Source organism: Pleurodeles waltl, chromosome 8 (genome assembly GCF_031143425.1).
Source record: "Pleurodeles waltl isolate 20211129_DDA chromosome 8, aPleWal1.hap1.20221129, whole genome shotgun sequence".
In the NCBI taxonomy this organism is placed as follows: Eukaryota; Metazoa; Chordata; class Amphibia; order Caudata; family Salamandridae; genus Pleurodeles; species Pleurodeles waltl.
The window spans coordinates 1,276,122,160-1,276,266,338 of NC_090447.1; the positions used below are offsets into that span (position 1 = coordinate 1,276,122,160).

General features: G+C 44.4%; 2 protein-coding genes and 2 non-coding genes across 5 annotated transcripts; 1 reads left to right on the forward strand and 3 right to left on the reverse strand.

Annotated features, from left to right (window-relative positions):
* Positions 1–7,122: 7,122 nt before the first annotated feature.
* Positions 7,123–25,984, reverse strand: RPL21 (ribosomal protein L21). Its single transcript, XM_069202217.1, has 6 exons — positions 25,898–25,984; positions 22,211–22,289; positions 21,348–21,409; positions 15,101–15,213; positions 7,534–7,684; positions 7,123–7,249 (listed from the first exon to the last, which is right to left on the reverse strand). The coding sequence occupies exons 2-6, from the start codon at positions 22,275–22,277 to the stop codon at positions 7,160–7,162; spliced, it is 483 nt and encodes a 160-aa protein (XP_069058318.1). The 5' UTR covers positions 22,278–22,289; positions 25,898–25,984; the 3' UTR covers positions 7,123–7,159.
* LOC138252470 (small nucleolar RNA SNORD102) lies at positions 7,329–7,405 on the reverse strand. The gene has a single exon (XR_011195215.1). It is a non-coding gene; the product is annotated as a small nucleolar RNA SNORD102 (small nucleolar RNA).
* On the reverse strand, positions 14,935–15,061 carry LOC138252475 (small nucleolar RNA SNORA27). Its single transcript, XR_011195219.1, has one exon. It is a non-coding gene; the product is annotated as a small nucleolar RNA SNORA27 (small nucleolar RNA).
* Positions 25,985–26,864: 880 nt separating the features above from the next.
* Positions 26,865–83,430, forward strand: MTIF3 (mitochondrial translational initiation factor 3). 2 transcript variants are annotated; one of them, XM_069202219.1, is made up of 4 exons: positions 26,865–27,000; positions 37,476–37,969; positions 68,530–68,684; positions 78,777–83,430. In XM_069202219.1, exons 2-4 carry the CDS (start codon positions 37,477–37,479, stop codon positions 79,002–79,004), a joined length of 876 nt encoding a protein of 291 aa, XP_069058320.1. In that variant the 5' UTR covers positions 26,865–27,000; position 37,476; the 3' UTR covers positions 79,005–83,430. The 2 variants fall into 2 exon arrangements, with proteins under 2 accessions (XP_069058320.1, XP_069058319.1); XM_069202218.1 differs by lacking the exon at positions 26,865–27,000 and adding an exon at positions 34,870–34,964.
* Positions 83,431–144,179: the final 60,749 nt, after the last annotated feature.

Genomic DNA, 144,179 nt, shown 5'->3' on the forward strand with positions numbered 1-144,179 from the left:
ATGCTGATCTGTATATGGATACTTATGACATTTTGGGCAGAAGCGGAATTGGGTCCGGTTCCATCAGCCTTGAAGAGAGACGTGGCCGGGCCGACCAGGCCCCGACGGGGGGATCGAAAAAACCCCGAAGGGCCACCGGAGCTCTTCAAAAGTCGGCGATCTGTTGTAACTAACCCGATACCGAACGCAAACAATACTGACGATTTTTCTGAGATTCTAACTAACTTTCCGACCCGAAACACGGCGCGAAAAGGAACACGTCCGAACCCGATGGCGGAAAAAAACAATCTAACATGGAGTCGACGCCCATGCGCAATGGAGCCAAAATGGGAGGAGTCCCTTGATCTCGTGACTCGAAAAGACTTCTTTGAAGAAAAACAACTTGTAACACTCCGAGCCCAACACCAGATGGCAGGATGTGCACAGCATGTGTATCTGCAGCTACACATGCCATAGAACATATATATATGCACTGCTATGCACATCCTTGAATATTTGACTACCAATTTTTTTAAACTGCTTCCAAGTAAAAAAAAAAAAAGTGCATGCATGTGATAAAGAAAACAATACACTAAATAGGTTTTCGCAACAGATTAGTGGTATCAAGGTGATCCTGAAAATAATACTTCGGGAACTACCAGCTCAACACCATTTTCCCCTTTCGAACAAAACATTTTCTCTTTCCAGTCAACACCAACAACAGACTTCCAATTGTACACCCTACATCATGTGGCATGCTATCCATGTAGGCAAGCGCTTGAGCTCCCCACATAAACAATAAACCCTAGAACATTTTTGCAATATACCACCATGTATAGAGCGCATGGCAATGCAGAGGGACAGTGAAACAGAAAAAATGCTGAATGGTTGCAGAGGTTATACAAATTGTGGATGGTCAAACTGGGGGAGTGCTGGCAAGGACAAAGTTGCTTTAGAGTGCACAGGGCTACAAGGTGTATGGTGTGCTCATCAGCAGCACATTTGGAGTACAAGAAATAGCTCCAACACTCTTTCATATCAACTTCCTGTGAAATCTTTCCCAGCCACAGCTGTCTTTTAGAGACCCAGCCCTCTTTTCCAGATCTATCAGACCAACAAACTACTGAAAAACACTTTTTTTTTCTCTGCGCTCAAGCCCCATGCCACATTTTACAGAGGACTCTTCAAACTGTGGGTCTAGCAGTACTGCTTCGCTACCCCTCTCTCTCCCCACCCCCCCCCCCCCCAAAAAAAACACACCCCGGTTTGGAATGGAGTCACCTGATGAGGCAGAGGGGTGCAAGTCAATGCCCCTCCACAAGGACACAAGTCCCGCAATATTGAAATTTACTTTGGGGTTTCGTAGCTATACATTTTATCCTACTAGTCACGTTGAGTAGATTTGGGTTAGGTTTCAAAGGAAGTTGGGCTTGTACTGCATATGGCTCTCTCTTCAATGCTTTTTGCAGAGTTGACAGACACTAAAGCTTTATGCTCTAAAAGGACTTTCATTTTTTTTTTTTTTTTAGCTGCCTAAAGACCGTTTAGTCCTATTTGCAGAGATCACACAAACTGGGATTAATGAGATTATACCATTGCAGTCTATATGGATTGAAAAGAGAGCAGGACGACGCTCTGGATGGGGCTTGAAAGGAACTAGGTCTGATGTGAGGTGTAGGTGGCTTTTAACCAGGTGGACTGGATGGCTTGCAACCTTCTTAAGTTTGGCAACTCCATGTTCCGAAGTTTTTTCAATGTATTCTGTGACTTGTAGTTTTGTTTTGTTCACTATAAAACAAGGATTGTCTGACAATACAGATGAAAGACCTGAAATGGGGCCAGCTGGTTGTGCATTGACCTGGAAAACGTATCAACTATAGTTTTGAGAAGGGGACACTGGCTAAGAGGGTACTGTATAATACTTTAACAAGGACAAGGTAGAAATTTCAAAATGGCAGAGAATGGAGCTTTCAGAATTGGATGGATGTTTAAAGGGGTATTTGCCTGTAAAAAAAAAATAAAAAAAAAAAAAAAAAAAAAAAAAGTGTACTGGACTTGTCTTTCAGCAATCAGGCGAACTATTTTTTTTCTAAAAAAGGGCAAGGTCGAGTTTCCCCGACAGGAGAGGGGATGGTGTTTTCAGTTAGTGGGACAAGATGGGAGCTTTTAGAGAACTGTGACTAGCAGGGCTGCTCTTTGGCGTGGCTAAGCTGGCCAAGGCCCAGGGCACCAAGGAACTGTGGTAAGATCCTGCAAAAAAGAAGCACTCCTCACTTCACTCTAGCTTAAACTGCTTTTAATTATTTGTTACGTTCTGGATGCCCTGTTTTAACCCCCTGAAGACCAATTGATTATCCTCCTTCTCCTCAAACCCCTCCAAACCCCACCCGCCACCCTTCAGTCTCACAGATCAGGGATATGGACTGGGGCAGAGCAGAAATATTTGTTCAGAGGTCACTCACTGCTGTGATGTAATCAGCTAGGGACTTCCATTTGATCTCAAAAGAGACAAAACGCTGTTGTGTTTTACTCATCAAGATGAGCTTTTAGATGGGGCAGGTTAACAAATCTGGATGAGGTATTAAAGAATTGGGCTAAATTGCAGTTTGCAGAGGTGCTTGAATCGAGTTTTGAAAGTAGACTGCAGAAGATCTGCACAGGGCTTTATAGAGGTTTCTGGGTAAGAGCTTTTGTTTGAATTTGAGTGGTAACGTACACTCATCAGTACACAACTCTGCACATAAGTGTCAGGATAGCACTTTGCAGAGAAATTCTGGATGTTTATTGATGAAGGGACCTGAATGGGCATCCCACACCCCCACCCAAAAAAAACGTGCATCTCCCCAATATGCAGATTTAGTAAGCGTCCTAAACATCGGATAGATCCATCTCTTTAAAAAAAAGTATGGTGTGGAGAGGGGGTTGCGCCTACTAAATATTTGAGGGAGCTCGACGAAGTCTGAAGACCATGGTTTTATAAGCATCAGCCTTTCATGTGGCTACCTATCCATTTGTCTCTCAGGCCTCAATCTTAAACAAATCGTGTCACAGCTATACAAGTCTTTTGAAGGCACAAATCTGCAGCGTGGCTCTTCCCCATACCTACCAACCTGCAATTCGATGACCAGATGCATAACTGACTGCCACCAGGGTGAAAAAATCATTTGAAACCCAGACTCACTGCCGCAGCCATACTGGCTTGGTTTAAAAAATGTGCACAGACTATCTTAGCCGTACTAGCATTCAAAGTAACTTAAGTATATGGTAATATCCCAGTGTAAGGCAATTAAGACATACATAACTGTACCTACCCTTGCTAGGTGGATTTCTGTAACTATATTAATAAATCGACACTTATCCTGCAGATCAGGCATAAATTATTTAACTGGCATTAATAGCCCCACCTCCGGAAGACATTCCAGACAGCATTTCTAAGTTGCTGCTTTGTCTTGTACAGATGGATATGATCACCCACCAAGTTAATGAAGCGCCCAAAGAATACTACACAATGACTACACATGCAACAATAAAACAGTTCAAAATATCACACCATGCTCTTGCACAAATAAGTGATGCAGAACCAGTTTGCCATCAATGAACCAAAAGCACGTGTTGGCACAGATTGGTGGTGATACGCGCAGCCTTGCAGGACGAGAGCTTAAATGTGAACTACCAGCTCTGTCAAGATGGCAAACGTGGAAGTACAAGCACCAAGGAACGGGTTTTAAATCCAATTCAAATACTGCTTTAGAGGATTGCACACCTATCAGTAGCCGACTCGTTTGAATGGGATTTCTCGAACTAGAACAAATCCCATTGTACATGTGGGCAGGCAACTTGCAAAACAAAGCAGCTAGCGAAATAGGTGTAAGAGGTCCTAGGGGGTATGAGGTTGGGCAGGGGACAAGCAAGAGCACACTGGGATGGGAGTGTTAGGACTTTTCATCCTTGGCGTGGTCTCCCTAACGTTTTGCCTCTGTTCCCTAGGTTGTTGATATGTGCTGGACTCTGATTTTACTGTTTGTTACTCTGGGCACTTTACCACTGCTAAAGTGCAAGAGCTCCTTTACAAAATGTGTATGTAATTGGCTTATCCATGATTGGCATATTTGGTTTACTAGTTAGTCCCTAGTAAAGTGCACTAGAGGTGCCAGGGCCTGTAAATAAAATGCTACTAGTGGGCCTGCAGCACTGATTGCGCCACCCACATATGTAGCTCTGTGATCATGTCTCAGACCTGCCATTGCAGTGTCTGTGTGTGCAGTTTTAACTGAAAATTCAACTTGGCAAGTGTACCCACTTGCCAGGCCTAAACCTTCCCTTTACTTACATGTCAGACACCCCCAAGGTAGGCCCTAGGTAGCCCCAAGGGCAGGGTGCAGTGTATGGTTAAGGTAGGACATATAGTAATGTGTTTTATATGTCCTGACATTGAAATATTGCTAAAATCGTTTTTCACTGTTGCAAGGTCTATCCCTCTCATAGGTTAACATGGGGCTACCTTTAAATCTGATTAAAGTGTAGATTCCCTTTGGGAGTGGATGGACATTTGGAGTTTGGAGTCTCTGAGCTCACAATTTAAAAAAAACATCTTTTAGTGAAGTTGATTTTAAGATTGTGTGTTTGAAAACTCCACTTTTAGAAAGTGGGCTTTTTCTTGCTTATACCATTTCTGGGACTCTGCCTGTTTGTGGATTCCCTGTCTGGGTCAGTTTGACAGTTGGGCTGGTTGCACCTCACACTAGAAAGTGACACAACGGGATCTGGGATGTAGCCTGCATATCCTGATGAGCCATCTGTGCTAGGTGGGAGGGGAGGAGTGGTCACTCACACCTGAAAGGGCTGTGCCTACCCTCACACAATGCAGTCTCCAACCCCCTGGTGAGTGTCTGGGGCCTGGCCTGGCCAAGGCAGGATTTCACATTCAAATGAGACTTTACTTTAAAGTAGGCCTACTTCAAGGGAGAAATTGGGTATAAGGGCACCCAAAACCACAGACTTTAGAAACCCTTCTGGAAACAAGAAGAACCTCTGCCTGGAGAAGAGCTGAGGAAGAAGCCCTGGCTGTGACTGTGCTTTATGGAGCTATCCTGCAGTTGCTGCTTCTGCCAGAGTAAGAGGGCAAAGACTGGACTGTGTGCCTTCCATCTTGAGAAGAAATCTCGAAGGGCTTGATTTAGAGCTTGCCTCCTGTTGTTTGAAGTCTCAGGGACAGCAAAGAATTCTCTCTGCCAGCACCTGGAGTCTCTGGAGAGACTCCTACTCTGCCCTGTGGTGCCCATCCAGTTCCTGGGACCCTGAAAGGAGAAGCTGGCAGCCTAAGAGGAAGAAATCCATGCACCTTGCCGTGTGGGGAAAAGATGGACAAGACTCCGATCTGCGGCTGAACAAAACGAGGCGCCGCCGGCTCCATGGCTGAGAATCGACGCTCGCCGGAAACACAACCGAAGGAGCGACACACGGAGCAGGAGAAACGACGCGCAGCATCACTGACAGAGGCTGGGAGATTGCCTCCTGCGCTGTGGTGTTTTGGGATCATGTGGCTGGATTTCTGACGCGAAGCATCATGTGCAAAACGCAAGGCCTACCTGGACCCAAGCACAGATCGAATCGACGCATCGCTCTCCTGTAGAGAACAGACGCACGCCAACTTGACAGAAGGGGGAGAAACGACACAAGGTCTCGCTCGTGATAGACGCACAACAAGCCCTTTTTGACACACCCACCCGCGTGAGGTTATTTGATACACACCAGATATATTTTCACACTAGCAGCGCTAGTGTGTTTAGAAATACTTAGACTTTTTGCATTTTTATTGATAACTTGACTTGTGGCTTTGTCATTTTGGTCTTGTTTAGATAAAAATTTCCTATTTTTCTAAACTGCTGTTGTGTCATTTTGTAGTGTTTTCATTAAGATACTGTGTGCTGGTACAAATACTTTAGACCTAGCACTCTGAAGTTAAGCCTTCTGCTCTGCCAAGCTACCAAGGGGGTAAGCAGGGGTTAGCTGAGGGTGATTCTCTTTTACTCTGACTTGAGTGAGGGTCCTTGCTTGAACAGGGGGTAACCTGTCAACCAAAGACCCCATTTCTAACAGGGAGCTAACAGAAATTGAGAAAATAGTCCCTCGCGCAATGCAAGGTTTGGTGTTAGCAGAAGGTTAAGTCACCCAATCTAAAAAAATAAACCTGAAATGTTACACGGCCGGAATAATAGGCAGGAAAAGCCACTGAATCAGGCAGGACCAGGGATTTGTGATAACCAGAGCACAGAAGGGATGCAAGTAGAATTTTGTTGCTTCAAATACACTAACAATTTTTAAAAAAGTCTGTAGATGAGACCTAAAAATAGCAGGTATACATAGTTGAATCCAACAATACGCTATAATTCATGTTCATGTGCTGTGATGTTTTGTCACCTTCATTGTGAAAGCAAGTCTTTGAAACTCACCAATAACAGCCCTGCCCAACTCCCACCCAATATAAAGAGAAAACTATAACCAACCACTTTTTACATGCAGTCAGGGACTCAAGAATATGATGTAAACTTTAATTATGGACATTTAAAATGATACAGTACAAGATTTACTGATTCAACTAAGCCACGCACGATTCACATCCTTCAACCAATTAGTCTTGGCGATTTTCAGTTGCTTCTTAATACTAACAGCCACACAGCAGTGGACTAACAGAACTGTTTTTATTCGTTGTTGTAACATTTGTAGAAGTCTTAGTTTTGACTTTCCTAAACTTTTGCTTATCTGTGCTGCATTTACAGCAAACGCTGGGTATTGTCCATATATACTTATTATCAGGCCAGAGCCGTAATTGCAGCACGTCAGACTAAGGAACAGAATTGTAATTGCCCTAGTTCCACGGGTACCTTTTACTATTGTATACTGCATGCTCTCAGTTCGCCGGTGAAATGGCAATTGGTCATCTTGCTCTAAGAAGCAATCAAAGGAGGACGATCATCACTGAGCAGCCGGCACACAACTGCTGCCATCCAAGGTCTGCATTTGTGCATTTAAAACGGCTTTTTACACGGCAACAGCTTAACTTCCCATCAACCACAAATAAATGATGAAGTAAACCCCTTCTTTACCACGCTGAACCTCACAAAATAAAAGGAACAAACACCGTTTTGCAAAATATTTGCCTTTATTCGCAAATAAAAGTTTACGCCATGAACTCGTAGGGAATTGGCTCCAACAGTTCGGGTTCTTTGCCCAGTGTACTAACGAAGTGCGCTGCGCTCGGTGCTTTGGGCTACATTAAAACAAAAAAAATTGAAAAATGAGTTAGCCCTCAGTTTGCAATGAACAAATTAAGAGGTATACATTTAATATGCTCTCAGTACCGGTGAAATAATTTACTCATTTGTACTTTTTTAAAGTAATCATAGGAGAAAATCATCATTGAGCATTTTTTAAACAAATATTAAGGACACTTACTACTGAAAGCCAAGTTTCATAACATTGTTAAAATATTCTTTCATGCGTGAGCTTCGAGGCACAAAACGGACACGAATTTATAGAAGCACGCTATTTTACCTGGCGTTTCAATTCAACCCACAATCCTTTCTCCTTGGCCTCTGTTTTCTTTCTTTCATTCTCCTTGACCCGCTTCAGGAAGCTGTCTCTGCTTTTTGAATGTTTAATATGCTCAATACGCACGTTAATTCTCTTGGCAAGAATTTTGCCTCTGTGAAAGGAACAATGCAGATTTGTTTTGTTTTTTTTATTTTTCTTAACAAAAAATCCAAATAATAGATTTTGTATTATAATGAAAATGTCACTTACCCAGTGTACATCTGTTCGTGGCATCAGTCGCAGTAGATTCGCATGTTCTGCAATAGCTCGCCATCTGGTGTTGGGCCGGAGTGTTACAAGTTGTTTTTCTTCGAAGAAGTCTTTCGAGTCACGGGACCGAGTGACTCCTCCTTTTGTCTCCATTGCGCATGGGCGTCGACTCCATCTTCGATTGTTTTTCCCCGCAGAGGGAGAGGTAGGAGTTGAATTGTAGTAATAGTGCCCATGCAATGGAGTGACTAAGTATGCACCTATTTAAGGTTGAGATGATACATATATAAATAATTGAAGGTAACTTCCAAACTGCTACAGGCTCCCGGGGAGGCGGGTGGGCACATGCGAATCTACTGCGACTGATGCCACGAACAGATGTACACTGGGTAAGTGACATTTTCAGTTCGATGGCATCTGTCGCTGTAGATACGCATGTTCTGCATAGACTAGTAAGCAGTTATTTCCCCAAAAGCGGTGGATCAGCCTGTAGGAGTGGAAGTAGTGTGAAATAATGTTCTTAATACGGCTTGACCTACTGTGGCTTGTTGTGCGGATAACACGTCTACACAGTAGTGCTTGGTGAATGTGTGAGGCGTAGACCATGTGGCTGCCTTACATATTTCTTGCATTGGGATGTTTCCTAGAAAGGCCATGGTAGCACCTTTCTTTCTGGTTGAGTGTGCCCTTGGTGTAATGGGCAGCTGTCGTTTAGCTTTAAGGTAGCAGATTTGGATGCATTTAACTATCCATCTGGCTATACCTTGTTTTGATATTAGGTTTCCTGCATGAGGTTTTTGAAATGCAATAAATAGTTGTTTAGTCTTTCTGATGTTTTTTGTTCTGTCAATGTAATACATCAATGCTCTTTTGACATCTAATGTATGTAGTGCCCTTTCAGCTACGGTATCTGGCTGTGGAAAAAACACTGGAAGTTCCACTGTTTGATTTAGATGCAACGGTGAAATAACCTTTGGCAAAAATTTAGGATTGGTCCTTAGGACGACTTTATTTTTGTGTAGTTGTATAAAAGGTTCCTGTATTGTAAACGCCTGAATCTCGCTTACTCTTCTTAGGGAAGTAATGGCGATGAGAAATGCCACCTTCCAGGTTAGGAACTGTATGTCGCAGGAATGCATGGGTTCAAAAGGTGGACCCATAAGTCTAGTTAGGACAACATTTAGGTTCCATGAAGGAACAGGTGGTGTTCTTGGTGGTATAATTCTCCTAAGGCCCTCCATGAATGCTTTAATGACTGGTATCTTATATAGGGAAGTTGAATAGGTAGTCTGCAGGTATGCAGATATTGCTGCAAGGTGTATTTTAATGGAAGAGAAAGCCAGGTTAGATTTTTGTAAGTGAAGCAAGTAACCCACTACATGTTCTGGAGTTATGTGTAATGGTTGTATTTGATTAATATGGCAGTAGCAAACAAACCTCTTCCATTTACTCGCATAGCAGTGCCTGGTGGATGGCCTTCTAGCTTGTTTTATGACTTCCATACATTCTTGGGTAAGTTGTAAGTGCCCGAATTCTAGGATTTCAGGAGCCAGATTGCTAGATTCAGCGATGCTGGATCTGGGTGTCTGATCTTTTGGTTGTGCTGTGTCAATAGATCTGGCCTGTTGGGCAATTTGATGCAGGGTACCACTGATAGGTCTAGCAGCGTTGTGTACCAGGGTTGCCTTGCCCAAGTTGGTGCTATCAATATGAGTTTGAGTTTGCTTTGACTGAGTTTGTTTACCAGGTAAGGAAGGAGAGGGAGAGGAGGAAAAGCGTAAGCAAATATCCCTGACCAGTTCATCCATAGGGCATTGCCTTGGGATTGTTCGTGTGGGTATCTGGATGCGAAGTTTTGGCATTTTGCGTTCTCCCTTGTCGCAAACAAGTCTATCTGAGGTGTTCCCCAGAGTTTGAAATAAGTGTTTAGAATTTGGGGGTGAATCTCCCATTCGTCGACCTGTTGGTGATCGAGAGAGATTGTCTGCGAGTTGATTTTGGATCCCTGGTATAAATTGTGCTATTAGGCGAATTTGGTTGTGAATTGCCCAACGCCAAATCTTTTGTGCTAGCAGGCTTAACTGCGTGGAGTGCGTCCCCCCCCCTGCTTGTTTAGATAATACATTGTTGTCATGTTGTCTGTTTTGACGAGAATGTATTTGTGAACTATTATTGGTTGGAAAGCTTTTAGTGCTTGAAAAACTGCTAGAAGTTCTAGGTGATTGATATGCAGTTTTGATTGATGTACGTTCCATTGTCCTTGTATGCTGTGTTGATCGAGGTGTGCTCCCCACCCTGTCATGGAAGCATCTGTTGTTAATACGTATTGTGGCACTGGGTCTTGGAAAGGCCGCCCTTTGTTTAAATTTATGTTGTTCCACCACAGAAGCGAGAGGTAAGTTTGGCGGTCTATTAACACCAGATCTAGAAGGTGACCCTGTGCTTGAGACCACTGTGATGCTAGGCATTGTTGTAAGGGCCTCATGTGCAGTCTTGCGTTTGGGACAATGGCTATGCATGAAGACATCATGCCTAGGAGTTGTAATACCATCTTTGCTTGTATCTTTTGTGTTGGATACATGCGTTGTATGATGGTGTTGAAATTTCGAATTCTTTGTGGACTTGGAGTGGCTACTCCCTTTGATGTGTCTATTATGGCTCCTAGGTATTGTTGTACCTTGCGCGGCAGAATGTTGGATTTTGTAAAGTTGACGGTGAACCCGAGTTTGAAGAGGGTTTGTATGATCTGATTTGTGTGATTTGAGCACTCTATGAACGAATGGGCCTTGATTAGCCAGTCGTCCAAATATGGGAACACATGTATTTGCTGCCTTCTTATGTGTGCAGCGACTACCGCTAGGCATTTGGTAAAGACTCTTGGTGCGGTTGTTAATCCGAAAGGCAGTACCTTGAATTGGTAATGTATTCCTTTGAATACAAACCTTAGGTATTTCCTGTGCGATGGGTGTATTGGTATATGGAAATAAGCGTCCTTGAGGTCTAAAGTTGCCATGTAGTCGTGTAGTTTTAGCAATGGCAATACTTCTTGTAGTGTGACCATGTGGAAGTGGTCCGATTTGATGAAAGTGTTCACTACTCTGAGGTCTAGGATTGGTCTCAGCGTTTTGTCCTTCTTTGGTATCAGAAAGTACAGTGAGTAAACTCCTGTGTTTATTTGTGTGTTTGGCACTAATTCGATTGCATTCTTTTGCAATAGTGCCTGCACTTCTATCTCCAGGAGATTGGAATGGTGTGTTGTTAAATTTTGTGCTTTTGGTGGTATGTTTGGAGGGAATTGTAGAAATTCTATGCAATAACCATGCTGGATAATTGCTAGAACCCAAGTGTCTGTAGTGATTTCCTCCCATGCTTTGTAATAATGACCTATTCTTCCCCCCACTGGTGTTGTGTGGAGGGGGTGAGTGACATGTGAGTCACTGTTTAGTAGTAGGGGTTTTGGGGCTTTGAAATCTTCCTCTATTTCTAGGGAATTGCCCTCCTCTATATTGTCCCCGAAAACCTCCTCTATACTGTCCCTGGTAACTGGACGGTGTTGCTTGTGAGGTGCTGGCTTGTGTGCTCTGACCCCGAAACCCCCCTCGAAAGGGCGTTTTACGGAATGTGCTGTAATTCCCTCTGCTCTGCGGGGAGTAGAGTGCGCCCATGGCTTTGGCAGTGTCCGTATCTTTTTTGAGTTTCTCAATCGCTGTGTCCACTTCTGGACCGAACAGTTCTTTTTCATTAAAAGGCATATTGAGAACTGCTTGTTGAATCTCTGGTTTAAATCCAGACGTTCGGAGCCATGCATGCCTTCTGATAGTTACAGATGTATTAATTGTCCGTGCAGCTGTATCTGCAGCGTCCATGGAGGAGCGGATCTGGTTGTTGGAAATGGCCTGTCCCTCCTCAACCACTTGTTTTGCCCTATTTTGTAATTCCTTGGGCAGATGTTCAATGAGATGTTGCATCTCGTCCCAGTGGGCTCTGTCATAGCGCGCAAGTAGTGCCTGGGAGTTCGCGATGCGCCACTGGTTTGCAGCTTGTGCTGCGACTCTTACCAGCTGCATCGAACTTGCGGCTTTCTTTATCTGGGGGTGGTGCATCTCCAGATGTGTGAGAGTTGGCCCTCTTTCTAGCTGCTCCTACAACGACAGTCTGGTGGCAGCTGTGTAGTGATGAAAACCGGGTCTGTAGGAGGCGCCTTATACTTTTTTTCCACCCTTGGTGTGATTGCCCTACTTTTGACCGGCTCCTTAAAGATGTCTTTTGCGTGCCGGAGCATACCAGGGAGCATAGGCAGGCTTTGGTACGAGCTGTGGGTGGAGGAGAGTGTGTTGAATAAAAAATCATCCTCGACCTGTTCTGAGTGGAGGCTTACGTTGTGAAATTGTGCTGCTCTAGCCACCACTTGAGAATACGCGGTGCTGTCCTCTGGTGGAGATGGCTTCGTAGGGTATGCCTCTGGACTATTATCTGACACTGGGGCGTCGTATAGGTCCCATGCGTCCTGATCTTGGTCACCCTGGCTCATGGTGGTGTGAGCTGGGGAGAGTGATGGAGTTTGTGCTGGTGAGACATTAATCACGGGCTGAGGAGAGGGTGGTGGGGTAACTCTTTTCACCACTTTTGGTTGTGGTGTCTGTTCAGTCTGGAACTCCAACTTTCTCTTTCTCCTAATAGGGGGAAGGGTGCTTATTTTTCCTGTCCCCTGCTGTATGAAGATACGCTTTTGCGTATGGTCCACATCAGTTGCTTGTAGCTCTTCCTCAAACCTATGCTTTTGCATTTGGGAGGTTAGCGAGTGCTCTTCTGTATAAGAGCCTGGAGCTGGGTCGCTTGCAGTCTGTTTCGGCATCGAAACCCTGTCTGCGTGTTTTTTCGGCTCCGAGGTGACTTTTCTTTTTCGGGGCCGAAACCTCTCGGCGTCTATCAGCTTCGGTGCCGCTGTCTCGGCATCGAGCCGTGTCCACACCGGCATCTCGGTGTCGAGGCTTGTCTCCAGCACTTTCTCGGTCCCGAGAAGGCTGCGTGCCGGTGTCTCGACCGGAGTCAGACGACCTCGGCACTGTTTGGGCCTTTTTCGGTGCCGACGGTCGGTCACCGAATTTATGGGTGGAGCCATGGCCGGATGGCAGTGGCGTCCCCTGGGCCTTGTAAATGTGTGTGTGGTTTTCGACGTCTTACTCACGGTTTGTGTATCGTCGAATCCTTCGGAGTCTGAGTCTTGTATCGAGAAGGTACCTTCCTCTTCCTGTTCCTCGAACTCCTGTTGGGCTGTCGGTGCGGACGCCATCTGAAGTCTTCTGGCTCGACGGTCTCGGAGTGTTTTTCGGGACCGGAACGCACGACAGGCCTCGCAGGTGTCTTCGCTGTGCTCAGGTGACAGGCACAGGTTGCAGACCAAGTGTTGGTCTGTGTAGGGGTATTTATTGTGGCATTTGGGGCAGAAACGGAACGGGGGCCGTTCCATCGGCGTTCTTCAGCACGCGGTCGGGCCGACCAGGCCCCGACGGGGGATCGAAAAACTACCCTGACGGGCACCGGAGCTCTTCGATCTTCGATGCGGTGTGGAATCTAAGTACGCCGATCCCGAACGCAACAATACCGACGAAAATCTTCCGAAATTAGCTAATTTTCCGTTCCGAAACTCGGAGCGACAGGAACACGTCCGAACCCGATGGCGGAAAAAAAACAATCGAAGATGGAGTCGACGCCCATGCGCAATGGAGACAAAAGGAGGAGTCACTCGGTCCCGTGACTCGAAAGACTTCTTCGAAGAAAAACAACTTGTAACACTCCGGCCCAACACCAGATGGCGAGCTATTGCAGAACATGCGTATCTACAGCGACAGATGCCATCGAACATACTAATTACTTGTGGTGACATGACTCTAGCTAAAACTACTTGTACATTAACTGAAGTGCACTCATGAAAGAGCCACAGTACTGAAGACTGCTTTATAAAAAGGTAAACATGTACACACTATCAATTTGTGAAAAAGTTACATTATCACCATAGGCCAGGTCAACATACCATAGAGCAATCCTCGCAGTATAGGATAAACCACCCCAACATGTTGCTTAATCCACCGCCCTATCTTCTCCCCAGTGCACATCTGTTCCATTACATAACTATTAGTACATGGAAAATTCACTGACCAATGCTATTTTGTACCCATCAGAGCCCTCCTTGTGACCAGTACATACCAGATCACCTCCGTTCAACAGATTACTATAACCCCCATTGGTGCACAAAGTACCATATCATTGCACAAAGTATATCATTCCACAAAAAAGTATCCAAACTAAAATGAGCTGAACGAAATATCACACCCATACTGCCCACACACTCGCTGATCTACTCACCGCTAAGACGTTAGTAAGTGATAACTAGGCTACCCTTAAACAAGTCAGTTTTTTGTTGAAGCAGATCAATGGTGTCGAAATTCATTGATGAGAAAGATTAAATAATAAGTGAAATGACTAACAACTGCAACAGACCTCAACCTCCTTTCAGAGCAGAGATGGTGTCAGGCAGTTCAACAATTACACACTGAACGGATTGGATAATACGTTAACATAACTGCGTCAATGGATACAAACAAGCAGATGAACGGGCACCAGAAGGCCGTCAGTAACATGACAACCAAGGAGCTCCAACCGCAAGTAACATGCCTGCTACATTCAAGTGCTCTGAAATCTAGATTAGAGATAAAACATACTGCAAAATGACTTTAGTGTGCCAATGTATGACTTGATTAGAGAAGTTCCCCTCAAAGAGGGCAATGGCTTGCCTAAAACCTTGGATAACTATAAATGGAGGAGGAAGTTTGCACCGTTAAGACTCCAGTGAGGAAGGAACAAATAACGTTGACCATACATTACCGGACTAAAGTAGCAAACTATCAAAGTGAAAAAGCAGGAGAGCTAAAAGACTGCCACGTTCATAATCTTAGATTTTTGAATAGGAGTTATCAAATTTAAAAAGTCAAAAACACAACTCAACAACAATTTACAGCTTAACCGTGTTGAAGCAGAATGTGGAGGTAATTCAATTATTTGATGAACTAGAATGAAAATTGTAGAGGCTTGCTTAAAAAGTTGGTGACATAACAAATGAGTTATATAGACTACCAAGTTTTAATAGCACAAATCTGTTTCCTCAGACAGGATACAAGTCAAATAAGTATTTGCTTGTGTTTTAGAAGGATAATTGCTCTGTCCCACTTGAATGACCAGTACAGACACCAGGTCTGCCTAGTAAAGTGAAAATGGGACTGTCAAGCGAAATGGACAAGCCCACAGTGAAAATACTTACTTGACTTGCTTGTTTACAATAATGCCCACTGCATGTTGGGTGACGTTGAATATCCTTCCAGTCTTGCCGTGGTAACACTTGTGCGGCATACCCTTTTGAATTGTTCCCATGCCCTGTGAATGGAAAAAAGGGGATAAAACACTTATAAAAGCAAAATTGCACATCTAGGCTAAAATATTTACTCCAGAAAATACAACCTACGCTTAGGAGGCAAAACACTACAGTGCCTCAAACGTGTCTAACATAGTTAAAGCTGAGCAATTCTCTGTTAAAAGGATTCAGAAAAGAAAGCCGATACAGCAAAGTGAAAGCAAATACACTGATGTGCAGAAACTGCTAATGTCTTGTGTGGAAGAGAATAATAGGGTACTAATAAAATGTATTTGGCCAGACATACTCAATAATTTAGGGATGAGTGTGTGCGTGTGTGTGTGAGAGAATATGAAGAGTGGGAGGCTCAGGCTAGTTTAGGTATAAGAATCCATAAGTTTAACTCCATCTGCCCGAGTTTAGGACAGTGGAAAAGTGGGGTGGTGAAGTGAGCTGAAATTGAGATTGTAGCGTTACATAGGTAGGGGACGAGAAAAAAAAAAGGCAAAAATCCACCAACAGCTAATGGGATGAAATCCTACTTTCCTGTAGCACAGTTTCAGATTCAACAGAGGGCTTAACAAGTGCTGTAGATTAGCTAGAACAGAGAAAATGAAACTCACCTGATCTAACCCTCTACGGACGTACATAAAATGCACCACATAAAATCAAGGTGCTCATACAAACTCAAATAAAATATAGCTTTGTACAGTTTGGTAAACCTCCAGCCACAGGAATTATTTGGTAGAGAATACATTTGTGTTGCAAGGAAAGGCAAGTTATGCCACACATTTTGTGGCATAAACTAGTTTTAATACATGGGGTTCTGCAATCATTATCAAAAACCCAGTCTCACTTGTTTCTCCTTTATTGACAACTTGTGAAGCACGACGTCCCCAATTATAAAGAAATCACCTCTGAACTCATGTAGATTTTTACATCACAATTGCTGCTGCCAGAGCCAGCAGTAAAGGGGAAAGGCAGGTAAGGTCACACGGGCCATAAAACGAAACGAGGGCTCCTTTTCAGTTTTTGTAGATGTACCACGACAATCAGAAAGGAAAAATGTATGGCCACATTCATATTTTTTTTTTTTTTTTGAGTCCCACAGTAGTTAGCAAAACGAAAAAAAAAGTTAGAATTTTTTTGCATGTTTCTACACATTCCACATACACGCTCGCTATTTTGAAGAAAAAAAAAAATGGACTTGTATTAAGCCAATTCCAATATATTTCTGACCATTATCTAAGGGCCTGATTACAACCCTGGCGGTCCGATCTTTGGACAACAAATACAAGTCTGGAGGATGCCGCCAAGCCAGCGGCTTCCAGACGGCATAATTATGACATGCCCATGGGGCTGGCAGCCAGTCCGTGCAGCAGCACTGGCTTCGGCTCTAAAAGAGCAAATGCCAATGCCAGCTGCACTGACTGCTGCCAGCATAATTGGAATGTGCACTGTCTGCCATGGATGACAGTGCGCATTTAGACTGTGCTGACGGGGGCCACTGCACTGCCCACAATATGGGCAGTGCAGAGGCCCCCCCCTCTGCCTCTCCACTGCCCTTTTCATGCTGGGGTCCCCGCCATGAGAAGGATGGCAGAAACCCAAGTCCATGCTTGACCACGGCTTTCACCACCATCGACGCACAGGGACCCACAACTCTGGCAGTCTGACTGACAACATCCTAATCTAGTGGTCAGATCACCACCGGGGGTTGCATTCAACAAAAAAAAAAATATATATATATATATATATATATATATATATATATATATATATATACACACACATACACACATGGTCACGATTTCTGTGTAGTAAAAAGTATGCCTCTTGATCTGGGCATCCTAAATATTTTAAAACTGGTCTTCAGTTTCCGGTTTGTATTATAAGGTTATATACTCGCCTATATACTCGTTATGGACCCACACTAATACTAAAACCATATTATGTTGTGGTCAGCAATAAACATACTTCTTAAATTCAGATAAGACATCAGCTATGAGGGTTATCCAACATTGTACAGTCAAAAAAAACAAGCATCACCAAATAAGCAAGCATAACACAGTAATACGTAAAAACACTACAAACTGACACCACACCAGTTTTAGAAAAATAGCCAATATTTATCTATATAAAACAAGACAAAATACGATAAAAATTCAACATATAGTAATAAAAAAATTAATTCTGCAAGTTACTCAAAAATGCAGTTCCTTGAAGTCGATAGCTCCACCTGGGGCTATCATGGGATCGTGATCAGCAAAACAGTTCAGGCCGGCCCCGGCTTTGCAGGCCAGCTACAGTGTCTGGAAGACCTACAAACAGTACCTTGGATTTGCAGGGCGGTGTGATCCTCGCGGTGAGCTCCGGAGAGCAGCGTCGCTGGCGTCACTGTGTTGGTTCCGGAGTCGTCAGGCCTTTGAGGTCACACGAGTTGCAGATCAAACTCCAGGCTGATGAGGTCAGGTGCGCTAGCATGGATGACGTTGGGGCTGCGGTGCGAAGCGGGATGATGAGACCTGCGGTTCCCACAGGCTACCGGTGCAGGCAGCAGCTTGGTGAGACCAGGGCTGCAGTGAAGTTCTGCGACGTCCACAGGTCACGGTGCAGGCAGCGTTGTCGTCGCTGCTGAAGCGATGTCGTCGGTAGGCCCGAGCCTGTGGTGCTTCGTGACCCTCACAAGCGGTGTCCACAGGCCACAGTGCAGGCAGGATGCCTGATGACCACACAGGAGTCGATGGTGCTGGCGTCGGTGGCAGCAGGAGCAGCGTCGTCAGGGATGCCCAGGCTGCGGTGCGAGCAGGCAATGTCTGAGTGCAGGGCCCACAGGTCGCGGTGCGAGCAGTGGCTCAGTGAAGTCATCCGATAACAGCATCGGGGAGACCAGGGTCGCGGTGCGAATCAGGGCAATGTGCCTGTGTGGCATCTGCAGGTCACGGTGCAGGCCAGCAGTGTCATTGCAGTGGTTTCTACTCTTGAACAGCACAAAAAACACAGTTCCCAGTGCAGCAGGTCAAGGAAACTGAAGTCTTTGGTGTCCCCGAGACTTCCGTCATGAAGCAAGCTCTACTCCAAGCCCTTGGAGAATTTTCTCAAGCAAAGACACACAGCAAAGTTCAACCTCTACACTTTTCAGGAAAAAGCAGCAACTGCAGGCCAGTCCAGCAAAGCAACACAGCAAAGGCACAGTATTCCTCCTTCAGTTCTTTAGCTTTTCTCCTGGGCAGAGGTTCCTCTTGGTTCCAGAAAGATTCTAAAAGTCTGGGGTTCTGGGTCCTCTTATACCCAGTTCTGCCTTTGAAGTTGGCAAACTTCAAAGCAAAGTCTCAAGTGTTTGCAAGATCCTTCCTTGTCCAGGCAAGGCCCCAGACGCAAACAAGGGGGTCGGAGACTGCAGTGTGAGGGCAGGCAGTCCTTTCTGGTGTGAACGACCACTCCTCCCTCCTCTCTAGCTAAGATGCCTCATCAGGATATGCATGCTACCCGCCCCCCCTTTTGCGTCACTGTCTAGAGAGGTGCAAAACAGCCATTCTGTCAAACTGACCCACAGACAATCCACAAACAGGCAGAGTCATAGAATGGTATAAGCAAGAAAATGCCTACTTTCTAAAATTGGCATTTTCAAACAGACAATTTAAAAACAGACCACTAAAAAATGTATTTTTAAATTGTGAGTTCAGAGACCCTAAACTCCATATTTTTATCTGCTCTCAAAGGGAATCTGCGCTTTAAGGATATTTAAAGGCAGCCCCCATATTAACCTATGACAGAGAAGGCCTTGCATAGTGAAAAACGAATTTGGCAGCATTTCACTGTTAGGACATATTAAAAAAACTAGTATATGTCCTACCTTAAACATACACTGCACCCTGACCCTGGGGCTACCTAGGGCCTACCTTAGGGGTGCCTGACATGTAGTAGAAGTTAAGGTTTAGGTCTGGCAAGTGGGTGCACTTGCCAAGTCGAATTGGCAGTTTAAAACTGCCCACACAGACACTATAGTGGCAGGTCTGAGCCACGTTTACAGGGCTACTAATGTGGGTGGCACAAGCAGTGCTGCAGGCCCACTAGTAGCATTTGATTTACAGGCACCTCTAGTGCACTTTACTAGGGACTTGCCAGTAAATCAGATATGCCAATCATGGATAAACCAATCAACAGTACACTTTACACAGAGAGCATATGCACTTTAGCACTAGTTTGCAGTGGTAAAGTGACCAGAGTCCTAAAGCCAACAAGAACAGGAGGAAGGAGACAAAAAGACTGGGGATGACCCTGCAAAAAGGGCCATTTCCAACACAGACCCCCCACCAGCCTAAAGCCAGGGGAGAACAATACCTTGATGTACTTCCATGATTGGGGCGACATAACAGGTACCCAGACCCCCAACAGCAGGGGCATGTTCCAGTTCTACGCCTTCCTGACTCCAGTTAGATACCTCTGTCCATACTCTCAGGGCCCACTAAGCTAACCCATGGGGAACCTCTCCTCACCTGCAGATACCATCTGTGCAGCACCTAACCTTACTTTGCTCACCGATGTATCCCAGGGGCCAGATAGTACTACCAGGGCCAACACAGTGGTGTTGCCTACTCCACCGCCGGGGTGCGACTCTTGTTCCCACCCCACCAGGGCAACAAGCCACATCGGTCACTGACCACTGTCAGGGATGAGAGCCAGGCCCCAGGCCTCTCCAACCACTGTGACTGGAGTGTGTGGGTGGGAGGAGGAGTAGCCCCAGGTGCCTGGCACCCTGTGACTACTCTGTTCCACCAGGTCAGGGATGACAGCCTGGCCCTGGACATCCCCTCAAGGGCTCTGTACCCTCCCCTTAGGAGCAGCACCCCCAGAGTCCAGAATTGTCAGGGTGTTTGTAGAAGCAGTCCTGCACAATTCTCCCACCAGTGCAGGGATGTTAACCTGCAACTGGTCTTCCAACCTGGGGTCTGTACCTTCAGGTTTGGCCAGGGGTGAGGCTTCCCTCCCTCCCTCTACCTCTCCTTCTGGGGTCCTGCACCCCCTATATGATGATCTAATAATGAAGTGTGTGCTTCCTAAGTGCTGGAGGAAGGTGTGCAACAAGATAGTGTGAGATGTGGGTGGGAATTAGACTTTACATTTTAGAATCATGTAAGTGGGGCTGAAAACTGTAAAAGATTAACTCAGCTTGCATTATACAAGGCAGTGCGATTTCCTTTTTTTAAGCCATGCTGTATCAATATAGTTCAACCTTCATCGCCAGCAGTCAAAGCTGAAAGTCTCAATGCTGCAGGAAGTATTGCAGTCACACAAACAGTCAAGCTTGTCTCAAAACAGAATGGTACACTGTATGTGGAAAATGGCTTTGTTGAGCACCAAGCAAGTATAATACTGCTTTGGCTTCCTTGCCTTTTTTCTGGAACACTATATTCATTGGTAATGTGAGCCAATTATTGCAAATATTTCACAAGGTTGGCATTATCATAGTTTAATAAATTTCGACACTAAGAAAGGCAAATCTAATATATAAAATCACCCCCATCTGCAGTGTATACTGACAGTTGTATTTTTGCCTCCGAGAACTCAATTTACGACATAACATGCCATAGTGAGAAACCAAAGGTCTGTGATTTTACAAACACCTTTAAAAAGAGAAAGAAACTATTAAAAAAGGAAGCCAGGCATCAGCTTCAAAGATTGGAACTTGAAACTAAGGGGCTGATCCCCAAAGCCATGAAAGTCAAGTGTAAATTTAAGACAAATCCTGTTGTATTTTTAAGGAATCTTCCATGCCTTTTTAAATTGGCCATAAAATATCAAAAATGGAATACAATATTCGAGGAATATTCACAGTAAGTGCCCTCTTTGCATTAATAGATTTGGATGTTTTGAGCAGATTCTTAAAAAGCATTTGAGTACAATGGCTTTGTCAATCAGTTCATGATTAAAGTACGCAACATCTCTGGTAAACCCATAATGCCATATACTGCTCCGGGTTTCAGCACATTGTTTTCAGGTACCTAGGAAAAAATCCAAAACCCTGCGGCTGCCCCTCCACCAATGCCTTAAGACTTACTCAAAACTGGCGTCTTAAATGAAAAAGAATGATATTGTATCAAGAGCTTGCAGATTAGGGCTCTTCTTGCCAGAAAAAATCGTTCTGAAGAAATACCTTTATATCCACAATGTCCCCCTTCTTGTAGATGCGCATGTAGGTTGCCAGAGGTACAACTCCTGTAACACAAATTATTAAATTAGATAGTACAAAAAAGCACAACAAATCACTGACAAAAACCAAACAATCTGTCATTGGTGGTGTGAAATTAAATAGTGCTTCAGGTGTAATCCAATAAACTTAATATTTAAATATATTTTAACTGGAGTCACCTTTTATTAATCCCCTCTTTGTGCATACTTTAGGTATATCTATCAGAGCACACACATACTAAGTACTGGCTCACCCCGCACAATCACAGAACATGTTCTGCCAACTATGTAAAAAAGGCAAAAAACAAAAAGGTAATATCTGAAAGTTGCAGATACACTGGCAAGTGGCAGAATTTATGCACTGTATAATAAACTGCCAATAGAGTTTAGGGAGCTTAACCATTACTAAAATAATTTAAAAACAAATGTTGTTTATATATAAAACTGCATTAACGTGATTTGTAATTTTAAATCAATAGTCAGTCTGTCCATCTAATCTTTATGTGCAGTCACCAAATGAACTCAGTACGCTAGAAGCAAGGCTACACCAACAGACATTAAAACAAGATCTAGTAACTGAAATAATTCAAAATAAACTCAAAGTAATTTAACAATATACAGAGCGGCCATATAATTCCCCTAAAGCCTGAACATCTATTATAAACCTTGTACAGATCTTGAATGACAGCTTATGTACACATGACAGCGAAAGAAATAGAGTTAATGCACTTGAGGCCATATGTACGAGCACTTTTTGCCATAGACACAGAATGGGTAAAAACCCTTGATACATCTGGCCCCTGGTAACAAATGACAAAGGGGACTCACCATGTTTACGAAATGGTCTAGAGAACATGTAACGTGTTCCTCGCCTTTTTCCTCTGGTGTTCGTCATTTTGGCGATTTACTGAAGACAAGGGGTACAAGAACACACAAAATCAGTCATAAGCAGAAGACAAAAACCCCCACAAAATAATCTGCCATTTAAAATAAGCTATAAAGTTAAACGTGGGGTATGTTATTTATTTACGGTTGTGTCTATTCTAAAACAGCCTTTAGCACTTGGCGAGGTGGCAGCTACTTTATGATAAAACGTTAATAGTGTAGGAGGGAGCTGCAGCTCACCACCACATAAATGTACCGTAGAAAATAAATGACATGCTACACCAAAATAATTGCTTAAAATAACAATTTAAGGCTCCAATATATTTTGCACCCCGTGACCACCCTGCACCTTATTTAGCAACAGTAACATCATAAATGTTTTATATTGCAATCGTATCATACAGTATGTAGAACACAGAGGTATGCGTGGTTACAATGCACAGCAATAACAGCTGAGGAGTAAATTAGTTGCACCAGCTCTATAGCTATAACTGGCACGGAGCAACATCTAAAGCAACAGTTTCTCTCCAAGGGAACAGACTTCATTATAATAATAATATAAATAAATGGGAGTTTTCATCTTACATGTTGCAATACGTGACCTGTCAATGCTATTTTAGAAGGCTGCACTAACATATGGTGGTAGTGTGCTCTAGTGGAAGGACTGAACTTAAAACGGCCACCTGCGTAGCTTGGTTAAGACTGGGAGATTTAGTTTGAATGACTCGCTTCCTCAGGGCAGGTCGTTAAATGCAATTAGGGTCACATTCCTCACTGTTTCAATAAACGTGCCTAGACACTAAGATTATTCTTGTTAAGAGAGCCAGATTGCTGGGTGGTGTGCCAAAGAGGGTGGATGTTAGAACAAACTATACAGCGTTCAGGTAGCAAAGTTTAGAACCCTGTCTCGAGACGTAAAGTAGTAAGGGAAGGGGCAACTAGAAGATTACAGTAGTGCAGTCTACTAACACTAAAGAGCTGATGATTGCGTTAGGTGTCTTGCATGGATATGAGCGCATGATACCTTTATCCAGTAACCGAAATACGTGTTGTACAGTTAGTTATGGAGAATTCCATTTTTATTAAAGGGCTAAGGAGAACTTCAAGAATTCAGGCTGTAGGTGTAAATTTAACAACGGGGGAGAGGGGGATTTAGAACAGCATCAGGAAGATGCAGGTACTTTCCTCGTCACCCGTGTAAGACCTCAGTCATCACTATAACTGTCAACAGAGCCATTAAATGATGGATAGCAGTGCGAGGCAATTCCAGACGTGTGAATACAAGCGAGGGGCAAGAGTGGAAATGTAGGTTTGGCTGTCTAAATAGGTGAGGCAAGAATCAAAATGAGCGGAAGCTATCAGAGCCATACAGTGGGTCTAGAAAATTTGAGAGTTAAGGACAGAGTTCGGGAGGCCCACTGAAAACAGGGACAGTATTGATACAATAGTTAAACAACTGGACAAAAAAAAGCAGCCAGATATTTTAAGTGAGATTTTTGCGTTCCAGACCTAGGATGCCTACCTAGTGAGTCTCTAGAGGGTAATCATCAATGTTGAAGGTTGCAGGGTAATCCCAAACTATGCACAATGAAGTCAGCCTTAGAATGGGAAGGAATAAAAGTTGGACAATGTCAATTGTTGAGTCTGCGCAGGGCACAAAAACCTACTTGGATGGACATATGCTGGGTGTTTATCAATAATAACGTGTGTGGGAGCTGAATATCAACCATTCAAGTACAATGAAGTAAAGAGTTTTACGATGCTGTGCGCTATTTATAGGAAATCGGGGGTCATACACAGAATCAACTTGCAGCTTGATTACTGGGACTGGATTGACAATTGGGTGTTCAGCAGTCGTTAACTGATCAGAATGGGTCATGGTTAAGCGAATATGGAGAGAGAGAGGTGTGTTTGTTAGGGTGGACAAGCCGTTGAGAGCAAGGCTAAAGTGAAGTGACATGGACGTTACTTGGTGTCCTCAAGGCATGTCCGTATTCCCCAAGGTTAGAGATGCGCCTGTTCCCATTGCATAGGGAATTTCATTTTAAAGATGCGGAATGCCGAAAGATATTACGAACAATGGGGTGAGCGGCTGCTGGATAAAATTACTTAATCAAATTATTGGTTGTGCTTAAGTATAGTGAATTCATAGTGTATCGGGAATAGAATTCAGAAAGTGCGCGTTTCCTCTTCGAAATCAAGATGCTAGTTTGGTATAACTGCTAGAAGAATGTTTACATGGATGAAAGACAAGGTAGATTTCGAGCAGTGCTTTAAATGGGCCGGTACTGAGTACCGGCACTTTTTTATTTTGAGAGGGAGAGTACCGGCTTATCTCAAGAAAAATGTAATACTTTTAATTGGAGAGTACCGGCACTTCTGAGAAACAAGCAGGTACTCTATTACAGAGTACCTGCACTTCTATTTTTCCATTTAAAGCACTGATTTCGAGCCTACTTATTCCTAGACACAACAACCAACGCTGGAATTTTCAAGACATACCAACACACATTTCTCCAGGGTGCCATCACGGAAATCAAGTCCTACAACTGTGAAGAAAGTAAAGTGATTTTCACAGGAAAGGGGAAAAACTGATTAAAGACATACTTGTTAAATGATGATGGAATTGGCCGATGGTGAGCTTGGAAAGTTATAAACAAGTACGCGATCAAGGGGTTATCCTTGACAATATGCTGGTGAGCTGCGAATTCTTTAGTAAAGTGATGACAAAAAATTGAGAATAGAATGTGCGAGAATCGTACCGGGGTTGGCGAGTCGTCGTGCATGTTTTAAAACAAACGACAACTGGTGTGTGGTGGTATTCAAAAGATAAAATGCTGTTAGGAGGGAAGTAAAATTCAAACAAACCATTACAACAAACATGGGGGTGCGCATGAAAAAAGCGATACGGCCAACGTGGCAGGCTGTGGAAGTACGCGAGTCCATAGAATCAACCAATTTCTCTCCGACGATTGTGAGGGACTGGAAGATGTAATTACGAAATGATTGGGGGGGGGGGGGGTGATTGTTAGGTTGGTGCTGGGAAAATGTAGATATAAAAATGGTCCACGCCTTCAATGGAATGAAACTGCATGATCGGTTTATAGCCTCTAGTCCAGGAATTGGGATCTACTCTGACTAGCAATACCATTATATTATAGGCTACGTTTTCACAACACGTGTAGCAGTATTAAGAGCGCGGTTGCACAAATGACAGCACGTGAAGACCATAAACGGGTCTTTGCTGAGACATATTGCAAGCTCGTCTGATGGCCTCGCTAAGCGTGGATAGATTCACAAGTCAGAACCGTAAGTCCAGCGAAGCACACATCTGATTGCAGAAACAGAGCAAGTAACATCTCCAGAAAATACTTTATTGCCCGCCCTAACCGCAACACATTTAAAAATAGACGATGAATCCTAATAAGCAGCAGGAAACGCATTCTAAACTCAGGGAATCCCCTGTTCTCTGCCTCCATATGCGCCAGACGATGAAATACTACCACCATCATAATATACGCGAACTCTGATAAACACCCCCTCAATTTTTATAAGCAGACTCAGTTTCGAAAGGTACCAATTTCGGGTATATTCTTAAAATCAGCGGAGCACCCACTCGCACCGCGTTACCTGGAAGATGGCGAGTCCGGCGGAAAGAGAGAGCGTGAGGTCCCCACGGGTCTTACAGGGAGAGTTCCGGGGCTGCCCAGCAGTGTGCCTGATTATATCCGGAAAGAAAAATCAGATCTTGCATCTATATTACAGCCTCTCTGGTACCTGAGCTTTGATCGTCTTCAGTGAAAGAGTCCTCATTTCCCGAGTCGCAAAACTTTAAAGAAAGTGAACACTGTTTCAAAAGTTCGACACCGTACGTGTCAGAAATAGGTCATGGCTTGGACAACCTTAGACGACGCAAGCCAAGCGGCCATCTTAGAAAGATTATTAATGCAGTCATTTGTAACAATAGGCCTGGTACATTACTACATAATTGCGAAATGCGTGCAAATATTGAAGAAAGGTTTAGCACATTCTAATAAGAATTGAGTGCAAAGAATGTTTCGTAAAATTATGTATATTTTATTAGTCATCGTGCAGCACCCTTCGATACAATAAAAACATAAATTACGGGAATTCGCTGTTTTTAATCTAGATGTCACATTATTGCGAGCCTTCTGACTGTGTAGACTAGTTTGTTAGCGCTCAAAGTTGTTTCTTTGCGCATGGGGTTTTCCGGAGACCTCATATTATTTCTCGCGTTTCTCTGTCAGTCGAAGGATGTCCGCAAAACAGTAGTAAATGTGCGAGCCATGTTTGAAATGTATGCTTGAAGGAACAGGTTAAGCGCAGGGCGATATACTGATTTATTAAAGCTTGCACAGGTTCCAATTTATAATAGCCTATGCTGTAATGATTTACATTGATGCATGGAGATTTGTTATCTTTGTCGAACTATAGCTAATGCTTTCTGTCCTTTTTTATTTAGAATACATGTATGCCAATATAGTCTTCCAGATTTAACTACCAAGCCTATGTTTCGCTCAGGAGTTCAAAAAAGCAGTCTTTTCTACAATGAACGCGGCCTTCTTGGGGGATTGGGCAGTTCCGCGCCTGCCCTCTTTTATTTAAACGGGCACCACACAAGGAAAGGAAAACAACAAAAGCCTGAGGGAGGGTTTGACATGTGAAGAAGACTTGTCAGCACCGCGAGCGGGCTGCTGTCTATACAGTTTCAGGTATTAGGGCTGTCACAATTTTTTGAAATATCTTGTAAACATTTGCATTATTGGTATCGATTTGTCAGCCTCTTATCTAACACTACAGCCGTTAGTTAGCCCGTGCCACAATGATGACTGTCAGTCAGGTCTCTCATGGCATCACGACATTCATATTTTATATCTGTATTAGATTTTTAAATTAATCTTCACTAAGCATGCTTGGACTTGTAGTATAAGTTTTTCATAACAGTCTGGACTGACTGCGGTTGTCTTACATTGATGGCACTAGGCTGCAAGTGCCATCCTGGTGAATTTCAATTTAAGGTGAGGCCAGATGTTTAAAGGGGAATCACAATTAAGTTAATGAAGAAAAACATTTTTGGATGGCGGTGTAGTTTTGCAAAAAGTGTGACCTTATGGAAGTCTGGAGGCTTGTTGCTCTTTAGGAAGGTGAATACCTCTAAAAGAGGGTGACACCTGCCAAATGAAGGTGTTGTGTTGTATTGGATTGCCGCATTTACATACTGTTCCAATGTGAGGCGCTGATTAACTTGCCTACGTGAGTAGCTTTCTATACCAGGACCATCTAGGGTGTGTGGTTAGGAGGATGTTGTCTTTGTTTTCACCCTGTGTGGGAAGTGTTTCCATGTTGTGCGTGATGACCACTGAGGTGCGGTTATGTGTTGTGTTAGATGAAGAAGTGTGAGAGACTGTCGCACGGTTTTATGGTTTTTAGTATGATGGTAACTTTGAACAGCTCTCTGCAGGTCCCTTTAGGGTATTTCAGATAATATGGTCTGTTTAGTTGGATACTTCACTAGGTCGTCTAGTCTGTGAGTTTGTGTATAATTGTGAGCATGAACTGTCATGGTAAGAGGGAGTGAGAAATGGAGAGATCCATTGAGAAGGGCATTTTTATTATCCCATATCTGAGTCCTTTTGTGAGATCTAAAGAGGTGGTCAAATTGTATAAATATTTGGGACCCGCAGTGGAGGACTACATTAAAGTCCTTCAAAATGTGTGAAAGATTTCTTCAGTTATTCTATTCCTATTCATTTGGTGATTGCTCTCTTTTTATTTTTTGGCTGTACAGTGCTGGTGATAGACAACCGTCACAGCAGATGTCTTATGGTAATTTAAAAGGTATAAGTTACAATTTGCTATTGAAGGCTGTGCATTATGGTGTTAGAACTATTGTGGGAAATAACTGTTATACCTGGAAGTACATAACTATATATTGCTACAGCGATCCATAACACAGCCTTTATTAGCTTACCTGCATATCAAAAGCAGTATGCTAGTGAGTTGTTTGCAAATCAGGGGTTGTATGCAGAGGATTGCACTTGCTGGTGCAAATGTTTTCTGTGCTCTGTTGCCAGGATGTGGGGGCAGTTATCTAGGAAATAGCTATGTTTTCAACTGTCTTTTTTAGTGTATATGCTTCTGGGTTTTTGAATGCTAGCTAGTGGTGAGTTCTGGAGCATGACAGTTTGTACTGAAAAGCAGGACCTCTTACTGATTTCTTATGGCAAGGTGGTTTGATGAGAAGAGGTGTAAGCCTGGACTGTAGTGTTCTGGTTGGTTTGTATTGTCTGAATTTAACCTGTAGGTAAAGGGGTCTTTTTCCTTGGGAGGCTTTGTGGACAATGCAGAGTGCCGTGAACATTACCCTTCTAGCTATAGGTAGCTAGTGGAGTGACTGCAGGATTGTAGTTAAGCATTCTTTTGAGTGAAGGCAGAGAAGCCTTGTAGCAGCATTTCGGATGGGTGCTAGTTTGTGTGTAATGAATGCGAGTGCATCAAGTCATAGGCTGTTGACATAGTCAAGCTTGGATATTATGAGTGTGAGGATGGTTTGCAGTTTATGTTGTTGAATAAGGTAAAGGAATGTGAGACATAGGGGGTCATTCCGACCCTGGCGGTCAAAGACCGCCAGGGCCACGAATGACGGAAGCACCGCCAACAGGCTGGCGGTGCTTCCTTGCCCATTCTGACCGCGGCGGTAAAGCCGCGGTCAGAAAACCGGGGCCGGCGGTTTCCCGCCGGTTTACCCCCGGCTGGGCGAATCCGCCATGGCGGCGCTGCAAGCAGCGCCGCCATGGGGATTCTGACCCCCTTACCGCCAGCCTGTTTCTGGCGGTTGTCACCGCCAGGAAGAGGCTGGCGGTAACGGGTGTCTGGGGGCCCCTGCACTGCCCATGCCACTGGCATGGGCAGTGCAGGGGCCCCCTAACAGGGCCCCATTAAGCTTTTCACTGTCTGCTTAGCAGACAGTGAAAAGTGCAACGGGTGCAACTGCACCCGTCGCACCCCCGCAACACCGCCGGCTCCATTCGGAGCCGGCTTCTGTGTTGCAGGGCTCCTTCCCGCTGGGCCGGCGGGCGCTACCTTGGGTAGCGCCCGCCGGCCCAGCGGGAAGGTCAGAAGGGCACCAGCGGTCTTTTGACCGTGGTGCGGCCAAATGGCGGTTCCCGCCAGGCGGGCGGCAGTTGCCGCCCGCCGGGGTCAGAATGACCTCCATAGTGTTTTCATTGTGTACAAGGCACTCTTTGTGACATTATTAGCATTCAATATCAAACGTAGGTCTGCATACATGCTTACTCCTAGGTTTCTAACTTCTTTTGATGTGGTAGAAGTGGCTTCATGTTTGGGCCATATGGCGGTAAGCTAGTAGTTTTGCCTTTGTCAGCAGGTCATAATCTTTGTCGTTGCTGTATTGAGCTTTAGATGTTTATTCTTCATTTATGTGCTTATAGCACAAAGGCAATCATCAAGTTGTGAATTGTAGAGGTCTTCAGGGCTATCTATTTTTAAAAAGCTTTGGGTGTCATTGCATAGTTGTAACAAGTGAGGTTGTGTGATTTGATCAGAATTGGTAAGGGAGTCGGGTAGATATTGAATGATAGAAGGGATATAATTGTTACCTGAAGAATATTCAAGATATTTGGTGAATTGGGAGAAATCCACATTAAGGCCACTGAAGGATGCAATGAACACAGGAACTTGGCGAGGTAAAATGTACTAACGATCAGTAATTCCTTTAATTATCTTGGCATACACATATCTCTAGACTCGGGGTGCTGCTGGGACCTGAACATTGCTCCTGCATAAGGGAGGGGGTTATGTAGTCTAGATCAGTCCATGGGCAAGTCGGATAAAAGTACAGAAACTAGGAGCATTTAAACTTTCTTCAATTGGATTAGTCAGCAGAGATTGACCAGTTATATTCTAGAGTCCATGATTTCATTCAGTGTTTGCTGCGTCCACTATATGACAGACTGGATCTTGTAGATCTCAGATTGAATCAATTGTTGAATACTTTCATAGCTGCATCCTTGTTATCAGCTTTTGAAAGTGCTTCTTTTAGTAGGCAACTAATGTCCTCGTACTGCCCAGTGGATATTTAGTGGATATTTCTCCAGCTACTGCAATTTGCACCACTGCAAAAACTTTGTCCGGCCAGCCAACAGGTGTTTGTTAAAGATATTAATACATTAAATAGCAGTGCGGCTTCTACTGCATGAATGACTGTCCCTTGAGCATAGCATTCAATAGCTTTTACTAATCATAATTTGTCTTACACGTCTGATTATCTGAAATTACCCACATCAGCGTGCATATTAATATTGGCCAATGTGACAATATTACAAGCCACCGAAAATGAGGACCATGATCAACTGTTGAATTAAAAGTTCAATTAAACGATTCATTAGTTGTTTGTGCATAGGATCTTTAACCTATGCAATAGGAACCAAGTAATTTTGTTAAGGGGAGTTCTCTGGATTGGGCTTTTAAAGAAATCATTTGGTGGGGACTGTATTGTAATACATTCCAGAGACCCTATCTATTTTCAAAATCTGTTATTTTACAAGCCTTTGGCAATGGCTAAATCCAGTTGCATAACTGTATTATCACTTGGCTTCTTTTACAGACACCCGGGGCAAGTGATATAAATAGCTGCAAGAAATCCTAATTCACATACTAATTCAACCTCCAAATCCACTATTATTCCATTCAGCCAGGTTCTAATATTAATTTATGAAATAGATTTTCTGTATTGCAGAACATGACCAGTTTAGATTGACTTGATTTCTTGTTGATCTTGGCTTGTATTGATTCAGGCACATCTTTCTCATTAAATGCAATCATTGTAAAGGTGTACAGCACAAAACTACATCGCATCTCTTGTTAATCAGTTGGAATAACGCAAGGTTGCAATCAAAGTTAATACAATCTGAGTGGTTACAACTGATTAATAATTCTGTTTTCATTTAATTCGTTTTAATAATAATGAATTTGCCAATGCCAGTAATCCGAAATTTGGAATACTATTTAAGTTTGTGGAATATTTGTTTTCAGGTAAAATTGGCCTAATTTAATCATCTGTGGCAATTTTAATGCCAAAGCATGTGTCAAAACGTTTGATATGTGTTTGCTTGCTAACTACTCATTTGTATCTCTCTCCAAACTACTCATTTGTATCTCTATCCAGTCTTTGTGCTGATCCCAGGAGCGAAATATTAGATAATTTCATACTTAGTTATGATCTAATTAACATTTATGGAAAGGATCCTAGTATAGCCCTATTTCTTCTCGCCTATTTTGGGTATGGATGAACATCTATTATTGACTATATTCTAATGTCATGTGGCCTGTTGCAAAATTTCCTTTGTAATGACATTCTGTATGCTAATTTTGGGGATTACAAATCACTTATAGTGTCATTTTTGTCCCCACAATCATTTGTTAGCAAAAGTGTAATATATCCGTCAACCAGCCACACAACATAATGTCCTGAGACTATCTTGGCATCTTTCAAATCCATTATTATTTTTTATAAACAATGGTAACATCTAATTTTAATCTTTTTATGACTTCCTTTCTGATAATGTCAGTTCTGCTCAAATCATGCATTCATTTATGTTTCAGTAGTAACAATGCTCTATTAAATCTCGAGTACTTACAATCACATCTTTCCCTCAGTTGTTTGATGCTTCTTGCTCTTTTGCCAGTCGACGTCTTCACGAAGCCGTGGCTAGAAAACCACGAGATAGAGGTGATGTTACATCATGTCGCATGCATTTAAATAGCCACCTTGAAAAAGGAGCTCCAAGACTCGTATTGGGTTAGACTGACTGAGGTCGACCCAGGGGAGATTTCTTCAGAGCTCCTGGTGCAGAGAGGAGACAGGCTACCCCCAGAGCATGCACTACCTGGAAACAGTTGAGGAAGCCAGCAGGATGAAACGATACAAGGTTGCTAGTAGTCGTCTTGCTACTTTGTTGCGGTTTTGCAGGCGTCCTGAGCAGTCAGCGGTCGATCCTTTGGCAGAAGGTAAAGAGGGAGATGCAGAGGAACTCTGATGAGCTCTTGCATTCGTTATCTGGTGAGATTCCCAAAGCAGAGACCCTAAATAGCCAGAAAAGGAGGTTTGGCTACCCAGGAAGGAGGATTGGCTACCAAGAGAGGTAAGAGCCTAACAGAAGGAGCCTCCGACGTCACCTGCTGGCACTGGCCACTCAGAGCAGTGCAGTGTGCCACAAACACCTCTGTTTCCAGGATGGCAGAGGTCTGGGACGCACTGGAGGAGCTCTGGGCCCCTTCCCTGGGAGGTGCAGGTCAGGGGAGTGGTCACTCCCCTTTCCTTTGTCCAGTTTCGCGCCAGAGCAGGGCTGGGGGATCCCTGAACCGGTGTAGACTGGCTTACGCAGAGATGGGCACCATCTGTGCCCATCAAAGCATTTCCAGAAGCTGGGGGAGGCTACTCCTCCCCAGCCTTCACACCTATTTCCAAAGGGAGAGGGTGTTACACCCTCTCTCAGAGGAAATCCTTAGTTCTGCCTTCCTGGGCCAGGGCTGCCTGGACCCCAGGAGGGCAGAAACCTGTCTGAGGGGTTGGCAGCAGCAGCTGCAGTGGAGACCCCGGACAGGCAGTTTGGCGGTACTGTGCTAGAGACCCGGGGGATCAAGGAATTGTCCCCCCAATGCCAGAGTGGCATTGTGACAATTCCATGATCTTAGACATGTTACATGGCCATGTTCGGAGTTACCATTGTGACGCTGTACATAGGTAGTGACCTATGTGCAGTGCATGCGTGTAATGGTGTCCCCGCACTCACAAAGTCCGGGGAATTTGCCCTGAACGATGTGGGGGCATCTTGGCCTGTGCCAGGGTGCCCACACACTAAGTAACTTTGCACCCAACCTTCACCAGGTGAAGGTTAGACATATAGGAGACTTATAAGTTACTTAAGTGCAGTGGTAAATGGCTGTGAAATAACGTGGACGTTATTTCACGCAGTCTGCACTGGCAGGCCTGTGTAAGAATTGTCAGAGCTCCCTATGGGTGGCAAAAGAAATGCTGCAGCCCATAGGGATCTCCTGGAACCCCAATACCCTGGGTACCTCAGTACCATATACTAGGGACTTATATGGGTGTACCAGTATGCCAATGTGAATTGGTAAATTTAGTCACTAGCCTGTTAGTGACAAATTTGGAAAGCAGAGAGAGCATAACCACTGAGGTTCTGGTTAGCAGAGCCTCAGTGAGACAGTTAGGCATCACACAGGGAACACATATAGGCCACAAACGTATGAGCACTGGGGTCCTAGTGACACATAACAAACATACTGACAACATAGGGTTTTCACTATGAGCACTGGGCCCTGGCTAGCAGTATCCCAATGAGACAGTGAAAACACCCTGACATATACTCACAAACAGGCCAAAAGTGGGGGTAACAAGGCTAGAAAGAGGCTACTTTCTCACATGGGGGTTGTAGTTGACATGTCTTCCTCATCAAAGCCCAGCATTACTGTGAAATGCCAGTTATGTATTGAGTCACTTGGCTTCCTACAGCAGTTACTTTCCAAGCTAGCCAGGAAACCTGTTGCCTCAGTGTTAGATATCTTCAAGCTTCAATGTATACCCATTTTAAGTCATACATAGGGCTGGGATTCAGAGGCATGTGAACTGCTTACCTTTACAAATCAAAGATAATCGCTTTTGTAGGCACCTCCTTTCAGTACAGCCCTGTTGTTTGCACTATCTGTGACATGAAGAACTTGGTTTGAACTACATTGTGGACTATATTAAACTGTGTCTTCTTATGCTATGGATTTCCATTTGGCTGAATCACTATGCTTCCCTTAATCATCTAATTGTTAGGGATTGTCTAACATGTGGCAAAGAGCTGTCTATTCTTTGGTTTTCTTACAGGAAAGTTCATCTAACACATCTGGTTCGTCCTTCCTTATTTGGGGATCCTTCCTTAATCACAAAGAAAGACAAACCTTAGGTAAATTAAAAAGCCCACTATACAGTAATAGGTGATTCTGGAGTCTTGTAGAGGTACAGATCCCTACATAACAATGGTAAAGGGGATTTGGGAACCCCCTCTACCTTTTCGTTTGTCGGGCACTGTCTGAACCCCTCTAGATTGAATCAGTTTTGCTGACATTTGTATAAGTCCCCGTGATGGTATTTCCAATCAGTCTCAGTTACATGTAATTTTTTTTCGTACACATTTTGCTCTTTCTACAAGATGCTTCTTATTACTTTTATTAAGAAAGCATAATTTTAAAACATGACATATTTCTCTGTGTTATTTGCAGATGCCTTCCGGACGAATTTGTATTTGTTTTTTTAGTTTTGTAGTTCGCTCTCAAAACGGTTTTAATTTGGATTTCTAAATGTTATTGTATTTGAACTTTTTAATTGTGTCTTTGATACTTGAAATAAAGTTTGAGCTTGAGCTTGAATGTATGGGAATTGATATTTAATATCGATTCTTATATCTGTTTTTTCTTTTTGCTGATTGCATACCCCTCAATCTTTTGAATACCAAAGGAGGATAACATTGAGTGGAATTGGATGGTGAGCCCGTTGAAATCATTGGAGGTGGCATTTTGTTGGGGGGAGAAAGGTTTCTGGGCAGGTAATCCCATTAAAGCCAATGAGAGGCACTATCCTTGTTTGGAGGTAAGATGAGTTAAAGGAGAGTGGTGTATTTCAAAATAGGATGAGCTGGGTCCTATGCTGTTGTCTTATGGTAATGACACTAGCCTGCAAGTTTCTGGGTTGTATCACAATAGGTGGAAATGTTCAAGGCATGGATATTCTGTCTACCGAACAACAAGAATACATTATTGTTTATGGCACTTTGCGTTTTAACTAAGCATACTACACATTCTTCGAACGATAGCCTCCTTTTACAGTACGCAGCATGCCAAAAGTGTTGGCTAATAGCCACAGCTGCTTAATTATGTCATCCAAATTATCCATTTTCATCCCTTTGGAGCTTTTCGAGTGTAACATTGTGACAGGAAACAAAGATGTAATAGCCATTTTCCTTTAAGTTAATAGTCCTATCTAATTATTAAAAGACACCCATCCATGTATGCTTGTATTTTATTATCTCTCAATTGATTTGTTAGGATCAAACTCTTGATTTTGAAATTTTTGATTTGTCAGAAAAGTTCACCTGGGTTACTTTTTTCTGTGTAAAGGATAAAATCAAAACTAACATAAATTGCAATTTTATTCTATCAAAATGACTTATTGATATCTTTTATTGAAAGTTGTGTAGGCATCATAAAATTGGTGAACCCTGCACCTTCATCAGACACCAACTATTCGGATAGGCTGTTCCTGCAGAACACCACATCCAAAAGATCAGTGATACCAGTACTTTAAATGGAAATATAGAAATACTTGTATTCACAATCCACAGTACCTATTTGCTCCAAAGAAGTGCCAGTACTCCATTATATGCATCACAGCAGAGCTGAGAAGCACAGGTACTCTCCCTTTCATATAAAAGAGTCACAGATACACAGTACACCGCCACGTGCCACCTATTTTACGTCTTTCCACCACACAAAGTGACAGAACTACAGCTACCCTTTATCATTCAAGGCCCAAAGAATTTAGACACACCGTCATACACTCAGACCACTTCACTGATCTGTACTGATCTGCACCAATTTCAGCGTTGAAGCCACACATCTCCTTTCCGTAGACTGTAACTACGATGGAGCCAAGTTATTTCTGGTTAATTTATCTCTTCTCAGTAGAACAATGAAACCTCAGCAACTCTTTTCTCTGCTGTGCAATATGCCCATACCCCATCACCACATCCTCTCTAGCATTCAGTTTTCTAACCACCACCATGTGACTGATCCCTTTAATTATCCCCTAATTCATTCAACTTAACCATTCGAAAGGCATCATAAAATGAATTTTTGGCAAATTTAATTTCTTTATATTTCTGAAGAGTTTGCATCTTATTTCATCAGTAAATAAGGCCAATAGAAATCCTAAGTATATAACACTTCATCTAAGAGACATAAATACTGTGCTAAGTAGTAATATACATGACCGATATCACCTCTGAAAAGCAGTCAGCCAACACCAATGTAATCTGTCAATTCCTCGTAGATAATTCCTCAAGCTGATAACGTTTTGCCCAAATTTATCCCACACTCGATCCAGAGCCATAATCCTTTCCTTTCTTCCTGTAACCATTGCCATTTCACTTTCTTTAAAATCTGCATATCTTTCATCGATACAGCCACATTAGCATCTACCAAAAGTTTTCTCTCAATCTTTGCTTTGTTTAAATCTAACCTGAAAATATCGCATTCCAAGCAAGTCAACCATTTTTCCTACTAGATGGGACAAAACTCTCTCCTCTCACAGACACTGCATTTTCAACTGTTGTTCATCCACAAACCTTGATGAAAAGTTCTAATGTCCTAATTAACGCTTCCTATTTTCTCAAGGAATATCTATCATCCTCTGAACTTCTTTCAAAGTAGTGTCAATCTCAATACTCTCACTCGTGCCTTCTGATTTTTTGTGCCATCCATCTCATCTGTCACATGAAGCAGTACCAGTCTAGGATCCCTCGGGATTCCCCAGCCCAGCATCTTCTCAGATCTCCCCACAACCCCTTCCCAAAAATGAGAGAGAACAGGACAGTGCCAAAACGTATGGGATAAGTTCCCGTTGGAGCTCTCGCACTGCAAGCATCCTCAACATTGTATAATTTTTATTTATTTTTAACAGTTATTTGGTATCATTCCTAATTGCTGTTTCCTGTTTTGGAGTACAGATGCGGCTAAAATGTTTCAAACCTGTTGACATACAGCCACATTTTTACAGTTATATTTTCTTTATTGGTTATATGCTATTGAATATAGTGACAAGTACATTGCATGGAAAATATGATGTTACCGAAATCAACAAGGCAGACTGAGTATTCCAGAAGTCCTCGTCAGCGATGATTACCCTGGCCATATAACTGAAATATCCTCAATGTTATTGCAGTTCTGAAACTGTAAATTGATCAATGCATTTTCATTTTGTAGTCCTTGCTTGTTACAAAACAAATGACAAATGTCAGCATGCATCTGATATAATCCATGTGGAGTATGTTTATCTCATAACTAGTTGGATTTGCTGATTCTTTACAATTTCTCCCTTTGGTAGGATGTCTGTACTCTCCCTGCGGAGATTTATTGGTGAGGCAACAAAGAAAGAAACCACCTGCTTTTTCAGATATTTTAGCCACCTGCTGTCTCAGATCACAATGGGCAGAACTTTACCACAGCCAAAGTGGTGGAGATCATTTGCCAGAAGAGGAACTGTGGCTGTGCAGACAAATTCTCTTTGTACAGCAGGAGAAAAGGAGGAGCTGGAGCCAGAAAGAAGCAGAAAGAAACTAGACCCACACGCCAGAAAAACATTTGGAAGCGTAGGGAGACAAATCCCTCATCGCATTATTCACTTGATTGACGATAATAAGCAAGATTTGGGAAACATGCACCGGGCAGATGTCATTCGAATTATGGATGAGCGAGGCCTAAAGTTGGTTCTTTTGGGAGAGAATGCAGACCCTCCTGTGTACAGGCTGATGTCTGGAAAGCAGATTCATGAAGAGCAATTAAGACTCAAGGAGAAGCAAAAGGCCAGTTCTAAAGCAGGTATGCATCAATACCAATGCAAAGTCATTCCCCTTTAATATATAGAATCAAAAGTATTGAATTGGATAAGATAGCCGTGCGACTTCCTAATGTGGGGAACACTTGATGGAAACATGTCGGCACAGGTAGACATGTTATTGTCAACATGTGTTGAATGAGCACGACACTGACTTATGTTCTCTTTTCTAGAACTTATTCTGGAGTCAGCAACACATTTTACCATGAATAAATGCTTTTTAGCTATTCAGGGCAAACCTGGAACAAAATTAACTTTAAAAATCGAAAATGGTATGTCCTCATATTTTAATAATTTAGTTGGATTGTATCCAAATAATTAATATCCTTTGACTCTAAATAGCGAGTATGAAGTCAAATGTTATAGTCCTACCATACAAGAGGTTGGAGAACACAGTTATCTGAACTTTCTCTGACACTGGTCCTTTCTTACTGCCTCCATCAGATTTCTGTCTTGCTATGGTGTGCTGATTCATCTCATTTTCACCACTTCTTTTGTAATCCAACCTCATGGTATGCTCTCGGGTCTCCTAAGTACAACACCTAGAGGTGATTCAGTATGATGTTTCTGTATTTGTTGGAAAGGAACACAGCACACGTTTAGGCCTTCATTCGTATTACTGCCGCACCTGGTATTTAAGCTTTCTTGTTTTCCCTTACAGAACCTCAGAACCACATTTAGTGGTGATTGATTCCAAAAACAATCAACATGTCATAATACGAAAGACTCGATTCACAAAGCATTTGCTTTGAGCACTTGTGTTTTACTCCTTCAATTTCCTGCTACCTAATCACGTATTACAAGGTGTAGAACATGCCGACTCATTGAAAAAACCTTTGTGAACTAGATCCCTTACTGATATAAAGTGAATGTATGTGTTCTGACACAGTTCCTATGGACTACTTTAAAATTATTTTACATGTGTATGGAGTGTGGTATTACATTTCTAATTCGAGAAAGCAAAGATATGTTTGTAGAAAGACAAATTAATTGAACACCTTCGGTGCCAGGCCTTTTCCCCTCAGGTGGCAGGCCTTTTTTTGGCTATTTGGGGCTTAGGCCCTCACAACATTTTTTGTTCACATAAGCTACCCAGCAACCAATGCTGGATCCCAGATAGCTAAACATTTCTGAAAAGTAGACAAAAGTCTGAATTCAGCAAGGGGCAATTGGTGTAGATCCTACAAGGTTTTCCTACAGAAAATAACAGCTGAAATAAAATAAAATATTGAAATTGAGGTGAAAAAAACAGCCATTTTTCTCAATGTTTTACTCTGTAACTTTTTCCTGCAATGTCAGATTTTTTTAAAGCAATGTACCGTTACGTCTGCTGGACTCTTCTGGTTGCCGGGATTCATAGGGATTGTAGGTTCATCAAGTACCCTAGGTACCCAGAGCCAATAAATGAGCTGCACCTTGCAATGGGTTTTCATTCTATACCTGGTATACAGCAATTAATTTGCTGAAATATAAAGAGTGAAAAATAGGTATCAAGAAAACCTTTGTATTTCCAAAATGGGCACAAGATAAGGTGTTGCGAAACAGTGGTTATTTGCACATCTCTGAAATCCGGGGTCCCCATCCTAGCATGTGAATTACAGGGCATTTCTCAAATAGACGTCTTTTTTACACACTGTCTTATATTTGGAAGTAAAAAATGTACCTGTTTTTGCAGAGGTAGCACCTGCGTTTTTGGTCCTGGGCTCAGCAGCCATCTAGGGTAACCTACCAAAACCAGACATTTCTGAAAACTATACACCGAGGGAGTCCAGGGAGGTGTGACTTGCATGGATCCCCCAGTGTTTTCTTACCCAGAATCCTCAGCAAACCTCAAATTTAGCTAAAAAAAAAATCACATTTTCCCCACATTCCTGTGTGGGATCACCGCACGGCACAAATTTTCTCCCACCCAACGTTCCCCCTCAGTCTTCTGATAAAACTTATACCTCACTTGTGTAGGTGGGCCAAGTGCCTGTGACAGGAAAGAGCCAAAAACATGTTGAAACTGAGGGGGAATCAAAGCAGGTCCACAAGGGCAGTTTGAAAAAAAAAGTTTTTAGGCTGACAAGTGGGGCAGAATTTTTATCGGTATAGATGCGACAATGCTGGGTGGTAAGAATTTTGTGGACTGCTGCACATTCCGGAAGGTTCCATCACAAAAATATGGGGAAAATGTGTGATTTCAAGAAAAGTTGGAGGTTTGCAGGGCATGTGAAGCACACCACCCTGGACTCACCCAAATGTTTTGTTTTCAGATGTATCTAGGTCTTGTAGATTTTTCCACATGGGAGCGTTCCAAAGTCCAAAAAGTGCAGCCCTCACCATTCCATGGCCCAAATGTAAAACCAAAACCCCAAATAGTCAAATTTCCTCTTGCTTGCTGTTGGGATAAGATGTTTTAGTGTGCGGGGGGAAAGATGAAAGACTGTTACCCTCTTTAGTTGGGGTGGGGGCATAACCATGCCCATACTGGTTGGTAGTCACCACCCCACTATTTTTTTTTAATTCCCTGGCATCTAGTAGGCTTTCTGCCCCAACCCCACCCCCTCCAGGCAGTGGATCAGGGGTGATTGTTCTGCCCACCGGTGGGCAGATAAGGCAACTTTGTCCCCATTTATTGAAAAAAAAATCTTCCCTGTCTCTGCTGAGCTTTCTGCCCCCCTTGGGGCAGATGGGCCTTACAATAATAGGCTGAAATGGCCAACAGTAATGTGCCCCCATGGAGAGAGACCCTTGCCCAAGGGGCTGCCTCCCCAAACAAAACACACACACACACCAATCACTGGTGCCTAAGTGGCTTCTGCCCCCTTCCCCCAGGGGGCAGATCGGCCTAATAGAAATAGGCTGATCCCAGGGGAGCAAACCTTGCCTAAGGGGTTGCTTCCCATCTGTAAAACATTAAAAAAAGAAAATCCCTGGTGCCTAGTGGTTTCTGCCCCCCTTGGGGGCAGATTAGCCTAATTAAAATAGGCCAATCTGCCCCCAAAGGGGTCAGAAATGGCCTAAAATAAATTTGCCCCGGGAGAGTGACCCTTGCCTGAAATTGGTGGAAAAAAAATTCCTGGTGTCTAGTGGTCTAAGAAAAATAGGCTGATCTGCCCCCAAGGTGGGCAGAAATGGCCTAAATAAAATTGCCCCCAGGGGAGCGACCCTTGCCTAAGGGGTGGCTCCGCATCTTTAAAAAAAAAAAGAAATAATAACAAATAAATATCCCTGGTGCCTAGTGGTTTCTGCCCCCTTGGGTCAGATCAGCCTAATTAAAATAGACCGATCTGCCCCAAGGGGGAGGGAGGGGGGGAGAATAAATGGCCTAAAATAAATTTGCCTCCCAGGGTAGCTACGCTTGCCTTAGGGTGAAGTTGTTGCGGAAACAAATCCCTGGTGTCTAGGCCGATCTGCCTCCAAGGGGGGCAGAAATGGCCTAAAAAGAATTTGCCCCCTAGGGGAGCGAACCTTGCCTAAGGGGTCGCCCCCCACCTCAAAAAAATGTTAATTTATTTTTTATCCCTGGTGCCTAGTGGCTTCTGTCCCTCCAGATGGCAGATCAGCCTAATTAAAATAGGCAGATCTGCCCCCGGCGGGGCAAAATAGGCCTAATAAAATATTGCCTCCACCTCCCCCCCACCCCCAGAGGAACGACCCTTACTCAAGGGGTTGGTCCCCTTCATTGTTTATATATAAAAAAAATTAACTCCCTGGTGTCTAGTGCTCAGACAGACATGAAAGGAAAGGTCTTTCCTTTCTTTTCATGTCCTCCGCCTGCCCCCACCTCTTATCGGAAGAGAACTGCTTTGCATGCTTTGCATTTCTTTTCCGATCACGCTGGAAGGTGAGTTTCCAGCGCAATGGGGGCGACCTCTGATGAGGTCAGCACGCAATTGCGCACTGACGTCTTCAGACATCACATGGGGGGCAGGGTGGGTCGGATGGAAGGGGAAGCGATTCCCTTTTCCATCCCTGCCCAGGGGGAGTAGGGAGACACAGGGGTAGCGCTAGCGGTTCCCCACCATGCTTCAGTGCCAGGACGTAATGGTTACATCAAGGGCACAGGAGCACTGTGCGCGGGATGTAACCATTACGTCCGTCACAGAAGGGGTTAACACCAAGTATAGCCTGAGACAGATTGACTGTAAGGCTATTAGAACATTCCACCCATTGAGGGTAGAATGTTCTAAATTAAGAAGGAAGTAACAAAGACAAATATTGGAGGGCTGGGGCAGGTAGCCTTGACCGCCACTGTCTTTAGTGGAGCTTCCAACATTCCTATGTTCTAATTTTCATTCATTGATACATTTCCAGAAGTATTAAAGACTCCAAATTGTATCTACATAAAAGCACATGCTTTCTTGGTACACCTTTTGTTCAGCATAAGTTCATGCCCTGGACAACCTTACTTCTTATCTATATTTCTGACCTGTCTCCCTTCAAATGCATGCCTCCGCCGATATACACTCACAAACTCTTCTTTATAGACAAGCCTGCATTGCCATACACATCTGTGCACCCAGGCCTGTCTCTACGCCATCATTCCAGGTGTATGAGGTACTCCAGTGTGAATTTGTAAACTCCTTTTGAAACGGAGGGGCCTGCAAACATGGAAATATTCTTAACATTGGATTTTATCACTATTCAGAACCTTGCTGCATGTTATGGGTCCTTTGTCCTGTCTGGCCATACATAACTGCCAATACACAGTAATATCTTTATTAGCTGCAGACGGGCGTGGCTTCGGGCGTCAAGATGGCGGTCGCACTCTGAGAGTGCTCTGGACCCCTCCGTCATCCGCCCTTAACTACCGCGGTCCAAGGGAGCAAAAAACGCTGTACATGGCTCCCCGGTGTCCCGGGGGCCCGTGGAGAAGTCTGCTGGGGCGATTTGGAGAAAAGCCGGCGGCTCGCCCTGATGCGGCGGCTCGGCTGATCCCGTAAAAGAGGAGTTCAAGATGGCGGCCGCTGCGAGATGCACCCGGCGGATCTGAGGTGGGCTTGGGAGGCGATTGCTGCAGGTTGAGGGGCGGCGAGAGGCCCGGTGAGAGCTGGGGCACGCCCCGACGGTGGATCCCTGCCGCTGGAGCGCCGACAGGCCCCCCCCTTGTCGAGGAGGAGGACATCTGGTGAGCGGTGCCGCGCCGGCGCACGAGGCGCGGATGCGGCCTGGGAGACTGGAGGCCCTCTCTGGCCGCCCGAGCGGCTTGCGGTGCCGCGCTGGGGCCGTGGCGGAGGCCCTGGCCCCCGAGATCCCCCTGCGGGAGGGAATTTAAATCTGGAGACGTGCTGGGGATCAGGACCCGCCCGGAGATCCGAGTGGCGCCCCCGGGGGGGCAAAGAAGTGAATCGGAGATCGGGAGGGAGTGGAGGGAGAAGACGAGCGGTGACACCCCCACTCCCCCATCCCTGCAGCAACAAGAGGGGCCTCTCTCAGGCCCGGGCCCGGGTGGAACGCGAGCTGGACTGCGGCAGAATCTAGACTGCGAGCCGAGCAGTGGAGAACAACACCTTGGGGCAAGTGGATATTCTGGGTTCCGGATCGTGCTTGGCTGACCTTGGGCCCTGGTCGGAACGACTCGAGAGATTGAGAGCGAGGTCGTGACGGCGCGGGGCCTACAGGGGAGGTGCAGAGCCCTTAAGGTGGAGAGGCCTAGGTCTGGGACTCAGACGGGTCCCCTCCAACTGGTGGAGAGAGCGAGAAAGGGACCTGAAAAGTAGGGGCCAACGGTGCCACCGCCGGCCATCCGTATGTGATCAGACACAGCGAGCCCCCCCACAGTCCAAGGTACTTAACAACGCACTAAATTCTCAGGCTTGAAACCGCATTAAGGAAGGTGTGGCCCTCCTGACACCCGCCTCAAGTGCCACGATGGGAAAAGATAAAACGAACAAACAACCTCCGCCCTCCCAACAAAAAACCGACCAGTTCACGACTATGACGGGCCAACGAGGAGGGGGAGAAGTGGCTGGTGGGGGTTCGGCCCCGGACGGGGTGAGTGCCATTCTCCAAGCTATTCAATCATCGCAGATAGCCGTAGAAACAAAAATTGGTGAGGTGCGAGTGGACATGGGCCTCATCAGACAGGACCTTAGAAATGCAGTAACCCGAATTACGGAAGTGGAAACCCGAGTCTCCCAAACCGAAGACGATTTGTCTGACCTCAAAGCCAAAGTGGCCCAGCTACAATCCCGAACCGGCGAGCTTCACCGCCGAGCAGAAGATGCGGAAAACCGGGCCAGGCGCAACAACTTACGCTTCATAGGTTTTCCGGAGGGCATAGAGGATGACAAGGCAGCCGAATTCCTGGAGACGTGGATCAAATCTTGGATGCCGGACCAATCCCTCTCGCCCTTGTTTGCAATTGAAAGAGCCCACAGGGCGCTCGCACCTCGCCCACCCCCGGCCGGCCTGAGGCGCCCGATGATCGCACGATTCCTTAACTTTAAGGACAGAGACAATATCCTCAGGGAAGCGAGGCGGCAAGAGGGTACGCAGTGGGAAAACCACAAAATTCAAATTTTCCCGGACTACACCAGAGAAGTCCAAACCCGCCGTAGGTCGTACGAGCATGTTAAGCAAAAACTAAGGGCAATGCAGCTCTCGTACATGCTCCTTTTCCCCGCACGCCTTAAAGTCCTCATGGCTGGGAAAGCCTACTTTTTTGATTCTCCTGAGGAAGCTTGGGACTGGCTGACAGAGGAGGGCATCGGTGCCCGAAAGGGTCCCCCGGGGACCGCTGGAAGAACCCCACATGTTGGGCCCTCACCATCAGAGGGGCCCCGGAGGAGCAGGCGGCGCACCAGATCCCGGAGAGGCAGACAGAAAGACTTGATCGCTCCTGCGGAGGATGAAACAGCTCGGGACTCTGGTTCTCATGCCGAATCTAACACTGAGATTCTTCCGGTGTCTCGAACACCGTCCCGACCCGCCGAGGATGGGCGATTGAGCCAGTCTCCGGTACTCGGCTGACGGGAGGTGTGGGACCCCTGCGCGAGACGTAGGGGGATTCGGGCTTCGCTTGATCCTCTCGGGTGACCCCTAGCGAGATTAACATTGATAGCTCCGGAGACTTCCTAGAGTATGGTGTTGAACGCTTGATTTGTGACTGCTAATTGCAATCGATCCGAAAGAAAGGAGGGGTCCATCACTCCACTCCAATGACAGTTTTACTGGCTGTCTGGTTTTGGTTGGGAACATGGGCGACAGATGCTTCCGGGGGGGGAGTATGGGGAGGGGGAGTTTAAGTTAGGTTTAAGAGACGACAAATTAGTTAGCCTGGTTTGTAGTTTTAAAATTTTACGGTCACGTCCGAAATGGTCATCCCTGGGCCTGCACCCACACATCCAAACATGCCCAACATCGGCACACCTCACGCTTGGCCCTCAGTAACCCAGGTCCTCTCCTGGAATGTAAACGGCCTGTTAGATAAGATCAAAAGATCGGCAGTATTTAACACCCTCCGCAGGTATTGCCCCTCAGTAGTTCTCCTGCAAGAGACCCATCTTCTTGGGTCCAGATGCCCTATGCTTGCGAGAGGAGGATACGATAGGGTATACCATGCAGGGTTTTCCAGAGGCTCGAGAGGAGTGGCCATCCTGCTCCACCGATCTTTGCCTATGGTAATCACTTCCACGCAATCTGACTCACAAGGTAGATTCATGGTGGTCACGGGGACTCTTCACGGACAACCGCTAAACTTGGTGTGCGCCTATGCGCCCCCGGCAAATCTTGACTCCTTCCTACTTTCGCTCCACCGAGTAACCTCAGGATTACCCCAAGGAACTACCCTACTGGGAGGCGACTTCAACGCGGTCCTTGACCCAAAGCTGGACATTTCTGGGGAAACTACCATAAATAGATCCAAGCGGGCCTCAGCCCTAAGTAGTTGGGCGGAGAGCCTCGGCCTGTGTGAGGTGTGGCGCGCCTGGCATCCCAGAGAACGCCAATACACACATACTTCGGCAGCCCACCAGACGCAATCCAGAATAGACCTGGTGTTCATGCCCGCCCTAGATTTCTTAAAAGTCGCAGGGGCAGAGATTCTTCCACGGGGGGTCTCCGATCATGCACCAATACGGATCCGACTGGGTAGAGCAGACCTTACCAGACGGCCTATGTGGCGCTTGAAAACGTGGCACTTACAAGATACAGAGTACACCCAAGAAATCAGGTTGCACCTCGGCCAATATTTCGAATTAAATGAGGGCTCGGTTCAGTCCCCAGGAATGTTATGGGCTGCCTGTAAGGCCACTATTAGAGGACATGCCAGAAGCATTCTTCGGTCCCGTGAACGGGACCAAAACTCCCAGATCACCGAGCTAGAGAACAAGGCCCGGAGACTCGAATGCCAACATGAAAACTTGGCATCGGCCTCGACCATGAGGAAACTGACCAGGGTAAGAGAAGATATTAAACATATAATGCTAGATTCGGCCAAGCACATGTGGAGAGCCTCAGCAGGCCGAATTTATGGATGGGGAGATAAAAACGGGAAGCTACTACATTGGCTGGCCACCCGCCCCATGGCTAACAGAATTATACCGGAGATCTTAAATGACTCGGGCACTCTTGTCAAAACGGCAGTGGAAATCGCACATAGCTTCGCTTCCTACTACGCCCGTCTATACGCCAGGCACCCACGCCCTGCTGTTGAGAGAGAGTCCCCCCTACTAAATGAGATTACCCTTCCCGGGGTAACCCCAGAGGTGAGAGACAGACTGGACGAGGCCATCGATCTCGTAGAAGTCTGCAACGCAATATCGGGACTGGCATCAGGCAAAACACCAGGCCCCAACGGCTTTCCAGCGGAATTTTATAGTAAGTGCAGCGATATTCTGGGTCCCCACCTGCTCAACATGTACGAAGAAGCGGAGAATCAGGGCCGCTTCCCAACAGAGATTGATCAAGCCACTATTGTGGTAATCCCCAAAACCCAACCCCCATCACGACAATGTTCAGTGTACCGGCCTATCTCGCTCCTAAATGTGGAAGTCAAGGTGCTCTCTTCGATCCTTGCTTCCAGACTGAAGGAGGCAATGCCCACGCTGGTGCACCCTGACCAGTGTGGTTTTATGCCCACTCGTAGCACAAGGCACTGCATCAGACGATTGCATCTTGCTTTGGCGCACCGCAAAGCGCTATTGCATACGCAATTGGCACTGCTTTTACTCGACTTCGAAAAGGCCTTTGATACAGTAGACTGGTCCTACCTCAATCAGGTCCTATATAAAAACGGGCTCGGACCTAAATTCCGAGGATTGGTGAAACTCCTATACTCTAACCCGACGGCTCGAATCAGGGTGAATGGAGTAGTCTCTGACCCAATCTCCATTGGCCGTGGGACTCGACAGGGATGCCCGTTATCTCCCCTGCTCTTTGCACTAGTGATAGAGCCGCTGGCGATACTAATGAGAAGCGACCCACTGATCGAGGGCTGGCACTGGCCCTCTGGTTCGGAAGACAGAGTGGCTTTGTACGCAGATGATGTGCTCCTGTATATCTCCAACCCATCCAAAAGCGGCCCACGCGTCCTAGAGATCCTTAGACTTTTCGCGGAAGCCTCAGGGCTGACCTTGAACCTAGCCAAATCTTTACTGATCCCCCTTCATCGCTCGCACGACTGCATAGATTGGCAAAAGAATATCCCTGTACGGAGAAACAGCTTTAAATACCTCGGGATACATATCTCACTTCTCCCTGAGCTAGCGTGGGAACTCAATGTCGCGCCGCTTTCAAAGAAAATCAAAATAGACCTTCTGCGCTGGAAGGCCCTCCCCTTGAATTTACTGGGTAGAATAGCGCTGTACAAGATGATGATTCTCCCCAGGCTCTTATACCTCCTGCAGAATTTCCCACACCCCATCCCCGTGAGATGGTTCAAGGAGATGGACTCTTTAGCACGCCAATTCATATGGAGTGGGTCACGTACAAGATTGTCGCTAAAAACCTGTCAGAGGGATGTATATGACGGTGGACTGGGCATGTCGAAAATTCAATACTATTATCTAGCGATGCACACACTTGTAATCAATGACTGGATGGGAGGTGGATGGACAGACCACGCACACCAACTAGAATTACAGACAATGGGCTACCCACGGATCCTTGACATACTCTACGGGAGCCCGATACCCCGGGATACTCCAGATGTGACCAAAGTGGTACTACTGGGATGGCGTACAGCCCAGAAAGTGACGGGGTGGTGGGGACGTCTAACCCAACAAACCCCGCTATGGCATGGGAAGCAACTGATACATGTGGCAGGTCTGGAGGGCTTCCAGAAATGGGACACCATAGGGATCTCCACGCTGGGAGATATTTGGAGAGGGACACATATACGATCTTTTCAAGACCTCCAGAAACAATATTCCTTAAACAAAACACAGTTCCACCGATATCTCCAATTACGCCATGCCCTACTAGTTCAACTGCAGACAGGAGACACCATACCCGAGAACAGCCCCATGGAAGCCAAGGCACTGATGGGAGACCTGGGAAGGGGAGGGGTTTCTCAGATTTATCGCACCTTAATCACCGCCACTGGGGGACCCCTAAGAGAGCTTCGCCAAAGGTGGGAGAGTTGGGTGGGATCCATGGAGGAAGCGGACTGGACAGAAGCACTAATGGCCCCACGCTCCCTAACAATGGCCACACGCTTCCGTTTAATACAATCCTATTTCCTACATGCCGCATACCTCACACCTGCCATGTTACATAAAGCAGGCCTCCGCCCCACAGCGGAATGCCCCCGCTGCAGGTATCATACAGCGGATTTCTACCACATGGTATGGACATGCCCGATTATAATGGCCTATTGGGAAAAGGTGGTGCAAGAGATATCTGAGGTCCTACAGGAGGAGGTAAAGAGGTCACCACTGCCCCTCCTTCTCGGGGTCATGGGAGATACAGAGCTACGAAGAGCAGATCGGTCCTTCTTAGGGGTGGCGTGTCTAGTGGCCAAAAGGGACATAATGGCAGATTGGAAGGCCAGGGTGGCTCCGGCGATGGCTAAGTGGAGACGGGGAGTGGATTGGTGTGCGCAGCGGGAGAAACTTGTGTACGAGGCCAGAGGTTGCTTACACAAACATAAGAAGATATGGGGGAAGTGGGAGGATGTAGCGGGCCTTTAAGAGTGGATGGTGAGCAACATTTAGTAACAAAAGGGGCAGAGAACGAGGACTTGACCATTACTGTTTTGATGCCCTTTGGCATCATGTTGTACTGTATTCATAATTGTTTTATGCAAAATTTAATAAAATCTCTTTATCAAAAAAAAATATATCTTTATTAGCTACAACTTCCCCCTAGTAAGTGTTCTTGTGGCAGGGGACTGCCTAGTATTATTATGTCTACTTTCCAGCCCTTGGCACAGGGGACTTGGACACTTCTAAACATAGCTTTACCATATACCATTTACCATACAAGATCCTACAACCATGAAAGTATGAGTTTCCCTTGATATTCTTTAAGCAGTGTTTTTAACTTCTCACTTTTTCATGCAAGACACAATTTGTGTGTTTTAGGTTCTTTGCAGTAATTGTGCACAGACCTTTGCATCTCTTTAGTGCAAGGACTATAGTAGGGCATTAATAAGTAAAGTTTATATGCTACCTTAAATGTTTTAGGTGTAGCGTGGTACTGTATTCTATTTTAAGGGAAATTGAATACCTGGGTAAAAGTTATCCCATAGCATTTCGTGTTAATTACTGGCAAAATCAATGCAAACGTATTCTACGAACCAGATCAGTTCTCATACAATGACTGTCAGGATTACTGTTAAAATATTTAGCATATTCAGTCCTACAGGTAAAGTTATCTATTTAATTTTTTTAAATTAGGTTTTTGTTTACTGAATGCAAGATTACAACAGGATCAACCAGTGCATTGTTCTCATTTTCTATAGGGCGTAAGTACTGTCCTTTATAATGCTTTTGTACATGTGGAAGGTGATTGCTTATGTGAAGAGTTTGAACTATTCTGTAGGCCTTAAAGTGCTCATTATCCACAATCCACTAGAATAAAATGGCTTTACATGTTACACAACAAGGCAAATATATTTGTATTGGAATTAGTTACTGTAATTAATGTTTAAAATGTGTTAGACCACTGGGCTACAAGTTAAATTTAATAATCTCTAGTTGCCAGATTTTATGGGAAGGCTAGATACATTACTTATCAATTGTTTACCCTTCTACATCACCCCCACAGCACTCTGATCAGAAGACTTCACGACACAGACATCCAGGGTCCCGCACTCCAATAGATCTGCTCCTTTCTCACGAGGAGAACCCAAAGAGTTAGAATGTCACCATTCACATCAGAGTCCCAGAGGCTGATCTGCGGAGTCCACCAGGGATAATACCTCAGACCCACCCTGTTCAACATTTACATGACCCCGGTAGCAGACATCATCCGAACCAGATGCATCTCCATCATCCAACTCATCCTCTCCCTGAAGGACAAGATAACCACCTTGAGAACCAACTTTATTAACTGCATGACCCAGGTAACCGATTGGGTGGGAACAAACGGCCTGAAGGTCAACTTCGAAAAAAGACAGACGTGCTGATCTTTGGAAACAAGATCTCTCCATGGGACTCCACCTTATAACCATCTGAACTATGACCAACACCAACTCCCACCAACCATGCAAAAAAACCTAGGGAATCGTCCTAGATGACAAACTCTCCATGACGGCATAAGTCAACACAGTAAGCACCTCCTGCTTCCACAACTAATGCATGCTACACAAGATCTTCAAGTGGCTGCCACAAAATACCAGATGGACCGTCACCCAGCAGGCTCTGCAACGCATTCTATGCCAGAATCCCAAAGCAACTCCTACAAAAAGTCCAGACCATCCAGAGCACCACCACTAGGACCTCCAGCACCACTCACACTCACACCCTACCTCAAAGAGCTCCTCTGGCTCCCCATTCACAAACACAGCCAATTCAAACTACTTACTCACACATATAGAGGCGTAAACAAAACAGAACCAACAAACTTCAACAGTCTCAAATACTTTCACCAGCTGGACAGATACCTACACTCTGCCTCACTCTCGCTCGCTCACATACACCCAGCCACAAAGACAGAGCAAGAGTTCACTCATTCTCCTGCATCACACCAAAAACATTGAACAACCTACCCCCAGCATATTAGAGCCTCCTTGTCACTTCTCCAGTTCCACAAGAAGCTGACCACTTGGCTCTTCGAGTAACTTCTCAGGGACCATATGCCCATTCATCTCCTAAAGTGCCTGGATAAGCTCACAGGTGATTAGTCGCACTATACAAATTGACATTACATAACATCCAGTCAACTTTGCTTTCATGTATGCAAGGTCGTTCTGAAAAAGTTTTTTTTTTTTTTTTGTTTGTTATTTTTTTGGGAATCTACTAACAAAAATAGTAAAGAAAACACAAGTTCAATTTAGTCAATTAAATAGTCAATATGATTTTATATTCTTGGTCAAGAAAAAATCATATAGAAAATCCATACATTATATGTTAAGACAAATGATGCAAGCTATTGAGATTTGTTAGCCAAACAACTGAAATTAAGTTGTAAAAAGAATGTTTGACTTTATCCAAGTATAGAAAGCTAAAGACATCACTTTCTCAGTGCTTCTAACACAAGTTAAGGGCTGTCAACTTGAACTAAAAATGTATTTCACTGAATGGAGTGCACTTTTGAGTTTTTCCTGAATTAACACCTTCAATATAGGGATAACCTATATGGAAAGATTCAATTTTAAATCTCATATACAGACTGGGCCAGATAGTTGCAACATTTCTTGCTGCAAAATATTCAAAGGGAATATTGGAAAGGAACATACTCAAAGCTTCTCAAAGTGGCTTCATGACAAATTGTTCAAATATTTATAAAGTATTTACATTGACCTTGCTGGTAACAAAAGCCCTGGAAGGGAAAAGGGAATATGCGATTTGTGTGTTGTGTCTGCTTCTCCACAGCTCTTCATTAAGCCAGTAAGAGCTGGTTTGATTCAAACTGCACTCATGGGGCATATATCGTACTGTACTTCGTTTTCTAATTGAAAACCACCTAAAAATTAAAACGCAAGTTAAGCTATCGACTGGTAAGGACTTTACTCCTTGAATGTATATGGGAAACTATCTGAAACAAGGGTGCATATTGGGCCTCGTGTTTGTCTATTTTTAAATAGGCGACCTGTCCTGCTTGGTAGATTATTCAGATATTTTTTCTCCGAAACCTAATGCTGAGAGGATCAGTCACTTTACATAAGTGGATGCCTTGATTATTCTATCTGTGGCTCAAGTGGGTCTCTAAAGGAGATTAAACCACCTAGAGCAGTACAACAAGATTAATGGCCTTGGTGGATATCCTGCCTGAAAGTAAATTCATTATCTCATGCCTCAGATGGACAGACTGCATGTGATGGATCCTTGTGTAATTCCCTCTCCAAGACTCGGATGGGCACAGCAGCTGTGTAATACCAACTCCACGCTTCTTTAAGGGAAGGGCACCGCCGGGGTATTACGGAAAAATGCTACAAATCCTAGTTTGATGGGGTGGCTAGGTGCAGCTGACATAATTACAGAGAAGTGCACCTCATATTTGTAAATGAGTGGTTGCACGATACACGGACACACCAGATGTTTGAAACTGAGAAATTGGAAGCAAGAGATGTGCAGTGACTACACTTTGTTTGCATAAATTAATCGTAGGTACCTAGATCAAATAGTGGCCAAGAGACATTATAAGGGAACCAGTTACGCCCCACCCCTATGAAATAGCAATCAGTAATGTATCAAGGCAGGGTGAGGGAGTGAGTGGTGTACTGCATCTCCTGGAGGAGGACAGCTACATACTTTTGCTTAGCAGTTTTAAGTTTTGTCCCCCCACTTACTTTTGTTAGGAAGGCTGTTTACATTCCAGTTGGCAACATATATAGTGCTAGGCTGGGTGTCTTCTGTAGTGCTAGACATTTTTACTAGAGCAGTATTTTATTTTGTTTGCAATATGCTTGTCTTGTCTCCCGGTAGTGTCTTTTGTGCCATTCCTAACCTGTGCAGCCAACGGTAAACCAACAAACATTTCCCACACCCCTAACCCACACTTCCATATGACAGGTTTCAAATGTCACCATCCCAGTGTAGGAAGTGCCTGTGCACCTTTTCACTCTCAACATTTTCCCTCACGGAAAAGAAACAGTGCTACTTCCAAAGTGCCTACTCACAACTCCCCGTTTACACATGATTAGGTTACAGTTGACAAGTGTATTTGGATGTGTCTCTGGGTTGCTACATCTTCATGTCATCAGATCTCCAGAGCTATAGCGTTCCATGTCAGAGATTTCACGCACTAGCTCAACCTCTGATTCCAGGTCCATTGTTTCTGGTATTGGCTTTTGGATTCCCCCGTTTGCTGCTGAATTTTTGTGTGGGCAAAAGCGAGGCTACAGTGCAGATGCCCAGCACTGTATTAGAACACAGGCCAAATGGACCAGTAAAATGAACAAGTGAACAGCTGTGTCTCTATACGCCAAACACTACATGTGCTCCTCACCCATCCTCCCAAAACAACCTTTTCCCCTTTTCTCAGCAGATGACACCTCCTGGACCTACGGGCTACCTGCGCGCCAGAGCACAGTGGTGCTGCTGGGCTGCATGAAGCCCCAGAGGCCAGTCTCCCTTATAGTGCTCAAGCCTCTCTGCTCTAGTTTCTTGTGCTGGGGAAGTTTAAAGATCCCTTGTGCTTTTGTGTAGAAGTGTGGAAGCAGTGCATTGTTAACTTCCCTTATAGAAGTTAGGAAGCAGGGCAGTGTAGGGCTGTAAGCAGGTGGTTAGGTGACAATTGTGAAAGAATGATATGAGGAAGGTAGATATCAGAATGATGACCAAGAAGACCATTGTCGGCAGAGAAGAAGCTGCTTGGTACAGACTGCGCCTGCAGCTGCCTTGGCTACCTCTGCTTGCTTCCACAGCTCCTCCCATGTCAAGCATATGCCTAGCGTACTGTCACCCATTACCACACAAAGGCTACTGTCTTGTTAGAATGGATTTAGTAGTGAGCTGTGGATTTGTTAAATTAAAGAATGCTACAAACAAATGTCCATTTCATCACTGTTGTTTCTCATGACATTGGAGCTTAGAAAACGAGCTTAAAGGTTTGCAAATAGCAGTTCAGGAAACATAGGATATAATGTTTACCGTTGTGAACTCCACCAGGTTCAGTTACTGAGCATATAAGAAGCATTGGATGTAAATCTCCTATAGAAAATATAGCTTTCTATTTAGATGTATCTTTATTTGTAACTGAATTACATTTGCCTGCGTTAACCCCACCAATGCTGCCCTGCCAAAAGTAAGTAGGAATGAGTAAATTAAAATGTGTTGCTTACCACGTTCATGTCACTGGTGCTTTTATGGCGAAATACTTATCAGTTGCCGACCATTAAGGTCAGGTGTACAATACCTTTGTGGGCTAGCGTGTAAACACTGAAAGCTGGACTAAAAATTATCTGCAGAGGGTTTTATGGAATGATGTGTATTTCCATGCAAGTGTAAACTACTGAATCAATTTTTAGATATTCAAGGCAACTGCCGTGATACACTTTTTGAGAGAGGTAGTTTGTTGCAAAGATTACCGGTGTTTTCAGACATAAGTTTGGAGCGTGGCATGGTATGCTGTAAGGAGACCCTTACACTGGCCCTCTGAACGAGCAGGCGAGGGCCAATGTAAGGCCCCCCTTCTTTAATCACACTCGGTTGCATACTTTGAGTCCCATTAAAAGTAAATAAATCACTGCAGTTCAGAATATTCTTATTAAAAGCTGTATGCTGGACAGAGGCCAATAATTCAAACCATGGTGAGTCCAATCTTGAAATGTTATTCCAACATGATGTTTTAAAGCGAAATCCCTTTAAACCTTGAAATGTTTGCTTGCACTGGTGTTGTCAGGGTACTTCATTGCTTTCAGTGGAAAGGCGCCCCAGTGCTGTGGAAAGGAAGGGGCTCTTCCCCTTGATGGACAGAGCTTGGAGTCTGCAGCTTTTAAAGAAGGGTAGACTGGAAGTGTACTGTGTTCCTCAACTCAGGTGTGCACACTGTGATGGTTTCTTTCTTCTGTCTTTTGCAGTATTTTATAGTGTGTATATATTAAATGTGGCCCTGATATGTGCGGGGGTGGGGGTGCTCGTATTGATTTGAAATTGGCCACTTTTAATCTTCAGCCTCACCTAGTTGCATGATTTGCATGGAATGCCATCTAAAATATCTAAAACGTAGACATTTAAGACTTGCTTTGCTCTTCCCCAGAAGAACATTTGTAAGACTAGAAACCATGGTAGATAGAAATACCCTATAAGCAAGTCCTGTACAGCTAAATGTAAATACAACTACATACAACAATTTGTAGGAAGTGTTTGAGTTCTGAAGTGCACCCAGGTGTAACCTGTTAGGAAGGATGCAGAAGTGCTATATTTGAAAACACTTCACACACATGGCACGTTCCTCAAAAGACACATTATACAGCAGCCTTCTGCAAGGTAGAACACTCGTTTAATGTGGGTATTGTTCTGTTGGATAAAAAAGGGCCAAACGCCATCAATGTGTATCAATTTTTTTTTTTTATTAATGCTGCCAGTAACGTCTTATGACTGTTACAGCATGAAAACAATATATGCTAGGAAAGCCACAAAAACAGAAAATGGTATTAATGAGCGAATAACCACACATATAAAGGGATATAGAATGAAAGCAGTTGAACACATTTAAAAATATAGGCAAAGTCTTTCACGGTTTTGGGTTGTATTTTGTAAAAATTCAGGCGATCGTTTTTATTTATTTATTTGTTAATTTGGTATCTTAGGACATAAAAATGAGAGGTGTGATTACAATTTTTTTTCTGAAATCGATACCAGTTCTCCTGCCGACTGGCCACATTAACGAGATTCACTTAAAAACTAAACTGATTCCAACTTCGCTGCGTGGATACCACATTCTTGAACAAAATGAACTCTTTTGAAACACGTTTATAAAGCTTATGCATTTTAAGATAATGTATTCTTAACCAATTAGTATGAAAGTTGCTGTGAACTTCTCACTTGAGTTATTGCATTAATAAATGGAACCTCTGCAGTTCATTGTGTCAGTTTCCTCAAATGATGTGCTCATTTGGAAAACACTTCCAAAGACTGACATTTTAGAAAGTTCCACAGTTCTTCTTTTAGAAATTAAGGATTCTAAGCATGGACAGAAATACATCTTTTCCTTTAAGCCCAGCAATTGAATTCTGTGCACAGGCCCACCCAGGAAACTATTACTGATTAACCCTATCCTTGTAATGTTTCTAGTTCTACAGTACATTGTGGTGACAGATAATTTTAAATGGTTTTCATGAGCGGCAAAAGCGATTGCCATCAGTATCGTTGATTGCAATCAGTTAAGTCACATACATTAAGTTGGTAGTGATGCCATGTTTTGCAATCGCCTGCAATGGAAAAGCTGACTCTAACAGTATCTTTAAGTTGACCTTTATGGATTACTCTCAAGCAACCCTTTTCTAATGCAATAACCGGTTGTTTCCTTTTGGATGAATATTCAGTTCCACTTTATGGAAATGTTACTTTGCACTATGCCCATCTGTGTAGCAATTCATTATAGGGATCGCAGTCCATCTGGTTGATTCTCAAAATATGTTCATGTCGAACACGTTGAACCATTGACTTATCCAGCCTTAGCTATTAGTCACTATTTCATCATCCATGCATAACAAAATAAAAACTAACAATCAACGACTTTTTATGTTTCAAACATTTCATCCATAAAGCACAAGCACTTTTCTGAGTTTAGAAAAAAACACCTGCATTCCCTTTTTGTCGGAACCACCGGAAATCTCCTTAGTTACAAAGGCTTTTTAATTGTTAAGTGTTAGATTTTCTATTAACTTTTTCATTTCATACTGTGCCACCGACTCAGACTTGAAAACTACCAAATAAAATATGCTTGATTATCAGTGAGCCACTTTTACATTTGCTGGGTCAACTGAGCTCATATCTTCAACACATTTTTGGATTTATCATCTATGAGTGAAGTTACCTTCAGTAATTGTGTAGACCCCATTCTGTTCCTTGAACATACAATAGGGCATCAAAGTGGACTCTTTTTGATGGATTTAATGATCTGTGTCAGCAAATTTCTAAACCCAGATCAAATAAAGGCCATTTTCTCATAACAGGCCTCCGCTAGCCCTTTCTGCCCATTGAATTCTAGGCAAAGACTAGAGCTGTTAACTTCTGATTGAGGCATTTTGACATATGTCATTGGCATGTGTGTGTGTACAGTGGTAGATTTATAGCTGTTTTTATCAAACATAAACTTTTGGACTCCACAAATTCTTGGCGTTCAACCCATGAGTTAAGCCACAATTAGTGAAAGTGTATGCTTATAATCATTTTAGTATTTTTGCCGAAGGCAGGTCATAACATCCCAGCATGTTTTCAAACCTTTGTAAGCTGTGCACAGTCACTAACATGCCACTTCTCTTGAGGATGCAATAATGGACACTGTTACCCGATTGTACAAGAAAGGAAGCAAACAATTTTGTTAAAATCACTGTCTCAGACAGGGGTGTCAGTAAGTGTCATGTAATAACGTGTGCCATTCAGTTTTGCACATTTTACGCAAACTCCCTTAACAGCAAAGATTCATTGAGTCTTCAAAAAATACATTTGACTATTTAACTAGCGCTTAATTATCAACTCCCATTCCATCTAGATATGTTATTTTGGGCATAAGACTTCTGACTGTATACTTTCATTAGTGTGGTGATGTCCATTGCACATTTAATCTGTAACACAGTACCTTAATTTAAGTAGGTAGTTTTAGCAGTTCATTATACACTTGACTTAGATTTTATAATGTATTGACTGATAGATTTCTTGTCAAATACTACCTATGATATTAGAATAGGCTGATAGTTTATTAGCGAGATTTACAATGCCTTTCATCGTATTAGCGAGATTTACAATGCCTTTCATCGTCATTGGTTTTAGAAAATTACTATGGTGCCTATTGAGAGAAGTTATGCCAAGATCACCTCTACAAGCATTCTATCAGACTACTTTATGCCATCGCTCAGGTTGCAAAGGCGAAAAGTCATCATTTCATCTTGCTTTCTACAGTTCCTGTTAGGTTTCCGTAGCTTCCACCTCCGAATGTTATTATGATGGGGGCCAGCCAAGAAGCATTATCTTTCAGCGGGATTCTGTTATATCCACGGTAGAGGTGCACTTGTCATCCGTCCGTAAGCCAGATTTTTCAGGCTCGCAGATGTTTGTAGGGCAATATTGCTTGGCGACATAAGCAAATGCTGTTCTTGTCAATTTGCGTTCCACAAGTCGAGAGATACCTGACCTTCCTAACAAACGACTTCCTTAGACGGCATTTCTTGCAGCTCTCCCATGTTATTAACTTAATTGTAACTCCCCTCTTCACCCTGTCTGTTCGAGTGGTGTTCAGTAACGCGGTGCAAACACTTTTTGTAGGCACAATTTTCTGCTGCAGAAAAATATTGCTACTTGTTCCTGTGGCAGACCCTGAAGTAACGATATATTAATTAATTGAGCTCCCAAGTGCCTGTGAAACCTTTTGATTAAGAGCCATTCTATGTGGCATGACTTATCTCTATCTGGAGAGAGTTGCAGTCCGTCTGCTCGGTGGGTGCAGCGGTAGGGGAGGGCGATATGAATATTTGTTCGAGGGCTGCTTTTAGTTGCTAGTATGTCCCGGTAACCTGTAGATCTTCGTGCTTTGTGATGGATGCAACTTATCATTTTACTGGCTCTTCCTTTCTAGACAGCTTCGTGTTTACCTACTTCTGCGATGGCTGTAGAAGGTTGAATGTAAGGGATTACAGGTAGTGTGTTTGAACCGGTTGAAATGGGCCACTGACACCGACAAAGTGCACGGATGCGTCGCGTATAAGAGACAATGATACCTTTACTGTAAACTAGGATACTGAAAACTTCTCAATAACATGTAAAGGAAGTCTGACTGGGCGAATAAATTCAGAAAATGGTACCCTGCCCCCCAAACCCCCCCCCCCCCCCCGCGAACACACACACACACACACACACACAGTGATGCCTGCTGTATGTAGTTACAGGTACAGGCCTTTTGTTCTTTCTGTTTGTTCAAGTATGACAGCATTGGATGTTCTCTTGCTAAACAATCATTTCTGTGTGGAACAATGTCATAAGATTTACCCGCATTCAGTGCTTTAAATGGAAAAATAGAAGTGCAGGTACTCTGTGATAGAGTACCTGCTTGTGTCCGAGAAGTGCCGGTACTCTCCAATTAAAAGTATTACGTTTATCTTGAGATATGCCGGTACTCTCCCTCTCAAAATAAAAAAGTGCCGGTACTCAGCACCGGAGAGTACCGGCCCATTTAAAGCACTGCCCGCATTAGTGGCAAAGTATAATAACTGGATCTCAGGAACACTTCCCTAGTCCTGGTTCTGCACTTTATTTTCGAGTAGGGCATCCTATTTTTCTGAAAACAGGTCAAATGCGTCATCATAATGTACACTTGAGGATGTGACTGTAAATAAAATGGTCTCTGTCCAACTGTAAACACAATTAAAAAAAAAAAATGTTTTTTAAAACTCGGAAATAATTTATATTATGGCTTCCCAGGGGAAGATGTTGTCACAACCATGCCTCTATATTTTTGCCTCTATTGCGCAGGATGCTTGAATCACGACTTGTTAACGAAGGGCATCAGCACCAGACGCTCACTAATTAGACACTCATTACCAATCTATTAAATAAAAAAAATGATTTACGGCTACAGCAACTGCCTATTGCCTTTCCGGCTGATGTATGACAGAGAGCGTTGTGATCTTCTTGTTCCCTTGGAGGGATTGTATTAATCTGAATACTGGTCGGTCTCGCAAGGCCAGGACTTACTTTTGTACCTTTTACACAATAATGTTTCATTGCTATCGACTGCCAGTCTGTTCATTTGTTAGAAATACGTTTTGGCATATTTATACGAAATCCTTTCATACCACTAGGTATAGTGTTTACATTGCTTGCTTCTCTGCCGTTTGTTATATTATTATTACATTTTTAGCATGCACAATAATACTGAATGAAGATCATCACATGAAATCAGGCCTAACTGAAATCAAAGCATGAATGAGCTGAAGCGGCAAATAGGTGGGGAGCTCATCATCCTGGCATAAGCAACCCTATATACACAAGGTGTCTGAAATGCGTTTATAAATGCATCGTAGACATAGGAGAGTACAGTTTTCCAGCACTCAATAAAGTGCAACACATACTCATAATGAAAATTAAAGTTGTGCTTAAAACGGAGGAAGGGGATTCTCAGTGGTCTGTGTCTTCAAATCCCTCCATAGACGCCACAATATTTTTACTATATTATGTCCCTACCTGTGTTTTGACAGGTTGTTGCACAATAGTTTCTAAATTGTCATCAGTCTAGGTCCCCGATGGTCCTTGTATGTTATATACAGCATTAATGTCCTGTGATCTCTATGATTAGACACACTTTTAATTCTTCCTTTTTAGGGTCGAGCCTGCGAGTAGATGCAGCAGTGCATGCGTTTCTCGTGTGAGACTCTGTGTACAGTAAAGGGCGTAGAGCCCGCCTGTCGCTTACCTTTTGTTGGCTTGTATGGCACTCTGCTTTACAGCCTCATAATTCAGCACTGCAGGTCTGGCATCATTTTTGTTCCTCTGTGTGGAGCAGGGACCAAGCACTGATTGATTCAACTTAATCAGTGCCCGTCCGCTGCTCTTGACGTGATTGAGGTACTATTATGTTCTTTTTAACTTCTAGTGCCCTGGAAACAGAAGGCATGTGACTGGCAAAAATGTGTCCAGCTGGACAAACAAAATTGCAAAGTATTATTTTTTTATAGTTAATTCTTTTTTTTTGCCTAGTTGTCTTTTCCCACTTTGCACTCATGTTTTCTCTTGTGGGCGCTGTTCTCAAAAGATGACGACTATTGGATTCTAAATATTGCAAAGCAACATTGTTTCTTCATTATATGTAATTTCTGAAATGATGCTTTAAAACATAATCGTGCAGACACCCCAATCCACGCCACTCAGTCCCCCCATCTCACCCCACCCCAATCCACTCCGACCCACCCAACACCACTCCAGTCCTCCTAACCCACCTCAATTTAATCTGCCATACTCCAGTTTGTTTCAAATCCAAAACATTCTACACCACTCCAAAACAATCTGCCCCACTCCAATCCAAAACAATACACCCCACTCCAACCAAAAGCAGTATGCCCCACTACCATCTCCTTCACTCCAATCCAAAACAAATTGCCCTACTCCAATTTAAATCAATCTGCCCAGTTCAAAACAATGTGCCTCACTGCAATCTGATGCTCACCAATCCAAAACAATCTGCCCCACTCCAATCTGCCCCATTCCGATCTAAAACAATCTGTCCCACTAGAATCTACCTCACTCCAATTCAAAACAATCTGCCCCACCCCATCTAGCCCACCCCACCCCAGTCCACCCCACTCCAATCCAGTCCACCCCACACCAGTCCAATCCATCCCAATCCAATCCACTGAATCCAACCCACCCCACTCCAGCCCAATCTAATCCACCCAAATCCAATCCACCTCACCCCAGCCCTATAACTCAAATCCAAAAAAACCCAATCTAATCCATCCAATCCACCCAACTGTACCCAAATCCAATCCACCTACCCCTCTACCACAATCCACTCCCACTCCACTCTGTTCCACCCCACTTCACTCTACAAAACTCTCTACCAGTGAACTCTACTCCCTCTGCGCCACTCAACAATCCTCCATCAAATCCACTCTATGACACACTACACCGTCACTCCACTCTGACACATAATGCCACTAACTTTTAGCGATGCTGGTCAGCAGCCACACTGGTGTACAACATGGCAAACCCATTGACAAAACCAGTAACTCTTGTATAGGAGAGACCTTTGCCAGTGCTTGTTACTAGACTTTTCTCCACTACAATGAGGAAGGATGACTTTGGTTATTTCAATAAAAAATCCTCATTGAAACCCCTATTGTTAGTTTAATGACAATCTGTTAAACCTTAATGGTAATAAAACAGAGGTCTTTCTGGTAGGCAGTGGCAAAATCTTCTGAGACCCGACTATCTGGCCTCTCAGCATTAGGCCACTCTTCCTCCCCAGTAGAGCTGGTCAGAAAACATTTAAGTTATCCTCAGTAGTAACTTTGCATTACTGTTTCAATTACTACAGTAGTTGCATTTTGTTTCTATTAAAGATCTCTACTCCTAAAACATTTTCCGCATCTTCCTCAGACTTACTGTTGTACGCTGGGCAGTGATTCTATTTCAAATCTATTGGACTATGCTAATATCAAGTATACGGGTCAGTGGACTACCTACTGGAGTAACTCCAAGATATTCACAACTAAATGGTCAGGCTGATTTTTGGTTTTAAGTAGATGAACACCCTTTTTATGAGACTCACACAGAACTCCGATCTCTAATTGTATATTGTTGGTATATGACTAAGATTTTTATCACATTCCTTATCCTATTACATTCACAAAAACAAGCAAAATGTACTTATTCCAGTAACCAGTCTCCATTTCTCCATTTGCCCTGACTTCGCTTAGCAGCAAAATATCTTTCAGTGAATGCGCACTTTATAAGTGTTTTCATTCATTGTTTTTCTAGCTGCAGCATTCTAAAACTTGAATGATTGTCCTTTTTTCTCCATAAATTATTGTTTTTTTATCCATAAAATACTTTATAATCTCAACATGAAATAAATGACTAAAAGTAGAAAGAGAAAAAAATCCCTTCCGTCTGTCTCCATTTCAAACAATCATAACCCTCTTTACTCGATTATCTTGCTTTTCTCTCTATTTTATAGGCCCAAAAGTGATACCGATTTACACTAAAATTAAGTTTTATAGATATTCCATGCATTTTTTCCATGTCATGCAGCCACATTTCCTCACCTTAAATAACTTTTTTAAAGAGCATCATGTATTATAAAGAGCATATACTCCGTTTTGGTCTGTGCATACACAATACCATAGTCATTGCTACTTCACTGATCCCTATGCATTTTTTTGCAATAGTAAATCCTGCCTACTAGTAATTGGTGTTCTTTCAAATATAGATTACAGCAAATTCGAGCCAACTTACATTAAAATATAAAAAAATGCAGGCATTTAATAAACAGAGAGGTATTATCCTCTTCTCAGTTTTAACATGTGTATAGCCTCACAAAATCATAGCCGACCCCAAAGATCAGACGCAATAATACCTAACCCTTCAAATAGCTGAGATTCTTAGTAATCCTTGTTACACAAACCCATTTAAGATTTACTTCAATGTAGAAACTGATTTTCGAAATAAACTGAACTACTGACATATATGAACTTTACACAAAGTGACAGATGGAGACCCATCCATGCAGCCATTTGAGAGTTATGGCCTTCTTGAGATTTTGGTTGCCCCCTCCCCGATTTTTATCATTTATGTTTTTTGACAATTTTATTTTGCATTTTCAAGAAAAGGCAAATGAACATAACTCATAGTACAGTAATATAAGCATGTTTTTTGGGGGGTCAGCTACAGGAAGTATTGGTATAGCCACGATATGCCTTTACGGCGAACATTGTTGAGATAGAGGGACTCAGTGGGTGTGTCATTGCATTGGAGGGCCATGCGTGCAGGGGGCCTGCCTGCCCATTAAAGCATCTGACTCAGCCTGTAGATGTCATGTTGAGTTAGGTGAATTTAGTGGTTAGGTCACCTCGCGGTGCAATTCTGCATCGTCGTAAAAGTCGCTTAAGAGAGGGGAACTGCCCTGAACCCAGAAAAAGGAGCCAGAATTGATCTTGCCTGGGAATATTCAGGGTTATGTGTCAAGGAGGTGAGTGAAAAGGGATCGGTCGGGAATTCTCTACGTTGCCGTACCCCCATCAAGTAGGAAAGAAGTAGCAATGTCAGGGGCAGTAATGGGGAAGCTCCTCTTCAGATATTTCTGGGAGTCACAACAGTCCAGAGAGAGGGGAGGGAGAGAATGCCTCTTCCACTTGGACCCAGGTCTTCTCGTCAGGCTCGTGGTTCTGGTCCAGAGAAGGGCAAAGCTGTGTGGCTAGGATATAGGTTGCGACACTGGGGAAGCCCAGGCCACCTTCTGAGACCGGTTTCCTCAGAGTCACCCTTGCCACTCTTGAGGACTTGCCACCCCATACAAAATTGAGCATTTTAGTGCAGATATGTGTGTGGAAGGGACAGGGGACACCTTTAACATTTCTAAAACTGCCATTATTTACGCCTTGGAAGGGTTATGAAGTCCTACACAATTGCCACAATACATATAATTCACTTGAAAGTGAATCTATAGGGTGATGCTTCCCGTGCCTGTGGGTCATGGTTATGGACTTTGTAAGGGATCTTTAAATTTGAAGTTGTAGAATGGTTGTAAACTATACCACCTACCTGTGCCTCTGTAGAATTATGGTGCATTGTGTCTGCCACAATGTGAGTGCTGGTTAGAATCTACAGGGCAAAATAATTGCATTTCTCATTTGCACTTTAATAGTGTCTGCCCCACACCTAGTGATGGTGCTCTCTCAGTGTGAAGGTGACTTTAGAGATCTGTGGCAAGATCTCCTCTGTGTCAAAAAGAATGGCCATCTACATGTGTGACCACGCGAGTTTCCCCTCCTGTAGACCTTACTCAAACTACAAGGCCAGGGAAGAGCTGATTGGTTGGTAAATAGCCACAAGCCACATGGGGGATCGACCTGAACACTGGACTCCTGTGAATACATGTTCAGTTTTAATACATCAGGTGGAGTAGGTGGCCAAGTCAAAATAGCCCATGAGAAGTCTGATCTATGCTTATTTATTCAGTGAGTTCTCAAAATAGAGTGACAAAGTGTCGACTTCCACTACCTTTAATTGGGTTAAACATGACAGAAATTCTGAGACATAGTTTAAAGATTCCCCAACTTAAACAGTGTTACTCCAGTCAGTATGTAGTCCACAGACCTAGTAGCAGATTTTAAGATGCAGTTGTGTTTAATAACTACTGTGAACAGATAATCACAAGAGTTTCCAAGCCTTGAGCATAGAAGAGATTCACAGAAACACTTTACAGTCAACGAGGTGACAATATGAGGCTACTCACAAAGGTCTGTGGATATGGTGAGACGATTTTTAGGTTTTGCCTGTACAGTGCATGCATGCGTTGTCTCTGCAAGACTTCTGTTTGCATGCAATGTGCTTATAGCCCACCCGTAGCTTCCCATTTTTTACCTTCAGTGTTGCACTCATTTGCTTTGCTCCCGTTTGTCATGGCATGTTATGACCTCTTCTTGATGTTTGATTCTCCCCTGAAGCATGGGCCAAGTACTTGTCTTCTCACTGCTCCTGTTTTTGGAGCTACTTTTTTGTATTAAAGCACTCCATATGAGTGCTTGTGTTTTCAGTTCGTCTCCCATATCCTCGTCCATGAAGCTGCTATTCCCTCCCACCCAACGCCCTTCCATGTAGCTCATTTTCTCTCCCTCCACCCCTTTCTCTATGCCACTGACATCTACTCTGCAAGACTCGACTCTATACCACTGCACTCTATGCCCTGTACTCTACTCTGCACCACTCAACGCCACTCTACTCTACATCACTCTACTCTTTGCCAAAGCACTCTATGCCAATCTGATTTTCTCTGCACCACTCTAATCTGTCACTGCACTCTGCACCACTCTACTCCACACCTCTCTACTTTGGCCACTGCACTCTGTACCACTTTACTCTCCGCCACTGTACTCTACACAATTGCACTAAGTGCAGCTATCCTCTACATTTCTCATTGCACTCTGACACTCTATTCTGCTCCGCTCTACTATTCACCATGGTACTTTACACTGCACTAGTTTACTCTAAGCAACTGCAATCTATGGTACTCTACTTTGCACCACTCCATGTCCCTGCATTTTATGCCACTGCACTCTACAAACTTAGGCCCTCATTCTGACCTTGGCGGGCGGCGGAGGCCGCCCGCCAAAGTCCCGCCGTCAGGTTACCGTTCCGCGGTCGAAAGACCGCGGCGGTAATTCTGACTTTCCCGCTGGGCTGGCGGGCGGTCGCCTTCAGACCGCCAGCCAGCCCAGCGGGAAAGAGGCTTCCACGATGAAGCCGGCTCGGAATCGAGCCGGCGGAGTGGAAGCTGTGCGACGGGTGCAGTTGCACCCGTCGCGTATTTCACTGTCTGCGCAGCAGACAGTGAAATACATGTAGGGGCCCTCTTACGGGGGGCCCTGCAATGCCCATGCCAGTGGCATGGGCACTGCAGGGGCCCCCAGGGGCCCCGCGACCCCCCCCTACCGCCATCCGGATCTCGGCGGTCCGACCGCCGGGATCTGGATGGCGGTAGTGGGGGTCGGAATCCCCGCGGCGGTGCAGCAAGCTGCGCCGCCGCGGAGGATTCAATGGGGCCGCGGTACACTGGCGAGACCCCGCCAGTGGTGCCGGTCCGACCGCGGCTTTACCGCCGCGGTCGGAATCCCCATTGGAGCACCGCCGGCCTGTCGGCGGTGCTCCCGCGGTCCTCCGCCAGGGTCAGAATGAGGGCCTTAGTCTGCACCACCCTACTCTGTCACAGCAGTTTGCACTTTATGCCACACAACTGCACTCTACTCTGCAACACTGCACTTTAAACTAATACACTCTAGACCAATGCACTCTCTGCTACTCTACTATATTCTACAGCACTCTGTGCCTCTGCACTCTGTCACTCTGCTCTGCACCACTGTACTCTCGACCACTGCATTCCACACTATTGCACCACTGTATGCCACTGCACTCTACTGTGCACCACTGCACTCTATGCCACTTTACTCTGCACCACCAAATTATGCCACTACACTCTACTCTGCACCACTCTATGCCACTGCACTGTATACCATTCTGCTCTGCACTACTCTACTCTGCACCATTGCACTCTGTACCTCTGTACTCTACTTTGCAGCACTCCACTCTATGCCACTGCACTTTACACCACTGCACACTATGTTGCTCTTCTGTACTCTGCACTCTTCACCACTCTACTCTGCACCACTCTATGCCACTCAGATCTACACCACTGCACAACTCTACTCTGCACCACCCCACTCTACACCACTGCATTCTACTCTGCACCACTGTTCGCCACTGTGCTCTACATCACTATACCCTGTGTCACTCTACTCTATGCCATTCTACACCACTTTACCCCACTTTACACCACTTCACTCTACGCCACTTTACTGTGTCACTCTACTCTACTCCACTCTACGCACCTGCCACAGTATTCTACGCTAAGCCACTCCACTCAATGACACTTTAGTCTACCTTGCTACACTCTATTCAACTCTACGCCAATCCATTCTTCATCAGTCCACTCTAGGCCAGTCCACTCCACTCCACTCTACTTTAAACCACTCTGAGCCACTCTACTCTACTGCTTTCTACGCCACTCCGTACCACTCTACGCCATGCCACCCCACTTCAGTCTACTCATCTCCATCCCACTTCAGTCTGCTCGTCTCCACTCCATGCTGCTCTACAACATGGCTAGAGGACATTTGCAAAGCCAAGAGCTTTGCATTGGCGAAATGTAATGTCTTTGCTCATGCCTATTACAGATGAGACGATGATGCCCTTCTCTCGCTAGAAGGTCATGCCTCTGGAGTAAGGTTGAAACGGCCACTGATCGCACTATGGTATCTTTTTCTTTACATCTTGACGTATTGCTACTGCCTTGAATATTGCTGCTTTGCCATCGGTGCTGTGTCGAGAAGAGACAGAAGTAGCTTGACACCTATGCAGAGCAACATCTGCTTGCAACTGAAAAATGCCCAGGTGTTGCTGGATTTTATAATGGCGACTTCTTTACATGGTCCTGTTCCTGTCTAAAATTCACCCCTAAAGGCAGTAATTGGCAAAATTTGACCTGTCTATTGAAAACTGTGTTTTAAAAGAGGAAAGGCAAAATACTTCAAGTTGTTCTTGCATTCCTGATGGTAGTGCTTTAAGATAAAAGTACCTTCACAATAAGAAGGAATCAGTCCCACAATGGTGACCATTGTGTTGCACCTGCTTCCTGCTAGTTCTAATCTAGGATCTAAAGGAACATCGTTGATTTAATATTACTCTGCTGTAAGAGATAGGCAGCTCCTTTTGTCATATAGTGTTGCTAACCTGTTGAATCTGAGTATATATTACTAGCACCTAAATAAAAGAGATTTGGTTTTACTTATGTTTGTTCACTGATATCTTTTTATGTGATCTGGATGTTGCTCTGCCATTCAGTGAGGGGTATGGCGGATTGAAGTAAAGCCTTAAATATTTCGAAGATTGTCTTTGAAAAAAAGTGTAATGATAGTCAGTGGTATCTGAATGAATCTGCTTTTTAAATACCCACAATCCGCTTAAATGTCATCACACTGTCTGACTGTATTTAGGTAAGGTTGTTTTTATCTTTTTTGCAGGAGCAGTCCAAATAAAGGAATTGAGCTTTTCTGCGGGCATTGCAAAGCATGATGTAGAGACCAAAACCAAACAGATTCAGCAGTGGTTAGCGAAGAAACATCATGTGAGAATCACTGTGGTAAAAGGAAGTTCAGCTGAGGCCAATGACAAGATGGTAAGCTGAAACAAATGAGGTGACCTCTTTGTCGTAAGGACATTGATAGTCGTCCATCAGCACACAACGTATAAACGACACTGAAGAAACATCAGACACTTTTTGAAATGTTTAGACAGTAGTGGGTTGGCATATTGACAGTTTGTAGGTACCCTGAATTTCAATTAGTGGAGCTGATTCCAAACTCTATGTCCTGTCAATAGATTTGGTTTCTAGACATGTATAACTAGCAGTGCAGAGCTTCATGCTTCACTTACTTATTAAAAGGAAGTGCTGAGATGAGCAAGATGGTAGCTTAGAATAGAGGACACAGTGCCAGCTCCTAATGAATATAAGTAACGCACCTTTTAGTATGATTTTGAGAATTCATGATAGGTAGTTGTATTCAGGTCAGGGGAGTAGCAATCCTTTGTAACATGGTCTTGGAAATGACCACAAGAAGATTGCAGAGGACCTCGTAAAATCATGTCTTCCTCTACTCCATGATGGAAGTATTATTTACATGTTCTACCCATCCTTACTCTTGACCGGTAGGTTGTCCTCGTTATTGAGAAGTGTACATGAGAATTTATTGCTCAGCATAAACAGAAACCTTTAGAAGACCAGCGTATGCACCTTGCAAATTTTGAATCAGGAGTGACTGAGAGTTGTTTTTCCTCGTGCCGGTAGCGAGAAAGCTGTGGCTCAGTATGTTATTTACAAAGGTGTGCTTGAGAAACAACATGGGCACAGAGCAGCCCTATAGGTGCACCAATCCAACCTCGTTCAAAAGGAACACATTTGTTTTTGGGAGGTTCTCTGGGCTCTGCCTGCATCGCTTACGTTTTGCTTCTCACAGTACATTTCTGACTGTTTTCTCCCATTCCCCAGCTTCCATACGCATGTTTTAGACTCCTATAAATGCCACAGATCAACTGATTTAAAACAAAATATTGGCTCCACTCCTTACGTGTTTTAGAAGCTAACCTTCATCCGTTTGGCCTCATTACTTTTATATATACTTTTAACATTTGTGATTTTTCTTTTTTTTTTTCATTTTCTTTTATTTAGTCAGGGCTTTTGTTGCATCAGAAATCGGACTTCTTTAGAGCTTACCAGGAATTGGTACCGTCCATGTACCTAAGTGACATTTTGTTTTATTTTCCTGTCTGTGAACTAAACAGAAAATATCTCATTTGTTGCTTGGAAATTTGCTACCAGTACACTGCCAAGTTATCCCTTTTTACTTGAGATCCACATCGTGCATTTAAACTAAGACCGTGGCAGTGGTGTGCATTCACGTCTGTTTCAACCTCCACCACTGTTTGGTGAGCGTGCCCTCTCTTAAGGCATCTCTGGCATCCCAATATTAAATTATATCCCTTTTATGTGATGTAGTTCTCACCATTATTAAGGACAAGATCTCCCCTGTTCCTTTGGAATGGATAGCACTTGCAGGTGTACTACTCTGCAAGGGTCAGGAAAGTGGTTTACCCACTGTGGACAGTATTGCTCGCCTGCAACATGTTGTCAGCTACTGAATGGCTCTGTTATTTACTTCAGCCTCACCTGGTGGTTTCAGGCATCCTTGGGATTGAGGGACTCTTGTGATCACGTTGTTCTGCATGCTTTCATTTAGATGCAGCATGCTGGGATGCAGCTTTTTTGGCTCTGGAACCTGGAAGAAGAACCACCAGTTATGTCTTATCCTTATCTGCAAGGACAGGTATTAAGATCGAAACACCAGTGTCTGGTTTACAACCTAGGTCAGAATCATTACACGACCCTCAACATTAATAATTTCAGTCTGAAGATGATCTGCTATCAGTCACGTCTTTCAACCTTTGTCAGAAGCTAGCAGGTGTAGATTAACATTGATCAAGCCAAATCAGAGTTAATAGGCAGAGAGGAGACATTATCTCCTCAGTTATTTTAATCCATCAGTTCTAGTTGCTTATTATTGTAAATAAAAGGGCCAAAGTACACATCAGAGTACCGTTGCACATTTCTTTATTCAGTGCTATACTTCTGATAATGTTGTTATTCCAGCAATTAACTGGATCATGAATATCATTGTAAACTGGAGCACGAATGTCATTGTAAAACATGTTAAGCACAATTTTCCTATCCATTAGATATATTACATCACAAATGCTTCTGTAAATAATGCTTATGGTTTCCCCAGACTACCTTCTTTCTCTTGTAATAACACTTTGTTTTGATTTCCACATGGTCATTTTATTCTCTTTTGTATTTTCCAGGTACAGTAAATACGTGTTTCAGTTCAACTATTGATTAGGAAATTTTAAATTGTTTGCCCAATATCGTAAAACATAATGAGCATTTGCGCTTGTAAACTAGCATATGTTACGTCAAATAAAAGAAATCCCTACTGTGAGTTTGCCCATTGAGCATATTCACATACCCACCGACTCTAGACGTACTTTGCTATCCTCTGGCTGGCCAGCATTGACAAATTGTGGCTCAAGTCCACACCTAGCTTCTTCATGAAATGTCCTTCCACTTTAGCTTCTCACTGCAGTGGACAAGTCCACAATAGTGGTTACAATTCTAGTTGACTAGTTGGTCAAAGAGAAGTCAACACTTCTGATACAGTTAGTTACTGAACACATAGGGGCAAGCACGACACATGAAGGAAGGGGTTGACAGATCTTTAATTTGACAGTAGTGTTGACTAGTCTTGGAATGTCTTTTTTAAATAGCATTTTCGTATAGGAAACATACAGGACGCGCTGTGTTGCTGGTGGTGGTTGCCGCAGGAAGCTGCAATCGGGCAGGAGCCCTTTAAATTCTTCCTTTGCGCTCCCGCCTCGCGGGACGCGCTGTAATCGGGCAGGAGCCCTTTAAAAACTGGACGCGCTGTGTTGCTGGTGGTGGTTGCCGCAGGAAGCTGCAATCGGGCAGGAGCCCTTTAAATTCTTCCTTTGCGCTCCCGCCTCGCGGGACGCGCTGTGTTGCTGGTGGTGGTTGCCGCAGGAAGCTGTAATCGGGCAGGAGCCCTTTAAAAACTTCAAAGCGCTCCCGCCTCGCGGGACGCGCTGTGTTGCTGGTGGTGGTTGCCGCAGGAAGCTGTAATCGGGCAGGAGCCCTTTAAAAACTTCAAAGCGCTCCCGCCTCGCGGGACGCGCTGTGTTGCTGGTGGTGGTTGCCGCAGGAAGCTGCAATCGGGCAGGAGCCCTTTAAATTCTTCCTTTGCGCTCCCGCCTCGTGGGACGCGCTGTAATCGGGCAGGAGCCCTTTAAAAACTGGACGCGCTGTGTTGCTGGTGGTGGTTGCCGCAGGAAGCTGCAATCGGGCAGGAGCCCTTTAAATTCTTCCTTTGCGCTCCCGCCTCGCGGGACGCGCTGTGTTGCTGGTGGTGGTTGCCGCAGGAAGCTGTAATCGGGCAGGAGCCCTTTAAAAACTTCAAAGCGCTCCCGCCTCGCGGGACGCGCTGTGTTGCTGGTGGTGGTTGCCGCAGGAAGCTGTAATCGGGCAGGAGCCCTTTAAAAACTTCAAAGCGCTCCCGCCTCGCGGGACGCGCTGTGTTGCTGGTGGTGGTTGCCGCAGGAAGCTGCAATCGGGCAGGAGCCCTTTAAATTCTTCCTTTGCGCTCCCGCTCGCGGGACGCGCGCGGGCGTGCCCGGGCGAAGCCCGGGCCAAGGGCGGGCCCGTCCGTGCCCGTCCGAGGCCGAAGGAGGCCGGGCTGGGCCACCTCTCTTGGTCCTAAGGCACGGCAACTGTCCCTCCTGCATAGGGAAGTACTCCAATCTCTCCTCTACATTGTGACATAGTACCATTCGCCAATGGGGAAGCGTAAGGCCAAAGACAGCCCGACTTTAGGCTCTGGCAAATCCAAAATACTCAAAATCAACAAGACTATGTTACCCCACACTAGCCATGTTGCCAAGGAAATAGATGATTTAATAGAAGAGGTAGAACAGATTCTAAACAACAAGGAGAAGCCTAGTCGAAAGGGCTCAAAATCTGGCACGCTTATTCCATTTCTAACATCTAGTTCACATACTGCTGTTAACCCTCATTCTGTCGCCTCATCTCACCAACCACTCCAACAGTCGTTGCCTTGCCAAGATCCTATTGCCCTCCCTACACCCTATTCCGATGTAGATGCTCTTAGAGCTTGCACACCTCACCCTTCAATTTTATGCTCTAATCGTTTTTCTCCGCTGGCATCCATTGACTCAGACAATCAGCAACCAGCCGTCTCAGCTCTGCCATGTATAGTGAGTCCTCCTCCACAAAATGATTTGTTCACATTGGTGTGTAGCCTTAAGACTGAAGTTAGCGTGTTGAGAGCATTATTGCTTGAGATCACCACCCTTCTTAAAAGCAAATATCCTTCCCCTATTAGCGAGCCTAACTCAAACCTTTTGCCTACCAAGCATCCACCTGCAAAAGGCGTTTTTCCAAACGGGCCTCTTCTGCCACTAGCTTGTGCTGCAGGTCCCATAGACGATCAGTGTCCTGCAAAACAGCTTACGTCCTCTTTTGGAAGAACTACCCCTCTCCTTCCTAATGTTCACTTCAAATGGGATACTACCAAAGCTTTATACCACAATCATAAATTAATTAGCAACAACTACATATACATGTGCAATGTTCCACCTTTGCCCCCAAACGTGAGAGAAGACAAAGCCTCACTAACAAACAAGGTCTTGCACTGGGTGAGACATACCAGGGGTTGTGGCTCAATCATCCATGATGACATTGTTTCTGTCGAGCGATCTAATGGTTCCCCTGGTCTCTCTGGTCCTAGTGACTTTATAACACTTAGTCTTAAAAGCCCACATTTGGCAGCAGGCCTCATGGAAATGGAAGCACGGTCTATACGCAGGAAGTCCTCAGCAATTACTCTTTCAGCTAGCTGTCCTATTGCTAGCTATATGCGTGCGAATCCTTCCACTAGATCAGCCAATTTGGCCCCGAACCATTTTACAACTACTCAAGACATAAGACCAACAGGCCATCAGGTCCAGAGAGATCCACTCCCTGATTTGGCCCCTAAGTTCTGTTTTGGCCCTGCTTCAAGGGCCCAACTAACCCATGATCCTGGGGCTACCTCGGATATTGACTGACTATGTTTCACCAATCTTTGCACAGCCACAGCAGCCATGAACTTTCCATCTAATTCACCCTGCCCAGCCTCTCTTCTTTTATCGGACTCACAACCTGGAACTATTAATAATACCACAAGTTTATTCAAGGCGAACCCCGTTGCCAGTTACGTCCAAGTTGATACTACCACGAACTCAAACATTTCTTGTGTCCAGCACACAGCAAAACTTTTATCCTGGAATGTGGCTGGCATTAACAGCAAACTTGTTGACACTGAGTGGGGGGCACTCGTTGGAAATTTTAACGTCTGCATGTTCCAGGAAACATGGGCAACGCATTGTACATACAAACAAGGGTATAGTTCCTTTTTCAAGCCTGCTAAGCCATCTTTAGCTGGCAGGGCGGCAGGGGGCTTAATCACATGGGTAAAATCTATAGAGGGGAGTGGTACAAAGGAGATATATGTGGATTCCCATGATATTTTGGCCGTTGCTATCTACCCAGCCTCAGGCACTCCTGTCCTTTGTCTAAATATTTATAGCAGACCGGGACCCTCAAATCACCGATCTCCCATTGTCGAGCTACTGAATATCTTAATCTCAGACCTTCGCCTCAAATATCATATCATAATAGCTGGTGACTTTAACGTTCTACTTGAACTTAACGCAGATCACATAGAGGTCATGCAGTCTGAAGATAGTGTATGGAATATCCCTCCTCCTGTGACTTTTCATTCTACCCAGCAAAATTCATATAAACCAAGCGTTAGGGCCTCACAGATAGTGGACCTCATGATATCCCATGGCCTTCGTTTGGGTAATGGCCGCTTTCCAGCGGACATTCCGGCCAGACCAACCTTCTTCAGGGGCTCATATAGTAACAAATTGGATTATATCCTCTTTGACTTAAGACTATGGCACCATATTCTAGACTTAGAGGTGGGTCTTCCCCATACTAGTGATCATGCTCCCCTCCAGATCACATACAAGAGTTCTCTCCTAGTAGGGGTCGCACTTCCCCCTGTCTCCTCTACTGCTATGGAGCTGTCCAGTAATAGGCGTACAGTCAGGTGGGACTCCTTTGTGCAATCAAACAAGCTTCAAGGAAAATTGCGTGCCCTAACCTCTTCTCACCAGTTATTTGATACCAACGTTATTCTGGCTCCATTAGAAATATTGCCTCTTCATTTGGACCTTTTTTCTACTTTGAAAGAGCTGTTTACTAAACGTCCAAGGCCACCGACTATTTCCTGTATTCGACCACATACTAAATGGTTCAACAAGAGGTGTAGGGAGGCCAAAAATACTTTGGCCATCGCGCTAAAGACCAAGGACAGATCAGGCATCATCATTGCTAGACGTCATTATGCTTCCACTTGCAACAAAAGTAAATTCGAGTACGAAGAGGGGCTATGGAGCAATTTACTTGAGGCAGCTACCGTCCATGATTCAAAACGGTTCTGGCTCCTAGTTTCCTGTGGTGATCAGAACCGCGCATCTCACCTGGAGTCTTATATTTCTCCTGACATCTGGCTCTCCTACTTTAAGGAATTGTATGGACCATTGTTGGCAAGTCATATTTCTGACATAATTTCGGAGGAGCCAACAACTTTTGACGAGTCTATGGCTTTCTTGCCCCCTTTTACACTGAACGAAACTGTGTCGGCCATTGCAGCTCAGAAAGCAGCAAAAGCCCCTGGGATGGACGGGATCCCCTCTGATATGTTTAAAGTGGACCAGAACACCTGGGGCCCATATATTAACAGACTTTCTAATGCCATCTTGACTAGCAGAATTTATCCTGACTCATGGAAAGAGGCGATTATAGTGCCCATCCATAAGAAAGGAGAGAGGAACAACCCGGGTAATTATAGACCCATCAGCCTCCTCGACAACCTTCAAAAAATTTTCTGTTATCAGTTGTTGAGCAGGCTGAACAAGTGGCTAGTTGAAAATCAAATCTTAAATCATCTACAAGCGGGCTTCAGAGAAAAAATTAGCACATTAGATCAGATATTTCGTTTTACTTCTATTAAATGGAAAGTTGTCGATGTTGACTTAGGCCACCTATATGTAGCATTTGTAGATCTAAAATCGGCCTTTGATCTAGTACCCCGCCACAAACTGTGGAAAGTTCTGTCTAAAATAGGAGTCCCGTGCTCTATTTTAAATATTATCAGGGATCTTTACACTGGCAACTATGGTAGAATTAGATGGGGCCCACAAGGTGAATTAACAGAAAAATTCCTTACTGCCCGAGGTGTAAGACAAGGTTGTGTTCTTGCCCCTACCTTATTCCTTCTCTTCATAAACGCATGCATCCCTTATCTTATGGAGTGCTCTAACGACTCGCCTAAAATAGGAGGGCAGAAGATCCCCTGCCTTCTTTTTGCCGATGACACCCTGCTGGTTTCTCAAACAGCCACAGGCCTTTCAACCCTGCTTTCAAGATTCATTGACTATTGCAATGATTATGGGCTCGAAATCAACCGATTAAAAACCAAGTGCATGGTGTTTGGCGATAGGAAAGGCAGAATGAGACGACCTATCTATTTAGAGGGTGCCGCGCTGGAAAGAGTCAGCGATTTTGATTATTTAGGCCTGAAACTAGAAGACTCGCACAAGTGGCAGCGCCACATCCAGAAGGCAACTTTACGATTGCAACAGCGAGCGAGTGGCATTGCAAGATTTGCAGCTAGATCTCCTAGCTTTGCCATGACGCCCGCAGTAGAAATTTATAAACTACAAGCAAGAGGGGGAGCAATCTATGGAGCTGAACTGTGGGGCCACTGTTGCCTGGATGATTTGATAAAAGTGGAGAACTCTTTCTTAAGGTCATTGCTAAGAGTTCCTTCCAGTACCCCACTGCTCCCAATACGCATGGACCTAAATCTCCCTTCTATCAGCCAGATCGTTGCACTCAAGCCCCTGTTGTACTGGATTCGCTTATGGTCATCAGATTCTCTTGTCCATTATAGATGTGCGCTAGCTAACTTGATGGCCAACAACACTAGCTCCAAAATCAAGTGGTGTGCATATGTAGAAAGGACCCTCTCGCTTCTTGGTTTGGGGTCCTATTGGAAGGAACCATTATCTATCCCTAAGAACGCAACCCAGACACTAAAGGATGCTTTCTGGCTCCACGTTCAACTTTCCCAATTGTCCGCTGTCTCGTCATCATCCATGACGGGAAACTTTTTATATTTTAAATGCCATTATGAATTTGCACAATATATGGATATAGTATCTTCTCCGTTTGCTCGTTCATTATACATTAGATTCAGGGTGGGCTCTCTTCCTTTGCGTTCCCTCACTTATAAATGGTCTAATTTTAGTTGTTCTTCTAAGATGTGTCCGATGGGCTGTGCCAGAGAAGAATCAGTAACTCATATTCTCTTCCAATGCCCCGCATACTCCAAACAAAGAGCCCGTTGGATTATTCCTCTGTGCAGAAGTAAGGGTTTTAAAAACTGCTTGCTAGCTTTGAGAATTTTTAAATCTGATTCATCGGTTTTAGTGGTTTGTTGTTTGTCAAAATATTTAGACTCAATCTGGCGTATCAGACTGAACACGCTTAAAAAAGCAGAGGGAAATTTAACAATGAATGTGGTAAACAACAATTGATGGATTTATCATTGTATGCACATATCACTTTTATTGGTTCAGATGCATTCCCTACCTGCTGTTTTTATTTTTCTTAGATATTTTTTAAATAGAAATGTCCTTTTTATCTGATATGGTTTGCCAGGCTTGTATCTTATTCTTTTATCTATAATGTGTTTTTACATAACTATAAGGTGCGATTTTCCATGAGGGAACTGCTTATGTGTAAATATTTCTCTTTTCTTTTTTCTCTCCTTTTCAATCTTTTATGACTTAAATTGTTTATCATGTAGCTTGCCGTTCCTTTCTTTTTTGATGTGCTTTTATGGTATTTATATTTACCGAAAATAAAGCTAATAATGATGACATACATGACGAAATAGGTTACCACTCCCTTGAGAAAGCTCTAGGAGTCTAGTTATCTGAGCGAAACATATGCCAGCTGCACATACCTGGAATACATGGAGGAATATTAGATTAACTAAAAGCCTATACTATACAAAATCTGTAGGAAGGTTGGACTATGTTTTTGGCCTAACTGGATCCCATAACACACACACAGTATTCTGATTTAATTTATGTAAATCTGTGAAAGATCCAATGCTGGAGAAGAAATGTTACTTCTAACTACATTTCGCCCAGGTTGGTATGTTTGTGACAGATTTACATGCGATCCTTTTCCTCACATTTTTGTGAATCTCACCCCCTTATCTACACCATCACACACTTGTGCTGTGAAATCTGAACTAGAAGGGTCTGGAGGAGAAGAGGCATTCAAACCACATTTACTTTGATGGCTAAAGTTTGGACGCTTTACAATTAGATAAATGTACTACGCAATAAACACTACTGTTTTCCTAGGACATGTTAGCGCTGTTTATTGCTGTATGTTATATGATCTGGGACTCCTATCCTGTCAGGTGTGGCTGATTCAACCATGTAAGTCTATAAAAGGTGCCACAGCTTGAGAACTGCCGTTGCAGACCAGTACATCTCTTCGTGGCACTAGCCAGTACTTTGAATGACGAAATTCGCCCAGTTCAGTGATTTGGCCTGTCAGGTGGACGAACTTTGTATGCGATCATGAGGGCTTTGAACGATGCTGAGCCCAGGCGGCAGCCACAGTTGATACTAGAGATCGAAGAAAGATAATGGACAAGGAGAGTGTATTTAACTTGTGAAAGCCTTTTTTCAAAACAATGCGCAAAAAGAAAGTCCTGGGTGTAATGTTTATTAAGACCAGTCTGCGAACGTCAATTGATATGGGTGGTAGATGCAACAGCTGGGTCCAAAGTGACAGTGGATTGCAGTGAACAGGGCACGGAAATGAGAGAAGAAAATAAAAGTATTATTTAAATATTCCTTCCTTGAGCATACTTAAATTTGAAGATTTCAGAACTAACCGAAGCAATTTTGGTTTTCATGTTTTTTGCAGGCCGTTCTTGAGCAAATTGTTGAATCTCTGATTGGAAGCGCTGCCTGTGTGTACCAGCCGAAAATGATAAAAGATGGAAGAGCTGCTATGTGCGTTTTGAGGCCCATGTCCGAAAAAGAATTACGTGAATACAAGCAGAACCAGAGAGAAACACAAGATGGCACTGGCAATTCGAACGAGCAAAGTAACCAGGCTAAGACATTGGAACCAAACAAGCCACCTCAATGACCTCATTAAACGGACAGCTAAGTGTCTTGGAAAGGCTGGACGGTTTCCTTGAAATGTGCTCCCCATGATTGTAAATCTATGTTATATGTCGCAGAGTTAATTGCGATAACTTCAAACATCGCAAATGGATGGCGATTGAGAATTTTGTTTTAATAGTTGAATAACATTCAACAAAAAAGGTTTTCTATTTGTTACCTTTGAAAGATAAAAAAAAAAAAACATTGCTTCCTGAAAGTAACGAGCACTGTCAAAGTCAGTGGTCCTGGCCTTGGGAAGCTTGCGTCATGGTTACATTTTTTTACATTTCTTTATTGCACACAAAACCGAAAACGAAACAGTGAAAACACGTTATTGCCTAAACATGACAGCCATATGCTTAGAATGCAGAAATAAATTGACCATCTGACATCATTTTCATAGAACACTACTGCTGCTTCCTAGCAGGTATAAGTACTTAGACATAGAAACCTCTTTTAGTTTTAATGGGCATCAGAGCAAACATGTGATTCTTACTGCCTGCCACATTGAAAAGGTGCAATTGGCTTTGAATTACTGTAACCTACATGACCTAATATAAATGTATGTGATGTTAAGAACAGTGTTGCTATCCAATGCATATATATATATATCACAATTGCTTCAATAAAAATGCATATATTTTCTCAGAACAGCCTAATACCATATGTTTTAAAGTAACTTAAATTTAAAAACACAATGTGACTAAACACATTGGAAAAATGATAAAGAATGGAAAGAAAAAAGCCCTGGCAAAGTAAAGTACGGGCCTCTGCCCTTACAAGGAAGTACACATATTTTTCTACAGATGTACAGTTATCGTTAGTGAAAGTGGCACCACTCACTTATGAGTAGAAGAAAAATGTGAACGACAACCGAACAGACCAATGGATGAAGAGGGGTGACCCAAAGCCCTCTTTACATGCATGTGTTTATATGTTTATTTATTATTTGTTTTTGATCACAGAGACAGGTCATTATTTCTTCCACATCTAAACCTCCCTCTAGGCAAGACCTAAAAATGGCTTGCCGAACAGATATAGTACATTAAAGACCTCACTCACGCTGTTCCTTAGCCCTCTGGGGCTGAAGCATTGAACGGGCTGCTCGCTGCTGCAAGGCGCTTTATTTCATACCCTTTCGACAATTGCATTAATTGCACATTTTTGAAAAATTGCTACTTAATTCTTTACAAACAAAAGAAAACTGCAGTATTGTACTAAAATAAGACACAAAAAATCAAACGCCGTCTCATAGATCAGTAATTCTCTGTTGTGTAGTTCTATTGCGCTGCCCGTGCACCTCTTGGAGGTTACTTACACGTGCATCGACTTCTAAGGGACAAACTGACAAAGCTAATATAATTTGGCAAAAGTATATCTCTGGTTTTCGTAGTATAAATGAATGTCATCAGATACTCTTAGTGTTACAAACTAGGAGCCACGATCAATCATTGACTAACAGCTAATAAATGTAACGAAAAATAATGATCCAATCACCAAAATTCCCATCAGCATTACTTACCTGCACAAGCCAAATGGTTGAAGGCTGAACATCAGCGGCAGCTTGTGTGGAACAAATGAAACCTGAAAAGGCAGTGACATCATTCAACGGCACATAGTAATTTACACTTCATGTATTATTCAGAGGTGTGTTATGTAAAGCCTGATTCATACGGTCTGGACAAACAGTAAATTAACTCGGGAACACCATGGCCATTTGCTTGGTTTTGGTCATTGTTAGCTGATGGGTGGACTATACCCCTGGCTGCACATTGTGTGTCTTAATTTTAAGTTGATTCCCAAACTTGTTGCAGTTTAGGAAAGTGGTTCCCAATCTTTTGGCTTCTGAGGACTCCCACTGAATCACTACTGGAAGCCAGGGACCCCACCAGCAATTTGTCCAATTTAAATTTCAAGCATTAAAACAGTAATTCACAAAAAATATACAAACAAGTACACACCAAACAAATACTCAAATAACTAAAGATATGATTATTTTATATTGAAAAAAATATGCACAAATAAAAAAAAATCAATTGTAAGGTTGGTGCTGCATCTCGGCAACTCACGTTTTATTGTTTGGTTTTATTTAGGAAAGCTGAATACTCAAGTCAGATTGTACATTTCCCAAGCATTTCTGTTTTTAGTTTTAGGTACATAACATCTGTGAAAGCTTTTTCACATAAATATGTGGTGGGGAAAGGAAGTAAAACCATAAGGGCCTCTCATCTCTCCAAAGCCTCTCTGTCCCATGTAATTAATTTGTTTGAAAGCACCTCTCATACCATTGTAGGGTGTTGGAGCACTTTACAGGGGACAACAAGGTGTAGGATTCACATGTCATCCACACTGGTAGGCATTTTCTGAGTGCATGATCTGGAGATCCACAAACACACGATTCAGAACATAGCACAGTGGTTAGCATTGACTTTAATAAAACATGTATTTCTATGCAAGCAAACATTTTTTAGCAGCATAAGGATAATGAAAGACTGGAAAATAACATAACTTTCTAATTTGTTCCACGCAGTTTGCATGCAGCTTTTTGATGGCGGTTCTTAGCTCACTGTGCTAGATTACTATTGTAATTTATGAACTGCACAGTAACAAAATAATCTCTGTGACAAAGGCAGTAATCCACTGTGCTATGCACATAAAATACTGTACTTTGCATCATACACGTTCTTTGCAGCAGGAATATTAACCTTCTGCGCAACCTTGGATTAGTCAGAACTGCCTACAAACAAAACTCCCATCTCTCTCCAGCAGGTACATGAATCACCAGAGTTATCTTGACGCTTTTATTTTTGCCCGAAAGCTGCTGGATGTACAAGGAACTTTGCAGTGCTTTTAAAATTGCTGCACAAATGAAGTAATATATTTCACAAACACTCAGGGAGAGGCCTCAGCTGGAGATGTGCCTTCCTGCAGGCCCAGGCCTGTGGACCTCCAGGGAATGTGTCACGGACCCCTGGGGGTCGCGTACCACTGACTGGGAACTGCTGTTTTAGGCTGTCCAGGTTCAATTCGATCCTCCCTTTGCCCAGACCGTATTTACGAAATTCTTCCAGGAACTATTTTTCTGCAAACAGGCCTTTAAATCTTGTTTTTATCTCATCACATTTGCTGTGCATTCAAAGACTGAGGTCAAATGTCAGGTACTGTCAAAGCTCTTGTTCATTTTGAACGCTGATCTGCCAGCAAATGTGGCCTCTCCGGTTTTATAGCTGCCATGTGGAAGGGAGCATATGTACAACGTGCTGAGCAGGGATCTCTTTCATACTTATGTGAAATGTTCTGTAAAGCCAGCAAAATATGTCTTTGACTGAAGATTTAACATGTACAGTGTTGCAGAGAACAGCTGCAGTTAAATGATAGTTCATATAAAATACCAGGAATATGTTTTCAGTGAGAAGCGGGCAGAGGAGTTGCCATCTCATTGCATATATTATTGTCCCATTGAATTGACTGTCTAGGCAGTTTCCAAGATTCTATCCCAAGATGATTATTTCTCTCAATGTTTTTCCATTGTTTGATGGGTGAATCTGGTGACTGGATGTCTCTCTCTGCCTACTCATTGGTGTATCTGCTCAGTGTTTGCTGCCTCTCTCTGGTGCTATAAGGGACTCTCATCGTTGTTGAGTAAACTTCAGTATTCGATTTTCTGGAAATGCCATGGTTTGCTGGATCATTCTGGGGAGCCACTGTCCACCCTACTTATTTTATCACGTGTTTCCATACAAACGTGGTACGTCCTTTTTCATCATGGTGGAGGCCTGCTTCGTAGGGGTAGGAAATACTGTTAAGGAATGGGATACATATGCTTCTTCATCGTAGGATATTGAAGCTAGTGTATGACAGACTGCCAGAACTGAGAACCGTAAATACCCAGGACAAAAGTAGTGGACTGATCTCGCGCCAGATCCACACACACAGGTTGAGCTTTTAAGATTAACCTGCATGACGGGCCCTCTAACGCCTTTCTTCGCCAGGTGCTCTGTTCCTTGTTATGTCGGATGCTCTTCTGCCATTGGGGATGAGGAGAAACAGGGATCTGACCTCGTGAGGAGATCACCCACCAGCTGTCTGGGGTGGGTTAAGTGTCATCCAAACCAGCTCTTGGTGTGGAGATGCTGCCTTAGAAGAGGGATCCTCTCACACTGTTACTCCAAAACAGATCTCTGAAACTCAGAGCTTTCTGGCAGGCTTGTGTTGCTCCACCTGGTCGAATATTCGCCCACACAAGTAAGTTTGCACTCATGACCTGCACATGCAGGCCATGAGACTACCCTCCCAGCGAATAGATGTCAGTTATACTCCACCTGCAAGGATGCGTAGGGCACGATCACCCAAGAGCACCAATAGTAGCATGCCGTCATCATTATATCAGTGACCTACTCCTGTGAATCCATCACTTACTCAGCAGGGAGGTCTCCCTACATATATTTGGAAAGCGTTATCTAGTGTGTTCGAATGAATGTACACATCCATCACACAGACATACAAAAAGTAGTTGTTGGTAATTGGCTACAGCACTACATTATAATCTTAGTGAGATTTCTGCTAAGACAAACTGCAGCCTCAGCCCCCCTAAGCTGCCAGGTGACTACAGATGTCATAATGGTGGAGTGATGTTTTCGTCTTTATTTCAAGCTCAAAGAGGACCTCGGATTTAGGCAGTTGCTATTTTTGTTTGTATTGAATAAATATACATTTGTGACTTGAGGTTTAAAAACGAAAATGGAGCTTTGAGAGGGTCTGATGATACAAGTTCAAAGAATTACTCGTGGTGTTATCCATTTGCATAGAGGTGGGCTGCTCTTGCCCAGTGTGCACCAACGTGGATGCAAGAGGCATCTTACAAAGCCAAGGAAATATGGAACACCTTCTTTTCTAAAAGTAAAATGTTGTAATATTGTCTGTAAATACAGGTGTGATCACACATCTACAATGCCAGCCATGTAATGGCATAATAAATAAAAGGAAGGTCATGCCCTTGCAGAGGAATTTTAGATAATTAATCTTTGCCTGGTGCCTACTAAAAGTAGGATGTTCTTTAAAAAAAAAAAAAAAAAAATGTTAACAGATTATTAAAGTGCATATACATAATACAATGTAAAATTAAACATTGATTGATTGATTCAAATGATTTGTGGGAGCAGTGCAAATGCATCAAAGAGAATATAGAATGGACGTTTAGTGGCCTCACTTGAATTTAGAAAAGCTCCAACCTTCTCACTGTAATTGAAATTTAGATTTGTTTGTGAATTAAATGAAATATTTATAATTGGATTTGCGTATTTGTTTGATGAATGCTTGTTTCTGGTTTATTTTTGTATTGTTTGGCTGTCCCAATCATGGAAAATGCATAGGCCACGATCACAACCTTCCAAAAATGACTCAGTGGGGGCCCCGGATTCCAATATGGATTCTGTAATGAATAAGTAGATGTTCACAGAAGTCAAAAGGTTAAGAACTTGTTCTAAATCTACTCGAAATTGGGAAGGTGAGTTATTTTATCTGGGGTGTAATTGAGTGCCACCTCAGGTACCCTCGTGTTAAAATTAAACAGCTGTGGTCCCTTGAAACGATGCAGCTAAAAGGAGCCCACACATTATGCCGTGCCTACGGTTCTTAAGATCGGCTGGCCCAACTACACACATTTACCATTAGTTAAGAAGGCAAAGAGACTATTTTTCTCTGCCTTCTCGTTGCTGCAACATGTCTGGAAATGATGCTAGGACTCCTACAAGTAAGTCTCTAAAATCTGCATTCATTCACCTGCAACCATCCTTCCTACCACATGCAAACCCCGGACCCAACAAGCCACATTGAAGATTATGGATGATGAGATTATCACACTTCCTCAGCTGACCTAAGGAGTTAATAATGCCACATCGCACTTGCTCCTGCTTTTTGACCAGCAAGAGAAGGCCTTTCCGTGCTATCCGATACAGTCCAGGCTCGTCTGCAGGGTCTAACCAGCTCCTGCACAGTAAAGCATTGTTAGAAATGGGGTTTCTGGTTGGCTAGGATATGTACCTCAAACCAGGTAGAACCCACCACTCTAGTCAGGATAAGTAGACTACACACTAGAGATAAACTGTGCTCACCTTCTGGTAGCTTGCACAGAGCCATCAGGCTAACCGAAGAGGCAATGTGTAACCTATATGTGTAATCCTCACCCAATAACACAGTAAAAACACCACGAAGAGTCTCCACACAGATTTAGAAAAATAGTTGATACGTGTCTATTTTGAAGAAGATCAATAAGTTATAAATCAAATTCATCGTTTTAAGTACCTTTGATGTGGGGGTTGACTACAAAATAACTCTTGAGAAATGCACAGGTAACCCTTTCAGGTCAGTCTCGGCTCCAGACAGCCAGTGCAAGGCAATCAGCCTCTGTGTGGACTCTAGTCACTACTCTTCGAAATGTAAGGAGTAAGCCCTTCTCAGCCTCCTCCCCAGAAAGACCCATTAGTATGCAGATGAATGTACATGTAGCTCTGTATCCTGTGCTGTGGGTGTCTTAAGGGAATGCACAAGTGTAGCTGTCACCTAGTCCAAGCCAGATGTGTATTGGAGATAGGCGGTAGGCACACAGGGCAGAGAGATGTCCACTTTCTAAAAGTGGCATTCCTAAAATAGTAATAATAAATCAGACTTTACCAGTAAAGAGGGTTTACTATGACCATTTCATTGGTACTAAACATGATACAGCTACTCCTCTGAGATCAGGAATTACAGCTTAAAGATTTTATAAGGAATTCCCAGCGCTGGCTTGTGAGAGCGGTAGGCATAACATTAATGAAAAAGGACTTTAGGAGTTACTAGGAAATTAAAAACGTAAAGTACATGTCCTACCTTTTGCTTACCTGGCACCCTACCCTATGGGCTACCTAGGGCCTACCTTATGGGTGACTTATATGTAAGAAAAGGCGAGTTCTGGACCTGGCAAGAGGTTTTTAGATGCCAAGTCGGGGTGGCAGTGAGATTACCTGTGCAGTTTCTGAGACATGTTTACAGTTCTACTTAAGTGGGTGGCACAATCAGTGCTGCACGCCCACTAATAGCATTTAGTTTACAGGTACTGGGTATGTGTATACCACTCTACAAGGGACAAGATGCAGCAACAAAATAGGAGGTCAAGGCAAAAAGTCTGGGGTAAGAACACCCTAAGGATGCCAGTTCTAACAAGGATCTTGACGAAGAGGTGATGGAGCAGATAATCCATGGGCTCAAATTATTTAATATGGGCAGGCCCATTCTTTGTGAAACAAGGATATCTCTGTCAGATATGCTAGGATTTGGGAGGTCTCATGAACTGCCCAATGAGCAATTAAATCACATGAACAGGCCCTTCCCAACCACTCTATCCAAAGGTAACATAAAGACAGCGATTCGAATAGTGCACATGGATAGTTGATTGTGCAAAAGAAAGACAGGCAAAATGGTCAGAGTGCCTCTGAATGTGAACACTACAACATTAGTCTGACACAAGAGAGGCTATGCCCAACAGAGACACAGGTGTGTGCCTGCAGAAAGCCAAACCATTAGGCCCATATACACCACATGATTAGCCCCGTCAAACAGCATGTAAGAGGTTAAAGAAGCAAAACTAACAGCCCATCAAAGCCCGAGGCCTAGAGTCAATGCAGCTCAAGAGACACAGATCATTTATTTTTCCTTAAGTGCCTGTATCTGTGAAGCAAATGGCATCATCGAGGAGTTTAAAAAAGTCATTCACTGGAATGGGGTACCTGTGTACTAAACAAGTGTGATTTTTAAATCCAGTCAATGCAGGCCATGGCGCTGCTGCGCTTGCACATTCCATTTTAGGTTTTGTTATGTTGCATTAGTTATAATTTATAGCTCTCACTTTCACCTGGGATTACTAAGCATTGGTTTAAGTGACTAGGGAGACTCACACGAGTCTCCTGTTGAAACTGCCAGGTTTTGAGGTTGTACTTAAACGTCAATAAGGAGAGTTCAGCATGGAGATGGACCAGTATGAAATTCCACAGCCTAGACACACAGGTAGAGAAGCAACTCTTCTGATCTGGCTTTGAGCAACTAGGGATCTTTAAAGTGTCATCTCCTGTAGATTTCAGTAAACTAGCAGAAAGGTACCCTCCTTGATATGATAAAAAGAGGAGCACTACCATAAGGGATTTATAGACTTGGCAAAAGGTCTTACATTTTATTATCTGTTCTATCGGTAGCCAGCGTAATAGAGACAGACTGTGACTTATCTGGTCTGATCTTGAAAAGCCTATCACAAAGCAAGCTGAGTTCATAGAAAAAGGACTAAAAAACTTGAGTTGGATGACGTAATAAAAAAAAAAAAAATCAGAGGACTGAGAGTTATGACAAAAAGGCCAAGCAGCCTGGTGAGGTTATAATCTGAGTGGACATGAGACCACAATAAGGCCATAAAGAGGGGAGGGTTACATAAGCTCCACCAAGCATTTTTGAACTGGTTGTGGAGATAGAATACAGTCAGAATTCACTAAGTTTATTCTTGATGTACATCACCACCATCTCAATACCCTTTGGATTGCAGACAAATAAGTCTCCTAATCCAAACAGGAACATAACCTGGGGCAAAAGGCACTTGAGTTCTTGAAGGCAGCCTCAAATTCTCTTGCAACACCATTTTTGCTCCATGTTGTTCTGGTGACACCAAGAAATCCCTACACATCAAGCTTGCTGCTGCCTTGGGCAATATAACTGAAGTGTGGCGCTTGAAGCATGGTAACAACTGTGGAGGGTTGACAGTGATTCTAATAATAGTCACTGACTCCTTCTGTGACCTGTTAATGACTCAAAAAATCAAATGCTCAGATTGATACCAGGAAGCATATAGAACCACAAAGGGAGCCATAAAGGATCCCTCCTAGCTGACACCATGATGCCCTGCTTTGATCCATTGTGTACCACAAAGGTGGTGATGAATGCTGGTTCCTGTTGAGTAAGGGGCAGTGCTACTTTACAAAGATAGGGCACAGTATTACCTGCACAACATCAGAGCCCTGGCCTCCTGAGGACAAATAATCTCTGATCAAGAGATCTATGAAGAAGTGCTGATATCCCCCCATCGTCTGTGGGGATGTCAGCACTTCACATCTGTCTCTATTGACACCCTTTCAAAGTGGCCCAAACCTCAAACCACTGGTGTGCAATGGTGGAAAAGTCCTCTAAGGTCTAGAATTGTATCCAGTTTTAGGTGTTTTACTGTAAAGGAGCAGGTAAAGAACAAAATCTGGAATCAGACATGAGTTTGGTTAAGTCTTATGAGTCACAGCAGTTGAAGGAGTGGAAAAGGTGATTTTTTGGTCTTATCTATACTTTAGGTCTCACATTGACTTTTTCTCATTAGTAACGACTAGTGGCGAAAGATCCATACGAAGGATCCATGAATATGAAGATTTCTTTCTCAGATATTTTTAGTTTAGGTGGCTCAGTAGCCTATATGTTAGCAGAAGATAATCTCTGACCTAGCACATTCTGTATTGTGCTTGTGTATAATACACACCATTTAAAGTGTGATCTTTCTTTAACAAGACACCAACATAGTGATCTGAGGAATGGGTGATGTGATCTTTGGGACCCTATCTGCAAATGAGTCTTGCTGCTTGATTTAAAACTATTTGCAGATTCTGTACAGGGTTCTTTTAGAGACGAGTCAAGATACTGTTAGAGTAATTGAGGCAAAATTTCACCACTGACAGGACTAGCATAATCTTTATGGGGTGTAGAATGAAAAAAAGGAAAGATGCTCTAACGCAGGCAAAGATGATTGAAGGCAACTTTGATTACTGAATTCACATGGAGAGTTAAAGAGGGATTGCCTTCACAGCACCCAGACTGAGAAACTTCTGGACTGATTTTGGAGACGGGCCCCTTGTGTCGTGCCAAGGGAAAGTAAAAAGGGTCAACTGGGTTCATGACTAAAACTTCTACTTGCTCACTTTGAACACTGGCCCCACTCTCTTCCTCCATGTACATTACTTGAAGTTGAAGCACAATGAGTGAGCGCCGCAAGAGAGCTTGCTTCTCTTAAGGACGGGGGGGGGGTTCACCCGAGAATATTTGGGAGAAAAAAGGAGTAAAATAGTGAATTGTACTACCCAGTTTTCACTTACATTTGCTGAATACCCAAAAGCTATGAAAGGTTACTCATGAAATATTCCAGTACTGTATTATTCAGTCTAGGAGGATGGCACATACTGGCATTTCTGTAGATGTACTTTTTCCTCCGTTTCACTAGTTCGAATAAGAAATTAAACTCATATATGCATTATTTGACAAATAAACCAAAACTAAGCAAAATGATAAACTCCGACCCATTACATTGTGCAAAGTTAGTTGTACACTTGAATGATGCACTTGTCAGTGGTGGTGGTGACAGTGGTGGGGGGGTGGATCCAGGTTGATCCCTACACAGGAATAAACTGCGGGACTATGGTTATTACAGATTAAGCTTTTCTCCTATCATTTACTCCCTAAAGGGCAACATGTAGACTTCCCTTGGAAATTCAGGAATTAAAATATCTTTTAGATATAACCTTTTGGAATTGTAATTTTTAACACAGCAATAATGAATGCTGTAAACTAACACTTTTTAATTAAAGCTTTTTTTTTTTAATCAAACATCATATAAATATAATCAAAACAGAAAAATGCAAACAAGGGCAACATAAACACCAAATAAACAAAAACCTAAGATGTGCAAATGACAACATAAATACATAATAAAAACACAAAATAAATAGCTGATAAAGTCTGATAAACATTAAAGAAATAAAATAGTGCAATAAATAGAACATACAAAGAATATGAATAACTGCAGATGTACTTTGTCATCCTTCATTTATGTCAAAATGTATCTTATAGCAACAAAACAATTTTTGCAAGGAGGACTGATGTCTGTGGGGCCTATTCACAAACTGCATTTATTAGTACATTAGTTGTGCTACAATAGTACTACTAACATACTATACAATGGTATTCATATTCCTAGGTGCAGAGGTCTAAGCCTCTACCTCTCCTGTCTTTTCTGTGCTGAGATCTTGGCCCCGACTGTGGAGATCTGTGAACACTTAAATATATGTTTCAGTCATAAATGTAGTAGGGGCAGAGAGGAGTGTTTTAAAAATGGGGAATAGTTACTACTAAAAGGGAGGGGTTACTTGAGATTAATGAGGGGTTTAGGGATGGTTAGGGAGGGGTTTAAAGATGGACAAACACACACCCATAAAAGTGAGACCATTGCCATCCACGAACTGCCCTTCTTTAGTTACTGCATTAAAAAACAAACAGTTGTAAATGTGCTCCAGCTCATAGCTGGAGTAAGTCCAGCACCACACATAGCCAACCACTAGTACTGCAACATCCTCCCATGGATAATAATGGAAGTAGGTACTTGAAATAGAATCCCATAGGAAGTAATGTTAGAATAAATGTAACTTTTTAAACTGTGTAAAAATATAGATTTAATTAAATGTTAAAAATATAAAAAATTAAAAATGTATTATTGTATTTTTAAAAATGTTAATCTTTTTTACTTGTAAAAATGTATTTAACAATAATTTATAATAAAAATAATGAATTACATTTAATCAATTCTTTGCTTCAATTTCAACAATTTAAATACATGATAAGAATTTCTTTTTAGCTTTAAGTCGTTTTTTAAATTAATTTTAATTTTAGAAATATTTTAATGTCATATTCAAAATAAATACATGTTTTATTTAAAATCAGGCTATTAATACTGTAACAATTTTAATAATGTTCTACAGTTAAATAAATATATAACATTCAATAACAATATATAACATAAACATTGCATGAAATTGCGTTGTTGGTTGACTGGGTTGAGAATCCTGGTCAAGCAGCAACCACAATCCTTGCCAGACTGAGGCACAAGCAAGCCCTAAATTAACCTGTGCTCAACCCTCCAGCAGGTTGGCACAGAGCAGTTGGGCTGGGCTTAGTTTAGAGGCAATAAGTAAAATATGTGTGCAACACATGAAACAGTAATAAAGTGAAAACCACCACACAAAAATGATCCCACACCAAGTTACAAAAATAGTTATGAGTTATGTTCAGGAAAATCTGAGTTATGCAATTTTGAATATTTCAGTGGAAATAGCTCAAAAAAGCACAAAGGACCAACTGTGGATATCTGGCCGCACAGGACTTGGACATAGTCAGAAGTTGAGGCCAACTGCAATGGAGCATGGGCCTGCTACAGGGACCCAGTTAGGGCCGCCGTAAAAGCAACTTAAATCCTGGTTTGTGGAGCATTATAAGTGTCCATGTCAAAGATGCGTCCCGCAGGTGAAGTGGTGCATTGGTTCCAAGATGAGGTGAGGCTGCGATGCGAGGTCCTGCATCGTCATTGAGGATCCGGTCAGTGAGGGCTTGCAATGCAAAGTCTGGCTTCGAGGATGTGTCGCGCAGTTGGGGCAATGTGTCAACTTTGAGGAGCTCCGAGGCTGTGAAGCAGAGTCTGGCGTCACCGTCTAGGCTGCCATCAATGAGGAATGCAAGGGCCTGCATCAAGAATGCATCTTGGAGTGGCTGTTCCAATGAGGCAGTGGGCTGCGATGCTATGAGGGTCGTTGCAGAGAAGGAGACCCATGCAGGAGCCATGATGTGTTGATTCCGTTCAGGGTTGCGTAACACAGCATAGGTGACACATCCGTCGCACTGGATCCACAGAGGCTGGCAGAACACCTTAGGCCCACTTCCAAGGGTCCAGGACTAGCGTGGCACCACTTGGTAGGGTATACTCACAGGTGCTGGGGTCAGGGTTGTTGGAGCCTTCTGTTCCCTTCGGCTCAAGTCAGGTGGCCACCCAACTAGCTCTTGGAATCACTCTCAGCTCCTGGGTTCAACAAATGCAGATCCAGTCTCCCTCCCCTAGACAAAAGGGGAGAGGGCAGCAGGTCAGCAGAGTGGCGGTTCTTTCAGTAACACACAGTCCTTCTTCCTGGCAGAGTAACCACAGGTCCATAAGTGTACTGAAGAGTTGGCATCTGAGGTCCAATATTTATATCCAGTTCTGTCTTTGAAGTGGGAAAATCTTCTAGAGAAATGCCTTTGGAGAGTACAGGTGTCCTTCCTTCCTTGCCCTGACTCCAGACTAACTACAGAGGGTATGCAGCCATTTGTGTAGAGGCAGGACACAGTCTATTTAGGTGTAAGTTGGGCTGTGCTTAGCTCCTCCCTCCCATCCTGCCAACGAGGGCCCTTACAGTGACACCTAAACTTCCTATTCTGTGTGGCTATCGAGGAGGACTACTCAAAGTCCAACTGTCAACTACACCTAGTTGTGACCGACAGACAGGCTGCAGGCACCAAATGGCTAAGGCAGGAAAATGCCAGCTGTCTAAAAGTGGCTTTTTTAAAATTATAAATTAAAATCACACTTCGTCATAAGTTAGGATTTTTCATTACAAATCTAAAGACACAAAACATGAATGAGTTACCCATTTCCATCTAGAAGTTACAGCTTATTGAATGTAATAAACTAACACCAATATTTTTCTGTGGGAGACATAGGCCTTGCAGTAATGAGAAACAAATTTAAGAGGTTTTTCAGTACCAGGACATGTAAAACTTAAAAGCACATGTTAAACTTTTTAAACACACTGCACCCACCCCTCTGGCCTGTCCAGGGCCTACAGTAGGGGTGACTTATATGTATTAAGAAGCAAGGTTTGGGCATTGCAAAAGGTTTATTTTGCTAGGTCGAAATGACAGTTTAAAACTTCCCACATAAGCTGCAAAGGCAGACATGAAACATGTTTAAAAGAGTTACTCAAGTGGGTGGCACAATCAGTGCTGCAGGCCCACTAGTAGCATTTACTTCAGAAGCTCTTGCACAAGGTAGTGCCACTGTAGTAGGGACCTGTAAGTAAATTAAATATGCCATTTGGGTATAAACCAATCTTACTATATTTTAAAGAGAGCACACAAGCACTTAAGCACTGGTTCGCAGTGGTAAAGTGTGTAGAGTCCTAAGGTCAACACAAATGGTCAGCAAAATAGGAGGTCTGAAGGCAAAAAGTTAGGGGAAAACCACACCAAGGATGCCAGGTCTAACAAGTATATCTTTAAATATTTTGTAAAAACTTAAATAAACTTTAAAATTGTTCCTTATACTTCACTGTACAGAGATCTCCACCCAAATTTCAGAGCCCTCGACCAAGTGCGTGGAATGTCAAATGCAGCGTAGTACTATTAGTAGTAGCTGTATAGTCACTTGACATTTTTAGTGGATACACCCTCTGTTTCATGTGCTAGCGGCATGTAACTCTGCCCTTTGAATAACTTTACAATTGACTAGCCAAAAGTTGTAAATTTGTTCAAAAGTGTAAGAGTAAATGTACTTGTAGTTAACCTACCTACATAAAAGTTCAAAAGACACTTTTCTTGCCTTGCTTCTAGTGTCATCAGCATTTGTTCGCCCTTTCGCTAGCCATGACTTAACATAAGTGATGGGGTTCAATCGCTTTAGTAGTGGACCAAAAATATTTTGGAACATCAAAGAAGCTGGGGCACTGGTCAGCAAGCCTATTTTTGTTGAGTTACATATGAGATTTGTGAAACTCCTCACTCACATTTCGCTGTGGAAATGACAAGGGTGTTCACAACTTCTAAAATATCTTTGTACTCCCTTCTCATTTCTTTGCTGCCACATTCCATATACATTAAGGGTGTGATGTTTCACAACTGCCAGTGTTAAATCTTTCCTAGATCAATTCGATTCCACTTTCTCCAAAAAGGTATGCAGATCACCAGGTCGGCACTGTTTGTGTAAAACGTTCAATACACTGATCAGTTTGTCTTACCCACTCTCGTCGGGAGCAGCAGTACCACCTCTGGACAACAAACAATTAAGTAAATATTATGCAAGGCTATTAAAAAACCTGTCCCTGCTTAAATATTTTATCGGTGGTCTTTCCTTTGTGCAGTCACACCTTCCTTGGAATGTATTGTCTTCAATGGCCTTTTTAGACAGTGAATAATATTACTGTACCTGTCTATCACTGCTTCAAACACTGATATTTGACAGAAAATAGCCTGATGAACATCAAAGATTATGTCACGTTTCTGTAACTCACCTCTGATAACTCTTGAAGAGCATCATACATGACGCCTAGATTAGTGGCAAACAGGACCGATGATAACCACCGGCCAGGCCTGTGTATAGGTTTCGTGTTGAGATGTAACAGGAACTATCATCAGCTGCCATAATAAAGTGCCTGAAGAGAGCAGGATACAACCTCCACTGTACTGAAGCTCAACACAACCAACCGAGTATCAAAAAGTCTACCAATTCTACAAACCTGAATGTCTAGAGCGTCCGCACATTCTTTAAGCTGTAATTTTTTTTTTACAGATGTGCTAAACACCGATTACGCATTATCAAGCACGTTTATGAAACTATTTGCAGCAACCTGTTTCTTAACATCAGTGACTGCCAATCCTAAATAATGAGCCGAGCAGTGCCATGCTCCAATATTGGGAACAAATATTTCCTGCAACCTCTTTACAACACCACTACTGGGGCCAAACATCACTGACACTCCACCGCAGGTAAATAAAGTTAGGCATTTAGTAAAATAAAGTTCTTGTTCATGTTAATATGTGTTAATATGGCCTTTTTTAGTGCAGACAGTAAGCTGTTTGATATGCCTTCAGCAGACACATCATTCAGCTCAATGAGGTCAGCAAAAATATTATATGGAGACTTCAAGCCAGCTAGCGCCATTCACATGTACACCATTAAAACACTTTTCTTACTTATCAGTCGCTTCATCCACCAGAAAGCTCACTTTAGTGGACAGCGCAATTATTTTTGGCAAACATCTCTTCTTTTCATATCTGGGGATATTCATTGTATATTTGAAACAGCAACACTGGAGTACACAATTCTGCCCATATCGACTCTAGTCAACTGATGCCAAGCTCATTCTGTTTCAAACCCGTACACAGGCCTGATTCACTTAGCAGTCTTGTAAGCAATTGTGGATATTCTAATTGTTAATACTATTTGTTCTGATTGGGCTTATGAAGTTACTTGTATTAAAGAGTCTTTTTTTGCTGATTCTAAGAGTCTTGAAGCAGAGACGTGTGATGTGCTTTGAGCATATTCATTTTTTTTTTCCTTAATGATCACTGCTATCCTTCTGTCTCGGCACCATATGAGCGACAGTTTTACTTTGTCCATTGTTTGGACCATTTCAATCCATGAGATTTCTGTGATCCAAACCAAGTGGCTTTTTGACAAACAGAACAGCCAAAGTTAAGAGATTTAGCTATCCACCATGGATCCTTTTGTTGGAAATACTTGTTTTCATTTATTGCACAAGATTTAGTCAGAACACCGCTCTGGAAAACTGGATCTGCATGTGGTTAAAGAGGTAGTGCCGCTCAGTGCTTGCCAGTGCTTGGTGTTTCCTCTATCTCAGTATCACTCTCCATACTTTGATGCTGCTCATGTATGAGCAAACTGTACTCCATCTCCCCTCCTTTAGGAATGTGAGCATTGCTGGTGGTGGTGGTCCCAATCTCATCTAGTTCCTTTCTTGCACTTCACATACCCTGATGTTCCCTTCATTCATTTTAAGGACATAATTGTTTTTAGCGTGTTTGTTAGTAGGCATCTCATTATCATTGGTTATAGATTTTGCAAATAAATTTTTCCTTTTGCCATCTTTTCACCTTGTAACATTCTAAAGGAAGCAAAGAAAAAAATTACAATTTAGGTGATGTCAATCCGACCGGCATTCACAGTACTAAACAAAGATAATGTTTATTTTTGCCAAAGGCTTTTGTACCTCAGCGCCTTCCACTGTCAACCCAGACCTGTCCTATCCTATCTGCATGGACCACTCCTGCTGCAAACTGTGGCCGGGGTTACGCGAAGAGACAGCTCCTCTTCTGCATTCTCAGTAAGTACTTGGAGCTTTGATAGTGCCTCTAAGATGTTTTTCCAGCTAAGCTATAGAGCTCTATGGAAACTATGGGGTAATGGCAAACTTCTTTGTGGGTGTATCCTACGGGAGGATACAAATGAGCTAAATGTAGGATAATTATTAAGCCTGCACTTTAAACGAAGAGGTATTGTCAGGTGCCTGTACTTACCTAATTTGAAGGAGAGAATACTAGCACTTCTCCACAGAGAGCCAATAGTTTTAATGGGAGAGGGCTCGCACTTCTCAGTAGCAAAGAGGTACTCTGAGATAGTGAGTCCATGCACTTTTATATTTCCAAACTAGGACACAGGGTACTTACAAGTAAACACCCTGCACACCTATTAAATATCTGATCCGATAACCAGCAAAGCCCTCTAAACAATATTAAACCAAGATTATATCAAACATAACTTTTTATACACATATGTAACATGAAATGGAATAAACCGAGTGCCTCACTAGGTATATTACATTCTCACCTTGTCTGCCTGTTGACATTCACACACTGGATTCTGTGGAGCCACTATATTGTTAGGGTGGTTGTTTCTTTGATCATGTACCGAATAGTTGCCTGGAGGAGGAAAGATGTACTCACAAATTTGAGTTCTGGAGGTTCGTGCACTGCTAGGTGAACTCTGGAGTCTCAGCAGCTCGGTTGAGCTTCATGCATGTCAGAGGCAGCTCTGCCCGCCCATGGGCGTAGGAAGTGTGGGGGACGCGGGGGATATACCTCCCCAGATTTTGGAGTGGGAGGGCACCGGGGGACAAGGGTGAGGGGGACGAGGGGACAAAAGAAATTCCACGTATCTTATTTGGGTTGCAGGGCTATTAGCACGTGAAAGCGCGACCTATACTGGCTCTGCACTTTACCTATGACCTGCCTCCAGCTACCTGCGACCAATCTGATGGTCGGAGCATAAGAGTGACGTTACAAAGGCCACTCGCCCTCTGCCCTTTTGTTGTGCTGAAGCACACAAGGAATTCTTTCACACCTTGCCGCAAACAGCCCACAACTGCCTGCAGTCTGCACTTCTGAAAACAAAGGGAGAGATGCCCTTTGTTGATTGCTGTCTGAAATCCGTTCCTGCCACCCTTTACCCTGAAGACAGCAGCAAGATTTGAATAAGGGATGGAGGTTTGTGGAATTAAATACAGTATCTCCCTTTCTTTTTAAATACAGTGCTGTGTTGTCAAGTATCTCCCTTTTAAATACAGTATTGTGGATTCACCGTAAGATATGAGCAGGGCTGGCTTTGGCACGCTGGTGGAACACTGTGCGACAATGTTTGTTAAGGCCCCATTTTTGTCGCCGTCTGTCTCCCTGTCACCGGGGTCTCGACTGCCTCAGTGCTAATTATTTTCCCCTGAGGTGACAATCGTGCTTGAAAGTTGCTTTAAAAGCACCTGCTGGGTGTTCCTTGCCACCAACAGTTTTCAGGCAACAATACAAATCTCAATCCGGTGATTAATGGATCTTCCTGGAGAGAGACTGAAGTTTTGTCTAGTGGATGTTTGAGTCATCATAAAATAGTACTACACGCAGATCACAAAGTGCATATAATGTGAATAGGTCTGTGGGTTACTGCTTTTGTCAGAGAGATCCTTTTGTCCCTTGCAGTTTATAATTTAAAACCTAATATAGAACAGTGAGCAATTAACTGCCGTTAAAGAGCTGCATACAAACTGCAAGGCATAGATTAGAGCGTTACGACTGTTCCCCAGTTTTTCATTAATTTAATGTTGCAAAACTGGTTCATTTGAGTGAAAATCAATTCTTATTATTAAAGAGAACCCCCAACCATGGTGTTATGTTTTAAATTCTGAGTTTGCGCTTCTCCAGACAGGGCACTCTCAAACTGTACCTGCTACCAGTATGGATAACCTGTGACTTCTACACCTTGTAGTCCTCTGTTTTATGTAACATTTCCTATACACGGATTTACACACATATAATAGGGTCACTCGAAAGTCCTCAAGGTTGTCCCTGTCCCCCCCCAGAAATTTAGTGTCTCCTACACCCCTTGGGTAGCCTGTTGTTTTTTCCTGAACAGTTTGTAGGACCAAAGGCTAGTCGAGCAGTTAGACATCTTTGCCAGGACTTGTTTCCCTTCCCCCTGCTTCTCGTTAGTGGTTACTATGTCCCAGGAGAGCTAATTGTCTCTCTTCCTAGCGAGTTACGGTTCTGTAACTTCTCTGATGCTTATCGTTCCTTAAACTTCTCTCTTAAAGAGCATTTGTGCTGTATCGTTCTGTGCTTGACTTCTCTTTTCATCGATACATGAAAATTTGTCATGAGGCCTAAGAACAAGCAATGCCCCCTGAAGCAAAGTGTATTTTTTTTCTTAATCTCGCAGCATAACTATACAAATCCTTTGCTTCAGAAGCATTGTCGTTTGACTAACGTAGAGGCTGACACCGGATTACCAGTGACTATGAATACCTCTCCATTTTAAGCACGGGAACGTACTGACTTTTCATCAACTCATAATGCTCATTCACTTTCTACTTGTTGCCGGGGTCAGTGGGTGGGTTTTATTTCTGAGAACGTGAACCTTTCACATAACCTTATAGGCTTACTTCACGGCTATTCACAAGTGTAACTTATACTTGTGAGCAATTTATATATTTATTTACAGTTACACTTTTAAGTAACTTTTGTACTTTTGACTAGTCCCAAAATCCGAGAGTAAAGTTAATCAAAAGTGTAGATTGAAAAGAGGGCTGGGGCCAAATTTATGAGTGTAAGTTACTGCTGCCAAAGAACAGACAGTAGAAGGGCTAGCATCATATATGGCCAATCGCTGGTGCTGAAACATCTTCTAATAGAAAATAATCAGTGAGTAGTTAAAATAAAACCCCATGGAAAATTATGTTAAATTAAATGATTTAAAATAGTTAAACATATAAGTAAATATAATTTATTGTTAAAAAATAAAAATACACGTTTCGGAAAATCAATTTCTGTTCACTCGTGAAAAAGGAAATTGATTTTCAGAAATGCGTAGAGTGATGTGAATGTTATTAAAGACTCACTGCAACAATCGATATTGTGACTGGGACTTCTTTTCTTAAACCAGTGGATAATTGACGTGTGGAGTAAGAGGAATCTTTGTGGAATATATACATTTTTTTGTTTGTTTTCAATTTTTCCAGGACAGTTGAGCTAACTAAAAGAGCATAATGTTACTATGGTTGACAGGAGGTCTCTTTTGTGTTCATAGGTTCACAGGCTAGTCAGTGGCTGAGAACATCAGAGCCATGAGTAACCGAGTAACGTCTGTAGACAAAATCTCCACCAGCACCCCAACTCCCCTGAATCACACACAGCTCAGCTGCTTCACTGTAGTGTCAAGTTGTTGGTGAGGGGTAAGTTGGGGGGATGTGGGCAGGTGATGCCTACGGAACATAGAAAAAATGGACTGCAGGCCCTTAATGGGGCAGTTCAGTGTTTGCCTCAGAAGGTTGGCGCCCTGGGCATGGGACCAACTCGCCCATGTCAAAGGCCAGCCCTGGTCGGGCAGACCGAGGAGGACAGAGATGGACTTGGCGGACCATGGGGAGACTGTCTGGGCACTGCATACAAGCTCCCATGCTGTCTACGAGGCTGGCTGACACTAAACAGTATAGCAGCCGATGAGCTGCTATTAAATAGTGTGCCTAGTCATTGAGGGGCCATGAAGGCCTACTGGGTGTCCATCACCGCTTTCCAGGTGAACACAAACTGATGCAATCGGGAGGTGTAGACCTTGCTTAAGAAAGTGCACTAGTGCACAACGAATGCTGCTGCATAGGGAGTGGGTTTACATGTAGCAAAGAGAAAGCTAGGAGTAGAGACGGTAACAGCAATGCTACCAGATCACAAGCTTATTTTCCTCCTGCAAGATGGCTCGGCTTCTTTCTAGTCTCGGATGTTACCTACAGGTAGGGTCACAAGAATTATACGACAGGGAAGGACCAAATTATGCAGGATTAACCAAATTATGGAACAAGAAAAGGAAAATTACGCATCATAATGCAGCACATTTTGTTGGCTTCATTATTTTGTCAATTTAACATGTGTTAATACTGTCCGGGCATAGGTTTCACATCATTTTTACCTGTTTAACACCCAAAGATAGCAGTTAGCAATGGGACTGTGACCAGTCAAATTTTGTGATGGGCCTTCCAATGTGCAGTTGTGAGTTGAATAGGTGAAATAGCAGGGCTGGCACACTAGACAAAGTCATTTACGAACAGGAACTTAGAAAGACCCCCCACCCCTTCTGACTGCTAAAAAGAAGCGCAAAGTGACTGACTTTAGTCTAGTCCACTGGAATTCTATGGCAGTGGAGGTATAGACTGTAAAGTATTCCATAGCCTCGGTACCTGCTGAATGATTAGTCCACACAGAGAGCTGTAGATCACACGCCTTTATTCCTCTGTGTGTACTTGTGAATTCCAACATTCCAAACCAAGCTTTCATTACATTCTATTCTAGTGATTATGCCACATTGATACAGAGTGCTTGGGGAGCTAGAAAGGTTCAGTTCTAAATTGTGCAAGACACTACATCTCCCCCTCTGTCAAATAAAAAATTACACATTTTTAACAAATCATTGGACATACACAAATATCTATATATATAGAAACATGTACAACTATGTCTCTTCAATTAATCTTCTTAGAGTTTTCATCAGTCAACCCGATCTGGTTACTTGAAGCTGTGAACTGTCATCTTCAATGTTGGAAATTGCTAAAGATAGTAACTGTTGGACCTGGCCCTTTCTATAGGGTCATTCCCCAAACTTTTTGCCTTCTCCTCCACATTTTTCTGACCCTTTTTTGGCTGACGTTATGACTCTGGTCACTTTATCACTGCTAATCAGTGCTAAAGTGCATGTGCTCTCCTTTGTAAACTTGGTAGGATTGGCTTATACCTGATTGGCACATTTAATTTACCTGTAAGTCCCTTGTACAGTGGTATCCCTATACCCAGGGTCTGTAAATTAAATGCTACTAGAAGACCTGCAGCGCTGCTTGCGCCACCCACAGAAGTAGCATTTCAAACCTGCCTCAGGCCTGCTAGCACAGGACCTGTGCGCACAGATTCTACCACAGAGGCCTGGCATCTAAGTTTACTTGCCGGGCCCAGAACTCCCCTTTTACTACATGTAAGTCACCCCTAAGGTAGGCCCTAGCTAGCCCTATGAGTAGGGTGCTATGTATGTAGAAGGCAGGACATGTGGCTAGTAGCGTGGCATGTCCTGATAGTGACAAACAGCCCTGTTAGTTCTGCCTTCTCATAGGATTGCATCAGAAATGCCCTCCCTTATGTCTAGGGGGTATTGTCTGATTTATGAGGGGTAGCGTTGGCATATTTGGTATGGTTGTAATGGTAGGGAGAAATGCTGCTTACTGGTGTAGGTGGAATTTTTATTACCATTATAGAAATGCCACTTATAGAAAGTGAGCATTTCTCTGTGCTTATGACTGGTGTTTTGCAGCTTGACTCCAATCCACATCTGGGCAGAGTGACAGCTGGGCTTTGTGCATACATTTCAGACAGCCTGTACACAGGGAGGGTGGAGGTGTCACAGAAGTGCATCTATATAATGAATGGTCTTCCTGGGCTGAGAGAAGGGGAGACGTGACACACTAGCATCTGTAAAATCTATGCCCTGGCCTCACACAAAGGGCTCGTTTACCCCCAACTGATGTCTGGAGCCTGTGCTGGAGGAGAGAGGGACACTCCTAGAGCCCGTTGTAACTGGTTGGAACCTCCTCTCTCCCTCATTGAAAAGGCTTTGCAAAACTGAATATAAGTACAGGGGATTTTTCCCCAAAGGGAAACAAAAAACATACTTGGAACTGGACACAGAATGCTGCTGGAGGGACTCACCAGGAACCGCCTTGGACTGCTGCTGATGTGCTGACCTGTGACCTACTGGGTCACTTGGAGAGACTGCCACTGACTGCATCCTCTTTGTGCTGGCCTGTTGCTGGGCCGTACCATCCTGTGTTCCCTTTGTGTCCTCCTCAGGTAGGGTGCTGTGGCCCCTGCCCCCTTTGGCTCTTCAGCATGAGGATAGCACTGTGCTTCAGAGCTCCTGTGCCGGTGCAGAAGCGCCTGGAGAGCGCTTAGCTTTATGCCTTGAGCACCATGAAAGCGCTTGTATTTTAGTTATTAGCGCCCTGTGAGTCCCTTTCCATACCTTGCTAAATGCTCACCGCCGCGACCCGGCGGAATCATGGAAATTCGGCTCGCACAGAGCATGCGCTTTGGCTGGGGGCACAGGAGTGCTGGGGAAAGTGCCCCTGGGGTACAAGCAGGCAATACTTCCCGGAGCAAGGAGGAGATACTTCCCGGAGGAGTGAACGCGGCGACCCTGCCGGGTCTGGAAGCGGCTGCTAGAAGTGTGCTGAGCCCGGCGAAGAAGTCCCTTTCACCTGCCGACCAGGCAGGGTAGAGGACCTCCCCCACGTGAGGAGGAGAAGAGCTGGTCGGCGCGCCCCTGAGCTGGACGCCTGGCTCGGAGAAGGTGCAGAGCCCTGCAGATCCACAAAGACGGCAGGAGCCGTCCCACTGCTGAGGGGAGTCAGGGGGACCCGGGGAAGCTCTGGGGGAGGTTCTAATGGTGCTGCCTAATTGAAGCACCAGCAGCCGTCCGCGTGGACGCAGATGGTTACCGGTGGTTGGCGCCGGGCAATTTCTCTCTCTCCCTCAGCGAGGAGAGACGGGGCTGGCAGGAGTCACCACCCCCTGCCCCACAGTCTCAGGCCGCATTTCTTGTGGTAGCAGCCTCCGGGGAATGGAAGTGGGGCCGTCACCCTGAAACCCTCAAATGTCCCATGGAGATGATTGTAGGAGCATATGAGCTCCTACGTTCTACCAGGGAGGCCTGCCATTAAGGGGTTGGGTTTAAGGCATCTGCATTCTGGACTATGTTTCAGCATCCAGGCATATGTGTTTCACCTTGTGCGCTCACCTAGTGACGCCTAGGCATACCTAATAATATGTTTTACAAGGATGGGTGCATTCTTGATGATGGGGTTATGACCTTCTGATGTTCCTGATATGGGCGTTATGTTGGATGTTTTCATGACTTGCCATACGTTTCCTGATGTTCCTTATATGGGCATTTTTGATGATTTTATGACAAGTACAATTATTTAGTAATGTTTACCTGACTACTGCTTATGTTGCAGAAGAATGAGTAGACTGTGTGTTATATGTAACTACTGCTGATTTCTGCAGAGTGACAGTGCTGTGTAACGTTCTGACAACTGCTTGCATAGCAGGGTATTACTGACACGTTGTGTTTTGTCTAATGATGTTGTGTACAATACAGTTTATTTTTATATAACTTGGTGTTGTGTCTCCTTTGTGGTGGGGATAGTGTGTCATGTGTGTTGTGTGTGTTGTGCAAACGCTTTACACATTGCCTCTAGGTTAGGTCTGACGGCTCATGCCAGGCTACCAAGGGGGTGAGCAGGGGTTATCCTGGGTGTGTAACCCCCTCACCCTGACTAGAGTGGGTGGGTTCTGCCTGGCTTAGGTGCATACCCTAGCCAACCTGAAACCCCATTTCTAAGAGTAAGGAATCAGCAAAAGTTACTCCATTTTTAGAATCAGTCTTTCTGTCACAATCTCAAGTTGAAGACCAATGAAATACAAGCCTGAAGTGAGACAAATCTCTTGTAATAGACTTCCCAGGGCGCTGGGCAGTCACCATGTGTCCTTTGGTAGACACTACTTAGAAAGGTTCAGCATCGTAAGGCGCATCAGATTTTCTCTTGCGTAACTGTTGTGCAAGCACCAAATCTCCTTTTCTGAATGATAGATCTTTTACACATCGCCTCTTGTCTGCATAAGCTTTCATTTTCTGCTTGGGTACCAAATCCCTTATATGAATCATGTCTTCACTTTTATCTCTTTCGATGGTCCATTCAGGTAACTTGGTTGGTACTGTTCTCCTGAACATTAAAGTCGCAGGACTTTCACCTGTGGTTGAGTGGGGTGTCGAACGATAAGCTTCCAAAGTAGAATTCAATACTGTTTTCAAGCTGAGCTTCTCCAGAGTTGCATGTTGTACTGCTTTCTTTAGCGTACTCATAAAACGCTTAACAAGCCCATTGGCCTGTGGCCCTAAAGGTGTGATCTGTTGATGCTTTATGTTCAGATGCTCCAGAAATTCTTTATATTCTTTATTAAAGGGTGGACTATTGTCAGACTTTACAATGGCTGTGATGCCCTGTATCGCAAAGATGCTATCAAAATTTTCGATTACTTGCTTATGTGTTGTGGATGAAAGATCTTCGACCAAAGAAAAATGTGAATATTAATCTACAATCACCTTTAAATGATGTCCATTATCAAGTCGACTAAAGAAATCAATGGCTATTCTCTCACAGGCATGCTTACGGAGGTCTGACATGTTCAGAGTATGTTGAGTAGCTTTGGTTGACAGGCAATTGCATATGTGACAGGCCTTCAGTTCCTTTTCAACTCTTTCATCCAAGTATGGAAACCACACTCGGCCTCAGAGAGTTTTCTATGTGGCAACAATACCACAATGTTGTTTGTGAGCCACATTGATCACTTTTTGTCATAAACTCTTGGGAATCAGGATCCTCAATCCCTGCAATATAACTCCTTCCTGAGTTTTGGACAACTCATCAATGACATTTTTGTACTTCTGCTATTCACCACCATTGCTTAAAGGTTGAATGTGTCTGTTCCCATGAGTGATGTTTATTTATGTCTTTTAACTTCAGCGGGTCACTATCATGACTTGTGGCAGTGACAATCTGGGCTAACGACAGAGGAGCTGGTGTACTTGACTTGACAATGAAATTGATGTAGTCCTTAGCCGTCTTGGATGGAGTACTGTGACCTTGTATAGGCACTCATGAAAAGTAGTCAGCAGGATTCTGATCCTTTCCTGGTTGATGCACAATTGTATAATCATACTCTTGCAACCGTAGTCCCCATTGTTCAGTCCGAGGAAGCATATGAGCTTTTGGATTGCCAAAGATTGTCAGCAAAGCTTGATATTCAGACACCAGCATAAAGAGGAATATATAGAAATGCTCACAAGCCCATATGACAGCCGTACATTTTGTGGGGGTCAGCATTTGTCAAAGTTTATACATTTGTAGGATCAGGCATCATAACTCCATCAGAAAATGTATGGCTAAAGAATCTTAGTTTTGTTTTGTTGAACTCACACTTGTCTGCTTTTAAGGTTAAACCTGCAACATTGAGTAATTGACAAACTTATGTGAGGGCTCTATCGTGCTCCTTCTGTGTAGCTCCAAAAACTAATATATCATCACTATAATTGAATACATTCACAACAGGTTGTATGATGTGTTGAATGACGACTGGGAAAAGTTCTCCGGCTGATGACACACCAAAACTAAGGCCCTTATTATGACTGTCGCTGCTTGGCCTTTTGGGCGCATGTCGAACGTTGCTTCTGGAAAGTTCTGGTGGCAATTTTGCCTTTGTGCTGTGACACACTTACTTTTTCTTTCACTTAGCATATTGTCACAAAATGGTTCTCTCTACGAGCTTTTGCATATCTGACCAATGGAGGGACACTTTCCTTTGTGTGAAAATGCAAATCCACATCTTCTTTTTGCGCATAGACATGACTTTGTGTCCTTCAGTCTTTTGTTTCAAATTACTTTTCACACTCATGACTGACTCGCTCTGGGCACCTCCATCCTCCATGTCGGCAGCTTGTCTTTCAGCACGTTCCACAGCTCTGACAGCCATCAACACAGATTAAGGGGCTCATTCCGAGTCCGGCGGGCGGCGGAAACCGCCCAAAGACCGCACCGCGGTCAAATGACCGCGGGGGTCATTTTGACTTTCCCGCTGGGCCGGCGGGCGATCTCCAGAAGATCGCCCGCCGGCCCAGCGGGAAAGCCCCTGCAACGAGGAAGCCGGCTCCGAATGGAGCTGGCGGAGTTGCAGGGGTGCGAAGGGTGCAGTAGCACCCGTCGCGATTTTCACTGTCTGCATAGCAGACAGTGTAAATCATGGTGGGGCCCTGTTAGGGGGCCCCTGCACTGCCCATGCCAGTGGCATGGGCAGTGCAGGGGCCCCCAGGGGCCCCACAACACCCGTTCCCACCATCCTGTTCCTGGCGGGTTTTACCGCCAGGAACAGGCTGGCGGGAAGGGGGTCGGAATCCCCATGGGTCCAGGGGAAAACTGGCGGGAAACCGCCGGTTCCCCTTTTCTGACCGCGGCTTTACTGCCGCGGTCAGAATAGCCCTGGAAGCACCGCCAGCCTGTTGGCGGTGCTTCCGTTGCCCTCCACCCTGGCGGTTTCAAACCGCCAGGGTCGGAATGAGGGCCTAAGAGTTTCTTTCAGCATTCATTGTCTGAATGAATTGGACATGCATTCATCAATCATTCTAAGTTCTTTCTTCATCATTAACTTCATTGAACTTACAGTGTTTTGATGAGTTCTTCAAGTCTTTCCACAATTCATCAATTGTTTCATCAACTCCTTAACGTTCTTGACTGAAAACATATTGTTCATAGTCAACGTTTAGTACTGGATTGAACTTCAGACTCAACGCATTCTTAATCTGACATAATGTGACTTCTTCATCAGTTCTTGGCATTTTCTTTATGACTTTTTCACACCATCATCAGCAAGATTATTTTAGATATTTGATAATCTTCCTGTTATCATTCTCTTCAAGTACATCAGTGAAATCTTAAAATGTCTCCATCCAGGCAGTCCATCTATCGCCAATATTTTGCTTTTTGGTGGTAACAAAAGGTGATGGTGGTTTTAGGAAGGCGTCAACATTGTACATCAAGGTGGAACTCACTGACGTTGAAAGTAGCGCGCTCCCTTATGATGTTGAATGATTATATTTTTGAAAATCCTCTTAAAGGTCTTTTGATTTGCAAGTCTAAGGATTGTCTTTAATGTTAATGGGAGTACTATCTTCTTTCTTAGTTTCCATCTTCAAACTTCACAGATCCAACTGTTGCCTTCAGCCTTTTTGCTCCTGGAAGACCTATGAAGTTGTTCTGAGCCCCACTCTGCAGCTTGATGAGCAACCACTTCTAGTATGGACAATTTTGTAAGCACAACCCTGAGCACCTTTCCTTGGGCCACTTCGGTGACTGCTGTGGTACGATGACTCTCTTTAGCAGACTGGGTACGTCATCCATTTCATCCTTTTTACACTTAAATGTACATTTTCTGCCTTGCTGTTAGAACACAGTATGTTCAGTTCCACTAACCTGACATATGATCCTGACCGAGCGGGAGCGATGTTCGCAGACCACACCCACTAAAGCTACGCAGACTGCATCACTGCCAGGTCGAAATGAAGGAAATGACACAAAATAATAAACGGGATCTGGTCCGCTGCTTGGGATATCCCTATTCTCCCCTTATCCCTCTAGGACAGATCCCTGGGCGGGGCAACATGGCCGGAACATACTCGACTGCTGTTTGGACGGAGGCGGGAATACTGACAGTAGGAGACTGTTTTGAAGAAGGCATATTAATGTCATTTGAAGCCATAAAGGACCTCACATCAGTGGGGCCAGGACAATTTATAGCTTATTATTCTATATGTCATTTAATTAAAAAGATATGGATGGCGGCGACCGGGAACCAGATATTTCCCCCACACTACATCACATGCTGCTATACGACACTCAAACTAAAGTTGTAACAAACTTATATAAAATTTTAAATAGACTCCCCGAAGCTAAACTGGAAAATGTGAGAGATAGATGGAATACAGTTTTGCCGAATCCACTATCTCCGGAGGACTGGTCACAAGCACTATGCCATACTCGAGGTGTATCGAGAAACCCTAGATTCCGCTACACTCAATTCAACTACAGGCACCAGACGTACCTCTCACCAGCTAGGCTCAAGCGCATGTTTCCTGGATCTGATCCTGTCTGTCCTTGATGCGATGTCCCATCAGCCAATTTCTACCACATGGTTTGAGAGTGTGGTCCTCTGGAGGTGGTGGCAGAAATCTCAGAAGTGACGGGACATCTATTTGTAACAGACCCCAAATCCTGCCTACTGGGTGTGAGGGCAAAGGAAAAAAAGCACAGATCTATCCATAAATTTGCAGACTTAGCATTCATAATGTATAAAAGATTGATTGCCATGAACTGGAAAGCCCCTAAGGCACCAGATTTGAAAGCATGGTGGGCCCTGACGTTGCGCTGGACATGCACAGAACATCAAGTATTACGTAGGCTATCAGAAAAGGACCAATTACACACAGGATGCGAAGCCTGGGAAACATTTGTAACCAAACTGGAGGCCAAAAATGATGAGCGCCCGCCATGAACTTGAAGATACTACAGGGCCGGGGATAAGGGCGGCCCAATCATTGCTTAACACATATGGGGAAATAATCAAACAAAACACACCCTGTACCTAAACATAAGTAGACTAATAATGACCCCACGACCAGCAGTAGGCAAATAGAAGAATCCGGGGGGGATATAAGTGAATCGGAGACATGACACAGATAATGCACCCAGACCCACAACCCACCAGACATTACAGGAAACAGAATAAGATATGTGAACAACACAAGGTATTAACAAACACACAGCCGAAGTGTATACTCCAGCAGACAACATTTCAAGATGCCCCACCACCATTCACCTAGTACGTAGAATGGGAGAAGAACGATGTTAAATTGATAAATATTACAGATATCATAATCTATGACTCAGCTGTACACCAAAGAAGATATATTCTGAGAGATGTAACCAGACCTAAGTTGTTGTTAAATGTAATATGTTATTTTGGATCAACTAAATCCTGTTACAGAATTGGCAGAATCTTCGGTTTAAGATCTGTATAGAAAATTAATAAAAAGATGTTTAAAAAAAAATCTGGTCCGCTGCTTCACTGGTCACCCTCGTCTGACGTTATTGGAGAGCTGTTTTCCTCATCGATGATTGGCAGGTGGTGTTGAGAATGTAGTGTGCGCACAAGCATAAACAAATTAATGCGCTACTGAACACTTCTCTCTTGCAGTCTCTCCTGTGTACAATAACTCATTCCTGATGATTATCTCTCATGTGAACAGATCGGCATATCCAATAACGTCTACTTATTGTCGTTAAGATCTGCAGACTTTTGGCACCAGTTACTTCACTGGCTCCAGCTCCTCACAAGTAAATGTCGAAGCGCTAAGCACTATGCGTACAACTGTTCTTGACCATAGCCCTTGCAGCTGGTAATCTATCCTGTGTAGAAACTGTATCTGTATAACTTGAGACATTTAGAAATAACTAACAAGCAAACAGTTCTTTCCTAGGTTAGTCTGCATGCATAAGTCTTTGTAACATTTACGCATATATGCAGGTTAAAAGAACTAGCAGCGTTAGGCAGCCTCTATTCCACTGAAGAGCTAGTAGCGTTATGCAGTCTTTGTTGGTTCAGACACGTGCTTCATGTATACCATTTGGCTTGTAGAGTGGGTGAAGCTCACTGTCAAGGTGCACTTTTGAAAGACAGGCACGACTGATACTATGTCATGCCCTTGATAAGTTGGAACTATAAGGTGTGCTGTTCTGGTAGTGAGATGCACAGTTAGAGTGACCAGGCCTCCATTGAAAACCCCTGCAGTAATACACAACTTACTGTGGTCTTTTTCCTCACTCTTGAGTCCGCATGCAGGAGGAATCTGAGCTGGTAAGAGCACCAAGCTCAACAGGGAGCTCTGCCCAAAAGGCACTAGTCCACTTGCCCTGCAGAGTGCAGAAGACTAAAACGATCTGACAATGTGTGGTGCTGGTTACCTCATGTGTACATGCATACATTAAATTATGTGTGTGGAATTGTGAAGCCTCCATGAATGGAATACGTTGGTCCAGGATTTTGTGGTAGGGCATGCTGTGTAATTCTCTAGGGAATCAGTGATGCATATGCCCATGATGCTTACAACACTTCTCTTCTCATCATTATTTGATAAATGATCATTGTCTTTAACTGCGCTTTGTAAACCTGGTTGAAACCACCTTCATCGTTAATGTTCCGTACAATGTATACCTTTATTTTGTGTGGCAGCTCAGTACCTTTTTGTAGAATCTTGGTCGTAGTTTCTTGACCAAGGATGCGAATACTTTTTCTTTCCATTCACACACTTCACACCGGCTGGAGTTGCCCTTGACTCCACATACGCCAACCGTCGTCTCGGCAATTCGACGAAGGCATACATGGCACACACAAGCAGTTTGCTTGGACCATGGCAAACTCATTAGGTGAGCACTTTCCTCTTCAGGTTACTTATCCCCTATCTCGTCGCAAGTTGTAGCATCTTCCCCAGCGTGGGTATCCGCTGAATGACTACGCCATACACAGAGCTGTAAATCACACATCTTTATCTTTCTACGTTCTTTGCCAGTATTGTCTTACAATTTAATAGTGTTGGGCCAAAGTTTTGCCTCATTGTTACCAGATTAATACCCGTAGCAGCAGTCAGCAACTGAAAGGTGACTAGCCAACAATTTCATGGCATCCAATTGAAGTAGAAGATACTGTGTTTTGGATGACAATTACAAATTATGCATCTAATGGCTTGTTACAATGAATTACATTGCACCAAGCTGTGACAGTATTATTAAACTGGACTGATTAAGCCATAGTTTAACGATTATTGAAAAAGTAATGTTTTAACTAACTTTCAAAATGAGTAAAGAAAGAGCAGTTTCTCATAACCTTGGATTTTCAGGATGCCTTCTTTCATATTCTGGTTCACAGAAAGAGCCAAAACCTCCTTTGCTTTCTGGTGGATGGGAAGCATTACAAGTTTGTTCTTTTCCAATTTGGTCTATCCTCTTCATCAAGGGTAATAACCAAGGTATTAGGGTGGTCATTAAAACCCTGGTGGTCAGTGTTAAAGCGGCGGTAAGACCGCCAACAGGCCGGCAGTAGAAAAGTTGGAATCACGACCGTGGCGGAAACCGCCAACAAAGACAGCCACTTTAACACTCCGACCGCCACAGCGGTACAAACAAACAACGTGGCAGTCACCGCCAACAGACAGGCGGAAGACAATGTACCGCCCACAGTATCATGACAGTCCAATCCGCCACCTTTTCCGGGGCGGATTCACCGCGGATAAAAACACAGCGGAAACAGGAATTTCGAAGGGAAAACGCTCACCTCTACACACTCCACGAGGAACGAGGACATCATGGACCCGGAACTCCAAATCCTACCTGCGATAATCTTCCTGCTCCTGTACCAGGAGCACGAACGCCAGCGGCGAAGAGCACGGTGAGTACTGCACCTACGACATAGGGGAGGGGGGGAGGGAAAAAACAGGGACACACACACGTAACACCCCCACCCTCACCCACTACAACACACACACTAATACAAATCTATACATCATAGTTACACCCCCCAAACCCCTGGAAGAATGCAAAGACTAAAGGAAATGATTGTAACCATTGTAATCTATTAAAATACAGTATTATAAAATATATATACACTATAAACAAATATATACACCAATAATACAAGTCCAGGTATTGCACCATTTATAGTCCGTGGACCACTGGGCCCAAAATGCATGGGCGAGGCCCACACTCGATACCAGATCGAAACAGAGAGAACACTGCAGGGGCATCAGATAGAAATACAACAGGCACCTCAGGGGGAATGGAAGGGGGGCACTTCAGCCGGATGAGTGCACAACGCCAGACCCACGAGGGGGCGCAATGCCCACTGTTCAATCCTGGGGAGTGCAAAGCCACAGTCTCTCAAGTCTCTACAGTGGGTGGTTTGCCCACTGCCATATCCTGGGGAGTGCAAAGCCACAGTCTCTCAAGTCTCTACAGTGGGTGGTTTGCCCACTGTTCCATCCTGGGGAGTGCTAAGCCACAGTCTCTCAAGTCTCTACAGTGGGTGGTTTGCCCACAGTTCCATCCTGGGGAGTGCAAAGCCACAGTCTCTCAAGTCTCTACAGTGGGTGGTTTGCCCACTGTTCCATCCTGGGGAGTGCTAAGCCACAGTCTCTCAAGTCTCTACAGCGGGTGGTTTGCCCACTGTTCCATCCTGGGGAGTGCAAAGCCACAGTCTCTCAAGTTGATAACAGTCTCCACTGGTTCTGGAGGGGGACTGGTGCCCAGAGTGCTTCATCCTGTTAAGGACAGACGGAGTGGATGCATGTCTCCACTGGTTCTGGAGGGGGACTGGTGCCCAGAGTGCTTCATCCTGTGAAGGACAGAGGTAGTGGATGCATGTCTCCACTGGTTCTGGAGGGGGACTGGTGCCCAGAGTGCTTCATCCTGTTAAGGACAGACGGAGTGGATGCATGTCTCCACTGGTTATGGAGGGGGGCTGGTGCCCAGAGTGCTTCATCCTGTGAAGGACAGAGGTAGTGGATGCATGTCTCCACTGGTTCTGGAGGGGGACTGGTGCCCAGAGTGCATCACTCACCCCGTGACGGTCCCAGTTGCGTCAGTGCCCCTGCCGCTCATGAGCTAGCGGTGCTTGAGTTGGCGGTGCCCTGTTCAGCGGTGCTTGAGTTGGTGGTGCCCTGTTCAGCGGTGCTTGAGTTGGCAGTGCCCTGTTCAGCAGTGCTTGATTTGGCAGTACCCTGTTCAGCGGTGCTTGAGTTGGTGGTGCCTTGTTCAGCGGTGCTTGAGTTGGCGGTGCCCTGTTCAGCGGTACTTGCCCTGTTCAGCGGTGCTTGAGTTGTCGGTGCCCTGTTCAGCGGGGCTTGTGCTGGCGGTCCTTCATGGCCCAACGGAGCTTGTGCTGGCGGTCCTTCATGGCCCAGCGGGGCTTGTGCTGGTGGTCCTTCATGGCCCAACGGGGCTTGTGCTGGCGGTCCTTCATGGCCCAGCGGGGCTTGTGCTGGTGGTCCTTCATGGCCCAACGGGGCTTGTGCTGGCGGTCCTTCATGGCCCAATGGGGCTTGTGCTGGCGGTCCTTCATGGCCCAGCGGGGCTTGTGCTGGCGGTCCTCCATGGCCCAACGGGGCTTGTGCTGGCGGTCCTTCATGGCCCAATGGGGCTTGTGCTGGCGGTCCTTCATGGCCCAACTGGGCTGGGCTGGCAGGGCCCTCCTGGGCAGCTGGGCTGGGGCTTGCGGTGTCCTCCTGGGCAGCTGGGCTGGGGCTGGCGGTGGCCTCCTGGGCAGCTGGGCTGGGGCTGGCGGTGGCGGTGGCCTCCTGGGCAGCTGGGCTGGCGGTGGCCTCCTGGGCAGCTGGGCTGGGGCTGGCGGTGTCCTCCTGGGCAGCTGGGCTGGGGCTGGCCTCCTGGGCAGCTGGGCTTGGGCTGGCGGTGGCCTCCTGGGCAGCGGGGATGATGGCGGTCTTCTCTGCCGTGCTGCTCTTCCCAGACTTGCTGTGTTTCTTGTGGCCCTTCCCCACCTTGGGAGGTGTCACAGCTGAGTCCACACTTCCACCGGGACCCCTGGGAGCGGCTTTGGTGGCTGGAGTCTTCCCCCTCTCCCGCCGGGCACTGGACAACTTCTGATGCTTCACAGGGGGGGGAATGGCTGTGCTGTGGCTCCGTGCCACACTGGCTGTCCTGGTGGCCGGTGCACTCCACATACCTGTGACTACAGGCACCACTGGTCCCGGAGATGTTGTGGCTGAGGTGCTAGTTCGGGACCTATAAGATGGACAGGGTGGGGGATGTGTGGGAAAAAGGTCAAGACATGAAGTTTTTTGGACACACTGGGACGGGTAGCTGGAGGGGGTTTGGGAGTGGAGGAAGAGGTGGTGGTAGTAGGAGGTGTACGTTTGGTGACTTTGGGTGCAGGTGCATGCGCTGGAGGCTGTCGTGAGGTGGATGGCTGTTGGGTGGGTGTGTGGCTGCGTTTGTGTATCTTGGGAGGGGTCATCACAGACACACTGGGAGAGGACACAGGGGACGTGTGAATGGTAGTGGGGGTGGTGACTGCATGTGAGCGGGGTGTGCTGGTGGGTCTGCTGGTGAGGGATGTAGTGGATGAAGAGGTAGTGCATGCAGGTGTGTGTGTAGACGAGACTGGGAGGGAGGAGGGAGACGAGGAGGAGGGGGACACAGTGGAGGCAGCGGATGTTGGTGTGTCTGCATGTGTGTGATGCTTGCGTGATTGCCTGTGGGATGTGTGGTGCTTATGTTTGCCTGAGCTTCCCTTGTGTGGTGAGGTGTGTGCAGGCTGGTCTGATGGTGTGCTTGGGATAGGCAGAGGTACAGGGGATTGGGTCTGGGTGGAGGAAGTTGGAGGGGGAAGGCTAGACACGGGGACAATGGCTTCCATCAGTGCTGAGGCCAGAGTTTGAAAGGCGCGGTGAAGGGCCGCCTGACCAGAATGAATGCCCTCCAGGAGTGCATTAGTTTGTTGCAACTGCCTTTCTACACCCTGGATGGCATTCAAAATGGTAGACTGCCCAACAGTGAAGGACCTGAGGAGGTCAATGGCCTCCTCACTGAGGGCAGCAGGGGTGACTGGGGCAGGGCCTGAGGTGCCTGGGGCGAAGGTGATGCCCACCCTCCTGGGTGAGCGGGCACGGGGCGAAGGCTGAGGGGCTGCTGGGAGGGCGGTGCTGGTAGGGGGGGTGGCGGCTGTACCTGTAGATGCGGGGGGCACAGATGTTGCCGCCACCACAAGGGAGCTCCCATCAGAGGACGAGTCCGTGTCGCTGGTCTCAGCTCCTGTCACCGCCGTGGAGCTCCCCTTGCCCTCCGTCCCACTGGTGAATTCAGAGTCCATAGTATGGCTCTCCATGGCATGTGGGATGCAGCTCCCTCGTGCTCCGGTGCCACTGCTCCTCCGCCTGATGATGCTAATGCACACAAGAACAGGGAAACCACAAAAAGGGGGGGGGGGGAACAGAATAAAGACATGTTGAGTGCATGGATTACCGCTGCCGTTGCCGGACAAGACAGACACAGAAGCCCCCTGCAGTATGCTGCGCACTTGGGCTCTACAGTGCAATTCCTGGGAATTGGCCTACAAGGCTATGGACGACATCTGCACACATAGATGACACAGGGGCATGAATAGCTGTACTTGGCACTCTACAGAGGTGGGGTGGGGGGCCACAGGGCCATGCCTTACGGAGGGGCCTAGTCTACGGAACTCGCCCTGGCCTAGGGAAACCCACAGCCCTCCTCCCCCACCCAGACAACTCCACTGTGCGCTATGTCAGCTGAATGAGAGTGTACTCACCCCCTTGTGTCTGCTGTGATGCCCTCAAGCGCCCATCCAACTCCGGGTAGGCCATCACCAGGATCCTGAACATCAGGGGGGTCATGGTTCGACAGGCACCCCTCCCACGTTGGGAGGCCATCCCCAGCTGATCCTCCGCCGTCTTCTTGCTCCAGCGGCGAATGTCCTCCCATCTTTTCCGGCAGTGGGTGCTCTGTCTGTGGTAGACCCCCAGGGTCCGGACGTCCTTGGCACGCCAAATATCCTTCTTCTGGTGGGCGCTGACCTACATGAAATGTACAGGGGAAGAAGAGAAGTTATTACCAACTGCACCGTCAAAGTGAGTGGCCCCCATCCCTACCCTTGCCATGTGGCACATGCACTCACCGTCTTACATGCACGCAGCACTCAGCCCCTTTCATTCTAACATCCAGCCCTCTCCACACAGGCATAGCCCATACAACATGCTCCCTGTGTACTTACCTGTTGGTCTGGAGGACCGTAGAGTAGCGTGTACTGGGGGAGGACCCCATCAACGAGTTTCTCCAACTCCTCTGATGTGAAGGCAGGGGCCCTTTCCCCAGACGCACGAGCCATTGTCTCTTCCAGACTGAGGTCACAGCAGCACTTGCAGTGTAGGTCCTCTCCTGTCGAAGATCAGGTATCGAGTGATTGAAGTGATAGAAAATGGCAGTCACGTCCGCGGCGGTGACGTCCGCGGCGGTGCGTACCATCACCGCCGGCGTACATCGCCATTGGCTCCTGGGATCCACAGGGTCCAATGTTAACCAATGCAGCATTGCGCCGCGGTCTCCGACCGCCTACCGCGACGGTGTACAACTCCAGCGCAGTTACCTCACATCCCATTGTCCCACTTTAGAGGTCAGGCAGCCGCCATTTCAGGGGCCCACATGGCCTAATTTTCAACTGCGTAACACATACCTAGGCCTACTCTCAAAACACATACAGCCCACTTTTCGGATTAGGATTCGTGTTCTGTGTAAGCTGTGGGTACGTACCTCTGAGTTGGTTGACTCTGTGCTTGCTGTTGTCCAACGTATTGTCCAGAGTGTTGTCTGCCCTGCTGAAACACATGCGGAGCTACATCGTTTTCCCTCAGGTGGAGGATTTGCCTACAGTGAAAGGTGACTTCTATGCCCTTGGACATATCCCCAACATCATAGGTGCCACTGATGGGACCCATGTGGCTTTAGTCCCCCCCACAGGAGTGAACAGGTGTACAGAAACCGGAAGAGTTATCATTCCATGAATGTGCAGATGGTATGTTTGGCAGACCAGTACATCTCCCATGTGAATGCCATGTTCCCTGGCTCAGTGCATGACGCCTACATCCTGCGGAATAGCAGCATCCCTTATGTGATGGGTCAACTCCAGAGGCACCGTGTGTGGCTATTAGGTGAGCACCTGAAAGCAAGTCAGTGGGAATGGTTGTCTGGGGTTATCCCTACAGGTTAGAGTGTGTCTAACAGCTGTCCCTCGCCATTTGCAGGTGACTCTGGTTACCCCAACCTGTCATGGCTACTGACCCCAGTGAGGAATCCCAGGACCAGGGCAGAGGAACGCTACAATGAGGCCCATGGGCGAACTAGGAGGGTGATCGAGCGGACCTTCGGCCTCCTGAAGGCCAGGTTCAGGTGCCTGCATATGACAGGTGGATACCTATTCTACTCACCAAAGAAGGTGTGCCAGATCATCGTGGCCTGCTGTATGCTTCACAACTTGGCTTTGCAACGACAGGTGCCTTTTCTGCAGGAGGATGGTCCAGATGGCGGTGTTGTGGCAGCTGTGGAGCCTGTGGACAGTGATGAGGATGAAGCAGAGGAAAAAGACATGCAGAACAGGGACTCAGTGATCCAGCAATATTTCCAGTGAAACACAGGTGAGAATACATTCCTGCCTACTACATGTACTTTTACACTGCTACCTCTCTACTGTCTGTCGTTTTCACCCAGTGTATGGTCACTGAGTTGTCACTTTCCCTAACGGTTTTACAGATGTGGGTCCCAGGGTGTATCATCTGCTTAGATTCCTCATGGACTAGAGCTGTGTGACATAGGTATGTTGACATTACTATTTCAAGAACATTTTGTCACTGTTATTGCAAATACACTGTTTCTAAATCACAGACAGACTCCAGATTGTTTTGTGCTTTAAGTGTGTTTATTTATGTGCTCATTATTGGAGGGGGAAGTTAAATGGTGAGGGGTGATGGTGGAGGAGTGTCCATGGCAGAGTCCAGTCTATTAGTCTCACAGGTGCATTGCCCATATGGGCATAGGAAGTGGAGCTAGGGCAGTTTAATTATGGACAGGGTGACAAAGTGGGACAGTGGGATGACAATCAGGGTGGTCTCATTTCTTGGCGGGGGTCTTGGCATCGTGCTCTGTCTTGTTGCTGGATCTCAGGGACCGTTTGCGGGGTGGTTCTTCCTCTGCAGGGGGTGGGGTGCTGGTGTGGTGGTCCTGTGGCAGGGCATCCTGTCCACTAGCGCCAGCGGAGGTGGTGGGCAGTTCATCGTCCATGCTAGTGTCAGGGGCCCCTTGGAGTGCCACATTGTCCCTCCTGGTTTTGAGTACTTCCTTCAGCACCCTTACGATGGTGCCCAGGGTGGAGCTGATGGTTCTGAGTTCCTCCCTGAAGCCCATATACTGTTCCTCCTGCAGGCGCTGGGTCTCTTGAAACTTGGCCAGTACCGTTGCCATTGTCTCCTGGGAGTGGTGGTAAGCTCCCATGATGGAGGAGAGGGCCTCGTGGAGAGTGGGTTCCCTTGGCCTGTCCGCCCCCTGTCGCACAGCATCCCTCCCAGTTCCCCTGTGTTCCTGGGCCTCCGTCCCCTGGACCGTGTGCCCACTGCCACTGCCCCCAGGTCCCTGTTGTTGTTGGGGTGGTGGGTTATCCTGGGTTCCCTGTAGTGGTGGACACACAGCTGATTGACGTGTCCTGGGGACGGAGGTATGGGCCCGCTGGGTGGGTGCTGTGCTGGTGTTTCCAGAGGGGGAAGGTCTGTGGTGGCCTGTGCCTGTGTGAGGGGAACCGACTGTCCCGAGGCCCCCGATGGTCCGGGCTGGTCATCTAGATCCAGTTGGACAGAGGTGCTGTCATCACTGTGGGCCTCTTCTGTGGGTGGAGTGGACATGTCTGGACCCTCCTGTCTGGTGACGTTGGGTAGTGGTCCTGCAGGGGTGGAAAGGCATGATTATTGCATCTGTGTGTGGCATGGTGTGCAATGGGTGGGTGACCGTGTACCCCAGTGCTGGCATTCCTGTGTGGGAGCTTGTGTGATGATGGTTTAGGGGGGTGTATGGGTATGTGCAGTGGGCATGCTTTAGTGATGGGTGTCCATGCTTTGTTGTTGCATGCAGGGCTTGGTGTTGGGATGTGTGGTTTGTGATATTGGGACATTTGTGAGGAGTTGGAGTGATAGGAGTGAGGGCGAGGGTGGGGGTATGTGATAGCATGCAGGTAGGGTGGGGTATGTAATAGTTAAGATTTGACTTACCAGAGTCCATTCCTCCACCAACTCCTGTGAGGCCCTCAGGATGCAGAATCGCCAAGACCTGCTCCTTCCATGTTGATAGTTGTGGGTGAGGAGGTGGGGGTCCGCTGCCAGTCCGCTGAACCGCCTGGTGGTGTCTTGAGACCACGGAACGCACCTTCCCCCGTAGGTCATTCCACCTTTTCCTGATGTCCTCCCGATTTCTTGGGTGTTGTCCCACTGCGTTGACCCTGTCGACTATTCTTCACCATAGCTCCATCTTCCTTGCAATTGAGGTGTGCTGCACCTGAGCTCCAAATAGCTGTGGCTCTACCCAGACGATTTCCTCCACCATGACCCTGAGCTCCTCCTCCGAGAACCTGGGCTGTCTTTGCAGTGCCATGGGGTGGTGTAGGTGATGTGTGGGGTGGTGTGTTTGGTGATAAGTGTGCTGATATGTAGTGGTGTGTTGTGTGAGGTGCGTGGAAGTTGTGGGGGTGATGGTGTTATGTGCCTGTGGATGCTGTTGTACTTGCTGGTGGTGTCTCTCTCTGTGCTTCGCTCTCGGTTTTTGGTAGTAGGGGTTTGAGGGTGATGTGGGTGTGTGTTTTATATTGTATTGGGTGTGTGGGAGTGGTGTGTGTATGTGTATCAGGTGTGTGTATTTCCAATTGTCCAATGTGGCTGTGTTTTGTAAGAGTGTGTGTATTTTGAACACGGCAGTGTGTACCGCCAATGGAATACCGCGGTTGAAAGACCGCCGCGTGGATGTGTGTGTCGTGATAGTGTGGGTGTATTTCTGTTGGCGTGACGGTGGAGGATTTGTTTTCGCCAGTTTATCACTGACCTTTGGTGTGGTGGACTTGTGTGGGTGTCAGAATTTTGGCGGGTTCCCGAGATTTGGGTCATAATAGCTGTGGCGGAATTCCGCGGCCGCGGCGGTGTGTTGGCGGTCTTCTGCGCGGCGGTAAGCGGCTTTTACCACCAATGTTGTAATGACCCCCTAGGTCTCTTACTTTTTGAAGGCATTTATGTTCAACCATACGTAGGTAACTAGTTGATATCCTCTCCTTCTCTTTGTAAGGGAGAAGCCGATGTCAAGAGAGTGTGCAGCTAACTCCAGAATGTGGGATTCATCCACAATTGGGAGAAATCGGATCTAGTCTGAACCAAAAACAAAACTTTGCTTAGGAGCCTTATTCAAACTCAGCAAAACAGAGTATTCCATCCAGACAACAGGATGATATACTTACAGACCACTTTTCACCATCTCAAATTGTCTCCTCATACATCAGCCAGGTCTTTCCTGACATTCTATGGTTTCATGGCAAAAACTAAGGTGCTAGTTGTATGGGTTTGTCACCATCTCAAGACCCTGGTTCATCACCTCCTAACACATCGGACACCGGAGTCACAGGACTACGATGTTGTGATTCCAGTATCTCAAACTCTGATCAGGAACCTCAAGTTCAAGTTTCAAGTTTAAGTTTATTGACTCGGTTAATTAAAACCATTGCAATTCTAAAATGCATAATAATAATAAAGATACTTTGCCTACTCATTATGTTAATAGAAACCCATAATAAAAACATAAAAACGAATTTGAAACTAAAACATATCATGGTAAAGAGTTGTGCATAGCTAAAATGTTCTCCACTTAACTCCAACCTTGGTCTAGAACTTAACTTTAGGACTTTCTTACTCCCTTACGAACACTATAATAGTGAATGAGTGAAGCTGAGTGAGAATCCTAAGTAGTACCTAGGGCTGTTTCCTGGCTGGAATTAAACTTTCGGAGCTTTACTAATCATAAAATAATGGCCCTTGCACACTTGGCTTCAACTTTTTTCACTAATTCTTTCTGAGCCTGTACCATGAATTTGGTCCCTTTGCAGGAAAACGGGATTGAAAGTCCGCTGAACCAGCTTATAATGCCCATCTGCATGAGCGTATGTTCAGTGTCTTAAAAATGTTTGTTAGATATAATATCCTGAGGCCTAGCAAAGCCGGGCACGCACAAAAAATGTGTTCTAGTGACTCTTGTCTGTACCCACACAGTCAACAGGAATGTGTCAGATCCTGCTGTCTCCATGAAGGGACCATATCCTTCATTTCCATCAACCCAAAGCGGAAAAGCATGAACCGATGTTTCAGCGACTGGTTGAAAGTTGCTGCTAGGTTTTCCTGCGCCCGTAAAGTTTTGTACGATGTTATTATAGTCCAGGTGTGCTGTCTGCTTGCCAGTTTTTGTTTATCAGAATTTAAAGATTTCTTCGTAGTGACAACGTTTGCCTTCCGAAAAAACTCCTTTTTGTCTGGGTTCTGGTCCCAGGTTTCTAGCAAACCTAGGGCCAGATGTAGCAAATAAAATATTTGCGAGTTGCAAAGTGCGAGTCCATGCGATTCGCAATTTGCAACTCGCAAATTGGTATGCAGTACGGTGTCTCAGACACCGACTGCGACTCGCTATGGGGTCGCAATGACCCACCTCATCAATATTCATGAGGTGGGTCGCAAATTGCGGCCCCATAGCGAGTATAGGCACTCGCAAACATGGAGGCCTGCTGTCGTCAGCAGACCTCCATGTTCGTGACTGCTTTCAATAAAGCTTTTTTTTTTTTTTTTTTAAGTGTAGCCCGTTTTCCTTAAAGGAAATCGAGCGGCACTTAAAAAAAAAAAAAAAACCTTTAGTTTCGGGTTTTTTTCAGGGCAGGGAGTGGTCCCTGGGACCACTCCCTGCCCTGAAAAAATATTTTTGGGTCCATTCACAAAGTGGAAGGGGTCCCATGGGGACCCCTTCCAATTTGCGAGTGGGTTACCATCCACTTGAAGTGGATGGTAACTGCGATACGATTTGCGACCGCGTACGCGGTCGCAAATGGTATTGCATACCACTCAGACTCGCAAATAGGAAGGGAACACCCCTTCCTATTTGCGAGTCGGAAATGCATTTTGTGAGTCGGTTCCGACTCGCAAAATGCATTTCTGCATAGCAAAGAGGCATTTGCGCCTCGCAAACGGCGATTTTCGCCGTTTGCGAGGCGCAAATCCTTTGCTACATCTGGCCCCTAGTGCTTTAATGCAGTTATTTAAGTGATGACCCGAGGTGCTTTTATCATTGTGTCGTTGTTGCTCCTCAATTTCCATCCAACATAGGTTGTTTAGAGTACCAGTCTCAGCTGCACGCAACCTCCAGCATAGTTTAGTGAAGGCACATCTACTCTGAAATTCATAGTTTTTCAGACCCAATTCTAAACTAACCTGAGCTGGAGATGCTGGTCGTGGTATCCGAAAAACTGTTTTGTAGGCCTTCGTCTGGACTTGATTGAAAAAAACTGCCTCCTTCCCCAGCATAACTTCGGCGCCATAAATGATGGTGGGCATTAGCCGCGCTGCCATGACTGAAAGCAGGTGGGAGTATGAAGGGCAGCTCAGTTTTTGTTTTAGAACTTTAAAACCATAGGTCAATGAGAGGGCTTTTGCTTGAGCGACAGCAAGCTGCGGCTTGAAAGTCAGGAGGCAGTCCATAGTGAATCCCAAGTTCTTATATGTGGGTGCAACCTCCACCCAGGATCCGTTTATGAACCATGAAGCAGATTTAAACTTCCTGTCAACTAGGCGGACAACCTTAATTTTACTGAAATTCTATTCTAGGCCTTGCATTCTTATGTATGTGTAAAATGCATCAATGCTATGTTGTAGCCCAACAGGTGTTTGGCTGAGTAGAACTATGTCGTCTGCGTACTGTAGCCATGCAATTCCTTTCTTGGCCAATACTGGCGGGTGGCTATTTACGGGAGCTAGAGCCTAGGCTAGGTCTGCAAGATATAAGTTAAACAGCATGGGAGCCAATACACACCCTTGTTTGAGTCCTTTTGCTGTTAATATTCTGTTGGTGAGGTGGCTGCCCTCTCCAATTTTTACTTGCACCCAAGTACCTGTGTACAAGTCCATCATTGCACCAAGGAGGCTGCATGGTAAGCCCCACCCCTTCAATTTCTCCCATAGGCGGGTTCTTGGTACGCAATCAAAAGCTGCCTTTAGATCAATAAAGCACGCTAGTAGCCTTTTTTTCTTAAGCCTGGTTTTGTTTCCCAGCAGGGCCAGGGTTGCCAGGTTGGTGGAAGCACCCATACCAGCTCTGAAACCTGTCTGGCATTGTGGAATTAACTGTCTGTCATGAATCCATTCTGCTAGTTGTTGCAGTAGGCAGGATGCGTAGAGTTTTGCTTCCACGTCTATCAATGCTATTAGCCTGTAGTTTGAAGGATTTGCGGGGTTACCTGCTTTGTATATAGGGTGAATAATGCTGCCTTTCCATGCATCTGGGAGACCCGTAGTGCCTTGGAGCTCGTTAAAAAGCAGCGCCAAATAATACGCCCAGAATGAAGGGTCTCCTCTAAACAAGGCGTTTGGAATGCCGTTCTGACCAGCTGCCCCTTCCATTTTTAGTTTCTTAATAAGGCTTGTCAGCATTTCTTTGTCAATGGTCATTAGTGCATGCTTTCCTTCGTTTCCGTTTAGAGTTAAGTCTGTTTGCGTTGTCACTCTGAAGCCAAAATGAATCTTACTTGAGTCATTGTCTATCTGTGAGGCCTCCTCCTTTGCATGGTGCTCTGGGAGTGAGAACATTGTACGTGGGCTTCCCATGTGGCTGCATCGATACCTGCATTCGTGTGTCGATTTTGTCCCTTAGTTAGTCCGTTTATTAGTTCCCAGAACTTTTTGTTATTTTTCTGTTTGTTGGACATGAGCAGCTTGGTCCACAGATCCTTGTGATAACTCTGTTTTGCCATCCAGCAGTTTTTTAAAAATTTGGCTCTTAATTCAGAAAGCCTTGTGTCATCTGATTTCCTCCCCCAGTGTACGTCCTTCAGGACTTTTTTTGATTCTCTAGAGACTTGATTTTTTGCGCAATGTCCTGTTGAACCATGGCTTTTCTTCTTTGCGACTCTTGACTCTGTTTTTTGACTCTATGACCGCAATTGGGAGACGTTTTTTGATGGAAAATGTATTTATTAAAGAATCACACAAATGCTTCCAAGCGATCACTCGTCCTCCTTGGGGATGGTCTTCTAGTGCCTGTACTCTGAGTGATTCTTTGAGCTCTTTAGTTGCGCCTGCACTGTGGTACACTACTTCCATTACTTTGTCGAGGCCCGGCCCCTTCCATTTCAGTTTTTTTGTATCATAAGTCACTGGGGCTGAAATTATGATATTAGCAGTGGGGAGCCAATTCCATTAATTCCGGATCTTAATAAGTTGTGGAAATTGATCGCTCTCTTTGCGTTGTTGAATCCTATATGCTGAAACCAGTGGCAATGCGGTTCTTTTATTAATGTAAAGTCGATGTTGGATTTTTTTGTGCCGCTTGAAAAGGTTACTTGCGCAGATGAGGCTTCCTCAGGGAGAGGCGTCAGGCAGCGCAATCCCAGGGTTTCAAATTTTATATATGTGCATGTTCCGTTAGTGTGTTTTGTGCTGCCTTTTCTCAAATCAAGGTTGAAATCACCAGATAAAATGAGGATTGCATCCTTATTTTGTTTCTGCAGCATTTTTAGAATATTGGTCAATGTTTAAATGTTCCCACTGTTTTGGATTTTGTTATGGTGTACGTATACGTTGATCAATAGTAAAGTTCTGTTGTTGCCTGATGGCGCCTGATGTTCCAATTTTATTGGTAGCAGCCAGTCAATTCCCAGGTCGATCTGTTTGATCACACAGTTGATTTTTGTGGAGCAATACGTTGTGAGGCCCCCCTTGGGGTGTCCATGTTTTTGAGGTTGTTTTGCAGAGACGTCTATCCCAGAATAACCCGAAATTTGTATCGGCTCCATGCACCATGTTTCCTGCAACATGATTATTTCAAACTGCTGAAGGAAACTCAGAGCAGCCCTGTCAGTAACCAGATTTTTTAAACCGTGAGTGTTCCAGGAGCAAATATGGATATATTCTGGGTTTTTGTCAGGACCATTTGTAATTGTTGCCATTTAAATTTTGCCTTCCAGCCTGTTTGACTGTTGAGGGAGTACCAATGAAGATCTGTTGGTGCACGCCAGGATGGGAAGTGCTTTGGTGCTTTACAATTGTAATGTGGTCCCAACTGCTTAGAGAGGTTTCTACTCCCACAGCCCCTTTTAAGATTGAGCCACCCTTTTTTTGTTGCAGTACCAAAAGGTTAGGGTATCTGGGCGGTTCTAGTTTTTGCAGGGCGATGCCCCATGCGCTAAACGTGTCTTGATGTGCTAGAATTTGATCAATAATGGCCGACGTGGCCCAGGATGTCAGCATTGCCTCTTTATCTTTATTGTTTGGATGTGGAGTAAATTCCACGGTCATCAATTCTGTTGTTGAAATGTGAGCCAGGGGCAAAATCGCATCTATTAACTTTAGTGTGGTACCTCTATTTAGAATGTCAAATGCCCTCTTCGAGTTATAGCAAGGGATGAAAAGTAATTTATTTTCCTCTGGGGCCGTATTGCCCTGCGTTGTCTGGTGTCCTGGGATTCTTTTTTGTGCCACGCTGTTTGTGCAATCATCTGACCAAGGATGGTAACCATGATCTAATATCTGTTTGTTGTTGCCTGCAGGTTGATTTATTACGGTCATGTTGTGTGAGGAGCTTGTGCATTGAGGGTTATATTCCCAGGTTTTGCCAGTTTCCTGCCTGTCAGTAGACCGCTGAGTTCCCTGTTCTGGACACTGCCTGATGATAGTTCCATTTCCCAGGAATTCTCTTAAGGCCATCTCTCCTTGCAAAAGGCTGCTACCCTGCTTGTTGCTGGAACGGGGGATTTTCGGAGACTGTTGCTGTGATGTTGATTGATTAACAAAAGTGCTTGGTTCGCCCGTGGAATTGTCCTCACTGGCTGGCCGTTCTGCCCTGATCTGTCTAGATTGGCAGATCTTGTTTCTATTTTCAGTGCTTTCTGATTCCTTGGACTGCGTGCCATTTGATTTAGCAAACAATTTCCATATACAGCTTTGCTGGACCCCCTTTGTTTTTTTCCGTGCCTTCTTTTTTCATTTCTTTTCCCGTTTCGTAATGGATGAGTCCCCCAGTATTGAATTGTTGGGAATTGAATCCTTCGATCCACCCTTGAGGGGTGCCATTTCTTGTGTGCTAAGGCATGATCTGCCCTCTATGTTGCTCTGAGACATTCCCTGTTCGGATAAATGAATATCCTTGATATTATTGATTTCCTCATGGGATATCTTTGTGTTTTGTGGGTTATCCTTCTTCGTTTGTTTTTTGGGGATCTTCTCACCACAACTACTAAGATGCTCTTCAGTTCTAAGGGTCTGGAGGTTTATATCTTTCAAGATGTCATTTAGGATATCCAGGGATGTTTGTGAGTTATCGCCTGTGATGGAGCACTGACATGTCACCTGCTGAGTGTATGAGTGGGTTTGAGCCCTCTTTATCAGATCATTCAAAGATTGTAGCTTGTTGTCGATGCTCACAATGTGGATGGCCAGGATGTTCAGTAAATCTACCTGAGTGTCTTGCTTATCTGCTTGAAATTGGATGGCTGCTGATATCGCGTCCATTGTTGCTAGCAAGGCCTTCCGCGAGTCGTCAGATGTTGATGGTTCTACATTTGCTTTAGCCCCCGTTGTGTGGTCTAGTGAGTCTTCAAGTTCCTCTAGTTGCTCTGGTTGCTCCATTGCCATGACAGCTGAGGATGCGTGTGTGTTGAATGTTGTTGTTGTAGTTGATGTATTACAAGATGGGAGATCTTTTCGTGGTGAGCTTGTACTACAGGTAGATCTCATTTTTGTTTTGTTTTGTTGTTTGTTGTTTGTTGTTTGTTGTTTGCAAACTGAGTGCCCTGAGGTGTATCTGAGCAGGTATCTGAAAAGTCTATCAGCGGAAATTCCTCAATTATGAGACAGTCTGTGTCGTTCTCTACTTGCGAGGGTTGTTTGGAAAAAGGAGTGCAGCACAGACTCTCACCCCAGTTGTTCCAGTTACTGAGGTTTAAAGTGGAAAAAGTATCATCTAGATAACATCTGTGAATTTCTGCGCTGATCGTTAAGCCGGTTTTATTTGGCTGGGGAATTGGTGTGTTTTTCCCAGGTCCGCGCAGGTCCTTTTGATGTCCTGCACGGTCTTCACGTCAGCTGCACATGTTGTCTCAGAGTCGTCAGCAGGAGCTATATCCATTAAGGCGCTGGTGGTATTTGATTCCTTCTTAGTGAGCAAGAAATCTGTGATCTTATAATCCAGCTTTTTTTCCCTTGCTTGGAGATTTGCAGGGCGATTTCTTAGTTTGTGCCGGGTTTGGGGTGCTTTCCTTTTGGTAGATTCATTTTTTTGCTCGTGCTGACCTTCCCCTGGTGAGCCTAGCCTTTGTCTCTTAGCTGCTTTTTTCCTTCCACGTGTGAATGTCATCCTTGCTGCCACCCCTGGGTTGACAGACAATATCTGAGTGCTTTCGACTGGTGATTGATTTTAGATTATGTGTGTGCTAATCGTGCAAAAAGCCTCTCCTTCCCCACTTCAATCCATTCCTGGTTGCACAAATTTGCTTGGTGAGAAAGAGAGCCGAGTGGAGTCAGGCAACTCCTAACTAGCGGGAAAGTCCGGGGGAGAAAGGGACCTCGGGCAGCAGGTAGCTTGGGCGATTCTGCTCTTCGCTGGCAGCAGTTTGTGGATTTCTTGGGCTGCGCTTCATCTCCCCCACAGAGGGATGCGGCAGAACCGGCAGACCCCGCGGCCCTGCCCCTCTGTGATCCTGTCCCACGATCGGTCCCCGGGTGCTGGAGGAAGAGGCAGTCTCGGCGGTCCACGCTCAGAGCACAATTCACGCAGAGGCGCCAAGCAACACTGCCGACTCTCACTGTGAGAAGGAGCTGCGTGCCTCAGGAAAGAAGCCCCAAACAGCCCAGCCTTTAGAATAGTCCCAGGCAACCCTGGCTGGGGTGGGAGCGGGTTCTAGCTCGCAGCACAGGGCGGGGGCCAGTGGCGATCAGTTCCTTACCAGGAAGACAGTACTTCGATTGCAGCCCTGGGGTTTGCGCAGCGCCGGCGTGAGAAAGGCGGCTGCGGGGAGCAGAGCCTAGTCCAGCGGCGGCTCCTCCTGCCCGGCGCCCCCGGCTCACGGCGCGTCTTGGAGTCCGTGGTCCGTGGTGCCCAGCGATCGTGGGCTGCAGGTGCGTTGTCCCCTGGCCGGGTGTCGCCGCTCTGGAACGCGCGGACCTGGCTTCGGCACTCCGACCGGTGGACCGGAAGTCAGGCAATCTTGCGGCAATCTCCTCGTCTCCTGTGTGTTGTGCTTCTCTCGAGTCAAAGAGGCAAAAATGCAACATCTGTCTCAGACATCATCTCAGTTAGTGCGTCACTTAACTCCAGCTGCAGTGCCAGGAACCTCAAATGGTGATTTTGACATGAAAACCTTTCAAAAAGGGGCTGCATTGTCATCTGCAATGCTTTTTCTGAAAACAGATGCAAGACAAGAGAGGCGGGGGCCACTCTTGAATGGTGGGAGAGTCAGGGCCTCTGGACACTAGTGGAATCTATCTAGTCTTCCAAGTGGTGAGAGTTGTCAGCTGATTGAAGCACTCTCAAAGGTTTGGCTACCAATAAAGAGGGGACATCAGTTGTTATCAGAAACTACAATCGGGTCCCAAAGAGTTATTCAAATCGTCAAGGGGCATTATGACATTTCTATCTTTAGTGGCTTTCAACATCTTTCAGTGATCATAAATCCATTTGGCTTCCTTGGGAACAGCCTACATTCAGGGGGAAAGGCAACTGTGAAGCAGACTCCCTGAGTTGCAATTTGCTTTCATCAGTCCTTTCCCATCTAGTATTAGAAACATTCCAGCAGATTCAAGCAAGGTACGGTCATCTATGGTTTGACCTATGTGCCTTGATTCCAAGTGTCCTTTTCCCCCACTTTTGTTCTCAGGAGTTGAGCAGGGAAGCCTGGGGAGTAGAAGTAATCTTGAGTCAATGGCCAAGAGGACTCTTGTATGCTTTCCCTCTGATTTTTCTTCCTCCCAAAGGTGCATCAGGAGATTCGGGAGGAGAGGGCACTGGTAATTCTAGTAGCACCGTAGTGGCCACAGAGACCCTGCTTACTTCAAATGTCAGTCCGACTTTCCTTTCACCTTCCCCTTGTTCCATCCCAGCTTCAATTTTCCCATTTGGCATACAAGACTCTCAAATGCTCCATCTGACAGCCTGAAAATTGAGAGTGTAGGCCTTCAGAAAGTGGGCTGTTCAGGTGGGGTTACCTTATCCATTATGAAGTTCAGAAAACCCACTACACTTTCTTCCTAGAAAAACACTGGAAATATTATGATAAATAGTGTTCGACAAACAATTTAGAATCCATATTGTGCAATCAATTTAAACTTCTGGATTTGAGAAAGGTTGGTCTCCTGCTACCTTTCTGCTCAATGGTCTGTTGTCAAACGTTTCAGAGAGCATTCAAGTAACATTTTGCTGGTCATTCCATATGTGAAAAGAATGCGGAGAAGATTTAGACTGAGGAAACCAGTCCCATCCCATGTTCTTCCCCTCCCCCCGGGATCTTAAAGTAATACAAAAGGTTTATTTTTGCAACACTTTTAGCCTCTCAACTTGTAATCCATTCAGTGGCTCATAGCAATAGTTGCATTTCTGGTGGCAATGGCCTCCACAAGGAGGTTATGTGAAATTAGTCTTTAATGACTTCCTAGCCTTACTTAAACTTCTTTGAGGTGAGGGTTGTTTCAAAATTGATCCCAAGTTTTAAATCTAAGTGTTGCAAAGGGGTTCCACCCATTTAGTATGCCAGGATTTTTTGCTATTTGATCACCCGTTTTTTTGTAAGTCTCACTTCCTGAGTCTCATTCACAGCAATTGTATTGTAATTGGACTGCACGTGTTTACCACCAGTGTTGCTGCAATGCAGCTATAGTAAGGCATACTGGGTTGTTTATACGTGAACACATGTGCTCACATGTGTGGGCATGTGTGCGGGTCATTCATGAGAGACTACAGTCATGCACAGCCTTGCCGCTGCACATAGGTAACCTGCCTGTGGCAGTTTAAAATTTCAAATTTGACCTGTCAAAATATCCATTATGACAGGCCTAACCCTAAACACCTGTATGTAGGCCTTATTACCCATAAAGGCAAGGTGCATGATATTTGAACATGGTCACGTGTATGGGGGAGAGTGCTTGCTGGGCTGCAGCATTCCTGCCCCCTCCACATACCACGGACAAGAGAGAAAGAATGCCCTTTTATTGAAATATCCTCAAAATGATTTCACTATAGTGAGCTTGACTGCTACCATAAGGAATTATTGGGATACATTGTTACACTTATTACATGCTAAATCAGATTGATTGCACCTAGAGAAATACTTATTCCACTCGTTTTAATTATAATTACAGGGAGTGCAGAATTATTAGGCAAATTAGTATTTTGACCACATCATCCTCTTTATGCATGTTGTCTTACTCCAAGCTGTATAGGCTCGAAAGCCTACTACCAACTAAGCATATTAGGTGATGTGCATCTCTGTAATGAGAAGGGGTGTGGTCTAATGACATCAACACCCTATATCAGGTATGCATAATTATTAGGCAACTTCCTTTCCTTTGGCAAAATGGGTCAAAAGAAGGACTTGACAGGCTCAGAAAAGTCAAAAATAGTGAGATATCTTGCAGAGGGATGCAGCACTCTTAAAATTGCAAAGCTTCTGAAGCGTGATCATCGAACAATCAAGCGTTTCATTCAAAATAGTCAACAGGGTCGCAAGAAGCGTGTGGAAAAACCAAGGCGCAAAATAACTGCCCATGAACTGAGAAAAGTCAAGCGTGCAGCTGCCACGATGCCACTTGCCACCAGTTTGGCCATATTTCAGAGCTGCAACATCACTGGAGTGCCCAAAAGCACAAGGTGTGCAATACTCAGAGACATGGCCAAGGTAAGAAAGGCTGAAAGACGACCACCACTGAACAAGACACACAAGCTGAAACGTCAAGACTGGGCCAAGAAATATCTCAAGACTGATTTTTCTAAGGTTTTATGGACTGATGAAATGAGAGTGAGTCTTAATGGGCCAGATGGATGGGCCCGTGGCTGGATTGGTAAAGGGCAGAGAGCTCCAGTCAGACTCAGACGCCAGCAAGGTGGAGGTGGAGTACTGGTTTGGGCTGGTATCATCAAAGATGAGCTTGTGGGGCCTTTTCGGGTTGAGGATGGAGTCAAGCTCAACTCCCAGTCCTACTGCCAGTTCCTGGAAGACACCTTCTTCAAGCAGTGGTACAGGAAGAAGTCTGCATCCTTCAAGAAAAACATGATTTTCATGCAGGACAATGCTCCATCACACGCGTCCAAGTACTCCACAGCGTGGCTGGCAAGAAAGGGTATAAAAGAAGGAAATCTAATGACATGGCCTCCTTGTTCACCTGATCTGAACCCCATTGAGAACCTGTGGTCCATCATCAAATGTGAGATTTACAAGGAGGGAAAACAGTACACCTCTCTGAACAGTGTCTGGGAGGCTGTGGTTGCTGCTGCACGCAATGTTGATGGTGAACAGATCAAAACACTGACAGAATCTATGGATGGCAGGCTTTTGAGTGTCCTTGCAAAGAAAGGTGGCTATATTGGTCACTGATTTGTTTTTGTTTTGTTTTTGAATGTCAGAAATGTATATTTGTGAATGTTGAGATGTTATATTGGTTTCACTGGTAATAATAAATAATTGAAATGGGTATATATTTTTTTTTGTTAAGTTGCCTAATAATTCTGCACTCCCTGTATAATGATAACGTCAGATTTGAAATTATTATTTTAGAAATGACACTTTTAGAAAGTTGGCATTTCCCTGCCTAAACGTTTCTGTGGCCTTTCTGTGAATGGCCAACTTACCTGGGCTGGTGATGGCTCTCCTACTGGGAAATGTGTACAGGAGGCAGGTTCTGAAAAAAGGGCCTGGGTGTAGAGGGAAGCAAGTTTTCCTGACAGGAAGGCTGAAGAGGGGTGTGCCCTGCCCTGATTACACTTTAAAGGAACCAGCCAACAACCACAAATTAAGGAACTGGAAACCAGGTTTGCATTTGCCTTTGTTTTACTAGCCAGGCCAGAGCAAAATTCAGGGGAAAGGAAGAAACTGACCAGAACCAGTTTTAGATAACACAGTTGTACTGGCAGTATACCAGCTGTGGTCCCATGACGGCAGGAGTCTATTGCAGGACCAGTTTAGCATTGTACTAGGGCTGTGGCTATTGGATGGATGCTAGCAGCCCACACCTGATGTATATTGGACAATTGTGAAAACCTGCAAAACACACTATAAAACACACTCCATTTCAGACCATGATCCTTTGCCATTCCACTGTAGCAGAGCATTTTTATGCAGATTTTGAAGACAGAGGCCATGATTTTGCACAGTTTTTGTCTCTCTCTGTATTTGTTTCCTTTTTATTTCCTTTCATTTGTTTATTCACAAACCTTTGAGGCACTAGATGTTTTTGGAACAGTTGCTATGGCAGGGAAGAGGATTCCACGTTTCACAGAGTGAGAATTGTCTATCATCGTGGGAGAAATTATTGAAGCAGAGCCAGAATTATTTGTAGCACAAGTACAAAATACAACCCTATCTCAGAAAAGCGAAATGTTGACCAGAACCATGAACAGAGTGAATGCTGTAGCTAACAATCTGTGCACATAGGAGGAAATTACAAAGAGGTGGAACAACCTGTGGGGGATAGTGCGTTCCCTGGCCTCTGAGCATCACCTGGAGGCCCAGAGGACTGGTGGTGGTTCTCCTAGCCCTCCTTACAACTCTTCCCCGGGTAGGAGAAGGTATTGCAGATCCTACATCCGGAAGGATTGACAGGAATCTCTGGTGGAGTGGGACTGGTAAATTGAACTTAGCAATGTCTCACTGATCGCAAATGGAGTTTGTGCCCTTACGTTACCTGTTCAGAATGTTTCAAGACCCTTATCAAAACATATGTGTCTAAACTTGAGCCTCCAAAATATATTGTTTCATCCAAATTATTAACATCATGGTTGTATCTCTCTTTTTAACAATGAGCAATATGTTTTGTCAGACTGTGTTATTCTCCATGGCTCATCCTTTGCGTTTGCCTAGTCCCTTGCTTTATCTCAGTATAAGTTGTTGTACTCCAAAAGACAGGTTCCAAACTCTATCTGTTTGCATACAAAAGTATAGTGCTTGTAAATTGTATTTTCATCTATTCGTCTTATACACATGTGTACATATTGTAAATGTGTGTTCATTTTCACTGAAATTATTTAAATAGGTTTGTATAACTCACACACATTTTTAACAAGTATTGTCAATGGTGTTAACAAATGACTACAACTACCATGATGCTGTTTTTGTTCCTGGAAAACAATAGTGCAATGTGATGATGCTCAACCTCCCTTGTCTTCCATATATGAACAAATGTCATAGTTTCATGTATTTGTCATTCCTCATTTCATGGCATGCATGAAAATTTCATCTGCTATGTTGATCCTGTATGTTGTCACCTTCCTGCTATGCCATTGCATTGATCCACTTGCATAAATCATAGTTTGTTGATTCAAATGCTCTGTGGCATGCTGAATATAAGTAGCATCAATACACAATTTACTTTGCAGTGTTTATATAATGGCCAATGGCATTAATTCTATTAAGTTGCACCATAGTTTGTTTTTGAGGCTGCTAGGTCTTAAAATGGTACAGCTCTCAAATCTCCTCTCTACTGTGTTGAGTTGCATGTCTGGTACATGTAATGTACACTTTCTAAATAACATTTGACATTTCAGGACTTTTCTCCTTTATTGTTACTGAAGTTTGCATTCCATTAGTCCTAATTTCTTTTTTAGATTGCTTCATTTGTAGCTGAAGACACATTTGAGGTACAATACAGACCTTTAATTTAATGTTGTTTGTAATATTTTAGATCCAACACCCAGGGCCAGTGAACCACCGTCTGCAGCAGAAGACACCTTCACTCCAGACCAGGATCAAGCCTTCAGTGATTTAACCACTCCTTCAAGTCTGGAGATGGTGGACATGCCTGGACCATCTGGTCTGTCTGGGCAGACAGCTCCAGTGAATCACACTCAGCCCAAACCTACACCACCCACCACAGCTGCTAAAACACCTTAGGATACCTCCACTTCCTGTGTCCAGAGGCACACAACTACCATAGTGTGCCCCCCCAAGTCCTGGCTACAGTTGAGCAACCACCACCTCCAGTTGTGCCAGGACCCAGGGGGATGGGCCACACTGCTTCAGGGCCCAGGTCAGAGGGGGTAGAGGTAGTGGAGAGGAATCTGTAGGCCAGCAGATTGAGGCCACTGGGATAACTGTCATCCAGACCACCATCAACTGAGTCTTGGGAGCAAGACATGACGCCCAGGCCATAACAGAGATCCAGGAGATGAAGCAGGTGCAGAGGGAGCAGAATGTAGAGATAGAGAATTTCAACTCTAATCTGTGCAACCTGATTGGGGTGATGTTTGATATTTACCACCATATGTGCAGGGTGTTTCCCCTACCATGTACCCCTGTCTGTGATCCTCCAACATCAGGACAAACTACACCTGCCACAGACAGGGAAGTCCTGCCACTACTGGACACTGCTCCGCCCACCCAAGACCCTGCAATTGTGGATCAATCAATCAGGATTTATAAAGCGCGGATAATCACCTGATAGGGTATCCAGACACTTACAGGTCGCAGAGGCTTATTCAAACAGCCAGGTCTTGAGGGCCATTCAGAATTCCAGAAGTGAAGTGATGGTCTGGAGGTGTGTGGGGAGGCTGTACCAGGTTTTTACTGCAATGTGAGAGGAATGTCCTCCACTTCTACTTCAGTAGATGCTGGGAGTATGGGCAAGTGAAAGGGAGGCACAGCGTAGTCTTCTCGAGGGTTTGTGGAAGTTTAGGCAGTGGCTAATGTACGCTGGTCCTTGGTTGTGTAGAGCCTTGTGGGCATGGTCAGCAGCTTGAATTGGCATTTCTTCTGTACCGGGATCCAGTGGAGCTGTCTGAGATGGAATGTGATGTGGGTTTGTCGGGAAAGGCCGAGAATGAGTCTGATTGCGGAGTTATGTATGGTCGGAAGTCTCTGTAGGAGGTGTGCGGCGATTCCTACGTAGAGGGCATTGCCATAGTCCAGTCAGCTGGTGAAGAGGACCTGTGTCACAGTGCATCTCATGTGTAGGGGTAGCCACTTGAAGATCTTATGTAGCATGTGCAAAGTGAGGAAGCAGGCAGGGGAGACAGTGTTGATCTGTGATTTCATGGTGAGCTTATTGTCAATGATGATTCAGAGGATGTGTATCCCCCACACCGCCCGGGAAGGGACATTCCTCCGGAACCACCAGGAGAGGATGGCGAGACCTCCACCACCACTTCCAAGAGAGGTCAAACTTAATTTCTTCCAGTTTGTATCTACCATTCACTCTGCAGACTATTTCATGGACACATTTACCTTTTTTGAAGGCGGCTTTATTTTGTACATTAGACTCTAAACAATTTGTACTCAACAAAAATTGTTTCATCCACCTTGATGGACTTTAGTTATTTTTTCTTGTTTTTTATTCTAGTTCCAAGGATATTTCACTCATTTTTGTCATCAAAATAAATGCACATAACACAAAGTCAAAGACTGGTGTCGTATTTATTGTGGTATTTCCTTTTCTATATCTTCCTTACACCATCATTTTTTAAACCTGTCAAACAATAGGATTTAAAAACAAATAAGAGATAACAAATTGGTTATATATTTCCCTTTTTTGTTTTATAAAAAAGCTAGAAAATGAAAACCCTGAAACCTCAATGTACTGGTGTCATAGATTTGTAGGTAGCAAGTCTTTGACAATATTGTAGATGATTTTCACAAACCATGCATAATCCAAATAGACAGTGCCATTTAGAAGCTGACTCTACATGACCTTAACACCATGGAAGAAAGGAAAGATTTCATAAAACCTAATTAAATAGGCAACCTATTATTGATGCCTTATCTTAGCTGGAATCGGACAACTTGCCTCAGAATAGGAATCCTACATCAATAACACTAATAGTATACATCATGGCAGTAACACAATTTGAGGCCACACGATCATTTCATAATTTTCAGTACACTGTGGCAGTATCTGGTGGAATGTCATAACCACCTTTTAGTGGTGTGCTACAAAACGTTCTTTCAAATATAATGAGACACTTCATACACTTAACCCCAATTGAACATTTAGCCAGTGTGAAGGGAGATCAGTATTCTATTGCATGACATATACGTGGTTAGAGCAAGTGGCAACATCTAACAGAAAACAGGTTTGATACAATCTTAAGAACTTCCATTCTATCACTGTGCAAGTTGTTTCTGTACAAGATCTGTACATCCACAGTGTGTCTCTCCTAGGATCAACCCATGTTCCCTTTGTAAGCAAATGTCACAACTTCAAAATGTCCAAATGAAGATGACATAGTGACGGATCCTAAAACAGAATAGCAAGGAAAAATTAACGATTTCACATAGGAAATTTGACTTAAATAATAAGTTAGGAGGACACATATACTTAGCACAAGCAAAGATAATATATGTCAATAAATACAGTAGTCAATGTATGGAAACTCTGATCAACAAACATCTTTGTCTTGGACTTTCCTGTACTGACCATTCCTACTAAATTACCATCACAGACTGATATGTTCAGTATGTCACAAGTTGTTCTGACTTTTGACATTAAAATATGTAAAGGTAAACTTACACTCAGGTGAAAAAGTGGTCAATAACATCTTGATGTAGGTCAATTCCTTCCTCTTCACCACTGTCGTCTTCATTGGGCATTTCAACATCCTCACCTGGTGGCTCTTCACAGTCTCCATCCTCTGCGATGACTGAGATGTTCTGTGGCAGGGTGATGTTGTGCAACATGCAGCAGGCAATTGTAATTTTGCAAACTTTATTGAGTGAATAGAGGAGGGCTCCACCAGTCTTGTCCAGGCAGAAAAATCTGGCATTCGTAAGCCAAAAAGCCCACTCCACTGGCCTCCATGTTCTTCCATGGGCCTCAGTGAAGCAGACTTCCCCTGGCGTTGTTAACTTCCTCAGCGGGCTAACAACCATGGTTGGTTAGGATAAGCTGAGTCTCCTACATGAAAGTAATAAATACACTTATTACAATTATGACAAGTCATTGTACATTCCTAAACTAGGATTAAAGCAAATGATCCTCAAGTCATATTGTACTTACGAACAAGCCAGGCCCTCTTAGCTCAAATATGTGTCATTTACAGGGGTATGGTGCTGTTCCGTAGTACAAAGAAATCATGTGTTGACCATGGAAAGTGGGCACACACACTTGAGATATACAAATCAGGTAAGCAGAGAACTTGCACATTGATGGAATGGAAGTTCTTCTGATTGTGGTAGACCTGTTCCCTGGTGTGTGGTGGCACCAAGGCAGTATGTGTGCCATCCATTGCTCCAACCACATGGGATAGGCCACCCAAAGCATAAACATCTCCCTTCACAGTAGCCAAATCCTGATGTCTTGGAAACTGGATGAAGCTGTTGATGTGTCTCGACATTGAAGCAAGGTCTTCTTGTAGTACATCACTGTAAGTTGGTTGTGACATGCCTCCAGATACTTTAACAGTGTACTGGAAAAATTCTGTGGTTAGAAAATGAAGTACTGCCATGAGTTTCACTATTGGTGTTATTGATGTCGTATTCCTATTGCAAGGCAGGAGATCAGGCTCCAGCTGGTGACATAAATCCAGCATAGTTTCTCTATTTAATCTGAATTTCTTTATGATGTCCCTTTCCTCTACGATGGCAAGGTCTAGAAACAGTCTGAAGACTTGAAGCTGTCGTCCTCTACCCCTAACTGGGTTGATATGTCTGTATTTAAGGAAAACAAACTATCACTTAAAATGGTCACACAATATTTTGATAATCAACACACATCACATTTTATGTCTCTAAAATTAGTAATCTTATTGTGTCATATATGTACACATAATTTTTGCATAATGTTGCAACTTGAAATCTCGTTTTTTTACATGTCTGAAATTTTTAACAAAAACATGTAAAATATACATTTGAAATGTATTATTTGCACATTACGTTGTAATTTTTTTTTTTAACAAAGGCAATTGAAGTATAATGCACTGCAGCACTATCGATGTTAGATACAGTAACAATGCACTTTTTACTTTGTCATATTTGTGCAAAAACTGTGTTGTACATATCTGTCATTGGTAAACAAACTAGCCACCATTTTGAGTGGTGGTGATGCACAAACAATTTAAAAATACACTACTTCACATCATAAAATGGCAGCCACCTAACCTTGATGTCAGGACATTGGCTATCTGACGGCCATCGGCAGAAGTTGACCGCGTAGTAGGTGTAACACTCCACAATGGACACAGCTGTAGGCTAATGTGTGTGACGGCTACACACAAAAGCTAGTTACTGTGTCCATCTCTATTGTGGATCGCATACCTGAGTGTCCTTAATACTGAAAGGGGAAATGGGAGTGAGGGTTGTGGCTAGAGGCTGATGCAAACTTGTGTGCTACCATCACCAGCTTTCCTATGTGTTTTGATATTCGCCGTGCACATGATGAGAACAGTTCTTGACATGTGAGCACTACCCTGTCTTGATATCCTGCTCTCCCTCCCCACTTACTCCTCTCATTCACCTGCAGCCCGATGCGCGCAGACCTGGGCGTGCATCTTGTACAGCCACGTCCCTACTGGAACATGGCATGGCGCCTGGGACCGTGAAGGTTCGTCTGGCGTTCAGGCTTCTATGGTGTCTCTGATGGCCTTGCCTCATACTCCAGTTTCCGCCCATATAGCCTTCAAGGGCCTCTGGTTTCTCCAGCTGTCGTCTTCCCCGTTACGTAGGCTCCTGGCGTTCTGCTGCTGAGTGGTATGTTCTCCACTCGTCTGTCCTCAGCTTTGTTTCTCCGTCGTCCCACTCCTCACTGTTTCTCTCTTTCCTTGAATTCTGTTGCCACCATTCTACGTCCACGTTCCTAGGTGCATGATGTCAGGGGGTGTGCTCCGCGAGCTAGACTGCTGCTCACCCCAAGAATCCTCAGTGCTCCCGGGTTGACTTCCAGGGAAATGGGTATCCTACGTTGGAACCGTCACACCCGGCATGCAGCATTCATACATGCTTCACTCTTCCATCTATGGGAGAAGGTAATCACAGATAATATACCAAAAATAAACTGGATATATAGTTTCCTGGCTAACAGTGATGAAATAAAATCTCGGTATTCTTCAAACCTGGAGACCATCTTAATTTCCATAAATTCATCTGTATTATGACCCAAGCTTTTACTGCTAACCTCTTCGCCCCGTAAGTAGGGCCAGTAGTGTTCTTTTAGCTGAGCCTTTGGAAGCTGGGAGCAAAAGGCCTCCAGCCTCCACAAATCCTCCAGGTCCGGCCTGGTTAACATTTGTCTAAAGAAAGAGAGACACTTAATCCTCCTGCTCTTGTCCAAAGCCACAATTTCCCTAAAAGCTTGATAGAAACTATCTAGGGCTGGGGTTGACCTCAATCTACGCCAATAGATAATTGGCCTCAGTCTGGCCTTGTTAGCAATTAATTTTACCACAGTGTCCCAGAGTAGTGGGAGAATGGGTGTGCTCTTTAGGAGGCAAAAAAAGTAATCTCAAAAAGTTATTTTAATCTACTAATAAGGGGGTAAATCCCACATGTCCCCATAGTTCTGCCCCACGAAGGGCACCTCCTAAAGCTTTTGTTTGATATATGTTGAATGCTAGTGAAACCTGTCTTGTTTTGGAGGAATTAAATAATCTTAACACCCCTGAGGCATAATGGGTCAAGCTGAGGGCACTCTTCCTGACTTGAGAAACCCAGGACATGTTGGAGTAGGGCCTAATACCCAGAGAGTCAAACTCAGATACCCTTTCCAAGTTTGTGCCATCCAGGGTAACCTGTCATCTAAACGATCTGTGGGGATGACCACCATAAACTTGGTTTTGCGCAGTTGACTATTAGCCCTCTATCCCTGCAAAATTCCGCAAACTGGTTCATCAGGATCTAAATACGCATAGGGGTCCTAGAGACCAACAACGTATCATCTGCGAATAGCAGGATCGGTATCTTGCAACTAGCTAACACCTGTGCGTCACTCCTACACTGCCCTGTAGCAGCCACCACATCATTCAGGTATAGTACAAAAAGGGTAAGTGCCAGCACCCCTGTCGTACTCCACACCTAACGTTCATCTTATCTGTTAGCTCCCCTTTTCTGTCCCCATTGTACCTGCGCCCAGGTCTCTGCATGCAGATGCATGAGTATGTCAAGGAGTGGGCCACTGATCCCCCTATAATTTAAAGGTGTGTCTTTTGGACCCTTTTTGTGGATAGGGACTATTTCAACTGCCTTCCAAGAAAGTGGAATCTCTGCACCTCCCAGGATTGCTTGAGGAAATTTGTTTGAATACACCACACACTTTTCAATATGTAGGATGAAAAGGTCACCAGGAATCCCATCTGGCCCTGCAGGTTTCCCTGGAATAGTATTCCTAATTGCACTCTTAGTTGTCTCAAGATCTGTACTAAGGGCAAGGTCAACAACAGCTCTCTCTACATTCTGTACACCTAGGGAGCTACATGGCACCTCTCCTGCTATGTCATAAAGAGCAGCAAAATGTTCCCACCAAATCCGGGGTTGCATATAGTTAGTCTTAAAAATTTGAGTTGAAAGCCTGCTGTTTGCTACTAATTTCCAAAATGTCTTGGAGTCCTTAGATTTGATTGCTTCATAAATGAGATTCCATAAAAGGGAATCCCACTGCCTCTGGGCCTTCTGCTGTACCTATTTATACCTTAACCAGCTAGTCTTGATCAGTTCCTTATTTCCACCTCTTACGGCTGTCTATAAATCCCTTTTTGCTGCTCTACAGTCTTTGTTAAACCAAGTGTTATTAGGAGTGAACTTAGATTGAACTCTCCTACACGCTTGCTTAAAGTGGTTTCTAATCAGAGAATACAAGTCCTTATTAGTGGTGAAAATATCCTGGTGTCTTGTTAGGGAATTAGAACGTTTGTTTATTTCCTCCAAGGCAGTTGTCAGACTCTCATACTCTCTTGTATCTCTGGATGGGCAGCTATTTGAGGCAATTTCACAGCACACCTGTTGTTAATCGGGCCAATATCTCTGCTAAGGCATATGAGAGCAGGCTTGTGGTATAGCATGGTGTCGGCCATCGTGCAGTGAATAGCAGTGTGATTGCTATTTTTCCTTAAAACAATCTTCATATCAGCCACTGATCTCCACAAAGGCAGGGACACAAGAATATAATCTATCCTACTGGAGCATCACAGTCTATGTTGTGCTTGGATGTCTGATTCGATGCGGCCATCACAGGCTGTAGACCATGGGTTGAAGTAAATGACAGCATCAGTGAGGCTACCTCTGTGCATCCCTTAATAGGGGCTATATCGAAGGACAGGATCCCCCATTCCCCATGATCCGCCTCACCTTGGTCGTCACCCCGATTAATCAATGGCTCAAAAGTAGTGTTTAGGACCCCAGCAATAATTAGGTGATCACAGGATTGAAAGTTTCCCGTATGTGAAGCACAGATCTTTAATGTTGATGATTTTCTCACCCCTTTAACACCTAAGTTATTGGTATTGTATATACAAAGGGGGCATCCCTCCTTCCTAATTATGTGTATACCTTGAATATCTAACTAACCATCCTCAATTGTCCTTATGTCTAGATTAATTGATAGCCAAACCCATATTAATAACCCCTTGGCCTGGCAGAACCATTGTGTTGTGCCAGGATATTAAAACTCGAGTAGCCAACCCAAAATACTGGTTCCACACACCAAGTCTCCTTGAATAGGCACACATCCAATTGGTCAATAAACCTAACCAAGTCTGGATCACCCAAATCGTTTTTAGGCCTGCGACATTGCAAGATAATATGTTGCTGAAGTTTGGATTATAAGTGCCTCCAAGAGCCAAAGGTGTGCCCCCTCCACCTCCTCCTCTCTTACCTCAGAGGTATTTGGGAATGCCTCTTAGTCACAGTTATCCCTTCCTAAATTACTAGAAACTAAACCTAAATCCCCCTTATCTTAAGGTAATAGGGTAAGGGCCAAATTGGAAGGAGCTGAAGATTTTCAATCAATTTGAGAGGCACCAAGTATGTCCTCAATTGGAGCATTGGGGTGTCAGAAGGAGCCTGCTGGCAAGAATAGGGGGGCTTTATTTATACTGGACTGATAAGCCCAGAGAGGGTGTTCTGCGAAGGCCTATACTCACTAAGCCCTCAACAAATGATTTGTGTTTATCGCTTAGCTCTATGAACTCCAGACTTGCTGAGGAGGGGTCACCGCGTTTTACAGCTTGGAAAATATCAGAGTGAATCATAGCACAACATTTATGTATAGTCCTAATTAGCTGGATGCACTTAATTTATCAATGTGCCTTCATCTTCTTTTGCCCCCACAGCTAGGTTTGGTACAATGGTTACGTAAACAGCCTGGTACCCATGTAAGGTTGCTTTGGTGCCACCCCTTCAAGGTTGGTCCTCCCTTGTGGAATGAGTTGGCCATAGGCTACCTACAAGAGTAGGTCTGACGGGTGAAAAGCAAGCATTACTGGGTGGCCCAGCCCAGCCTCGGTCAGGCATGGACGAGCGCAGATGGGCCCACTCTTGGACAGGTCTTCGCCCGGGCATGCGACCAGGTGGGTCCCATGCTGCGGTGTCTTGCAAGCGATTTATAGTGAGTGTCCTAGCAAGCACCCCACCTCCTCAACAAAGTGCTGCCTGGGTGATGAAGTCCCACCTCAGGGAAAGTGGCCTGTGCATAGAGTGAAGGAGGTGCAGCAAAGGAAGCTGATAATGTTATCTGTGCTCTACTTTGTTGAGTGCACTTATTCTAATTTCTGGCAGTGACATGCACAGGTAATAGTTTTGACATATTTATATAGGGCGTACATTGTTGTTGTACATTTATGATGGACATGTTAATTTTGGTGCAAGTATTCATCATGTTACTGGACGGTTACACCAAAATTATATATGCTTCTATTTTTGTGACTTGAGAATGCATGTGTGTTTATTTCTACATTACGTGATAATGAGATACACATATGCATTACACAAAGAATATGCCCCCTTAGAGATAAATGGCATCTAATGTGTTACCAAATTGCACAATCCAAAGGATATTTGACCTTAATACATCTCTGACATGCTTGAAGCTTAGAGGTTACATTGGTTATACATTCTGTGTAAACCTACTTGTTTTATTGTGTGGTGGAAATACTACATTATATTAGCTTTTTTGTATTTACAATGATGTGTACTGTTTATGTATATGACATGGCAGTTTGTGTTAAATGATTACACACACCTGTATGGACACATTCCCATTTAGGGACTGTTGTGACTTTTTTTGTAGGTGTCCATTGGCATGTAGGCAGTTGGCACCAGATTGGTGAGTGTTAATGATATATTGCGGTGTTTTTTTTAGGTTTCTGCAACTACCACATTACACACATATGCAGTGCACATCATTGTAATATTGCTTGCGAGTATTTTTTAAACATGCACAGGTCCAGTCCTAATGTGCACAGGCAATTCAGGGGATGACAGGTAAAACTGTGACTTACCTTTTGTTCCAGCGAGCACGTGGTTGATTTTCATCTAGGTCCAGTACAGCAGCAAAGGTAGGATGTGTATGATCGAATTCATGGTGGCAGGAAATGAGAAAAGTAGAAAAAAGGTACGTTTTGTCCCTCCCAACCAACTCAGATGTGGAGGGCTAGTCACCACATTTGCGACAGTGGAGAGGCACATTGTGATTGGTTCTGGAGTAAAAGTGGCGGGAATCCCACTGCCAGCTGCTTTTGCCTATGGCACCGTCGACGCAGGTGAAAAATTCTGCCATTGATGGCAATTTGACGGTTGTCTTTCGTCTATGGGACCGTCAACATTTAAAAAGAGTGGTTGGGTGGACCACCAAGGTGGCAGACGGGAAATCCAACGGGAAATCGAGGGCGGGACCAATTCCGCCAAGATCTAAATCAGGCCCTAAGTCAATTTATCATAACCAACGTTAAAATCATAGGTCTAATAGCTTATAAAAACGTTTTACAAACTACATGTAACTGTATAACAGCACAGGAACTTGAACAATGGACCAGATAGACTCCCGAACAATTTCTACACTTGTTTTTCACTAGTTTTCCTTTAGTTGAGTTTACATATTATGGATAGCAGAACTCGGTTCTCATATAAAAAGTTCATACGCTTTTCTACATGGGCATCTCCCTTTTTCTCTATCTATGGTCACCGTCTGCAAATAGTTTCTGTCAGAGATTGAAGTACATTAAAATTATGGGGACTGTGCTCCTGTGTGCAATGTTGAAGGGCAGCATTAAGAGTTCTGAAACAGTTTTCTTAAAGAAAAATGTGGGAATTGTTACTGTAAAATTAAAAAAGATTCGGAATGTCGTCCTCTATAGCT

Coding starts and splice junctions, on each gene's coding strand:
- MTIF3 (XM_069202218.1), top strand. CDS start 34,939: ATGAGAGGCACTATCCTTGTTTGGAG. Junction 37,970..68,529: donor AAAGGCCAGTTCTAAAGCAG/GTATGCATCAAT, acceptor TCTTTTTTGCAG/GAGCAGTCCAAATAAAGGAA. Junction 68,685..78,776: donor CTGAGGCCAATGACAAGATG/GTAAGCTGAAAC, acceptor TGTTTTTTGCAG/GCCGTTCTTGAGCAAATTGT.
- RPL21 (XM_069202217.1), bottom strand. CDS start 22,277: ATGACGAACACCAGAGGAAAAAGGCGAGGAACACGTTACATGTTCTCT. Junction 15,214..21,347: donor GGGACATTGTGGATATAAAG/GTATTTCTTCAG, acceptor TTCCATTCACAG/GGCATGGGAACAATTCAAAA. Junction 7,250..7,533: donor GGGTTGAATTGAAACGCCAG/GTAAAATAGCGT, acceptor GTTTTAATGTAG/CCCAAAGCACCGAGCGCAGC.